The 144,179-nt window shown below is 37.7% G+C and overlaps 1 protein-coding gene across 4 annotated transcripts; it reads left to right on the top strand.

Moving 5' to 3' along the window:
- Positions 1 to 34,890: 34,890 nt before the first annotated feature.
- On the top strand, positions 34,891 to 124,830 carry ANO5 (anoctamin 5). Of its 4 annotated transcripts, none has more exons than XM_078433322.2 (22): positions 34,891 to 35,363; positions 47,439 to 47,485; positions 51,012 to 51,059; positions 59,541 to 59,582; positions 62,503 to 62,616; positions 65,590 to 65,658; positions 66,968 to 67,252; positions 71,418 to 71,531; positions 74,593 to 74,708; positions 89,130 to 89,264; positions 89,614 to 89,719; positions 89,816 to 89,876; positions 101,975 to 102,126; positions 104,297 to 104,371; positions 106,029 to 106,251; positions 107,947 to 108,116; positions 108,799 to 108,896; positions 112,370 to 112,500; positions 115,233 to 115,438; positions 117,811 to 117,989; positions 119,537 to 119,642; positions 122,612 to 124,830. In XM_078433322.2, exons 1-22 carry the CDS (start codon positions 35,324 to 35,326, stop codon positions 122,831 to 122,833), a joined length of 2,739 nt encoding a protein of 912 aa, XP_078289448.1. In that variant the 5' UTR covers positions 34,891 to 35,323; the 3' UTR covers positions 122,834 to 124,830. The 4 variants fall into 4 exon arrangements, with proteins under 4 accessions (XP_078289448.1, XP_078289447.1, XP_078289451.1 ...); XM_078433321.2 differs by having other exon boundaries at positions 51,009 to 51,059; XM_078433325.2 differs by lacking the exon at positions 59,541 to 59,582.
- Positions 124,831 to 144,179: the final 19,349 nt, after the last annotated feature.

The raw sequence follows: 144,179 nt of genomic DNA, 5'->3' as shown, positions 1-144,179 counted from the left end.
TGTGACTAAGGAAGGGATAAAAGGAAAGTTTGAGATCTTTTAAAAAAGACCACATAATCTTACTAAGACCTGCCCAAGACAGGCTGGAAGTCTGGAAACCCAAATCTGCTTTTACATTGGATTTGGATGAAAAGCAAAGCCGTATTTGGTCCATTATAATTATATGCCCCCAAGAAACTGAACCTGCCATTTGGACTCATTGCTCCTTGATATAGAGATTCCAGCTGCTGACGGATCACCAAAGTAGTGGTTAAGTTTACTTGGCTTATATATTTGGCATGAAATGAACTGTTTGGTCATATATACATATTATTTGCACTGGAACAGTTAAATAACAGTTTTGCAAGGACTTCTTATTGTGAGCCTCTCCCACCCAAGTTCAGTTTCTTTCCTTCATCTACCTCTCATTCCAAAGACCTCTTTTCCCATATCTCAGTAGTTCTTTTATTAAGACACAACAAAATGGAGTGGCAGTATGAAAATAATTCCCTGGGGGTTTGGAGGTAGGGAATCAGGATTTCTGAGTCAAAATCACATCTCTGCCACTGCCCAACTTCTGGGCTGCTTTCTCCCAATGGCAAAATACAAGCCTTGGGATACAAGAAAATGCCTTTTTTGTTTCCTTTGACTCCTACATAATTAGACATCCGTGCACATAGGCTTACTTAGTTTAATATTTTTAACTGAAAACACAGGTGAGTCAAAAGGTCTACAGTGTGTGTATGAAAATTATACGTAGCCCAAACGCAAAGTGAATATGGAGACTTATCACTTTTATTTTCCTTTTCACGGGCATCTTTCATAAGGATCTCTGTTGTTTTGTGATGAAATGTTAGTAAAATGAAACCTGAACAGTTCAAAGTGTATAATGAATTACTATCAGCATCAAATAAAATGACTCATTGATCGAAGCCAGTTAGCCTCATACCTTGCCAGTCTCATGGAGAAACAGATCGTCAAGTCTAAAAAGATCGTGATTGGTAATCATGTTTAAAACAAAAATTCCCAAAGTCCCCAGGGCCAAGTAGGCTGTATCATCTGACTTATATGGTGAATGGTGGATGCCAGATATTAGATACTCATTAGTATTTTTTTGCATTCTGATACTCCCTTCCTGGTCTTTCTTCTTAAAGCAGTATTTTCCAAAGAGCATTCTATGGATCTCACTTGGTGCTCTAACAAAAAACAAAGAAGGTAGAGAAGAGTAGGGTAGATTTTGAAGTTCTGTTTTTACTTAGGATATTTAACATATTAAAATTAAAATATATATATAATATTTTATATATTAAAAATATTTTTAAATGTTTATTTATTGTTGAGAGAACGAGTGGGGAGGGGCAGAGAGAGAGGGAGACAGAATCCCAGGCAGGCTCTGTCGTGTCAGTGCAGAGCCCCAAGCGGGGCTCGAGCTCTCTAACCCTGAGCTCGTGAACCTGGAGCCAAAGTCAGATGCTTAACCAACTGAGCCACCCAGGCGCCCCAAAAAATATTTTTTAAAAGGAACTCTTCTCAGAGTCTTTAACCTGCCAGTATGTAATATGATCTATGAATTTGCATAAGGTGATAGCTGCATTTTTTTCTCTATGAGATTTGAAACCATGCCCCAGGGTTGTTTAGAAACGTATTAGGGTATTTTGATATCATGGCGGTTGAGGACCTGTACTTGAATTTAAAAGCCAGGCAGCATGGATGCTAAATAGCTGCAGTACTTGAGGCAGTCCCACACAACAAAGAATTGTCTGGCCCCGATGCTAGTAGCCTCTCGTTGACATTGGCCGAGAATGCAACATTCCTCGAATGAATTTGACCACAGAACCTTTAATTTGGAGAGCAACTTGTGAGCCAGTGTTCCCTGGGATCTATTTTGGAAAAGTTTAGCCTAAGGTGTATGTATACTTAAAGACTTAGGTTGTAACACTGGCCAGCCTTTCCACCCACTCTCATCCATGAATTTCTCTTTTTAACTGGGACTTGGTGAAAACTGAAATTATTTCAATCCCTTTAATCAAGGTGAAATGAAAGTAGTAAAAGGGAGATAGGAGTCTGTGAGTGAAAATTCTGCCTCAAATCCACTGAGTCAGAGAGCCAACTTTGTCTCTTTAGAGCATTTATGGCTCATTCCTCTTTCCTCAAGTATTAGGATGACTGAATAATCAAAACCTTCCCACACAGTAGGGTAACTTGTTGACATAGAAGAGAGCCATTATCTAACTACTGGGACTGATGTGAGGGCTTTGACCAAGAAAAAGAAGATACAGAATTTTATAAATGTTTTGCTATTTTTAATTTAAATTGCTATTTTTTTCAAATAAACATTTTTTAATGTTTTTTTGTTTAGTATTTAATCATGTTGACTGGTATGTATAAGTTCATGAAATTTCTTTTTTTTAAATCTTATTTATTCATTGAGAGAGAGAGAGAGAGAGAGAGAGGACAAGCAGGGGAGGGGCAGAAAGAAAAGGAGAGAAAGTATCCCAAGCAGGCTCCATGCTGTCAGCACAGAACCCGATGTGGGGCTTGAACTCAAGAACCATGAGATCATGACCTGAGCTGAAACCAAGATTTGAATACTTAACAGACTAAGCCACCCAGGTGTCCCATAATAAACATTTAAAAAAAAACACATTTAAAAAGCTGTGACACTTCTCCTGCCCCTACATCAAGAAGTCTGTTCCTAAGTGTTGGCTAAGATATGGAGAAAAAGGCACTAGTACATTGTTGGTGGGAATGCAAATTGGTGCACCCATAATCGAAAATAGTATGGAGTTACCACAAAAATTAAAACTAGAACTACCATATGATACAGGAATTCCACTACCAGGTATTTCCCCAAAGAAAACAAAGACACTAATTCGAAAAGAGATACACACTCATTTTTATTGCAGCATTATTTATAATAGCCAAGATATGGAAGCAACCCAAGTATCCATCAATAGATGAATGGGTAATGAACAGTATGTGTATATATATTCCAATATATATAACGGAATATTACTCAGCCATAAAAAAGAATTAATTCTTGCCACTTGCAACAACACGGATGGACCTGAAGGGTATAATAGTAAGTCAAATAAGTTAGAGAAAGACAGATACCATGTAATTTCATTCATATGTGGAATTTAAGAAACAAAACAAATGAACAAAGGAGAAAAGAGACAAACAAGCAAATAAACAAACAAAAAAACTCAGACTTTTAAATACAGAGAATAAACTGGTGGTTGCCAGAGGGGAGATGGGGGAGATGTTTGAAACAGATACAGGAGGTTAAGAGTGCACTTATTGTGATGAGCATTGAGTAATGTGTATAATTGTTGAATCACTATATTGTACACCTGAAACATATCATACTGTATGATAATTATACTTCAAAAAAAATAAATTATAAAAAAAGAAGTCTGTTCCCTTCCACTTTCACACAAACCTTCTCAAATTGCTACCCTTATGAGACTTTTCCCCCACCTTAATTGTTGCTTGGATATAGTTCATCATCTGATTTCATTTCCAAATGTTGAAAGGATTTTCAGGAAAATGGAGGAGTGATAAAGAAGGGACAGGATGTCCATTTGTTTTTAAACTCTCCCAAAATAATAGTCATTAACCTCTTTTTCCATTACAAAAACACTTAGCTGGGTCATCCTGGAAAAACTGTTAATACTTGTGGAGTCTCAGCTTCCCTGTCTTTAAAATAGAGTGACCAAAAATATTTACTTTACAGGGCTGTACAAATGGAATGAGATCGTGTAGCAGAAGTCCTTGGCCCTGGCATATATAGTTAAGGGCTCGATGCTGTCAAAACTGCCACGTTTATTATTCATAATATTGAAGCGGATCTTCTGCTTCTTACTGTTTGGCTACCCACAGTGCTCCAGAGGAGCCCTGCTGTGTCCAGGTGACAGCTGAGAAGGTAGTGTTTTCCTTTGGCTCAGACAGCACTTGTGCAAACCCACAGCTGCTGCAGCCCACCAGCCTGGGTCCTCACTCACCTCCCAGGCTTCTTTTCCTCACTGCCTTCTCCATCATTGAAATTTCAGTCAAGAAAGCAGCAGAGGCCACCAAATTAACAAATGCTCCAGGAGTCAGTTCTGTGGGATTTCCTTCTCCCTTTTCAATCAGACTTGATACCCAGGGTAATTTCTAAATACCATTTTGTTATGTTTTTAGTCTTGAGTAGTCGGCCCCCCTGGCAGCTTGTGGTGAATATTTGAAAAACATGACGGTGTGGAGAATAAAGTGATCCCCGATCACCAGAACTGACTGCAGCGGAACCTAACAACCGGCCCACCCGCTACTCTTACAAAGGAGAATTCTGGGCCTAGAAGGGGGCCTCATGGGAGTAAATCACAGACTTAGCACTGGAATCTGGTTCTCTTGGTCCCTTCAGAATGCAGAGACTACTATTTAGCTCAGTGTGCCTTGTGGGCATAAGCCAGAATAAGTAGAAAAATTCAATTGTAAGAATCTTAATAAACTATCAATGCATTTAGTGTAAATTCAGAATGCAGGTATCTCATGTCAGTGGGCCTTCCTAAGCATATTAAACTAAATACTACTACTTTGACAACACAAAACTTAGATTTACCAATACTGCTTGCTCATCGGAAGGAGCATCCAGAATTGGACCTTGCCTCGGGACAAGAGGTCCTGAGGCTCACTTTTTCCTTGGGGTGGGATAGGGAGAAAGTATTTCTCTGTCTTTTTTTTTAATTTAATTTTTTTAATGTTTTTATTTATTTTGAGGTGGGGGAGGGGCAGACACAGAGAGGGAGACACAGAATCTGAAGCAGGCTCCAGGCTCTGAGCTGTCAGCACAGAGCTGGACGCGGGGCTTGAACTCACAAACTGTGAGATCATGACCTGAGACAATGTTGGACGCTTAACCAACTGAGCCACCCAGGTGCCCCATCTTTTTTTTTTAATTTAAATTTTAATTAGTAACATACAGTGTAATACTGTTTTCAGGAGTAGAATTCAGTGATTTATCACTTACATTCAATACCCAGTGCTTATCACAAGTGCCCTCCTTAATGTCCATCACCCATCTAGTCCCCAACAACCTCCCTCCATCAACCCTCACCTTGTTCTCTATTGTTAAGAGTCTCTTGTGGTTTGTTTCCCTCTCCCCAACCCTCCCCTCCCAGCCCCCAAACCCCCCTCCCCCGCAACACTGCTTCCTATATGTTCATCTGATTTGTTTCTTAAATTTTGCATATGAATGAAATCAGGGGGCCTGGGTGGCTCAGTCAGTCAAGCATCTGACTCTTGGTTTTGGCTCAGGTCATGATCTCACTGCTCAGTGAAATCATAAAAACAATAATATTCATATTGCTTTTATTTTATTTTTTATTTAAAAAATTTTTTTAAGTTTATTTATTTTTGAGAGCTAGAGAGAGACAGAGCGTGAGCGGGGGAGGGAGAGACACGACACAGAACTTGAAGCAGGCTCCCGGCTCTGAGCTGTCAGCACACAGCCCCGACACAGGGCTCGAACTCACAAACTGTGAGATCATGACCTGAGCCGAAGTCGGAGGCTTCACCGACTGAGCCACCCAGACGCCCCTGTTTTTTACATATTAGTATCAGTGTACTCAATTTTACTTTTGTGAATATGTAGTACATCACATTTTGAAACTACTTTTCATTCATTTTCTTCACAACCACCTTGAAAAATTTTTATCCCAATTTTGTAAAGGAATGAAGTGAGGGTCACTGATGATAGTGCAAGTCTTACATCTAGCAAACGTCAGAATTACTAATAGAAAAACAGGATAAATCATTTATGTTCTTGGCTTAGAGAGACCACCATTTTAACAGTGCTCTCTTTCTTAATTTAGAACTTAGGAGTTTAGTCTTGGTGTGGTCTAGGTCCTTTTTAGCTCAAAGTTTGTTTTGTTTTGGTGGTTTTTGTAATTACAACTTCAATGCCATGTCCAGATGGTACATTGTGTGGAAATACATTTGCATTATTAAAAGGGCTATGAATGCGAAGTTGTTTATCAGAGGAAAAACACAACTTTCATGTTCCCCTTGTGTGAAATTAAGGGGATGGATGAGAATTTATCCAAGATATTTTCCGACTCTATTATTCTTCAGAACTTGTAGAACTGCAGTTTTTGTAAAATTTTGTAGTTTTTTTATTGTACAGTATTTTTTGTTTTTCGCATGTCTTTCTACCACAAGTATGCTTACAGACACTTGTGCAATTTTTCTGTAAATTCTCAAGAAAATCTATTTGCATTCCCTAAACACACGTGCACAGAAAACTTCAGAGGGTCAGAGCAGCCAGTCTGAATCCACCAACAAGCAACGAACTGGAAATCTGCCTTTACTGGACAGGGTGATTTAAGTATAGCTGACTCAAAAATATTAAAGTAGTCCTTTCCCAACCTCAAGTGACATTTCATTCACCTCACTGAAAATTTATTTCCCATCCAAGGACTCAAATGAAACCACATCTAAAGGTTTATGCTCTATGGAAAAGGTTGTACCTATACTGCATGTACCTTGAGGAACTTGGCAAAATTTTCTGGACCCTTCTGCACTGAGAGTGCAATTTGTGGTGGCATTGTAAAACCAAGGTGATTGCTCAAAATCCACATCCTTCCCTCACTTAAATGATGTAAGTACCCACTTCCAAATAAAAAAAAAAAATTATAGTACACAGCTAAAGAAATAAACAAGGCAAAAAGGGGAGAAGACACTACAACTCAGCTGAATGTAGCTACTACAGATTAAACAAACTGTGAAGGAGGAATTAATGGTTTGTAAAGGCCTCCTACCTCTTACCTCCTGCAGTCCTGCCCAACCCTGACTGCCCACTGCCTCCTAGATTCTGCCCAGCTGCCAGAGAACAGTGTTCCTCAACCTACACATGTCTACAACTTTGCACCCCTCACTCCCACCCTTACATGTGCAAGTAAGCAGCTCAGCCATGCTGGTATAGCTTTTGTTTTTATAATTGTCCCTTCCATACTTGCCCTATAATTCTCTCCCTTTCCCCTATCTTAGGTACACTCCCAATCTACTCGGGTAAAAATTTCTTGACTGTAATTAATAAAGTATTTGATTCAGCTGGCATAACGATTGAAAGCCAGGTTTTAGAATCATGTAAACTACTCTACCACTTACTGTCTGACATTAAGTACATCATTTAGCCTCTCTAAACCTTCCTTTCTTCAGCTGTAAAATGAAGATAATATTACCTTCTTCACTGGGATTTTTTGAGCATGTAGTTTCTGTCCAATAAACATAGCCATTGTTTTTGTTGCTATCATATCAAAGAGAGAAGATCCCTCCAGAAATATATTATTTGGGCAAAAAAACAATTTTCAGTTGGATGATCTCATGGTAAAAAGAAAAATGTTTATATTATATTGGAGTGAGTATTGGAAGATGGGTCCTGGTCCTGTCACCTCATTATGTAAGCTAAGGCAAATCCTAAGTTTAAGACCTCCCAGACAGTAAAATAACCTGCCATATAGCTTTAAGCTTCTGTCAGTTGTCAATCTATTTCTTCTCAGGTCTGAATTCATAATTTATTGCCAGCTGTGTGAAAATAGAGATGGGTGTCTATAAAGTTTTTCTTTGCCAGGTGGCACAATGTTAATTAAGCTTCGTCAGTAGAGGGCGCCAGAAAGACATAGCAGAAGGAAGGGATTTTTCTTCCTGGTTAAGCTGTGCTTGCTCAGAGAGCCCCTGCAGCACACACTGCTTCTCCAGACCTAGCTCCTGCAGCAAGCACAGCTTCCCCAGCATGTGGCTCCTGCAGTGAGCAGTGGGCAGGAGAAACTAGCCGGCAGCTGCTTCCCCCAGCATCCCTTTACCAATGCAATTTTGTACTGTAGTGCCTCAGGTAACACCCTTTCTGTGAATTGACTTTCCCTAGTTCCTACAAGGTGACTTCCCTGCAAGTTCAGAGAGCAGATTCCCAGCAAGTTCCACCAGTGAGAAACCACAGCAACTACTCTATTATCCAGTGAGCCACAGTAGAGCCTTTTCCAACAAGATCTGTACCTCAAACCTCGGAGTGGGGAGGGGAGAGGGATGGGGGGGTGGATCTCCCTTGAGTGTTCTATCTCAGCCCTGCAGGTGCTGGCTGGTCCTTATATGTGCTACCTTTGTATTCTTTGAAACTGTCTTTATTCTTCACCAAACCCTCATTACAGTTGATAATTCTTTACGTTAAAATTTCCCTATTCAATTCTGTGTAGTTTTTTCAGCAGATTGGGCATTGACTGATAACACAGCTCTAAGATTTTGAGACCCAGAAATACTGATTTCGAGGTGATGTTATTAGGAAAGTGATCTAATCACACTGCTAAGACTCCCAGAGGGACATTGTTTCTGAAGAGAGATGTTAGCAGGGATTAGCAAGGCCTTTGGAAGAAAGCTACATTTGAAAGACAGATAACCCTTCACTTGGGCTGCAAAAAAAAAAAAAAAAAAAAAAAGAAAGAAAGAAAGAAAGAAAGAAAGGAAGGAAGGAAGGAAAAAAAAAAGATTGGCCTTACAGAGTCCAAAATCATCTAGACAATCAAAAGGGGCATTCAAAAGCTCTGATTTGGTTCTGCATCATTGGGAGTTAGCTAAACTCTGAGGTTAAGGGCACAGTCCTCCAGAATGCCAACTCTGCCCAGACTTCTGGCACCAACTGCAAATTTGGGGGTTCTAAAACCACACTTGGTTTTTATAATTCACTAGAAAGCTCACAGAACTCACTATTATACTTAAAATCACATTTATTACAGGGAAAAGGCATAAATTAGAACCAGCCAAAGGAAGGGATGCATAGGGCAAAGTCTAGGAGTTGCCCAAACATGGAGCTTTTAGTCATCTCCACCCTCACCCCCGTCTGGAGTCATGGACAGATAGTGTTGGCAACCAGGGCAGCTTACCTGTATTTTAGTGTCCAGAATTTTTTATTGGGATTCATTACACAGAGATGATTGATTGAATCATTATTCATGTGGTTGAACTCAATCTTCAGTACCTACTCCCTCCCTGGAGATTGAGCTAACATCACATGACCAGAAGGGCTTACCATGAGCCATCTTGGTAGCAGGTAGCATAATGTATCTGATGAGGTCCCAAGAGCCCATCATGAATAACAAAGATATTCCTATAACTTAGGAAATACCAAAGTTTCAGAGGGTACCCCCTCTGGAATCTGAACAAAGGCTGAACTTTTCTTTGGATGGGTCAAATTCGCAGCTACACATGCACCAAGTACATTGGAAAACTGAAGAAAAAAAGGTACAGTAGTTGTTACACTAAAGCCAGGTTTTATTGGAAACAAAAAAGCTGCTTACATAAGGTCAGTTTCATTGAAAGGATAATAGATTGCATATAAAATGGAAGAGCCGGCAGCAAAATATTACAGGATTTGCTACCTCACCATTTTTTACCTGTTCTTTTAGCTTTGGGACCTAAGGTTTCCATACAATGGCATGAAAAATTGATTTAGAAGTAAAATTAGTCATATGGAATCCCCATTTCCTTCTTTTTGCATAATAACATTTTCATCTGTATATACTAGCATGCTTCATCTCATTGTAGATTTGCCTCCATATGCATTCTGAAAGCACAAAGAAGCCATTCGTTGCCTCTTTCACCCCTCCCCAACCTCAGGAATATATCAAAATATATATAAAATGTGTGTGTATACATATATAAATGTGACTGTGCTGTTAGATTCTGTGGTCACGTGAATCTTTTGTCCTCTTTCTTCTTGCTCTAAATGGCTTTATAAGTTAAATGATTCGATCACTGTTTTACATTTGTACATATTCAATTACATCAGGCATGGCTCCAGGGAATTTCAAAATGTTATTATATGTAGTGAATGGGCAGAACACCATGCAGACTATTTGAAATAGACATAAAATTTTATTTCCATGGTTGTCTTCTTATTACATTTGTTCCAGCTAAACTGTATGTGATAAGAAGCAAAATAAAGGTGAGTCAGTCAAGGAAAGCAGATTGGATACCCATAAATCCATGGTAACTAACCTGTATATACAGTTGACCCCGACGGTCTATTCTTCTACATTTGTCTGGTCAACTTCTATTGTTTTGACCTAAACCTCAAATCTTAACCAAATGATGTCACCATTTACCTTCCAAAGAAAAAACAAGATTTATGTATATACAGGCACACACACACACACACACACACACACACACACACGCCCGCTTTGCTTGCCATCAAATATTCGAACTTGCCATATGTACCAAAGTAAGCTAACAATGCTTTTCCTTGGTTAAAACAGATGTGCAGCACCTTTGCCACCCAAAGGTAGTACCTCCTTATATGTTTTCAATCTTATCATCTTCACTCTTCTCTGGAAAATTCCATTATTGATTTTCCCTCTTATTCCTTTTCTTTTTTTTTTTTAATTTAGAACATTTTATTTATTTTTACTTTTTACTTTTATTTTAGAAGGATAGAGAGAGAGAGCATGAGCAGGAGAGAGGGGCAGAGGGAGAGAGAGAGACAGAGAGGGAGAAAGAGAGAGAGAGAGCGAGAAGGAGGGAAGGAGAGAGAAAGAATCTTAAGCAGGCTCCACACTCAGTGTGGAGTCTGACCCGGGGCTTGACCCATAACCCTGAATCAAGAGTCGGACGCTCAACAGACTGAACCACCCAAGCACCCGTCCTTTTCTTTTTTATACATTGCAACATCAAACATTGGTGTTTGAACATACTCAATTCTCTTTTATTTAAAAATTAAAATCCTTCCCTCAAATGCTATATCCTGCACCAGTTAGGAGTCTATCCCTGTCTTCACCTTTAAGGCCAAACTTAATAAATCAACTCATCTCCAATTCACTTTCCTAACTATATTAGTCTGAACTTTGGCCTCCCTCATTGGACAGAAACAGGTCTCATGAAGGGCCCTCAAAACCCACTGCTGCTAAATCCAGTGAATATGTGTAGGTCTTTTCTTAACTTCTCAGCATTATTTGATTCTTTGGCCACTCCTTCCCTCTTGAAATATTTTCTTGCCCACCATTCTCTTGATAATATTCTCTTGATTTAGTTATAGCTATGGCTGCTCAGCTTAAAGTTTTTACCTTCTTTCCTTAGCCATTTGAGGTCGAAGCTACTAAAAGTTTATCAGAGACCCAATTATATTATAATTTTGCACTTTCTTTCTTGGAGCCATCATCTATGCTCCTGTCTCCATTGCTCCCAGATACAGATGACCCCTAGATCTGTATCTCCAGCTCGGACAGCTCCTTTGCATTTCAAGTATGAATTTGCAACAGTCAACTTGACAAATTGTCTCAAAAGCTCTTCAGACATAGCGTATCCAAACCACACTCATGACTCCTCATCTTTCACCAAAGTGGTATCTTTCTTGTGATGGTCCGTGTCTCATCCATTCAGTTGAATAAAGTAGATATTTGGGGGTTATCCTTCACACCTTCCTCTTCCAAACCTCTGTATCCAGTCCATCACCCAGTTGCATCGATTTTATCCCTTAAAACGTAATTCAACATATCTACTTTTTCTATATCCATGAACAAATTTCAGTCCAAGGCAACATAATCTCCCTACCAGACATTTAAAAATCTCCTCACATGTATCCCTGTCCATATTTATACTTCTTGCGTCCTCCACCCTGGTACATTCACCATGCAATAGCCAGAATGATCTGATATATCACCTCTGCTTTAAACACCTTAATAGCTTTCTGTTTCTCATAGATAGAGGTAGAGATGATAGAGATAGAGATAGAGATAGAGATAGAGATAGAGATAGAGATAGAGATAGATAAAAATCCTAGAATGGTTTACAAGGCTCTGTTTGCCCTGGCCCCTAGTCATCCCATTCCTCATCCACCCCTTGCTTGCTTTGTTTTAGTCACACTGGCCATCTTCAAAGAATTGAAAAGCCATGCTTGCCCTGCGTTCTGCATGAAATACTCCCACTCCTTTACTTTACCCAAGTAACTCTTAACTTATCTTTAGATCCTGCTTCACTCATCAGCTCCCCTAGAAACCTTTCCTGATATCCCTGTCTAGATCAAACCTTCCTATCATATGCTCTCATGGTAGCATTTCCCTCTCTTTTATTTAATGTATCACCTTTATAATGTTATACTTATTTGTGTAATAATTTCATTGATCTTTATCTGTCCTATAAGACTATCTTTATGGAGGACAGGGAACATATCAATTTATTGGCACCCCCCCAGAATCAAGCATAATGTCTGGTTATCATTAAGAATGTGTTAAGTACGTAAATAAATGGAAGGAATTTTACTAGTTTTTGATCTACAAAATCACTTACAGGGAGCAGACTTTCTGCTTTTGAGGGTAACATTGAACCACTTATGGGAAGGAGGCATTCTGTAAATTTCCCTTGTTGGTCAAAATGTGCTCCTCAAGAACTTGGAAAGCCTCAGAGGTGATCCAGAGGTCAATTGGGATGTAAACAAGAGGGAAGGTTACCTTGGTTGGCAGGGAACCAAGACGCCTGCCAGCCTCTTTGCTCCATTTGAACTAGATTAACTTTGATTTTCCCTCTGTTTTACATTAGATTTCCATGAACTATTTTGTTTGGATAAGTGCCCACTCTTCTTCCCTATCAAAAAGATTTGAAGATGACCAAACTAGTAGATAAGAAAATGGGTAGGTAAGAAAATAGAAGCCCATATTAAGGAACTAACCCCAACTTGAAGAAGTGGCTAATGTAGAATTTCTATATTGGATGACAAATAAAGAATCCCCAAGAGGAGGAAAATCTCTTGGAAAAAATATAAGTAGTCCTCTTAAATGACAAAGAGAAATGGTTCTTTTCTCACTTCTCCTTCGTCCTCCTCGGTAGTTCCCATTTCCTCTTGCTGCTTTTATTCTCACAGTATTTGTTACATTATCAAGAAATAGACTTCACAGACTGAACATGAATGTTCATTGTCTGGCTTTGTAAAGGAGAGCCATTCTGGTAACTAAGTTTCCCAGGCAATTTTCATTCTGGCATTTGCCAGATATTGTGTGATCCCCGAACTTTCCTCAATTAAATAATTGACTGTCACTCATTTTTGTTTCTGAAGTGAATTTGAAAATATTCGAGCATTACCTCAATCCGTATAGACACAATCCATCCGTTCCAAGGAATCCTAATAAGCAGAAAAGAGGGAAAATGTATTGTTATCCCTTCTTTGCAAACACCAGAGGGCGCTAAATACCAAAAAAGAAGTCAGAAATGTTCCAAATACATAGATTTTCTCACTAGAGGGAGCAAATGATAAGTTACAATAATATACTGTACATACTGTTGAAAGAGCCTATGTAGAATATATATACTACTTTAAGATAGGGGGATGAATATTTCACTCTAGAGAAACATTACTATCAGAATTTTAATAAAAATCAACCAAAAAGATAATCTCTTTCTCAGGAATCTTAAAGCGATAGAAAATCTGTTTCCATATCATATACATCATTACTATCCCCTCTTCCTCTTTGTTTCTCTACTTTTCTCCCCTTTCTCTCCTATATTTATGCCTCTATTTTTTTTTCTTTTTTATCGTAAGTAGGCTCCACTCCTAGTGCAGAGTTCAACTCAGGGCTTGATCTGACTCTGAGATCATTATCTGAGCAAAAATCAAGAGTCAGATGCTTAACTGACTGAGCAACCCAGGTGCCCCTTATGCATTTATTTCTATCTCCATCTCCAGCAATAGGACTATCAATATATCTCTGTCTATCACGTAAAACAATGAAAACTAAAACTTCTCAATAAAAAAGTGAGTAAAGCATGAAAACAGAAGTCACAGAAATAACATGGCCCCAAAAAAATTATTAAAAAAAAAAGTTCATCGGTATTAGTAAGAAAGTAATACAATGAAAAACCAAAAATCATAGTGTGAAAAGCTAGAAAGTATACAGCGTAATAGGCACTTTCACATACCACTGGCAGGAGCATTAAATTTCTTTTAAAAAATTTCAGAAAGCAATTTAGAGATCATTTGTGTAGATAGATAAATAGATAGATCTTTTTCACCTGAAAATTTTCACTTCTTTAAATCTTCCTTAAGAAAATAATCATAAATATGTAAAATATGAATGTACAGAGGCATTTGTCAGAGCAATGTAATAGTAACAAAGTGGAAGTAAACTTAATGTCTTATAGTAAAGAAAATGTTATAATAAATTACCATTATAGCCATAGAATATTATATTTTCATTAAAATGTACTTCTTCAAAAATTATTAAATGATATTTGATAACATCATAATATAATGTTAAATTTAAAAAAACCCAGAAAATATAATTATTTACCCAGTATGTTTCCAATATATTTTTCAATATTCCTTTATTAATGGTGGTTAGATTTATGGAGGAGGATTACAGATACTTTTAATTTTTTTTCTAAAGTTTTCACACTTTGTAAAGGCTGTAGGTTGGGTAATGTACTAATCTTATGATTAGAGAAAAGAACCCAGTTAACTAAACCCTTTCAACTGAGAAAACCTTTAAACCTGAGTGTTTAAAACATGTAATGCCATCTGCCTGTTTGTCTATCTATCCATCCATCCATCCATCAATACACACGCATATGAGTGGGATGTGAGAGTACTCATTTTGCAATATACTTGCCAGCATTGAATAATATAGTTTGTTTTTGTTTTATGTTACATTGTTTGATTATTGTTAAAACTGAATATATGTCTTAGGATTTTTTGGCCATTAGTAATTCTATTACTGCAGCAAATTTTCTACTGTATAATATACAGGCCATATTCAAATTTCACCTCTATACCAATAATTTCCATTTCACAGTTTTTTTCTTCAGTCCAGAAACAAATTCAGTATTACACAATGCATTTACTTGCAATATTTCCTTAGTCTCTTTTAACCTAGAATAGTTCTTTAGGCTTTTTATTTGTCCCTGGCAACATTGACTTTTTTCAAAAGACCACAAGCCAGTTATTTTGTAGAACATCTCTCAACTATTTGTGGAGGTTTTTTTTTTTTTCCTTCTAGTTTAATTCATGCTATTCATTTTTGTCTGGGACAACAATGAAGTAATGCTTTCTTCTCAGTGAATCACATCACATCTCCCATCTTTGGTGATTAATGACTAATTTCTGGAAAGGTGCTTTGATATAATGTGCATACCCTGTATCTCATCAAAATTTGCACTTTAGTTTTATCAGCTTTTGATGATTCATGCCTGAATCAATTATTACTAAGATGATCACAAGATGATTTTTTAATACCATCATTCCTTCCACTTTCAACAGTTTTCATTCTTCTGTTATAAAAAGTTGTCTTTTCTATTCATACATATTAGCAGTATAGGCACATGGGTTCTTTTTTTAGTCAGTGGGCTGTAATCCATAACTACTATTTTTAATTGTGATATTCCAACTGTGCCAGATTTGACCACTGTGGCTCTCCCACACAGGGAGGGGTCCCTCCCGGCCCTTTCGCCCTCCCACCTCCCCCAGGCTGGAGAAGGTGTGAGGTGGTCTCAGCCTGGAACCTGACACAGCAGCGGAGGCAGGCCAGGTGCCCCCACACAGAGCCGCCAGGTCCTGGCATTTCAGCCCCCCAGCCCCAGCCGGCGCCCAGTCTTGAGCAGGCAGGGGCAGTGGATGGGTGGGGACGGGCTGTGACACCCCTCAACTCCAAGCTCCGAGGCCCAGGGACAGAGCAGCGAGGCCAGGACAGGGACCGCGGCAGGGCTGGGGGCTGGCGGCGAAAGCTGGGGGGGGGTTCAGCTCGGCCCAACCCTGGGCACCCAGCCCTCGCTGCGCCCCAAGCTGGGAAGGTGACATCACTGCCTTCTATGGGGAGGGTCCAGCCCCCACACAGCCAAGCCCACCCACGGGATTGCGCAGGAAAGGCTCCTGCCTTGGCCCGCCACCAGCCCTTCTGGAGAGCCCACCCCCCCCCCCAACCCCGCGGCCCCCAGGGCGTGAGGTGGCCCCGTCCTCCTCAGGCGGTGCCCCAGCTGGGCTCCCTCCATCTTTCTCAGAGGCCCTCCTGGCAGGGGAGGCGGCCGGACCCCCACCCCGCAGTACGGGGCCCTGGGCTCTGATGCTCTGAAATGTGTGGGTGGGAGCTCGGGGTGGGGGAGTCAGATGCCAGAACACGGGCCCCCCTCGGGCCCCCACATACTTGAATGTACAAGCATATTTATTGCTCACACGTGTTTGCCCTGTTGTCAGTGGGTCCTTTCCAACCCAAGAGATACATGGTTTTTGTTTTTCCCCAAAAAATAAAGTCTGCCAAGTGAATGCTGTCGCGTCAGGGTTAGTGCTAAGAGTGTGGGAGGCCCCAGGTGGCCGACTTTACAAAAAAAAAAAAAAAAAAAAAAAAAAAAAAAAAGGCTTCCTTCAGGAGAGACTTTTGTTCTACTGACATGCCCCCACCAGCTTTTTTTTTTTTTTTTTCAGCTCTTCCTTACTTTGTGGCACCACAGAATGTTCCCAAGTCATCTTGTACTTTTCCTGTCTCAACCATGGAAAATTCCAGTCTAAAAGTACAGGGTTCTTTCTAGCCTTCCTCTCTTCCATATTTGTATCTTCCTTCTCTAACAGGGAAAACCCTAGCTCCAAACATCATCAGCGCCTTTACTCATTCACTCAATACTGCAATACACAGAAAGTAGTATCAGATTTGCTAAGCGCATACTGCTGTGAAATCTATCAAGTAGAATGAAAGCTTAGTTTACAGTTCTTTTTGTCTTTAGAATACAGATATAGTTCAAAAGTTATCTGAGTTTTAAAAATGTTTTTAAACGTTGTTTGTTTAGTCCTTTTATCCTCCTCATACAGTTATGTTATTTGAAAAATTATTTTTTTCAAATATAATTACATTTGATTAAGGTTGCCTTACTTGAAAAAGTTAAATTGAAGGTCCTTACGGTTTGTTGATCCATTTCCATGCAATGCCAATTTAGAAATATTTTCATTTTTGCAATGTCTATTTTTGAGGATGAAAAGCATCATATAACCCAAAGTATAAAATAAATATCAATGAGTCCATACTGATACAAGTAAATGATTGAATAAGTAAACAGGGAACAAGAGATAAATCTTCCATGTAGAAGAATTCCAAATAATTTATGCAGTTATTTTGTCCTCAAGGAGGTAGCACATAACTCTTTACTCTGTTAGTGTGGGCTGTGCATTGTGACTTCCTTCCAAAGAATGTAAAGGAGATAAAAAAAGTGACTTCCTTCCAAAGAATGAAAAGGAGGTAAAACCAAACACTGTCTCATCCAATTAACCAAGGTTAACATCACTAGTGATAAGCCATGTTGATAGTACTTACCCTTGATATAATGGGAGGAAAGTGGCCCTTTACCTCTGGTCTTCCTGCTCAAATAATGTCTAATCATGAGAAGAACACCAGACAAATCCCAGTTGAGTGACATTCTACAAAGTATCTGGCCAGTATTCTTCAAAATTGTCAAAGCCATCAGAAATAAGGAATGAATGAGAAAATATCATGGCCAAAGGAGTCTATGGAGACATGACCTACTAAACGTAATGTGGTGTCTGGGTGGGATCCTGGAACAGAAATAGGGCATTAGGTAAAAAATAGGGAAACTTGAACAGGTATGAACTTTAGTTAATGACAGTATATTAATTTTGGCTCATTAATGTAACAATTGTACTATATTATTGTGCAGTGTTAATAAGTAAAACTGTTTATGGTGTATATGGGAACTCTCCCTACTGCCTTTGCAATTCTTCTGTAAATCTAAAACTATTTTACAATAAAAAGTCTATTTTAAGGATCAATATAAACTATTTGGAAAATGCAAAATGTTTGGAGGGCAAAACTTAAATTATCTCTCTCACCACTCCAGCATAAACACCTTTAATATTTTTAACATATTTCTCTTTCTCTTTCTCCCCCCAATCCTCCTTCCCTTCTTTCCTCTTCCTTATCTATCCTTATCTGTCTATTTCTACCTCCATTATTTTCAACAGTTTTAGTACACTCCTCTTTCTCCCTCTCACACACACTGACTCTATTTGGGTAAGTATATGTGTGATTTGACCAGGATCCCAAAATAAAATAGATGTGAAATTGTAACTGACTCTTGAAAACCTCAACCAAATCAAAAATTTAGAGGGATTGGAAAGTAGGCAGAAGAATTGGCAAAGAGGTGTCCTTAGAGAGAGTTGTTTCTACACTGTGAGTCCTCACTCCTGGCTACTCCAGGCATTGGATAAACCTTTACCTGAAGCTTATCAAGGCAGGGTAATATTTATAGGACCACTTGTAAGAATTAAACTGTGTTTCTGAAATTGAGAAAACTTGAGAAAAATTTATGTCTGAGAATACCACCATAGTCTATGACAGCAGACCACCTACAGGGAGCTAGTTACATTGGGATATGTATGGACTCTCAGACTTTATTGAAGCAAGGGAAGGGAAAGAGTTGCCCATGAACCGGGTATAAACTATGCAGGAGCAAGGGACAGTATTGGGTTATCCTAGGTCCTCGCCTGCAAAGCTATCTAAAAGTGCAGATGAGCCCTAGCTGCAAGAAGCTGGATATTGCCAATGGATTCCTGGGGGCTAAGGAAATGAACTATAAGCAACTTGTAATAATGATGCATCTGCCCAAGTCAGGGGAATTGATGGAGAGAGTACTCATTGATGGTGACCACTAAGGATCCAGTAATGTTTGCAGGTGACTGAGATCACAAAGCCATCCAGGCTAGTCAAGATGCCTGTTTTCTTGTCATGGGCTGGTTGGATAGCTGTTCATATGTTGAAGCTCTAATCTCTAATGTGACTGTATTTGGAGGTGGGGTTTTGGGGGGATAATTAAGTTTAGAGGTAAGGTATTTATTTAAAGAAATAATTGGGGTGCCTGGGTGGCTCAGTCGGTTAAGCATCTGACTCTTGATCTCGGCTGAGGTGATGATCTCATGGTTTGTGAGTTCAAGCCTGCATCATGGGGCTCTGTGCTGACAGCTCCTGGAGACTGCTTGGGATTCTGTCTCTCCCTTTCTCTGCCCCCCCCCCCCCTTAAAATAAATAATTAAACTTAAAAAAAAGAATTAAGTTAAAATGAGATCAATAAAATGGGCCCTAATCCATTATCATTAGTATCCTTTAAAAAAGAAGAAATCTGGAGACATAAAGAGACACATCACAGAGGGGAGACCATGTCAGGATACAGAGAAAAGATGATCATTCACAAACCTCAGGAGAAACTGAACTGAACTAAACAGGAACTTCTGACACCTTGATCTTGGACTTCCAGACTCTGGAACTTTGAGAAAATAAATTTCTGTTAAGCCACTCCATTAGTGGTATTTTGTTATGGCAACCCTAGCGAACAAATACAATATCATCTATATATCTTTGACATATCACACTTAATTTCCCTTCCTGTTCTCTTTTCTGACTCAGAACTCATTCCTCAAACATAATCATTCTCCTTCTTTTCTGTTATTGTTCTTGGCTTCTTTCCTTAGCTGCAACTGGCACCTCTTCTATTAGGCCTGCTTTTAGCTTCTACGTGTACAAAATGGATCTAAATGGATGTTGGCACTTTTCCTGAGACCTTTTACACAGGGCTAATGGACCACCAAATCCCATCCTTTCCATTCTCAACCCAAATCCTGTGGTTGAATTGAACCAAAGCCTGGAAGCAACACCTTATAAACTTCTCATCAACGAATATCCCACCAAGACTTGGAGGAGTGAACTTCTTCCCCTAGATGGGTGTTTGAAATAGTAAAAAGTCACACAGAACCTGGAATACAAGTTCAAAGTCTCTGCTGGCTCCTCAGCAGAATAGGCTCAGCCACGGGAGAGAAGCTGTTTGCCTCTGACAACCTCAACTTGGTCTATACCAACAATCACCTCCTTTCCTTATCTTTTTCCTTATGCAGTGAGGCTGTTACCTGGGGTGGAGCTGTGCATAGTTAGGTGATATTACTCTCTTTTGCCAAGGGTTCTTTTTACTTAAGTTGTTATACATGGTGGGGCTTTTGCTTTGGCTAAAGGAACAAAGTTTATTTCCTTTTTTTTTTTTTTTAACTCTTTTTTTAGAAACAGGTGCCAAGACAAAGGAAGAGATGGAAAGAGCAGAGGCAATGAAATGAGGTTTGCTGCCCAACAAACCCCTTGGGTCATGTGAGAGCTTCTGGGAAAGAGAGAAGTTAGGACCTGAGTGTGATGAACCCCTTTTGTGAGGGATCTGGTGAGAGTCTAGGAACTTCCAATGCTGTGATGGGACTCAGTCACCAGGAAATTGAAGGGAGGATCTGTCCCCTCCCTTTCCTACAAATACCCTACTTTGACCTCCCGGAGCATGAGGAGCTCAAGCTTGACTGGATGCGTGTATTATCACAGGGGTGCTGAGGTTCCTCCAAGCAGCTGTGAAATCCTGGGTTTTGACAAGGGAAACCTGAGCAAGACACAGGAAATGCTCCACAGCAAACTTCTGGCTGGGGCTGAGCTGAGAGACCGAATTCTGAGCATGTTTTACATGCTCATTAAAGATCCCTGAAAAGGGGGAAGGAAGATGCTCTGCTGGGCAAAGGAGTGTGGGGGTGCATTGCAAGTACTGACTGGGGCAATTTTAAGGTGGGCATTTACTTTCCTTTTACTCCATGTTTCCATGTAGAGGGAACTCTAAGTCCAGGATGACCTCATCCCGTAATAATCAACTTAGTTACTTCTACAAAGACCCTATTTTCAAATAAGTTCACATTCACAGGTACCAAGGGTAAAGGCTTGAACATATCTTTGAGAAGAAACTATTCAACCCACCACACTGCCCTGCCGAATGAAGTGTTCCTTCCTCTGAAAATCACTGTATTTTTTGCTGATCTCAATCAGGTGAGAACATTTTGTCCAGCTTTATTTTCTATAGTTTGCATGACCAAAATGTTAGTGTTTTTCATTTTCTAGGAAAAAAAATCCTATTTACTTGGATTTCATTTTTTAACATACATTCTGTCTTTACTCACCTCCCATCTGTATGAAGAAGCCCCAAAATGCTTGCCAATTACACTGTGCTCCACTGATACCTACCAAGGAAGGCAGCCTCGGACAATTCACGACACAGGCTGTGATTGATTGAACTATTTCTCTTTATTCCTGGGCACCATCAAGGCTACATTTTCCACTTTGCTTCGCAGTTTGGTAACTCACTTCTGCCCAAAGGGACATGAACAAAAGTGCTTCGTATCTCTTCCAGCTGGCCCATCCAACCTCTCATGAGATCACACATTCTTTCCCCAAATTCCCTAACCAACCCCCAGTCTGGATATCAGGGCAAACTTGAAAGCTATATGTTAATGATGGTGAATCTTTTATTAGTCTAGATTCATGAATGATTAAATAAACACTGATCAGGGACACTAGTTTGGAATTTAATGGAGTAAGAAATACACTTCTCCTCCATTCAGTATTAAGTTAGAGAGATTTTGAGGGTTATCTGTCACAGGAGTGAACACTTGATTAATACAAGCAACTAAGATGATGAGTAATATTCAATTAGATCTTTCCTAATCAGGAAGGTTGAAATTCAGAGAAATAGAATGGAGGGGTGAGGGAGGAAATTCCATCAAAAATGAAAGAATAAAATTTAACTATTTTGGTGACCCATTAGGTCCTAATGAAATAACCCTTACTACCCCCTCCTTACCCTTCTAACATCCACATCTTACTTGCTGGGTTTCCTTCACCTTGATCTCTTTGGCTGGACTTGAGCATGTCACAGGGCCTTTGTGTATGCTACTTTTTCTGTCTAGATTACTCTTCTTTAATTCTTTGTAAGATTAGCTTCTTTTCATGATTTGGGCCTCAGCTTAAGTATCGTCTTCCCAAAGAAGGTTTCCTAGATATTCCTGTATAAATTACAAACAAAGTAACCTCCCCCACGCACCCAATCCAATAATTCTTGATAACATTATTCTGTTGCTGTTCCTATAACCCTTTGAAATAATCATTTAAAATTGTTTACCTGTTTATTTCTTTCTCCCCAGACACAGAAGTTTCTTTAGAATAGGGACTTTATTTGTCTTGGCCACTTTTGTGTCACCAGAACCCAGAATAATGCCAATCAACAATGAAGATGCTCAGTGACATTTGTTGAAAGAATGAGGGAGGAGAGAAAAGAGGGAGAGAAAAAAAGGAGAGAAAGACATATGGTAGAAAACCTTGGAAGATCTTGTTACATACAGTAAACTTTTAATTAGTTAAGTCCTGAGTTTACTCCTTCCTGGTTCTGTTAAAGGACTTACTATGCACTTTACTATATACTTAAAGAATAATATTCTTTCAGATTAGTTACCTGTATTTTTCAATGTTCTCATGTAGTAAGTGGCATATTTCACAAAGAAAAGAATGTTTAAGTTGGATCCACAATATCAGAAAATGCTTGAGAGGTACAGTTTTTGCAGTTTGAGGACAACTGTCTGGTTTTGGCTACAGCCACAGAAGGAGACTTGGCAAAAGACTGTCAGGGCTCAGAGATTCAACATATCTCAAGAGGGCTGGACTTAGGAAAGAGACAAAAATCAAAGCCATTTCAAAGGGCCCAGGAACAGGAGAGGCAATAACCATCTTATGGTAGAAATGGTCTAGGCAGGATACCTGGCCGTCCTCGATTTGCTGCTGCCTCATCACGTGCCTGAGCATGGCCCCTCTGTGAGGTCCCACCTGCCACCATGGTTGGATGAGTTCAGATCTTTTATTTTTGTGCCGTTTGCACAAGAGCCAAAGAATCAAATAGGAGTGTCTGATTGGCAAAGTCTAGGTCATGTGACTGTTCCTTAGGCATAACGCCATCAGTATCTGCTAGGAGAGAGGGGAGTGCCCAGAGATGAGAGACACATTCCAGGAAACTGTAGTTACCAAGGCACAGAGGCAAGAACCTGCATGGTGAGTACGTGGAAGACCCTGGAATGAGGTCGAGATGAGGAGAAGGAGAGAGTTTTGAGGTCACTAAGGAAGGCTATGGTCCAGTTGGGAAGACCCTTTTCTGCTGGGCTCAGAAATTTGGGCTGTATCCTGGACAAAATGTGCATATTATTTCTCTAACTAGATCCTAAGTTCCCTGAAGGTTTAGAAGGTAAAATATTTATCACTCCACTCTACCGACACCGCCAACCACAAAAATACACAGCAGCAAGCACCGTACTTTATACATCACAGCCAATCAATAAAGTCCTTTCAAGTTAAGTAGAGATGATAACAAGTTGACATAAATTTATAATAAAAGAATATAAATAAAAAGCCAAAGCAGAGCAATCTTAGAAAATTAGAAAGAGGCTTATTCATCTCCAACCCCTTCCCCTTCCCCTTTGTAGGACTCTGGATACACCTCTCCCCACTAGTCTCCCTTTCTCTAGAAGGTACACAGGGTAATGGAGGAAATGGCACATAAATACGCTGTCAGTCAGACATGACTTCCAGTCCATGCTCTGATGCTTACCAGCTATGTGACCATGGGTAAGACCTTTAACTCTCGGTCATTTAGTTTGCTCATTCACAAACAGGGACTCATGGTAGTGAGCTCACAGTTGTGATAGTTTAACCTAACAGGGAAGTCCCTTTCTATCCCCTCTGCCTTCCTGTTACTGAGGCACCAAATCCAGTCCTGACCTTTCTGCAGCTTTCCAATGCCCCAGGATTCATTTCTCTCCTTCTCTCCTCCTGTGCCCAGCCTTAGGTTCTCATCCATCTTAAAGGGCATAGCTTGTGATTCATATAAATGAAAATTTAATGGTGCATTTAGATGCAGTTAGAGAGTTATCTTTGTCAGCACATCACCCAGGGGCATCTCCATAACATTGATTGGTAATTGCTTTCACCTACAACACATCTGCTAGGTAGTAAGAGTTTTCAGCTGTAATGTACAAAATTAATAACCCATTAGGATGCAGAATAGAGCAGAGACCGAGAGCGTGATTGCTGGAGTCTATTCACCTCCATGAGAATTCTGTTTCTGCCAGTTATGGGCTATGTGACTTTGCACAAGTTATTAAAAACCCTCTGTGCCTCAGTTTCCTCATCAGAAAAAGAGGGAGAATAGCCTCTGTTATACGAGGTTGCTAAAAAGATTAAATGACTTAATATATGTAAAGTCCTTAGAACAGTGCCAGAGATAGAATTGAAATCAGTGCATTAAAATGACTAAGAAGAATATCCCTAAATGTGAAGAAAATGATACATATTCTTGTACTATTAACTTTCTATTATTCAAAACAACTGAACTCATAGTGTGAGCAGACTTGCAAACTCTGACTTGAAGATAAACATTTCAAGCTCCTAACAAATGAAGGGAAGGCACCCGGAGATTTATGAAGTGTGACACATACTAATCATTCATTCATGCATTGAGAAGGAAAAAATAGGTGACCTGAACCAGACACAGGCATCTGTAATCATTTTCTCCCTCCACCCTCTCTCTCTTTCTCTGCTCTCTCTCTCTCTCACACACACACACTTTTTTTTCATGTCTTTTAGACTTGTCTGAGGGATTATTAATTTTTATGCAATTTGACTTTAATGCCATTATAAAGACTATTAACATAGTATAGTTCTGAGCATGAGCCCTGAGCCATACTTAATTTCCTTATCTTTTTCTGCTTGTTTTGTAGATAAACACATTGAGAAAAGGAGATGTTTAGATACTTGCACAAGAATATTGGGAAATGGAACTATTTTTACTGAGCATCTGTAACAGGCTAGAGATTTTAGAGTTCTCGGCTCATCTAATCTCTATAACTCTTCAAAAAAAGGCATTATGCTCATTTCATAATTGAGGAAACTGAGCTCCAACAAGAATTAGAAGTTTGTGCAAGATTATAAAGCTAGTAAGTAGCAGAATTATAATTTAAAGTTCATTTTGCCCACCCAAAATGTCATGATTTTTCCTGGTTTCTCAACTCTTATAACTCATTCTTCGGTAGTTAGAAGGAACTATAGGAAATGAATATGGAATTTTTATGTCAAAATGGACACATTTGGGAATTTCATGTAATTCAATGAGTACTTAAAGTTATGCTATGCAGAAATCATGACAACTCCTTGCTACCACTCTTGCTTCCCTATCTTTTACTTTCTCAGCTTGACAGCTTGACAGCTTAATCAGTTGGCATTGACACCAATTTGAATGAAACACTATTGCGAAGGATTTTGGAGGGATCTAAGGTGTGGTCTCTGCTCTCAGATGACTACAACCTAGTTGGGGAGAGAAGACAATCACTAAAGAAACTAGCAGAGAGAAAAACAATGAAGAAATTCATCTGGCTATCTATCCCTGAATATTCTTATATTAAGCCCTGTCCTATAGCCTCTGGTGGATGCAGTGATGAGTAAAACAGACATGGTACATGTCCTCATGGAGTAATGAAGGAACGAATAGTCAACAAATATTTAGATCATCACAGATGTAAAATATGCTTGGGGTTCCCATCAGTTCTTTTCTCTTTCAGCTAACACTCTCCTTACCTGGACAAGTTGTGGTTCTTTAGACCCTGTCCTGGGGTCCAACTGTAGGGACTTCTCTGACCTCAGTGGAGTGTATATTAATTTTTGAAGCAGACCTGTTTTTATTTTATGGGCTCCCATTTCTTTGTTTCTGAAGACTGACCTTTCTGGCAATTCAAATTAGAACCATCCCCTTAATGTAAAGCAACTATGTCATTAAGTCTGGTAGGCTCATTTTTTTTTTTCCCTGTGACTTTGCAACTACAAATAAGTATCCAGCTTAGGAGAACTAAATAAAGAATGTGATTAAAAACTTTCTCCTTAAACTTTCTCTTAAACATGAAATTACAAACCACAGTGGGTTTAGTTGCAAGTATGCTCATGATTTGGGGAGAGTCAAGTATATTCTTGATGCTTTTATGCTACTAGTGGAAACCATGTAGCCACTGGGTGGAGAACATGAAGGAGGATTTAATAAGGTAGATAAAACCCCAGATGTAACCACTGAGGCAGTGAAACTCTTTAATCACATTTTCTTTGTACTCATGGTTGAAATTGTAACCAAATTAGATACTTTGAAAATAGACTGTGTTTTCATAAACATATCTTATAAAAGGCCTGACCAATTTTAGCATACGTAATTGTACGCTTTGACTAACTTGAAGCTCCTATATTTCAGTCGAGTTTAGTTTTCTATTTAACCCCAGTTTTAAGGACTTCTTAAAATTTCGGTACTGGGTATAATATATTTTAGGGACTACAAATTGGCTGAAGGATATTTGAATCCAAGCATTAAATCATGTTTTAATGGGAACCTACTATTTCTCAGAAGCTTTTATTTCATTGCCACAGCACAAAAGATCGTCTGAATGCCACATAATGGAGCACTTTGATCAATATGTGAGTCCACTGGGTCTTAAGAGTTCCTTCCATTGCTTCCAGCAATATTTATATTGACATTTTTATGCGTCATGCACTTGATTTCAAAGTCCAGAAATCTTTGGGCTTGCTTCATAGATTAGTAGAAGTATATAGACTAGTAAAAATAAATCCTTTCACACACACACACACACACACACACACACACACACACAAGGAATGAATAAACATTTAACAATAAAAGGCTCTAGCTTCGTCAGGACTCTACCACTTAAAATCAGCTCAACAACAATAATAGCAAATGTGATAAAATGGATATGGCATGCTATAGTTTAATATTTAAACAAATGAAAACATATGAATTATTATATTATTGCACCAAACAACCCTGTATGTTAGGAATTACTTTCTCCATTTTATAAATAAGGGAACTGAGGCTTAGAAATGGAAAAAGCCTCACCAAATATCATAGTTAAGAACTGAGAGAATTAAGATTTGAATCAGTGCTATCAACCCCCAAACCCAACACGCTTATCTGTAAATAATATTGCGTGATGGCAAGGAAGAAAATCAGCTATCAGGCTGTCATAGGAATCTAAGAGGGAGGCTGTAAAGTGATAGCAGTAAGAAATTACCCATTGTGGTTTCCAACTAGATGAAAGCATTGTGAATAACTGATGAGTGAGGCATTTTAAAAGAAGGAATGACAGAACACTGGTAATTTAGATATACATCATAAACATATTGGACAGAATCAAAGCTAATTTTAGTTTCTACCTTGAAAAGCAATATAGTGATTAAGCATGAAATGTGGAGTCAGGCTGTTCTGGATCCAAGCTTTTGCTCTGTATTTTAATAGCCATGCAATTCTGGGCAGTTAATTTCTTCCTTTTTTCCTCCCTCCCTCCCCCCCCCCTCTTTCCTCAATTTCCTAAATGCTTTAAAAAATAGGGTTACAAAAAATGATTCTACCTTAGTGTGGGTTTCCCCTAGTAGCCTGAAGTAAGACTTCTGCACAGAAAAATTATTTTGGGAAGTGATTTTAAGGAAGTGGAGTGGGAAGGAGGGAATACTGGGAAGTGTCAAACATGGAAAGGAAGGAAGAGCAGATCCAAGGGCAAATGGGGAATGGTCCTACTGTTATACCCTTGAAGAGCTAGGTTAAATGCATCCCAGAATTGCCCCATCAAAGAATGGCAATAACCCTATTGTCAGAGCCATCTCCTGTTGTGCTAACTTCCTCCTTAAAAGTTTGCACATGTGTCAGAGTAGCAGAGTGGTCACATATACCAACCCCACTTCGTCATGGTAGAGAGACCCTAGGGCAGAAAGCAAGAGATCCTCAGGGGAGTTGAGGCAAGATCCTTTCAAATTATACACGTGGACAAGTAATTGTAATAGTACAAACTGGAATGGAAAGAAAGTAAGCCCCAATACTAGTGATAGACAGAATATCAGTGATTGCCAGGGGTCAGGGGGTGGGGCAAGGGGACTGACTACAAATGCATGCAATAATTTTGGGAAATGTTCTATGTGGTGAAAGTGGTATTTATATACATGTCACAAAATCTGTCTAATTGCACACTTAAAATTGGTGAACTCAATTATTAGTATAATCATGATTATTATAAATTATACCCCAATAAAGCTGATTTTAAGAGAAAGGGTGAACCAAGAAGATGTGCAACACACACAAGAGATATCTGATAATGAGTACCTACCTATAATAATAATAGTACCTACCTAGCTATTATATAGTATAATATATAGTAACAATATATAGTAATAATATAATATATAGTATAATACATAGTACTATATAATTAATATAGTATATAATGTATATAATATATAGTAATAGTACCTACCTAGCTATTATAATCAGTAGCTTGAGGTAACCCTAATAACTTTGAAATAAGTGGGAGAGCTGGAGTTGAACTAGTCTGAAGGAAGATTGATTTGTTCAAATTAAGGTAATGTTAGAACACACAGGTGACATAAATTTCATGAGAAATTTAGAATTTTTCAATGAGAAGTAAGTGTGGAGCTGGATATTTGAGAAAGAGTCTTTTTTTCTAATGTTTATTTAGTTTTGAGAGAGAGAGTGAGACAGAGCATGAGCAGGGGCAGAGAGAGGGAGACACAGAATCCAAAGCAGGCTTCAGGCTCCGAGCTGTCAGCACAGAGCCTGATGTGGGGCTTGAACACATGAACTGTGAGATCGTGACCTGAGCCGAAGTCGGGCGTTCAACCAACTGAGCCACCCAGGCACCCCAAGAAAGAGTCTTAAAGAAGGTTAGTGGAGAAAAACAGTAAATGGGAATAAAAGGGACATTTTGCTGAGAGAAATCTTTTTCCTGAAAGAATCAAGGAAATCATTGAGTGTACTAAAGGAAGATGAAAACTCACATTCATTTAATGCCTCCTGTGTGTCAAGGACTTCATAACCACACCATTTGGTAGATACAACTGTTTCCATGATATAGATGAAGGAATTAAGGTTTAACAAGGTAAAGCCACTAGCTCACGGTTGTGCAGCTACCAGGGGTCTGAAGGAGCATTCAAACCTGGGATGGGTCTGCCAGATCCAAAACAGTCTGACTAATGTGCACTTTTGGAGTGGGACAGTGAGAATTATGGAGACTCAGAATGGCATAGGTCCTGAGAACCAATGGAAGGATTTGGAAGGAAGCACTTGATATAATGACTGATACACAGCAGTAAAGATAATCTCTAAGGGTAGTGTGATGACCCTTCAGTGCTATAATAAGGCTCAAAAAAAGATGTGATGGTACAGAGAATATAGAGTTAGTGAACATAAACTCACTGATGGAAAACTTTATCTGTGAAAGATGAATGAGAACTATAGTAATATAGATATATCCACTCAAGGCCCAAGATACCGATTCTTATTTGATGCAGCCAGTGTAGGCCATTTATTTTTTATTCCCTATTTATGTATATGCCAAAGACAAATAGCAATACTAAACACCTGCCATTTAAACAAGAAAATGTGATTACTTTACACTAAAGGACACTTGTTGGGGCACCTGGGTGGCTCAGTCTGTTGAGAGTCCAACTTCAGCTCAGGTCATGATCTCACGGTTTGTGAGTTTGAGCCCCACATGGGGCTCACTGCTGTCAGCCTGTCAGTGCACAGCCCGCTTCAGATCCTCTGTCCCCTTCTCTCTGCCCCTCCCCCACCTGTGCTCTCCCCAACATAAATAAATATTAAAAAAAAATCTAAAGGACACTGTTGATACAGGAAGACAGTAGCACTGAAGCATAGGTGGCTCTTGACTTGCTTCTTCTTGCTATTTGCTGCCGTTGTTTGCCAAAGATCCAGCATCTGTGTTCCAAGAGAAGCCAAGAGATTGTGCTCAGATGGTGAGATGAAGTCCTGATTTACTGTCTGTGTCTCTGCTGATTCTACCAGCTTCTTTAGCTTTTTATTAAAACTGTTTATAGAAGTTTTATAGTTTTTTTTTCAGAATTAGATTATTTTCCCAGCTGCTAGAAAGCATGGGGCATTGGGGGAGTTAGGTACTGCCTGGACTAAAAGATAGGAAATTTGGTGATAAACCTTATTTGTATCATTCATTCAAGAAATATTTCTTGAGAGTCTTTCTGTGCCAGGCACCATTCTAAGCACCACAGAAACCACAGTGAAGAACCAGGAAAACCTGAGCTTCTATGTAGAGCTTATACACAACTAAATGTGCACCAGCGAATAAATTTAGAGTCAGAAAGAGATAAATGCTATGAAGAAAAGTAACACAAGGCGAGTAGAGTGATGTGAGGTTATTGTCTTAGGGTGGTCAGCAAAATTCTTTCCGAGGAAGTGCCATTTACGTAGAAACTGAATGATGTAAGAGAGTTAGCCATTAAGCATCTGTATGAAGATCTTTATAGGGGGGCGGGGGACTAGCATGGGCAAAGTGCTTGAGGGAAGTAATGGATAAGTGGTTTTTGTGTTTGAGGAACAGCAACAAGACAGCATAGTTGGAGCATAATGGGAGAGGTGGGAAATAATAGATTTACCCAGGCCCAAATCATGGAAATGTAGCATTGCAATCCTACTGACAAGAAAGACATTTCAATTTTCTCTTCTATGTGATAGAAGCCATTGGCAGATTGCAAGTGGTGGAGTGTCATTTCTAACTTAGGTGCCATCCTAAGCAGGCATAGGAGAGAGTAACACACCCTTGTTCCTTATTTATCCTTTGCTGAGACAGTGCCCCATGATCCGTATAGTCTGGGAACCAACGCCATTTCCCTAGTAACAGGGCAGAGTTGACATGCTATCCTAGGCATTTATCTTGGTAATTATCAACATGTCCATGAGTGCCAAGTATTAAATCAGTGTTTGATGACCACAGTGGCTCCAGGTGCCAGCTTTTGAGTGAGGTTTTTTGTTTGTTTGTTTGTTTGTTTGTTTTTAGAAGAGGGAAGAATATGAGATGGTAAGCCAGTAGACAGAACTAGAGCTTATTGTAAAGGTCCAGCACCTAAAAAAAAAAAGAAAAAAGAAAGAAAAAAAAGTCAAGATGCAGAGAGATAAATTTTGCAACTAAAGAGACACAGCTTGTCTTTTGAAACCAGGGAGTAGTGAATGAAGAATCTGTATGGAGTCAGAAAGTACCTGCAAATTCCAGACACATGGTTGAAGCTGCATTTTGTGGAGGAAAAACAACACCCACGACTAGTATTCCTACCTACTAGTAAATCTAGGACTTTACCTCTGCCAGTCAATAAAACTTTCTCCTGTTTGTTACTCTTTTATTGATTCCAAACTCCTTTCATGCTTCTGATTTGTTTGACTTTCACAACAACTTTGAGAGATGGGCAGAACAGGTAAGAGCCTTAATATTCACAGATGGGGAAATCTGTGGCTCAACAAAGCAAAGTCATTTGTTCAAGGTCATTGTGCTGTTCAGCTTATCAAGGGACAAAGACAAGGATGGAATGTATGTCTTTTGATTCCTAGTTCAAAGCTCCAAACCTTAAAGCATGGTGTGGATTTTTTGAGGATTGTAGTGATGTTAAAAATAGTTGATCCTTGAACCCCAAGGGTTTGATCTACTTTTGCACGGTAATCTTTTTATAAATACAGTATAGTACTATAAATGCATTTTCTCTTCCTTATGATTTTAACAAACTTTTCTCTAGCTTACTTTAGTGTAATCATACAAAATATGATGTTTATGTCATCACCAGGCTTCTGGTCAACAGTAGGCTATCAGTAGTTAAGTTCTGGGGAGTCAAAAATTATACGCAGATTCTTGACTGTGCAGGGGTCAGTGTCCCTAACTCCCACATCATTCCAGGGTCACCTGAAAATGGAGTGAATGAAATTTTTAGGGGCTAAAAAATAATAAATGCCTGTTAGACCCCAAAGGAGGAAACTAATTCTAGGAGATAGAGCCTTGATATGAGGAGAAATCAAGAAAGCCGACTGATCTGGAATATTGACTGGAGGTCCCATGTCCTTTCTTTGAATACCAGGAGGATAGAGGGTGGAGGATTCATCAGATGACTTCTCAAGGCCCTTCTGGCCTCCAGAATCTAGCTCATGAACTTGTCCTCTTCAGAGTTAGATCCATCTACTCAATCAGGTTGCTAGAATAAAACATTACTCACATGCAGGTGTTGCTCAAGTGTATACATTTAACTTCCATACAGCTCAGGCTTTCACACATTATATACTGACACTCCTTAAGTGTCTTCCCTTTTTTTTTTTTTTTTTTTTTTTATTATTTCAGAGAGTGAGAGAGAGAGCACGAGCTGGGATGAGTGGCAGAGGGAGGAAAAAGAGAGGATCCCAAGCAGGCTCCAGACTCAGCACTGAGCCCAATTTGAGGCTCTGTCCTGGGGTCATGACCAGAGCCAAAATCCAGAGTTGGAACCTCACCCGACTGAGCCACCCAGGTGCCCCTAAAGTGTCTTTCCCATAGCACATTCATACTTTTACTTCTCAGTTGGCAATTATTTCAATCTGCCAGTTTACAGTTTGATTTTCAAAGTGTCACCATTTATATCATTATAGCTATGTTTCTATTATTATTTAAATACTTTTGCATACCACCCTTAGTCTAGGAAACATAAGGCAATGTTTAAAAATTTTTATTTTAATCATCATGACAAGTGCACTCCTTAATGCTCATCAACAAAGGGCAATTTTTTTTTTTAAAAGGCACTACCAGATGATTGTAGTAACATTGGAGCAAAGACCAAATAATCTTGAAACAAAGGGAGAACGCATTTGGAGGGCTAAAAAAGAGTGTTTTTTTTTTAAGATAAATTTTTTATCTCAACTCAATACTTAACTGTATATTCAATTACATTAGAAGAACATGTATTCATTATTCAGAAAATAATTTTGGAAATGTATGGTCGATGATTCTGTTGAAAGATGCAGGATGTAGCAATGGAGGAAATAAACAGATCTTAAAACTGTAAATGGATAAGCAACATAAAATATTTCAGTGATAAGAATATAGAGAAAATTCCTTAAGAGCTCCAAGAGTTGTGGGTAAATACAGACCTTTACAAAGGAACAAAAGAAGCCTTCAACTTTTTGGTAACAAAGTTTACAGAAAGTTGATAAAATATCAGCAAATATACCATCAAAAATTCCATTTACTTTTGTGCAAAATCATCAACATTAAATGTCTGCTCATATATGTCACTTCCAATATGGTACAGAACCAAGGAATATAAAACATGATTTTATAAAATTATAGAAAAATAATTTTATTGCATTTATTTTTGTTTAATCTATGTAAAACAAAGATTGTAGTCATCTGTTCAATGACATATCCACAGTACCTACCAGAGTTCTGGTATACAGGAAGAACATGAAACAAATCATGTTGTAAACAGCTTATTAGAATCAAACAATGATTAATATTCAATCGGAAAAACCAAACACTGTATCACAACTAGTGATTTATTTTAATCACATTTAAGACTATCGCTTGACTTACATACATTTACATTTCAAACACAGTTCCAAAGCATATCAGTAAGGAATTGCCTACAGTCTCAAATTGCTTGACCAGCACTGATGTACTCCTAGAAGTTTAAATAGGGAACAGATAGCAAGGTATAGAGATCTCTAGGATGGAAGGAAGGAAGGAAGGAAGGAAGGAAGGAAGGAAGGAAAGAAGGAAGGAAAGGAGGAAGAAAGAAAAGGAAAGAAAGGAAGGAAGGAAGGAAGGAAGGAAAGAAGGAAGGAAAGGAGGAAGAAAGAAAAGGAAAGAAAGGAAGGAAGGAGGAAGGAAGGAAGAAAAAAAGAAAGAGAAAGAAAGAAAGAAAGAAAGAAAGAAAGAAAGAAAGAAAAAGGGGAAAAAGAAGACAGTTTTTAGTTCCACAGTTAACCATGACCTTCACCAAAATATTTTCTAGGCCTGTTTACTCATCTGAAAAAGGTAATTCTCAGTTCCAAAATGTCAATAGAAAGGGGAAAAGAAAGAATAGCATAAAAATGAAGAAAGGTCAAATCTTCCCTGGTCATCTCCTCCTTATTCTTAAATCACTGCATCCCTGCCCCAAACTCAGTCACTACCTCCTAAGCACCGTCAAGGCCTTCAGCTCAGACCATTGCTTCACCCTCAGTACACTGTCATTCATCTGTTCCCCCATCTTAGACAGTAATTGACCTCATCTCCCAACGTTGGGGAGCTGGCGGTTGGAAGGGTCTCAACAACATAGAGCCAGTTCAGAGGAACCTGTGAAGAGTGGGACCGTTCACTCTGCTCAAGGCACTAAGGGACACTTAGAGGCAGGGCTCAACGTAATATGGGTGAGTTCTCTGAGAGCAGCGAAATTTTAGTGCAGTATGCCATCACTCTATCCTCACTACACCCCTGGGTGGTGGGTGCTGTGTTCTTATTTTTAAGACGAGGCACCTGAAGCTTATAGAAACTCGCCCAATGCCATCCAACTTTTAAGAGGCATTGCTTGAATTCGAACTCAGGCCAAAAATGTATGAGTTGTCCCCAGATGTGTTAGAGAGAGATCCGGTTCGGCGACCAGAAGGGAGGCCGGGTCAGGAGAAACGCTGAGACCCCCGCGGCAGGTGGCAGAGGCAGGAGGGGGAGGCTGCAGGAACCTCGGAGACACGCCCACGCGCCGGCCTTAAAGCAGGGGTCGCCTTAAGGAAGGGGGGCTTTTTCTCACCCGACAAAAAATAACTCCCCAACTGGGAGGGGGTTCCGTCTGAGTGCCACCCGCGGAAGGCGGAAGGCTAGGCAGATGGACGAGGACCAGGCCGCTCGGCGGGGATCAGAGGAGGAGGGTTTGGAGAGAGGGGAGGAGACAGCGGGGGAAGGCCAGCGGTCTCGGGCTTGGGACAGCCGGGTGGAATGGGACCAGCAAGACCTGTTGATGGGGCTGAGCGGCCGGGAGAGCCGGGAGGCGGCGGGCCCCGAGGAGGCGGCGGAGCCGGAGCCGGAGCGGGGGGTACCGGGCGGCTGGAGGGGAGAGGGGCGGGCGGGCTGGGAGCCCGCCGGGCCAGGGGGCGGGGAAAGGGCGGCCCCCGAGGGAGGGGTGGCGGCGGGTCTGGAGGGCGGGAGGGGCGGAGAGGGGCGGGGAGAGCAGGACCAGACCGACGGGGAGGGGCCGGCCGGGGAGAGCAAGAGTAGAAGCGAGGCTCGGCAGCAGGCGGGGAGCCAGGGCGCCCCGGGGTCCGGCACGCTCCGGGGAGGGTACTGGGAGGGCTCCCGGGAGCGCCACCGGGAGAGGAAGGTGAAGCGCAGGGCCAAGGGCACGAAGCAGGCCGAGAGTAAGTACCGGCTGGAGAAGAAGCCCAACCTCCTGCAGGAGCGGAGGCAGGCGGAGACCCAGAAGAACGTGGTCTTGAAGGGACGAGCGAAGCCTGTCCCTGCTGGTTGTCGGAGCAGCGACGACGGCCGCCCACTACCCGAATCAGCCTCTCCCCCAAACCTCGCCGCCAGTCGCAGTGGTCCTCGCTCTGCCACACCTCGGTCAGTGTCATTAACGAGCTGGCGCAGATGGGCGACCCAGACGTCCTGGAGATGGTGCAGGAGGAAGGTAGGAGCCGGCGGATTCGGTGGCGCGGGGGGAGGGCGGGCCTGGGCGCGCGGACGCCGCCACCACGGGCGCGGGGACCCCGGGGGACGTTGGCGGCCCTGCGGCCTGTTTCCTGGGGACGTTCTCGGGGTGGCGTGCTCTGCGCGAGACAGGGTCTGCAAGATGAACAGCCCCTCCCCAGCGGGTGGCTGGGTGACGGCGCGCTGTGTTTCCTCTGCTACTCGCGCGAGCCGGAGACCTCTGTCCTGTGACCCCAGAGGTTCTGAGGCCGCCCTCCTCGCTCCTGTGTGCGCCGCCGAGCGGTTGACTAATGCAGGGAGCGAGGCGAGCGCGCTGGCCGCGTGCGCTGAGGCGCTCGGGCCTCGGACTCCCACGGAGAGCCGCAGCTTGGGGTGCGTGACGGCGGTGCCATGGGTGGGGGAGCTGGCCCCTGAGTCCCTCTGCCTCTCTCCATTTGCCGATTACTGGCCAAGCTTTGAGATCTCTGTTAATTATGCGAGCGCCAGGCTCTAAGATCGATCGGCTTGGGATTCTGGTGCACCTGGGAACGCTGCTGTTTCACCAGCTTTCATGCAATCTTTAGTTCCGTGGAGAAATGTCTGTTCATTGTTTGCTAAGGCCGTTGCACAGACTTATGTTCTGTGGGTCTGTTTTGGTACACACATGTTCCTGAGAATGCACGTATGTTTCTGGGACTATCTCCAGGACTCTCAGTGATACTCAGTTCTCTCCGCGACACTCTGTTTTCATGTCTTGTGTGGTATTAGATTTAAACATGGCAACAGTGTTTTTAGGCGATAAAAGGTCTAAGTAGTCTTATGATCCAGTCTTGAGAGGCACTAGGAAATGCAACGCGTTACTGCATCCTCCTCTCTTTTCTAAACAGCTTTATTGAGGTACACTTTAGATACCATGTCACCCGTTTAAAGTGTGCAATTCAGTGCCTTTTAGTGTATTTACAGAGTTTTGCAATCATCACCACGATGTAATTTTCATCACCATAAAATAGAAACCTTAGCAGTCACACCCCCATTGGCTACCCTTAGCTCTAGGCAGTTACTAATTTATTTACTCTGCAGATGTACCTATTCTGGAAACTTCCTGTAAACTGACTCCTACAATGTGTGGTCTTTGGTAACTGTCTTCTTTCTCTTACCGTAACGTTTTTGAAGTTCATCCGTGTTGTAATTCGCATGCTTCCTTTTTATTGCCACCTAATACTCCATTGTTAAAGATAAACCACATTTCATCCAGTCATCAATTGGTGGACATATGGGCTGTTGCCAGTTTTCACTACCACGAATAATGCTGCTCTGAACATCCATGTACAGATTTTTGTATGAACGGCTTTTCGTTTTTCTTGGGTATATCCCTAGGAATGGAATTACATAATCATATGGCAGCTTTATATTAAACACTTTTAGAAACTGCCAAACTGTTTTCCCAGTGTCTGTGGCATTTTATATCGCAACCAACAATACGTAAATGTTGCAGTGTCTCTACATCCTCTAACATTTGTTATTGTCTATCTTTTTTATTTATAGCCATCTAGTGGTTGGAAGTGGTATCTGTGTGGTTTTGACTTGCATTTTCCCAGTGATTTCCCAATCAAATATCTTTCCCACGGCTTATTGGCCATTCATATATCTTCTTTGGTGAAATACACATTTAAATCCTTTGCTCATTTTAAAAGTTAAATTATTTGTCTTATTATTGCGTTGTAAGAGTTCTTTACATATTCTGTATATATGATTTGCAAATATTTTCTCCAATTCTATGAGTTGTCTTTCCCTGTTCTTGATGGTGTCACTTAAAGCAATTCCCCCTTTCTTAAAAAACAATTGAAGGTAGAAGGAAATATGACTATTGAAAACTTTAAACTTTGCCTAATGGCTCTGCTAAATGATACAGTGAATTTATTTGTTAGTGAAAATGAGTGGTTCAGTGTACAAAGTGAAATGACTTTTAGGTGTCTAAAATTAAAAGCCCTTTTCTATACTTAATGGTTTCCTCCGTTGCCGAGAATTACTTTTCAGTTGTAATTTCAATAATCTGAATGTCTTAACAGATTTTTTTCCACTTGAAACATTCAGTAATTCTTTATAATCAGTCCTTGTAAAGTAGAGTTATGAGAAGGTACAGAAATAGTATTTCTCATTGAGGGAAGAGAGGAGGGGAAAATGTGGAGTATGTAACTTTCTGTGCACAATGAAGAAAAAAAATCTACAAGTGCGGCATTACAGAGATTGACCATTATTCTCTTTCAGATATTAGAAGTGTGATCTAATTTAGCTGCAGGATAATTCTGCTTACTAGAATGTATAGTTAAATTAGTATAACTTCAGCCGTGAGGTCAGATTGCAGCTTGAGTCCATCTAAGGAAGATTAAAAAAAAAATTTTTTTTAATGTTTATTTATTTTTGACAGAGAGAGAGAGAGAGAGAGAGAGAGACAGACAGAGCATGGGTGGGGGAGGGGCAGAGAGAGAGGGAGACACAGAATCCGAAGCAGGCTCCAGGCTCTGAGATGTCAGCACAGAGCCCGACATGGGGCTTGAACCCACAGACTGTGAGATCATGACCTGGGCCGAAGTCGGACACTCAACCGACTGAGCCACCCAGGTGCCCCTATCTCAGGAAGATTTTAGAACTTTTCCCAAGCTAATTTGTTTTCCTTTACTTGGCAAAGACCTTTGTAACTTGTCTATATTCCCTCTTACTGTGATTGAAGCTTTGCCTCTGTTTTGGGCCTAGGTAGCGGAAAGGAGGTTGATATGGAACACCATGTATCTGATGGATGAGGGTGATGACCACATCCAGCCCAAGTTCCCATTCCCGATTTGTTCATAGATCCAGCATCCAAACAGGGGAGGAGTGGGGTACTGGTGAGAGTAAAGCCTGAGGCCACTCAGAGGACTCTTAGTTTTCTAAATGTTTTTTCAGTATGTCAGTTGTTTTGCTGTGTTAGTTTTACTGCCCGTTACTGAGACCTGTGTTATTACTGTAGTTGTATGAAAAGTGCATTAAAATGATGGTGTATTTTTAAAATATAATGTATTGTCAAATTGGCTTACATACAACACCCAATGCTCATCCCAACAGGTGCCCTCCTCCATGCCCATCACCCATTTTCCCCTCTTCCCCTCCCCCCATCCACCCTCAGTTTGTTCTCTGTATTTAAGAGTCTCTTGTGGTTTGTCTCCCTCCCTCTCTGTTTGTAACTAGTTTCCCTCCCCCACCCCCCACGGTCTTCTGTTAAGCTTCTCAAGATCCACAATATGAGTGAAAACATATGATATCTGTCCTCTGACTGACTTATTTCACTCAGCATAATACCTTCCAGTTCCATTCATGTTGCTACCAATGGCAGGATTTCATTCTTTCACATTGCCAAGTAGTATTCCATTGTATATATATACCACATCTTTATCCATTCATCAGTTGATGGACATTTAGGCTATTTCCATAATTTGGCTATTGTTGAAAGTGCTGCTATAAACATTGGGGTACATGTGCCCCTATGAATCAGCACTCCTGTATCCCTTGGGTAAATGCCTAGTAGTGCTATTGCTGGGTCACAGGGTAGTTCTATTTTTAATTTTTTGAGGAACCTCCATACTGTTTTCCAGAGTGGGTGTACCAGTTTGCATTCCCACCAACAGTGCAAGAGGGTTCCTGTTTCTCCACATCCTCTCCAGCATCTATAGTCTCCTGATTTGTTCATTTTAGCCACTCTGACCGGTGTGAGGTGGTATCTCATTGTGGCTTTGATTTGTATTTCCCTGATGATGAGTGATGTTGAGCATCTTTTCTTGTGTCTATTAGCCATCTGGCTGTCTTCTTTGGAAAAGTGTCTATTCATGTCTTCTGGGGGGGTATTTTTTAACATCAGCAATCAAAGGGGTTTTCAGAAGCCATTCTAAATATCCTAAATATATGTTTCTTCCTGGAGTTTAATGATACAGTTAAAAAAACTGAAGAGTTGGTTGAAGGAGGCTGAAAATGACTGGGTTCCATAGCATCCATTTTTAGGAGCTACTTTCAATTTCGTGTTTTAAAATATAAATGGATTTCTTTGAGTAAATTTACTGATACAGGTAAGCCTGGATCTTGCTTATTAATGTATTTCCTAAATCATCTTTGAAGAGTAAATAGGAGAAAGTTAAATGGCTGAGTTATATGTGATGAGATTTTTTTTCCCCAGAGAGAGAATGCTAACATTTTACCTTTTAGACGTAATAGTTAACAAGGTATTCCTAGGATTTGTTAGGTTTTCTCAGTTTATTTTCTTCAATATTGAACACATAAGCAATCTTTTCCAGTTAGCTCTTTTCCCACTATCTAGTGATTTTTAAAAGGAAACTGTAAAGGCAAAGCGTAGCAGAATATTTAAATAATTATGTAAACAAACACTGCTAGTAAAATATCAGTGCTGAAGTTGAACTATTGACTGGTTGACATTGTAAGGAAGTCTTGATTTGAAATATTCATTCTTAGGCTGATTTATGACTCATTCAGCATGGGAAATGACACTTTAAGGGTTTAGCATTGGAAAAAGCACTTTTACAGTTGAAAGAAGTGTCTTGAATCTTTACAACTGCATTAAGCATTGTGTTTAACTAAACCACCCTTCCTTTGGGAATGTGGGTATTTATTTGATTGCATGTATTTTATTTTATGCTGCTGGAAGGGGTGTAAACTGAGAAGATCATCTGGTAAATACAAGAGCTATTTTTGGGCTCAGGGTTTGTTGGAGTATATATTCTTAGCAACTTGCTTTCAGTTGAAAACTCAGAGCTCAGCCTTTGGGCTGCTTTACTTTTAGCTCGCATTTTATGATCTCCATAGCAATCAGTATTAAACCCTTCCTATCTCTGGTTTCTAGTGCTCAGAAAGAGTATAGTCATTTCCATGGGGCTTAGAGGATGCTGGAGGAATGACAAGAAGACGTTAAAGTTGTTGGCTTCAAATCTTGCCTCCTCAGATACGTTTCTGTTTTGACAGAGGTTTGGTGATTATGTGTAGCGATGCCAGCCTCATACTCTGTGACCGAGTGTGACAGTTTGTCTATATCTCTGACATGTGCAAGCATCTGATTGTGCACGTGTGTGTCAGAGAGATAGAGAGAGCTAGTGAGCACTATGTGTGAAGGGGAGCATAGTGTGTGAGGAAATACATCTATTTTTTCTAAATCTTTCTGCTTTTCAGAAAGGGATAGAATTTACAAAGTGTGTCCCACCCTGGTCCTCCGCAGTGGGGGTGGGGAGGGAGGGCCCTTGCCCTCTCCTGAAGGGTGATATTCTTGGGCTGGGGACCCAGAGAGGGCTCCATTGAGGATAGTATGAAAACAGGACGCTAACGTAGGAGGCTGATGAGGAGGTTTCTGGTCAACATTGAAAGGAAGGTGTCAGGAGTGATACAGCGTGAAAAAGAAACAGTAGTTAGCCAAGGAAGAAAACAGTTGTTAGTTCTAGGGAAAGGAGGCAGCAAGTTGAAAGGGAAGAGGGTAAGAAAGAACTAGTAGGGATAGGAGATAATATGGAGGAACTATTTTTTCCCTTTTCCACATTCTCAAATAAACACACTGCATCAAACTCTGATAGCAAATTGCAAATGTTCTTTCAATGCTACATGTTGTTTAAGCTACACATGCAGGAAAAATAATTAGGGGAAGGAAGGGTTAGTGCTTACAGTTTTTCCAAAACCAGAATTATAAAATACTCTATAATCCTAGCTTGAGGCGTGCACATCTTCACCCCGTACTTGGAACAGTTCTTCAGCATAATGACTGGTTTTGTTCTCAAGAAAATAAAAGCCTCTCCTAAGTCAGCGTTCAAGTACCATACATTGAGAGATAAAGCGTGTATTCCTTAGAATCCTGTTCTTTATGTACTCATTATAAGACTTTGCAAGATTGGTTTTCTTCACATTCAACATTCCAATGAGATGGTTGCAACATTGTGCAGTTTTGAGTTGTAAATGTAGACAGTATTCATGGGTAAAACACTTTGATGATGGTACTGGACCATGTTTTATATTTTTCAAGTAATTTTTACTTCTATTTATGGTCTTTTAGATGAGAAAGCCTGCACTCAGAAAAGTTGAGTAATATAGCTATTAGCCATAGTTTTGCTTTGCTTAAGATGACTATTAACTTTCTTTTAACAATTCTTTTTTTTTAATTTTTTAACATTTATTTATCTTTGAGAGAGAGAGAAAGGGAAAGAGAGACATAATGCAAGCAGGGGAGGGGCAGAGAGAGGGAGACACAGACTCCAAAGCAGGTTCCAGGCTCTGAGCTGTCAGCACGGTCTGACGTGGGGCTCGAACTCATGAACTGCAAGATCATGACCTGAGCCAAAGTCAGACACTTAACCAACTGAGCCATCCAGGCACCCCACTATTCCAGTTTTTAATCGCAGATCCTGCAACAAAAAGATCTGAATACAAAATAAATTCTTTCATTTTTATTCTGACACTTTCAAATTTATCTCAAAGAATTTACGTTTAAAAAAATTCTAAAGTTTATTTATTTATTTTGAGAAAGAGAGAGAGAGAGAGAAAGAGAGATGCTTAACTGACTGAGCCCTCCCAGGTGCCCCTCAAAGAATTTAAGTTTTGAAAATTAACAATAGAATATATCCTAACAACAATAATATCATCAAAAATAACTAACATTGACTGACCTCAGTGCTGCATGAAGCATTTACATGAATTGTCTCATTGAAATGCTTGCACAAACCTGATGACATAGACATCAATGCCATTTATATGACACTTGAAAGCTTTCAATTTATGTCTTATTCTCCAGTTGCAAGGAAGGCTGGGAAATGTGTTTTTGTTTTTGTTTTGTTTTCGTTTTGTTTTGTGTTTTGGTTTTTTGCTGGAGCACATCACTTCACCTAATTAGGGTTTTGTTAGTAAAGAGGAAGGGGGAGAAAGGATACTTGAGGACAGCCAGTGGCAGCCTCTCCTGTATTTGCCCACCATTAGTAATCCTACCTATTTTTTTTACATAGGATCTTCCCAAATTGCTCAAGCCTAGGAGAGTTCTCACTCAGTCTTTGTCCCTCAACTTGCACGTCTGAAATTTGACAGCAGTTTATTTCAAATGTTTACGCAGATATCAGTAATCCATGGACATTCCTTCACACACACTGCCCCCACTGCAGTCCAGGCAGCCAGATCTCCCTTGTGGTTCACTGCCACAGCCTCCTAATGTCTCTTTGCTCCATTCCCTCTTCCTTTCTTTCTTCTTTTGTTCCTATTTTTTTTTCTAATGTTTATTTATTTTTGAGAGAGAGAGAGAGAGAGAGAGCCGGGAAGGGCGAGAAAGAGGGAGACAGAGGATCCGAAGCAGGCTGTATTCAGTGAGCTCAGAGCCTGATACTGGGCCTGAACCCATGAACTGTGAGATCCTTTGTTGCTGAAATCAAGAGTTGGACACTTAACCTGCTGAGCCAACCAGGCACCCCCCCTCCCTGCCCCCCCACCACTTCCCTTTTAACTCATTCTTCACTGAGGGACCAGTGCTTTTCATAAAATGTAAATGTAAAAATGACTTAAAAGCTTTTTTGTGGCTTGCTGTTTCATTTAGGAAAGAAAAAACAAAAACAAAAACGGGTATACAAAGTCTTCCACAAACTATCCCCCGCTCCATCCCTCTCCAACATCATGTCATGTCACTCTGCCATTTATCTTCTCATCTCTAGCTTGGCTTTCATTTCTTTGAACACCTCAAAACTGTTCCTGTCTTATAGCCTTTGTGTATTCTCACATGGATTGAGTGCCCTCAACTTTCAGATCTCAGTATATGTATTACTTGCCTCAGAGAGATTTTCTGATTTCTTCATATCTAAACTTCCTCACCCCCAGCTCTGTTTATAGCATTTATCTCAAGTTTTGGTCTGCTTCCACTACAGTACTGCAAACTTCTTAACAATAGAGAACCAATAAATGTTAACCATTATCACATTATTATCATTGTTATATTAATGATCAATATCAAGAACTGCAAAAGATCTGAGATTTTACTGTACTTGGTAGTTAACAGAATATCCTTTTACAGTTTCATGGATACTGGTAGAAGACATAAGATACACAGATCAAAGACAAAGGACAGTGTATTACTCACAGCATTAACAGTGGCCACAGTGGCAGTATTTGTGCCCGTTTCTTGAACCCAAGTTGCCACAACTCAATGCAAAGAGGGCCAGATAATACCTGTGTGTGTGGTGGGTTGCAATACAGGAGAGCAATCTGAACTTAAGGAACTTGAGTCTTTTATATTGGTCAGCAATTATGCCTTCCATTTGCTCTGGAGGAAGACATTACTCTGATATTCCTAGACTGTGTGCAAACCTGCCCTTTGCTACAGAAGGAGACTCAAGATCTTCCAAGGGTGTTCACTCAACCAAGATCCTTGAAAAGGCTTGCAGTCAGTGTCTCACTTGCAAGATGTACAGAAACGTGAGAGACCAAAGGAGAATTATCTCCAAACAGTAACTACCTTTAAGTATCGATTCCTAAGTAACACATTTTGGTTTTGCATAATTAACTTTATGTAAGTGAAATATTAAAGTTTCTTCTTGTTTTGTTTTTGGTAAATAATATTCTTTGGAGATTTATCCATATTTTTGCATGTAATTCAAATTCATTTAACTTTGTTGCTAAGTATAATATGTGGTATTATTATACTACATTGTATGTATCCATTTTACTGTTTGTGGATATTTGAGATGATTTCGGTTTCCTGGTTATTCCCAGCAATACTTTTATGAACACTCTTGTACATCCCCAGAATGCATGTATTTCTATTGTTTATATATAAGGTGGTACTTCTCGAACTTTTTTTTTTTTAATCTCAGGACTTCTCTATACTTTAAACAATTATTAAGAACCTCAAATAACTTTTATTTATATGAGTTATGGCTATTGTTATTTACCAAGGATATCCACTTTTACCCCTTCCATTAAAAATAATACTGGGAGTTCTAGCCAAACTACTTGGGCAAGAAAAAGAAATAAAAGGCATCCTCATTGGAAAACAAGAATTAAATATCTTTATTAACAGATGATATGATCTTTTATGTAGGAAAACCTAAAAAGTCCAGTAAAAAAAACCTTTAGAATCTATAAATGCATTCATTAAAGTAGAATATGAAGTCAGTACATGAAAACCAGTTGCATTTTTGCACACTAACAATGAACACTCTGAAAGGAAATTGAGAAAACAATTCTATTTATAGAATAAGAGACATATCTAGAAAAAGGTTGCTATGGCTAATGTCAAGCAAGTTACTGCCTGTGTTCTCTTCTAGGATTTTTATTGTTTCATGTCTCACATTTAGGTCTTTAATCTAGGAGTGTGCTTATTGTGATGAGCGCTGGGTGATGTATAGAACTGTTGAATTACTATACTGTACACCTGAAACTAATATAACACCGTAGGTTAACTAACTGGAATTAAGATAAAACTTAAAAATAAAGAATAAGATATTTAAAAATTAGCCAAGGATGTGAAAGACTTGTACAAATAAAACTACAAAACATGGCTGAAAAAAAAATAAAAAAACAACATTTAAATGAAAACATACCCCATGTTTATAGATTGGAAGACTTAATACTGTTAAGATCTCCATACTACCCAAAGTGATGTATAGATTCAATGCAGTCTCTATCAAAATTCCAATGATGTTTTTTGCAGAAATAGAAAAAACCCATCCTAAAATTCATATGAACTCTTGAGGGACTGCTGAATAGACGATCAATCTTAAAACAGAAGAACCAAGCTGAGGACTTACACTTCCTGATTTCAAAACTTATTACAAAGCTGCAGTAATTGAAACCGTGGAGTACTGGAATGGAGACAGACATATAAACCAATGGAATAGAAGAGAGAGTCCAGAAATAAACCTTCACATATATGGTCAAGTGACTTCTTTACAAGGGCACCAAGACCATTCAATGGGGGAAAGGACAGTCTTTTCAACAAATGGTGCTGGGAAATTTGGATATCCGCATGCCAAAAGAGTGAAATCGGACCCTTACCTACCACCATATACAAAAATTAACTCAAAATGGATCAAAGACCTAAATGTAAGACTGAAACTATCAACTTCTTAGAAGAAAACACAGAGCAACAGGTTCATGATGTTAGATTTGGCAGTGGTTCGTTGGATATGACACCAAATACACATGTAAAACAATGAAAGTAGACAAAATGACCTCATGAATATTTAAAAATGTACATCAAAAGCAACATAAACAGAGTTAAAAGGCAAACCACAGAATGGGATAAAATGTTTCCAAATCATATATGTGATCCAGCATATTTAGAGAACTCCCAAAACTCAACAATAAAAAAAAAATCTGATTAAAAAATGGGCAAGGGACTTGGATAGACATTTCTCTAAGAAGATATAAAAATGACCAATAAGAAGCTGAAAAGATGCTCAACAACATAATCATTGGGTAAATGCAAGTCAAAACTAAAATGACATACCACCTCAAACCCATTAAAATGGCTACGTCAAAAACCCCAAAACACCAAGAGTTGGTGGGGATGTGGAGTAATTGGAATCCTTGTACACTGTTGGTGAGAGTGTATAATGGTATAGCTGCTGTGGAAAACAATATGGCAGTGCCTCAGAAAATTAAAAATAGAATTACCAGATGGTCCAGCAATTCCACTTTTAGGTATATACCCCAAATAGTTGCAAGGAGGGTCTTGAAGAGATATTTTTATAGCCATATTGATAGCAGCATAATTCACAACAGCTAAAATGTGAAAGTAACCCAAGTGTTCATTAACATATGAATGGATAAATATAACGTGGTATACATGTACAATAGAATATTATGCAGCCTTAAAAAGTAGGACATATGGTACAATACTGATGAACCTTGAAGACATTATGCTATGTGAAGTAAGCCACTCACACAATGACAAACACTGTATGATTCCACTTATATGAGGTACATAGAGGAGTCAAAAATTGTAGAGACAGAAAGTAGAATGGTGGTTGCCTCAGACTGGAGGAGAGGAGAATGAGGAGTTAATGAGTATTGTGCTTCAGCTTTACGAGACGTAAGAGTTCTGGAGATAGATGGTGGTGATGTTTGCTCAATATTATGACTGTATTTAATACCTTTCAACTGTGCACTTAAAAATGGTTAGGATGGTCAAGTTTATGTTATGTGTATTTTACCACAATAAAAAAAATGGGGAAAGAACAGCAAAAAAGAAAGGAAGGAAGGAATAAAGAAAGAAAGGAAAAAAGAAAGGAAAAGAAAAAGCTATACGAATGGCAGGTTTATATTTTCTATATTTTCAGCATATGTTCTAACATTTCCTAAAATTACAATTACTGTGGATGGTCCTTTATTTCACTCCCACTGTGATTTTCTCCAAAGAAATGTTTTTATATGGGAAGTTTTTGACTGGAGAAATATTTCTCAGTGTTTTTCCATGTCGGAGGCAATGGAGAATAAGAATCTTCTATGTTTAACTTTTTGTAGTGTCAGAAACTTATTCGAAGATGTATTTTAGTCCAAATGACTCAACAGATAGCTATCACGGAGATACTTGTGTGTGAGGAAAGTAATTTGGCCTATTTAGAACTGGTAGTGCCTGTTTGTTAGTGCTTTCCTTGCAGACAGTTTGGTTCAGTTCCAAGAAAACATGCTGACAGAATATTAAATCTCACACAGTGAGAACTAAGATGTAACCATGGATATCCCTCTTGGATGTCTTCCTCTCTGCAGTTTCATGGCTATGGATTAATAACTGCATTTGTCAGGGTTAATTTTATTTCTTAGTGGGGGAGATTATATCCTACGCATCAGTATTTGCTTTTCCCCTACATCATAGACAGTTTTTGGTGCTGACTTCCACTGGCAGCTATTTTGAACAACTTAGCTCCAGGAAGGGCATCTAAGACCTTCCCGTATTTTTTCTTTGAACTTTGTGGTTTCATTTTAGAATTTCTATTTTCTCCTCATGCAGACTTTTAACCTATTCTGATCAATTGGCCATTCTGACATTTTTTTTTTCTTTCTTTCTTATTTAATTTAGAGAGAATATCCAATAGAGAAGCAGAATATATTTTCGGAATGAATGAGGTAAGTCAAATGTATATGTATTAGTTTCCTATAAGTCAGCACAAAAAATTGAGACAAGGTTAGGAATGTACTTTGTATGAATACTTAGGTCTTTGTACTTCAGTTATTTAGTCATACTCTATTAACTTTATTTTGTCTTCTGATGTATTCATGTTTTTGGTAAAGAAAACAAATTCCAAGTTTCATGCAGATTTAATATTCTATCTTCCTAGGTATGATAAGGGAGCAAATAGAAGTATGAATTTGTTTTGAGGCTCCCTGTGAACAAACTCAGATATGCTGAGTCTTGCTGTGCAAGAGAATAGTATTGGGCTCAAAACTTTGCTAGAGGATAATGCAGGGAGGATATGTGACAGTCTTTGATGTTACCATTACTAGTATGTGATGAGTACTTATTACTTCAAGTGACTCAACTCAACAAAATATATTAAATGAAATAATAAATAATAAAATTAAATACAACTTATAAAAATAAAAAAAATTCTCTTAACTAAAGGCCTAATTTAGTAAAAGTTACTAAAATTTTAGATTTCTTGTATACAGAGAGTAAGCATTCTAAAGCTATTTTGGATCAAATAATCTTTCTGGTAGGGCTCCAGGTGACACAACACTAGCCACGCAGGTAGATTTCCTTGAATCAGGTTACAGGTGACCAGCCGGATAGAAAAAAATTCTTTAAAATTAGTTTTTTAGGAATGACCGAAATTCCCACCCTGGGAAACACAACCCACCAGAATAGGTTGGCTAGCCCTAGCTGGCTGGATAGACTGGCTGGGTAAGCTGGTTGCTTAAGATTCCCAGAAGTTCTTGGATTCCTTTAAAACCTGTGACCAAAATGCTGAGAGAAATAGACTATGAGAACCAAGGGGGAAATGAAAATCATTTAGCCCAGTAATTTTTACAATGCAATTTGTAGACTGCCTGAATGACAATTATATTAAAAATTTCTTAAAAATGCAGACTCCTGGGCCCAACCTTACACACTTAATTGCATTGTTGGGGAATAAGGTTATGGAGTCATGATTTAAAAATAACACCCCAGATGATTTTTATTGCTCCTAAAGTTTGAAACCCACTGTCATAACGCAGAATCTCCACAACTAGAGTGATGTAATGTGGTACAGAGTATGTATTCATTAAATGAATAAGTGAATCAAGGTAACTGTGTAAAAAACAACGTGAAAAATTAAAGTTTGTATGTCTTTGGAGTAGACGGAAGAAAGTTATTGTGTGAGATTGATTGGTTCAGTTTAAATGATAAAACGTTGTCATTTTCATTTTGTTCACATTGACATAATAGTAATATACTCCTCACAGATCTCTATATGTATTGCTCAAGTTAACTTCAACTACGGTTCATATTCTTTGCTTCTCTATGTGTCTTTCATATTTATATATACTCTAAACTTCTATAAGAGAAAAACAATTTCATCAAGTCATATTTGTTCTATTCCCTAACCCTTTGCACATTTTTTAAAATGTTTATTTATTTTCGAGAGAGAGCGAGTAAGTAGGGGAGGGTCAGAGAGAGAAGGAGACACAGAATCCAAAGCAGGCTCCAGGCTCTGAGCTGTCAGCACAGAGCCCGATGTGGGGCTCAAACTCATGAGCCGCGAGATTATGACCTGAGCTGAAACCGGACGCTTAACCAACTGAGCCACCTGGGTGTCCTTCCCTTTGCACATTTAAAAAGCAATGATATTGCTTCCATGCCTTCAACCTTGGATAGGTCTTCATTTGAAACAATTTTGCTTAAATTTTTAAGGCTTTACGTTTGGCTTGACACACTGAGAAATATATTCAATTAACTTTAAGTTACAGTATTTTAGAAATACCATATGTTTTAATTTTTAGTTCTGATTCTATATAAACTTTACTTTTGTTGGAAAGCAACAAGTGAAAGGGGAATTGATTCAATTTTAGGAGAATTTATTTTTAAGAGAGAGAGAGACAGAGTGCAGGTGAGGGAGGGCAGAGAGAGAGGGAGACACAGAATCTGAAGCAGGACCCAGGCTCTGAACTGTCGGCACAGAGCCTGATGGCGGGGCTCAAGCTCACAAACTGCAAGATCATGACCTGAGCCTGAGTCGGAAGCTTAACTGACTGAGCCACTCAGGCGCCCAAAACTTTTTGAAGAAAAACATAGGAGAAAACCTTTGGAAAGTAGGTCTTAGTGAAGAGTTATTAGACATGACACAAAAGCATGATCCATAAAAGAAAAATTGATAAATTGGACTTTTTAAAATTTAAGAACTTTTGATCTATGAAAGATCCTGTTAAGAGGAGCAGACAAGCTATAGACCTGGAGAAAATATTTGCACATCCTATATCTGTGGCATTATAAAGAAACAGCAAGGGGAGCCTGGGTGGTTCAGTCAGCTGGACGTCCAACTTCAGCTCAGGTCATGATCTCACAGCTTGTGAGTTTGCGCCCCACGTTGGGCTCTGTGCCGACAGCTCAGAGCCTGGGTCCTGCTTTGGATTCTGTGTCTCCCTCTCTCTCTGCCCACCTTCCCTCCCCTCCCCCACCCATTCATGCTCTGTCTCTCTCTCCTTCAAAAATAAATGAACATTAAAAGAAATTAAAAAAATAAACTGCAAAACCCAGTTATTTTTCAAAACTATGTCGATAGTACTTTATATCTCCTGTTTTCAGAACTGGTCTGCCCAACATCACCTGGGTATAAATGAGATGCTGTTTGTGATTTTCCAAGAGCCAGGTAAATGAATTCTCAGTCTAGACATGAGTTTCAGGTCATTTTTGCTGGCTACTGCCTCTCCAGGCCACCCTGCTCTACCAATCACTAGAGACTGCTGAGAAGTGATGGGGAGCGGTCTCAGGAGCACGTGCTGTGGTGTGCAATCTGTCATGGAACATGAGGATTTAAAATCCACCATATGCCAAGAGAGGCATCGCTATTGCTTTAATTATAGGTGTTTTGTGTGTCTTTATATCCATGCATGGCTTTTCTCTTGGGTCGTAAGTACAGATCCTTAGAAATTCTGGTGTTGCGTTTCCTAAAGTATTCACTTTAATAATTCCAAACAAATGCTGAAAGGCCTAAAATAGCCAATTGATTCTACCTTTCATTGTGGTCCTGTTCAGGGCTCCGTATCATTAAAACAGTGGTGTACCTTGTTATTTCTCTGTATGTAGTAGTTCTTAACCATTTCTTGCATCTCAGATTTTTTTTTTATGATTTGATAAAACTACCTCCAAAAGTTTCATTCTCTCTCAGGCTGTCTCTCTCCATACACACACGCACGCACACACACACACACACACACATACACACACACACACACACACACACACATGCAAGCACACATGAGCATGAACACACATGCACATGTATACACATATATACCCACAGTTTTGCATTCACTTTCAAGTGTTTTATAAGTCCTCTGAATTGCAGGTTTAGTATTTGTATATTGAGAACCTATTTTTGTTGTTGAAAGTTATATGCTCCCCACTTGCATTATTATTAATGGCATTATATCTTCCCCATGGTACTGTTAGCAGTCCCTGAGCAGCAGAGAGACCAGCTTTCTCATCAGTGAAGAACCAGCGGTAAGCATCAATCGGTACTATACTTTCTTGCATGGACACAAATGGGGTATTATTTTGTAGTCAAAGATGGAGATGCTCTGTTTCCCAGGTTACAGTTATTTTTCAGGTCCTCATATATGAAATTTGAGGGTCAATTACTTTGAAAAAAAACCAGTTTCTTATGGGGAAAAAAAGTAACATAAGACATATTAATGAGAATGACAAAGCATAGCCATTTGCTTGCATTTTAATTTCTCAGTCTTACAAATGAGGAAAAATGAAGGGTCTGAGAGGTTTAATGACTTGATTAAAATTATCCATATGTTTAAGAGGCAGATCCTGGGCTAGAACTTGAGTTTCTGAATTCTAGTTCAGTATTCTCTCTTCATACCTCGTTTCTTTTACCTGTAAGTACATGCCTAAGAATAATCATGAAGTATAGTTTATTTAAAAATCAAATTTGAATATCAACTAAGAGGTCAGTAAAGGGATTTAAAATTTTTCACTAATTTCTTAGCAAAAAAAAAAAAAAGATGCTGTTTGGGAACATGGGAAAATAGAGTTATATTCTTACGCTGACAATTTTAACATAGGTGATATTTTGCTTTTTGCTAGCATACTGATCTTTAATCTTTCAGAATGAAGGTTGTGGGCTGACCAATTGAAATAATTGAAACTTTGTTAGGTTTTCTTTTTTTTGATCATGTGAAACATATGATGTCAAAGTTTAAAACATTAAAAGGTGTCCTTTACTTTTCCGTGTGTGTGTGTGTGTGTGTGTGTGTGTGTGTGTGTGGTATGTGTATAAAGATACATGTGTAAATTTATATTCCTCCTGTTTGTTTACACTAAAGGCATCATACTATATGCACTGGTCTTTTCCTTGGTTTTCAGGATTTAAAAACATAACCCAGAGTTCATGCGATATTGTACATAGATTTTATTCCCATTCATTTGTATGTTGCATAATATTATATTCTGGGTGTTTAGCATGGTGTATTCATTCAGTCCCTTTATTGATGTATATTTGAGTTGTTTTTAATCTTTTGTTATTACAAATATTGTTATCATATATACCTAGGGAATCAGTCTAACAATATTTTGGCCAGTGCTATCTTTATAGCTAGGATTTCAGTATTAAAGAATAAATACATATGTTATTTTGCCATAGATAGCCAAATTCCCCTCTGTTTTGCATTTCTAACAAGTGTAGGAGAATACCTATTTGCCTACAGCCTCATCAACAGCATGTTGTCTTGAGTTTAAATTTTTGCCCATCTGATAGTAAGATAGCTAGTGGCTGTTGGGAGCTCTTTCAGTTTGCCATGTATCTTAGTGTGGTTTAAATTTGTATTTCTCTCAATGAGTGAGATATTCACCTTTTCCTATGTTGGTGGTCATTTTAATTTATTTTTCTGGATAAATCTGTTTATTTATCGTATCTATTTTCTTGTCAAACTGTTAGTTTTTTTTTCCTTTTGTTTTTTTGGAGATGTTTACATATTTATTGTTATCCCCTTGCCTGAGATATGAGTTGCAAATACTTTCCCAATTATGTCATATGCTAGTAATTAAAATTTGAGATTCCAAATGATTTTAAAGTGATTTATGATATTTCTTTTTTTATGATGACATTGTCTTTGGTTAAGCAATAAGTTGTTAAAATTAAACAGTAAGCTTCTTTTTTTTTTTTTTTTTTAAGTTTTATTTATTTTTGGGACAGAGAGAGACAGAGCATGAATGGGGGAGGGTCAGAGAGAGAAGGAGACACAGAATCTGAAACAGGCTCCAGGCTCCGAGCTGTCAGCACAGAGCCCGATGCGGGGCTCGAACTCACGGACCGCGAGATCATGACCTGAGCCGAAGTCGGCCGCTCAACCGACTGAGCCACCCAGGCGCCCCAACTTCTTTCTTAAATCAACTTTTTATTTTAGCACTGCAAGGTGCTCTCAGCTCATTTTATACTTTCCCTGCATCAGTCCTGGAATCAACTATTTCTCCAGGGAAATTTTTCTTTTAATGTCACAGATATATCACAAAAGAACAATTTGTTTCAATCAGGGTCCTATTGGCCATTTTCAGAGTAGGATAGTTTGGGGAGAGCTTAATGAAAAACTTATAAATATGGGATGCTGAAGAATCCTGCTACATATACATCTAGTAACCATGAGTCTGTTGTCATCTATAGAACTGAGGGAATAGAAAGAGAGCATCATGTATTGAAGACCTTGAGAGGCTCAATGACCTTCAGTGGAGGGATACAGCCTTCCTGAATCTGGCCTCCAGAAGGAAGTCACTCACTCTCTTCCTTCTCTCTAATCATATTTGGGAAACTAGAGGTCTGGGGAGCTCTTTCATATCTATACCAGCCATCCTCACAAGAAAAAGCCAGGTAGAGAGCTAAAGAGAGCATCTCCTGGGATGAACCAAAAATATCCAGCAGAGTACATGTTTTCTTTTACACTATTAATGATTCTATAAATATAGAAGACTTAACATAATTTTACATTTTACTTGAAATAAAGTGGTCAACAGTGGATTTGGTTGAGTGGCTAGCTAAGAGGCTAGCTGAATTGCTAGAAGATACTAGAAGGACCCTAAAGCCATTAAATAGGAAAATTCAGAAATTCAGAAAAATTGGAAAAGCCATACCTAATAAAACTTGTCCCAAAGCAAATACCATCTGTGCTTGGGGGTATAATTTAATAAGTATTCAGAGTTTAATGAGGGATGGATAGAATTAGAAAGTCACACTAGGGGCATGCTTTAGAAACAGTATACATGCCATTCACAGGTTCTGAAGGGGTCTGGGTCTTTAACCTCAGGAATGATATTACAGATATTTAACAACTTATGTGGCACAGAAGCTACCTTTGAATAAATGGACCAGAACCAGTCAGTATAAATATGGCATAATATTTATAATTAGTCAATGTATATATTTAGATATGGTTACTCCAGGGCTCAGACATTTAATTTGCTATCCTGGCTTTAAATACCATTGATACACTGTAAACTCTCAAATTTAAGTTTCTCAATAGACATCTCTCCTGAACTTAAGACTGAAATATCCAAGTGCTTTCCCATCATATGCACTTGGATGTCAAAAGATGTTTCAAGATTACTGTGTCTGAAATGTAATTTTTTTCTTTCTCATAAAAAAAAAATCTCCCTGGTGAAGTGTTTCATATTCCAGCTCCACACAGTCCAACCTTCTAGTCGTTCAAGCCAAACACTTTTTAAAAAACTATTATCTTTATTTTTATACATTACAATGTATACATTTTATACAACGAAATGCACTATTTTATAAAATGTATACATTTTATACAATGAAATGCACTATTTTAAGTGTATGGTTTGACGAGTTTTAACAAACCACAACAGTCAAGATACAGATTTCTATTACCTGCTGTTTCACCTCTGTTCTGGGCAACCAATGATTTGTTTTTTATTTGTTTCTAAGTAGTATGTGAATGGAATCAGACTCTATAGGCTATTTTGTGTCTGACTTCTTTTGTTTAGCATAATGTTGCTGAGATGCATCCAGAGCTTAAATGATACTGATATATTGAATCTTGTTGAACATATCTATAGTTTTTTTCTTTGATTTATTTTGTTTTATTGCTAAATAGTATTCCAATGTATGGATATGCCAAAATTTGTTTATCGATTCACCTGTTGATGGATATTTATGTTGTTTTCTGATTGGGGACCATTATAAGTAAAGCTGTTATGAACATACATGTAAGGCATAATATAGTTTGAATAGATGTATATTTTAATTAATCTTGGTTAATTTGCTAAGAGTAAAATTTCTGGATCATATGAAAGCATATGTATAACCTTATGTGAGACGACTGAACTATTTTGGAGAGTGGTTCTACCATTTTTCTTTCCTACCAGTAATGTATGAGAGTTCTACTTCTCTCTACCCTCACTGGAACCCTCTCCACCCTCAAATTTAGTAATCTAATGGAAGGTAGTGGTATCCCGTGATTTCAATCCTCATTTCCCTGATAAATGATGACGTTACACATCCTTTCTTGGGCTTGTTGGCCATTCATATATCTTCTTCTGTAAACTATCTGTTCAAATCTTTGTGTATTTTTAAAAGTCAAGGTCTGAATGTGAGACCCTTGTCAGCTGTTTTCATTGCAAATATTTTCTCCCAGTCTGTGACTTTACTTTTCATTTACTTAAAAATATCTTAACATATTTTAAATTCTATTATGTTTGGTAAAAACTTCCAAAGTTTTTCTCAGAAAAACCCCCCAAAACTAAAAGCAAAACTAAAAACAAAGAAAATGACTAAATGAGAGTGAACAGTGACATTATTTATCCCATTACTGTAGAAGGGAGTGTCTACTCCTTAGTGAAACTGACTGAGAAATTCAGACATTGAAATTTTGATTTTTTCCTGGCCATGTAAGACTGTCATCTTTTGTCGTTTTTCCTAGTGTTCTCATAAATTGGATTCTCTTTCTATGTGCAAATATCCATTTCGTTAAATTTTTTGCTGCATAACTAGTTGTTTCTCTATGATTTCTATGTGCCTGGTCTTCAAGGAACAGTCTTAAAGCTTGGTGTTTCACTGTACATCCTTAAGGTCCACTGCAGGTATTTACAAATATTTCTGTGTCTGATTAATCCATCTGCTACTTTAAACTAGAAAAATAGGAAAGTTTTACATGGCTGTTTTTGTTTATTTTGAAGCTATAGTTTAAACATAGGAATATGTAGACCACAGAGGCTGGGAATACGACACGCACTCCAAGCAATCTTATCCAGATGTGGTTATGTATAACTGGGGATTTTCCAAATTAACTTCCATTTACTAAATTGAAACTTACATCTAGAATATTAAAATGTAATAGAAGCTCAACATTCATTGAAGATTGAGACAAACATATTTTTCAAGAAGGAGTATTTTAGCAGTGTCTTAAGAAATTGCTGGTAGTTGACTTTTATTGTTTTTATTATTTTATGGTTGCTGGCTTCAAGGTTGCACAGCACTTACTAGCAAGCCTTTTGTGTACTTAGCCAGTTGTATGTCTTTAGTACCTTTTGCTGATAATTAACAGGATCTACCTGATAACATTAAAGATACGAGTACACAGTATTTGGCACAAAGAAATCAAGATATGCTAGCTACTGCTTAATTGCTGTGGTTTTGTTTAAATTTAGGACTTCTGTAGGGTCCACTCAGTAAGTAAGTTTTACAGTTTGTAGATTGAGTATGTACATCCTTAACATCGAGGGTTAATGTAGTTTTTAATGTGAAATCGAAGTCTCAAGAGCAACTGGACTTTTTCTTGCTTAGAAATTCACAGCATTGAATGGCTTGTGGTATTACAACTCCATGAATTATATTGATTTTCATTCTCTTACAATATATATTCTAGAAATGTCTATGATATTGGATTCCCGCCCCCCCCCCCCCACACCCCACCCTGCTGTCTCACCAATGATCTAGTAGCTGAGACGGGAGCTGGAGCCAGCAATCTCAGAAGTGCTGCCCTCTCTAGCACACTAAGTAGTGTGCATATTGGTCAGTGGCTGGTCTGTTGATGATATTCAAAAATGGCCAAGGAGGAGTACGAGAAGAAAGAAAGGACTACAGATGTGTGATACAAATTATGTATAATGAGAGGAAGATGCTATTGACACCCCCTACTATGTGGCATAATAATATAGGTGATCAACTCTCTTCCTAGAGAAAGGACTCTAAAGTGTCTTCTTACAAATAATTAAAAAAAAATTTTAATGTTTATTTAGTTTTGACAGAGAGAGACAGAGTATGAGCGGGGGAGGGGCAGAGAGAGAGGGAGACACAGAATCTGAAGCAGGCTCCAGGCTCTGAGCTGTCAGCACAGAGCCTGACACGGGGCTCCAACTCACAGACCATGAGATCATGACCTGAGCCGAAGTTGGATGCTCAACTGACTGAATCACTCAGGCGCCCCAAAATTAGTTTACATTTAATGAATTGAAATTACATGGAGAAAACTGTTTTTACGAAAAGTTTATAATATATGAAAATTTATTTTAATATTGTAGAATTATGAAAAAGGCAAGCAAATGTATATTAAAATTAATGATTTACTATACTAAAAAATTCAGTCAGTGCTTAGAGAAAACCAGAAATAAATACAGCAAATAGTTACTAAGATAACAAGGAGATAGCAATGATTATAAAAATACCTATTCGTTACTTTCAGAGTTGCCCACATTTTATTTATGTTTATTTATTTATTTATGTTATTTTTTTTTAAATTTATTTTGAGAGAGAGAGAGAGAGAGAGAGTACAAGAAGGGGCAAAGACAGTGAGAGAGAGAATCCCAAGCAGCCTCGGCACAATTAGTACCGAACCCAATGCGGGGCTTGAACTCATGAACTGTGAGGCCATGACCTGAGCTAAAACTGAGTTGGCTGCTTAACTGACTGAGCCACCCAGGCACCCCAGGTGTTATCCATATTTTAATAAAAAGCAAACAATTTAGCACGTGATGGAAATATTTAGTAAAGCTGTTCTATAATTTTAGTCGGTAGAGTGTTAATTTTATCTTTTTGTAATCAATCCTTTGGTGGTTTATTGATCTTTTAACATGTTTAAAATCAAGTTTAAAAAATATTAAATATTGAGTCAGTATGTTTCACGACCAGCTGCTGGTGTTGATTCCATTGGTTTTTTTGTTTTTCAAATATTTTTTTAAAGTTTATTTATCGAGGACGGGGAGGGACAGAGAAGAGAGAGACGATCAGTTCTGCATATTGTCAGTGCAGAGCCCAATGCAGGGCTCGGACTCACAAACTGGGAAATCATGACCTGAGCTGAAACCAAGAGTCAGACACTTAACCAACTGAGCCACCCAGGCACCCTGATCCCATTGGCTTTTATATCATGAAGATATCATATGATTTTGGAAAGCTGCAAACTAACTTGATATTAGATGTATTGATTACAGAAGGCTTTTTAGCACTCATCTAAGTAACTTTTTAACCCTGCACTCTTAATAGCTCTTGAATATATGGCATCTAGTTAATTCATGACCCTATGGCCAACTTATTCTTTAGGCACAGTAAGCATAGTGCCTTCTAGGAACCAGGATACTTTTTGAAGCCCATGGAAATGTTTTAATTTTAATTTCTTTTAAAATCAAAATTAAAGAAACAAAAAAAACCACCCCATAAGTATAACAGTCTGTGTGTGTATGAATATATATATATATATGTATATATATATATATATATATATATATATATATATATATATATACACATTCATTTATTTCTTTTTAAATTGATAAAAACAATTTAATGGAGAAAGGAGCACACAGAAAGCAAATAGGCCAGACAGAACCCATGAAAGTCATAATGTGGACCTTCTTGGCCCCTTAGTGTATAACTCTTTCCTTTCCCTTAATGATTCTGTAATGAACTGAGGAAAAACATCTGAGAATAACAGTAACTTGTGGACCTCATGAAAGATTCCAAGAAAATCAAAGTGCTAAGATGAAAAATTTCAGCCCAGGAGAAAAATACAGTGTAAAATACACTTTAGCAGTGACCAACATCCATCTTGTGTCTGTTTGCTCTAAGCAACAGCAGTATTAACTCGTCTATGCAGAGTAGGTTCTCAGGTAATGGAGCAGGGATTTTTCATCCAGTAGTCACCGCTGCTTAGGGCTCTAGCTTATTTTATGAAAACAACAGGTTCAGCAAAACTTTCCATGACAGGAACTAAAACTTTTAATTGATAATTTTATTAGGTTATTTATCATTTCATTATAGTATAAAATACACACAGTACTTGCCTTTTTGTGGCATTATTTGGTTTTCTTTCAAATATTATTGATTTTCCCAGATGTTTTTCGGTACTTGCCTTGGTGTCTTAAAAATAATGGTCACCGTAACTGAAGATTGAAGACAGCTTAGCATTTAACTGAATGAGCTCCCCTTTCCTTCCCCCAGTATTTTGGGAGGCTGTGAAATATTGTCTGCTATTAGGTGAACCTTCTATACCATACAGTATAATTGTAGTAATTTTAGTAGTAATTTTCTTCTCCTGATGTATATGGGCATACTTAACTGATTACATATTTTACTTTACATTTCCCTTTTTCTCATGTTTTCCTTCATTATTTTTTTCTCTCTCCTTTCTTCCTCAATTCAGTTCCACTTAACGTTACGGTATAAAGAACTTAGGGAAATTTACTTTGAAGTCTGTTATGGTATAAAGAACTTAGGGAAATTTACTTTGAAGTCTCTTTTATTCCCCTTTCCTTTATTCTTCATTGTTTTCTACCTATATTCGTTCTTCTTTCCTTCTTGCCAGCTTCTCCCACCCTGCAACTGTAAATATCACACACACACACACACACACACACACACACACCTGAGTAATCATACTGAAGATTTGTGTCTTTGTGTGTATGTTTTTTGGAAATCTTTTCTTTACTCTGGCAGGATTTGCTAACTTTCTGTTGATTGTTTCACAGTCTGCAAAGCGATTCAATTTGTTCCTGAAGCGACGTCTTTTGGTAAAAAAGCGCTGAATGCTGCTGCTTACGCTTTGGATGGCTGCAGTAGTAGCCCCAGTCCTTTTTATTCCAGTGTATACTATTGATTTGTGGGGACTTTGTCACTGATTCCCAGTCTCCAGGCAATTGAGATTTTAGAACGGTGATTCTTAATTCTGTTTGGATCTGATTAAAGCTGTAGATGCTCTTTCTAAAAAATGTATATGTGTGTCTATCTATATACATATAATTTATATATATTATATATATTTGCTGTGTATACATATATATATTACATATATGTAATGTATATATTTGATATATAATATATTTTTTATATTTGCATATAAACACACATATATATTGCATACATATACACACATATACAGACAATTTACCTACAGTTTTAGAATTTATGAACTCCTAGTGGGAATCCTGGACTATGAACCTCAGAATAACTACCTCATTCAAAGAAAATCCACCCAGATGTTCACCTATTATACACTGGAATTTCTAAGAGCAAATCAAATATAAACACAGACACATACACACATGGCAAAATGTTATCTTTATGTCATGCCTTGAGCAAAACAAAAGAATGATGTTTTTTAATAGCCTTCAGTTATATGTAACAGAGTTATCAAGTTTTTCTCCCCTCATTTGCTTCAATCAGTTTTTTGTTAACAGTACTAAGACAGGTACGTCATGGTGATCTACAAGGTTACCAGTGATTTCTCCATCTGTTTTAAAATGTTTATTTTTGAGAGGGAGAGAGAATGGGGTAGGGGCGGAGAGGGTGGGGGAAAGAATTTAGGAAGTGGGCTCTGAGCCGACAGCAGAGAGCCTGATGTGGGGCTCAAACTCATGAACCATGGGATCATGACCTGAGCTGAAGTTGGATACTTAACCGACTGAGCCACCCAGGCAAGCCAATTTCTCCATTTTAAGCAATTTACTCTTTATATTAGGACACAGCATAATGAGAGAAGTTTGGGTTTTCCTAGGTAGCATCTGGCTTTCAGTGACTGAACACTGAGAAAACTAATTGTTTTGGGGGTTACTTTGTTTACTTTCTAAGAGTCAAATACTCTGCGTGTGATTTTTTGGTGACTTCAATGTGCATGACTTCTCTCATCAGAACTTCTCTTTGTGAACTTAGATTTAGCTTGCCCAAACAATAAAAACACTTGTAAATGTATATTGTTTTAAAAATAATCTCTCCCAGGGGCACCTGGATGCCACAGTGGATGGAACATGCAACTCTTGATCTCTGGGCTGTGAGCCTACTTAAAAAACCATGCAAATTTTGGCTGTCACAGATTTTGCTTTGAGAGCAAAAGGATTATTAGAATTTTTACCTCTAATTTTTTGCTTTGATTATATTTAGTCTAATTAGTCTTTTATTTCCTGCCCCAAGTCCATGAGTTTTGGTGAATTTCATAAACTATGTTAATATTATGATGATTTACAAGAGCTCAAATGACTTTTTAAATTTTGTTTCCTTTTTCTTTTTGTAGTGAGTTGTAAATCAAGGGGTAACAGGAAAATAGTTTGAGTTTTCTCAGGTTCTTTTACTTTGTTTTAGGCAAAAGGAGATGATTATGCATCTTTTGGTTAGATGCAGAGAACTCAGACATAGTATTTGAATTACTATTTTCTATATTTACTCTCTAGACTCCCTGGATGTGTTTTGTTTTTTTGCTCATTTTCCCACTCGTTTCTTTCTGTGCATTAGGAGCTACTTCTTCCTGAAACATATCAGCTATGCCTTCACATAGATAAAATACAGTTCTATTTTTCATAGAACACACTTCAAACATGAGATTTTTGTTTTATTATACATGACTGTTGTACATCCATTCTTTTTTAGGGGAGGTCTCCCTGGCTTGAGTTGGGTGAAAAACAGCATAGAATACCATAACAGTAACTCATAAATTAACACAAGTAGCAGTACAAAAACAAAACATCCCGTTCTCCATTCACAGGTTAGCTGAAGCAATTGGAAAGTTGCCAGGGTTAGGTTATAACTGCGCCACAGGGTTAGAGAGATCACTAACATCCACTACATCATCTGTTTGCGTCAGTCTAAGTATTAGATATATCTGGGCTACTTGAAATATTACGTATTACACATTACATATAAACTCTGAGGAAGGCCACATAAGTCAAATGTGAAATCTCTTCTTCTAAAGCTCTCTAGTGTTTTTGTAGTTCTGAAAGGAAAGGAATTAATGAAATATACAACATGTGACTGCTGAATTTGTCAGTTTGACTATTCCACTGAGAGAATTGATAACATCCGATTTTAACCAAAGATGGACTCAGGCTCACGTAGGGATCAGAATTGAAAGGAGATCTGCATGAGCATTTACGTGCAGTAAACCCAGCTGGCAAGCTATCTGCTTTCTGATTTTTAACTGCACTTTGATTTTACTTTAACCCTTCAGAAGTTGAATTAGAAAGTGGCAATTTTATGAAAACAGAGAAGCATTAGTCATAAGTTAATTTTCTTAGAATGAGATTCATTAATTGGTCGGTAATTAATTCCACCCCAAAGCAGTGTGTGAACATGAATTATTTGTCCGACTCATTGGCATGTTATTTAATGAAGCTAACAAGTCTCTCTCCGAATATGCATTTTGGGATCCATGTATCCATGTGTTCATTTTATATATTGGTATAATTGTACCATTTTTGTTGTGTGTGCATGTAGTTAAATGCTTACCTTCATCTTGAGTCTTCCTGGTATATGTATATATCTTCCCTATGGAAGTTCACTTTCCAAAATGAGCATAATCTTCTGTTGGTGAAAACTCTGGCTATTTGTCTTTACCCGCCAATTCAGGATTGAAACGAATTAGACCAAATGTCAGCTAATTCGTTTCATGTTTTTGCCATTTGAAAATAAAACTGGAAAGTGTGTCATTTCTGTCTCCTACAGTTTAAAAAAGATGAACAAAGCAAAGATTCTATCTTCTTCCGAGATGGGATTAGGCAAATTGATTTTGTGCTATCCTATGTTGATGATTTAAAGAAAGAAGCAGACCCCAAGGCGGTAAGTACTTAAGGGAAGAGAAACTGGGAATCCTTAAAAGAAACACTTCCTGTAGTTCATCAGGGTTGTTCCCATTGAATTAAGCTGTAGAGGTCAGAGGCCTCTGAAGTGTTATTGAAAGCTAAGACTGAGGGAGAAGATTAGAAAACAGGCCTAATAATGGATTGGATTGGATGTATAAAGTCAACTTGTTTTTTGGGGTTTTTTTTTTGGACATCTTGAACACTACCTTCTTTTTCTTCTCCCAAGTGACTGCTATATTGTTTACATAGCTCCACAATATTAAACGTGACCTCCAAAATTTGAGGTGTGTGTCTGAATATAGTATTTATTTTCACTTTGAAAACGTATGGCTAATCCAGGCCACCTGAAATGTCCTCCACATTGTGCTCTATTCCTTATCCTGTTTTCTTTTCATTATAACCCATCACTTTCTGAACTTGTGTATATGTTGTTTAAATTGTTTGCTGTGTGTCCAACACCCTAAATTAAGTTCATGAGACCAAGGACTTTGTCCTGTTCACTGCTGTGTACCCAAATGCCTAAAACAGTGTGGTTGCACAGCATAGTGGATGCTCAAGAAATAATTATATTTGAAATAATGAATTAATACATTAATCCATATGTGTAAGTGTGTACACACACATTTACTAACATACTTACCCAGGAAATAAATGTCAAATAAAATAAAAATAAAAGAACAACAGATATTATCCCCATAAAACCCTGTCCCTTTCTTCCACACTTTCCCTGGAAACCCTTCCATCAAGCCCCTGAAATTCACTCATTTGTCATCATTTTCTTTTTCTCTGAATGTCCGCCTGTAACTGGGCTCTTCATTGAGTTCCCTGCATTCTCCAAGTGCCCTCTCAGGTGATAGTTGCCTTTTTCGGGAGATGGGCAAATGCCTGCTCCGCCCTCCTTGTATCTCATTGTTGATTACAGACAGCTCTCCCTACCTCATCCCTAAAATTCCTGAGCTTTTATTCTTCTCACATTAATTACTGCCCTGCTTTACTGCTGTCATTAATGTGTCCCTGGGTCTTCCTTTCATTTCTCAACAGTTTGAGCTCTTGGTTCGTTATCATTCCCTTCACCAATACTCCTTAAATTATTGATTATTGCAATTCATACATCGATGACTATTTTATTTGCAAAATTTTTTAAAAATCTGTGTTTATTTTTGAGAGAGAGAGAGAGAGACAGACAGACAGACAGAGCACGAGAAGGGGAGGAGCAGAGAGAGAGGGAGATGCAGATCCTGAAGTAGTTTCCAGGTTCTAAGCTGTCAGCACAGAGCCCATGTGGGGCTTGAACTCACAAAAGCAAGTTCATGACCTGAGCCGAAGTCAGATGCTTAGCTGACTGAGCCACCCAGGCGCCCCAGTGACTATTCTAGCATCCTGGCTCTCTTCCTTGAACTCCCCTTTCCATTTATCTTAGTTTCTTGCTCAGCCATTCACTTCCCTAGAACTTGTCATTATTGATAACTGCAAAAATATTTTTGAATGAATTAGAGTTTTTCCTAGAATGATGTGGTTCAGGTTCAACTATACCCCTCTCTTGTTTTTTTATGGCAGTGTCAATTAAGCTTGTTCAGATAAATGAGTAGATTGGAATAGAAAGATTATCGTTTATGCAGTTTTAATCTTTTTTAGACACCTGAGTTATATCCCCAAATTACAGTGATGTATCATAAAAGTAGTGTTTAATGGCCCATCACCTAGTAATCCTATTAGCTCTTCAGTTTTGGCAGTCATGTTACTTGCAAAAGCATTTGTTACTATAATGAAAAGAGTGGTTCACTTTCTCAATTCTGATAAGAGATAACAGTAATTTGAATGCCTAAGTCCTTTTTTTTTTTTTTTTTTTTTTTTTTTTGGTTTTCTGGAAGTTTGCAGTCTGCCTCCCTCTGGTAATGTGAAAGAAGGGCAATTATGAAAGGAAAATCTGTACCACTGTCATAGGCCTGTGCTCATATGTGGCAAACTTTGGAAGTAGGGGAAAAACACCTTAAATTATCTTTTACTCTTTCTTGTAAACTTTAAGATATATCAAGGTAGACCTATGCATTTGAAGATAGGCATTCTATAATACCATAAAAAAGTCTTTTAAAATTTCATTTACTATAAAATTCTTCAGACTTAGGTAATAATGAAAGCCAAAAAAAAAAAAATTTCGACAATCAATGCATTCTTTTAAAGCCCACAAGTAATGATTGTTTTAACTTAATCTAATTTAATTAAATTAATTTATTTTATTTTTTTTTCTAAGTGAAGCTATTCTTTTCTTTAGCATTAGAAAGTTATAATGAGGGGCATGTGGGTGGCTTAGACGGTTGAGCGGCCTACTCTTGATTTAGTCTCAGGTCATGATCTCAATAGTTGTGAGATCAAGCCCTGTGTCGGACTCCACGCTGAGCATGGGGCCTGCTTGGGATTCTCTCTCTCTCTCTCTCTCTCTCTCTCTCTCTCTCTCTCTCTCTCTTTCTTCCTCTGCCCCTTTCCCCTGCTCACACACACTCTCTCTCTCTTCTCTCTCTCTCTCTCAAAAGATAAAATCAAAATAAAAACTCACAATGATATTTTGGCTTAAATTTGAATTAAATATATCCTTTCTTTTTAAGAGTGTTGATGTGTTTCTAATACCGAGTCTTCCTGACCAAGGGCATGACATGTCTCTCTATTTATCTAGTTTTTTAAACTGTTATTTAGTAAAGTTCTATACATACTTTCAGATAGCAGTCCTGCACATTTCCTGGAAATTATTCCTAAATATTTTGGATTTTTATACTTATATTGTGAATTTTAGTACAGACAAAAATCAGGACATGGTGCTGAGATGGGGGTAATGTATAAAGGACTTTTATATACAAGCATGGGAGGGGCAGAGCACCATCTGGAATAATGAGTCTGTTTATCACGGGGCAAATGAAAGTGTTCTGCATAATTCTACCAATTTTTTTTCCCATAGGAAAGGAGAAAAGAATTTGAACAAAATCTCAGAAAAACAGGTCTTGAGTTGGAAATTGAAGACAAAAGGGTAAGTGTAGCTGTTAATTTGTACCAGAGTCTTGGTGTTTTAAGCAATTGTTATGGCCTTTGACCAAATAGACTTTGTGTTTGAGAGCAATACAATAGTTTTTTTGGCTACTGTTATCTGGATGGTAGGGCATATGGTCTTCCTGGTAAAGAAGTAGGTCAAGGATATGAATATAAGACAATGAGCAGACACTGAAAAAAATAGACATAATTCCATGCAGGATACAAAGAAAGTGAAGATACGGTTCTTGTTTCATATCTCTCATTTTTTTAAATATGAAATTTATTGTCAAATTGGTTTCCATACAACACCCAGTGCTCATCCCAACAGGTGCCCTCCTCAATGCCCATCACCCACTTTCCCCTCCCTCCCACCCCCACATCAACCCTCAGTTTATTCTCATTTTTTAAGAGTCTCTTATGGTTTGGCTCCCTCCCTCTCTAACTTTTTTTTTTCCTTCCCCTCTCCCATGGTCTGGAGAGTGTTATGCTAAGTGAAATAAGTCATGCAGAGAAAGACAGATACCATATGTTTTCACTCTTATGTGGATCCTGAGAATCATATCTCTCATTTTGAAGGCTGTCTGTAATCTGGCACTCTAACTAGTTAACCTGGCCATCATCTGCATACCCACTACTTAAGCCAAGACAACTTTCTTTGCTCATGAATATGGCAAATTCTTTTACTTATTTATTTTTAATGTCTTGCCATCTATTGGTTTTCTAGAATTTCCTTCAAAATGTTTTTTTAATTTTTTTAAGCTTATTATTATTATTATTATTATTATTATTATTTTGAGAAAGAGCAGGAGGGAGAACAAGAGAGTGTGCACAAGCAGGGGAAGGGCAGAGAGAGAGGGAGAGAGAGAATCCAAAACAGGCTCCACACTGTCAGCACAGAACCCAATGTGAGGCCTGAACTCACGAACTGTGAGATCATGACTGGAGCTGAAGTCGCATGCTTAACCAACTGAGCCATCCAGGCACCCCCTGAATTTTATTGTTAAAAATATTCTTTGTTTGTCTCTATCACACACATGTGCACACACACACACACACACACACACACATACACATACGCACACACACCATGTATACATATACATACATACACATATGTAAGTGTAATAATACAGATACACGTTTTGAGCATTTGTTCCTCTGTAGATTTTGCTGAAAAGTTTCAATAAATTGAAAGTGCTGTGACATCTGTGATTTGTTCGAGTTGTCATAAAACTTTGTGTCTTTACTCAGTTCGGTAACAAGTAAATTGGTATGCTTCCTGTTATCTTTGCCTTCTTTTTCTACAGAACTCTGAAGATGGAAAGACGTATTTTGTCAAGATCCATGCCCCTTGGGAGGTCCTAGTTACTTATGCTGAAGTGTTGGGAATCAAGATGCCTATTAAGGAGAGTGATATTCCTCTGCCCGAGAATATCCCATTCAGCTGTATGCTTGAGCCTCTGAAGCTCCCAAAGAATGTGAAGCACCCTCATCCTGAATATTTCACTGCCCAATTCACCAGACATCGGCAGGAACTCTTCCTCATTGAAGACAAATCAAGCTTCTTTCCGTCCTCATCGAGAAACAGAATTGTAGGTAGAAAAGACCTTTGAGCATATCCCTTCAAGTGAGGCTTGTGTATCTGCACGTGCTAGTATACATCAATGCTATGTCTGCACCGGGTTTGTGCATACATTTTGATAAGTACTGGGTGCTATTGAGCAGGTTCGAAGGTCCACCTGGACTGCTTAAACCTGTTCACCTACCGACTTCTCAAACTGTTGTTTACACGTGAAAGGGTGACAGTGTGGGCACAGTCAAGACGGATGCTTTGTGCAATATTGGGAAAAGTTCTTAACGAAGAGCCAGGGCTTTGGTTTTATTGGTTCTTTGCAAATGGTTTTATAATCTTAGAGTGGTTTTATAAATTCAGTGCATAGCAGGAGGAATATTGGTCATTCCAAATGGAAATGGAATTTTAAAATTTCTTTGTATATCGATAGCATTTGAGAAACCTCAAAACTTTTTCCTTTCATTTAAAACCATTTTCAATCATGGATAATATTTCCTCCCCATTTGTAGTCAATAAGACCTTTAAATTTCCTATGAAGAGCCTCTCTGTAAAGAATCATGCTTTCTGAGTCACTGCTTCTTCATGTTAAGATAGGAATAAAGTCTAGGTTTGCCTAGAAAATTAAATGAGTTAAGGAATGAAAGGCTTCGATACCTGGAATATACTAGGTGCTCAGTAAGTGGTAGGTGTTATTATTATTATTGACCTGACTTGAGCGGGGGAAAAAAGTAATGTTCCTTTTTGCTCTGACCCTCCTCCCTGTTGCCTACTAATGTGATCACCAGGGTATTAATGATCACTTACTGCCTTTCCCAACTTGAGGCTTATTTCTTTTAGGTTCAGCACTCTTCAGTGACTAAGGATTTTGAAATCATCATTTTTTCTAGTTTCTCATTTTTTTTTTTTAAATTCACGGACAGGAATATTACATACAATATAATGCCTAGAATTTGCATATAAAAATATGAACCTACAAACTAAAAATGTTCTCCCTTTTCTTCCCAGCAATAAAAACCCACCACCACCACCACAACTACAACCTAAGGGGCAATCTCTAAAAAGGGAGTAAAGAGCCTATGACATGGAATCAGAAGACCTGGTTTCAAGTCATAACTCTGCCGCTCTCTAAATAAAACAACCTCTCTTAAAACAGAGATAATGATGGTCAACACTGGGATTTCTGTCAAAACCAAATGAAAGAATGTGTGTGAAGCACTCTGCAAATTGTAAAGTACTTTAGATAGACTTACTACGTTAAAAAGTAGCTACCAAAAGGCCAGTGAACCAGACCAAATTAGGAACTAGATTAAGTATAGAAATACTAGTATCCATTTATTTTTACTGCTTCTGTGTAAAGAGTGCCAATACCTTAGATTAATTCAACATTAAAACACAACAATTTTAATAATTTAATAATTTAAAATTTTATATTACATGGGGCGCCTGGGTGGCTCAGTCAGTTAAGCACATGACTCTTGATTTCAGCTCAAGTCATAATCTCATGGTTTATGGGATCAAAGCCCTGCATTAGGCTCTGTGTTGACAGCAAGGAGCCTACTTGGGATTCTCTCTCTTCCTCTCTCTGCCCTTCCCCTGCTTGCTCTCTCTCTCTCTCTCTCTCTCTCTCTCAAAATAAAAAAGATAAACATTAAAAAATATTTATATTACACTATCACTCTTGACAAAAAGATGTACTAATTTAGGGTCCTAGTAACAACAGATGGAGTGCTCAGTGCTCCATAGCATTCTTGACACTAGTATTTACAAAGCTTTCTTTTTCTTTCTTTTGTAATTGTAGCATAACATGAATAGAGATAGGCCCACAAGTCATAAATGTACAGCACACTGAAACAACACAAAACAAATACGGCCATGTAACCACCACCCATATCAAGGAGAAGACTTTGCTAGCTCCCCAGAGACCCTGCTGCCTCCTTCCAATCACTATTCCATCATCCTCAGTAGAGGTGGGGCTTTAACTTCCAACAGCAAAGATTACACTGTTTTTACACTTCACAAAAACGGAATCATGCCGTATATATTCTTTTTTGAGTATGGCTTCTTTGGCTTAACATTTATTTGTGTGATTAATTTAGCTCTTATATGAGTTATTGTGCATTCATTTTCATTACTTGGTCTTGAAATTTATTTGTGTATGTGTCATGATGGTTGTTTTGTTGAGAGAGAGCGAGTGAGCACGTGAGTGGGGGAGAGGAACAGAGGGAGAGAGAATCTTAAGCAGGCTCCACACTCAGTGCAGAACCCAACGCTGTGCTCAATCTCATGTCCCTGAGATCATTACCTGAGCTGACATCAAAAGTCGACGCTCAACCGAGCTACCCAGGTGCCTCCGTCATTATGGTTTTAATTTGCCTTTCACTCATATAAATGGGATTGATTCTCCTTGTATATGTTTATTGCTTATTTAGATATGCACTTTTATGAAGTCCCTGCTAAAGTCTTTTGTCTGTTTTTCAATTAGGTCTTTTCTTTACTTGTTGATTGGTAGGAATTGTTTATATATTCCTTTTATGAGCCCTTTGTTCATTATATATGTTTACTGATCTTTTCCTACTTCTTGCTTCCTTTTTCTAATGGTTTCTTTTGCTCAACAGATGTTTTTAATTTTAATGTAGTCCAATTTCTCAAGCCTTTACTTTATGAATCATGCTCTTAATCTTTAACTACCACCAAGACCATGAAGTTAATTTCCTATATTATTTTTTTGAAGTTGTATTACTTTACTTTCCACATTGAGGACTACTGTCCACCTGGAATTAATTTTTGTGCATGGTGCAGTTTTCCCACCATATATGTGGTCATCGGTTTGCAACAATTATTGAAAACATTCAACTTTTCACTATTTTTCAGTTTTACCTTTGTCATAACTCATGTATCTATACATTCATAGGCCTACTTCTGGGCTGTGTTCTGCAGCTTTGATCTTTTTTGTCCATTCTTGCATCGATACTGGCAATGTTGAACTTTACTTGAGTTCTGTAGTCGTGGAAAACAGGGACAGTTACAGAAATCGCCCACTCTTCTCATTCTGGGAAACTGTAAAGGATTGCCCTTCACCACATGACTTAAAGAATATTCATAGATAACCACCACCCCCATCTCCCAATTTGACTTGAGAGCACCATTTGCCACATAGTTCATCCTAAATTCTCCTGGTCATTGGCGTGTCCATTTGTGTTAGTTGTCTTTATACCAAGAAAAAAAATTAAGCTTCTCATAATCTCTATGGCAAGCGAGTAGTTACAAGTTGGAGCCAGTTGCCCGGGCTACACTGCCATAGAGACAGGGAGGTAGTGATGCTCTCTTTCTTGATGTTTACATTTAGAAGAGATGGGTCCTAGAAAACTTAAGAAACACACTCCTGCATTGTAAAACTGTCAAGAGGCTTATCTAGTAGATTTTTACAGATTTATATAAATCTCAAAGGGATGGAGAAAAAATTTATAAGTTCTCTAAAGAAATACTCTAAGAAGAGAGAGATGGAAGAAATCCCTTTCCCTTGTGGCTCCAGGGAAATTTAGATTCACACCTAGCCTTGTAATTTCTCCCTTTTGTTATTAGTTTGTGGTAATAAGAGTCAGACACAGGCCTTCCACATGCCTGCTCTTTGTTGGATAAATGGCTAGCTGAACTATTTATCTGCACTGACCCATCAAAGTATTTGTTAGCTAAACTGACCAAATTTTGATTAAACTTGCCTCCCACAGGACCCTAAGCTTTGATGTACCTTTAACCCAAGCCGACCCTGGCAGGTGTAACAGTCCTGCCTTAACACAAAGAAAGATGCTCTCTGAAACTGCCTTGCCTCTCCCAAATGAATGAATGAATGAATGAAAAGACCCTTTCTGCCTGACTTTTCAGATGTCTGCAGATATTGCTCTTGCAATAGTTTTCCTCCCCCTCTTGCTTTTTGTTTTTAATGTTTATTTATTTTGAGACAGAGCGCACACATGCATGGTGGGGAAGGGGAGGGGCAGAGTTTGTGTGTGCAAACTACACCACCCCACCTTCTACATCTTCCTTCAGACAACAAAGGGAAGGTTCAGAGCCTGTGTCTACATTCAGACAAAGTTGGACATTGTTAAATTGTGATGGAAACAAAATGTGGAAAGCATAAAGTTCAGAAATGTGTTGTCTAATGCTTACTTCAAATTATATCATAGGTTTATTATATTCTCTCACGGTGTCCTTTTGGCGTAGAAGATGGGAAGAAAAAGTTTGGGATTGAAAGACTGCTAACTTCTAATACCTATTCATCTGCCTATCCACTCCATGATGTAAGTATAAGCTTGGTTTTGAAATCCTGAATCCATTTTTCCTCTCCCACATTCAGAGGTTGCCTTGTTGCGAGAGAGAATCTTCCCTTTGCTTCCTCTTTAAGACAGGTTACTTAATTCTTTCTCATGTTGGGAAAATCCCTCAAACTCCCTAGTTCCAAGCTGAGAACTTTAACAGCTATGCTGAAGCACATAGTTTATACATCTTTACATTGAGGTTTTAATGGAAATTTATTTTAAAAAACATTACATTTGTGTGTGAATTTTCTTTAGAACTCATATTGAAAATAGTGGTTTTATTAAAAGAACATTACAGAATATGTGGAAATTTCTATCTGAATCCATCAGATCTTTTCTAATTTATAAAGTTTTTAATCCATAAAGGACTTGAATTATGTGCATTAATGTGTTCATTTATTAGATACATAATTGATTTTAATGACAGACATTTTCTTGTGTGTGTGCGTGCGCGCGCGCGTGCGTGTGTGTGTGTGTTTTTACAAATTAAAGGTTTGTGGCAACACTGTGTTGAAGAAGTCCATTGGTACCATTTTTCCAACATTTGTATATTTCATGTTTCTTATTTATTTAAAAAAAATTTTTTGATGATTATTTATTTTTGAGAGAGTGAGAGAGAGACTGAGTGCGAGTGAGGGAGGGGCAGAGAGAGAGGGAGACACAGAATCCAAAGCAGGCTCCAGGCTCTGAGCTGTCCGCACAGAGCTCGATGCAGGGCTTAAACCCACAGACCACGAGATCATGACCTGAGCCGAAGTCGGATGCTTAACCAACTGAGCCACCTAGGTGCCCCTCATGTCTTGTTTTTTTGAGACATGAGTTTTTTGGTTTCCCACTGCATATATAAAATTGTTTACACAATACTGTAGTCTGTTAAGTGTGCAATAGCATTATGTCTAAAAAAGAACAATGTACACCTTAATTAAAAAAATAATTTATTGCTAAAAATGCTAACCATCATCTGAGCCTTCAGCAAATTGTAATCTTGCTGTTGGAGGGTCTTGCTTCTGGACAGCTGGAAACTGATTGCTGAAGATTGGGGTGGCTGTGACAATTTGTTAAAATAAGACAGTGAAGTTTGCTACATCGATTAGATTCTTCCTTTCACAAATGATTTCTCTGTAAGGTGAGATGCCTTTTAATGAACTGGGTCTCTTCAACAACTGTCAAGCTGATTAAGCAGAATTTTCCTAAATAGGTGACAGGTTTTTTTTATTATTATTATTATTTTAATGTTTATTTTTAAGAGAGAGAAAGAGAGACAAAGTGCAAGTGGGGGAGGGGCAGAGAGAGAGGGAAACAGAATCCAAAGCAGGCTCCAGGTTCCAAGCTGTCAGCACAGACCCTGACATGGGGCCCAAACCCACAAACCGTGAGATCACGACCTCAGCCGAAGTCAGCTGCTTCTCTGACTAAGCCATCCAGGTGCCCTAAATGGGTGGCAGTGTTTAACAGGAGTATCAATTCAGGTGAATTTAATTTAAGTGTTAGAGAAATCATCCTCCTTCCCCAACTCTCCCTCTCCCTGTACACACATTTTTTTCCCCTTGGGCAAAAGAATTTCTAGGTGATTATAGATTCAAAATAATGTCATGGCCATTTAGTAGAGAGAGATATATATAGTGGGTTAATAAAACACTTCACAATGCATTCTCTGTCAGTTTTCACAGAAAAAAAGTCCTTTTGAAGATTTTGAGAATTATTTCTTTTTAGGGCATTCATTCTCTTTTTACTATTACCAGGTCATTAAACCAAACTAATATCCTCAGTCAGCAGCAACTTTAATCCCTAAATCAAGCCTTCCAGCAAGCAGGGTGCTTTATGATCACTAGAAACCTTAGCTGTTGGGGCGCCTGGGTGGCGCAGTCGGTTAAGCGTCCGGCTTCAGCCAGGTCACGATCTCGCGGTCCGTGAGTTCGAGCCCCGCGTCAGGCTCTGGGCTGATGGCTCGGAGCCTGGAGCCTGTTTCCGATTCTGTGTCTCCCTCTCTCTCTGCCCCTCCCCCGTTCATGCTCTGTCTCTCTCTGTCCCAAAAATAAATTAAAAAAAAAAAAAAGAAACCTTAGCTGTTAGTGATAGATGTAACTTACCATTAATTCTACTTTTTTTTCTTTGTTTTCTATCCTGAATGTAAGTTTAGGTGCTAGATTTTCCCTTATGTGCTTTAAAGAATGGTTTTTCAAGATACCCAAATAGGCTGCCTTTTTATTATTTTGTTTCTCAAGATTCAGTAGGATTAGTGACAGAAGAAGAAAACAAGACGGAATCTACGTGATAGAAAATCTTCTATCTTATCACATAGAGATTTTCACATGTGCTTAATTTAGATTGGATATTCATTCATGCTGTCTGTAGCAGTTCATTTGTCTGGACCAGCAGTTGAAAGAATGTGTTGAACTGCCATGTGTAGACAGCACTAGTATTCTGCTCTGTTGTGAAGGGGTATTAATAAAGCTATTCAGTAGGTAACAATGGGGAAAATCTTAGGCATGAAACAATACTGAGGTTCTTTGGTGTAAAGTTTATGATACATATTTCAAGTTTTCTGGGAAATGGTGGCAGTGATTGACAGGACCAGATGAGTTTTCTGGAGGAGATTCCTGTCATAGCAGGATGACTTTGGATCATTCACTGGACGTTGCTTGGGTCTAATTTTTCTATATGTGAAGTAAAAGTGTTAGCCTATTTCTAATGTCCCAGCCAGTTACGTAGTTATATTAATCCCTGAGCTGTGACTATTCTAGTATAATTTGAGTAAAGAAAGGGCTTTCGACGTGAAAGAACAGCTTGAGGAAAGCCAAAGGTTCAGACTTTAACTTGTATTTTTAAATAACTGGGTGCGAGAATTTAATGAATCCCTTGTGTCATCGTTTATTGTAGTTTTGGGGAGATAATTGCACATCAATGGGATATGAAAATCCAAATCTAAAAGCTAAAGAGAACATTTGCTTCATTCACTAAACTTCTTATAAAACAGTGTTTATTTGCTTCACCCTCATCTTTTGCTTTGTCATTCAAGTACTTTCATTTTGACTATCTGTAGGGTCAATATTGGAAGCCATCAGAACCTCCTAACCCTGTCAACGAGAGGTACACACTTTGCCAGAATTGGGCTCGGTTTTCCTATTTTTACAAGGAGCAGCCTTTAGATTTGATTAGGTAAGTTCCTTATTAAACACCAGCAAACGGATTAAAACTTCATGATGTGATTTTTATTCACAGTGGTATCATATTCCATTCTTTTCACCACTGTTTTCACCCACCACATGTCACATGTCCCCAGTTTTGTACCCACACTATCACTTAGTCATTCATTTGTGAGCAGAATACTGTCGGAATGTGCTTCATCACCATACAGAAGTAGCTCAGTAGTTAAGAGGTTGGGCCTTGGTGTGTGGGGTGGGCTGGGTTCAGATCCAAGTTGGTCAAATTATTTAACTTCTGTGAGGCTCATCAGTAAAATGGGAATAACAGTGGTGCTTTCCTTATGAGGCTACTTAATAATAAAATGAGATAATGTATATTTTTTAGCACAGGGGTAGCACTTAGTGCTTAATATGTATTAGCTTTGTTTTGTTTTGTTTTTCTCTGAGTTCAGGAATTTAGAAGATAGCAGAAAGGTTGTGTATGGACGTCTGTGTGTGTGTGCATGTGTAGATCTCAGAGATCTGGGAAGGCGTTTGTCCTGTGACCTCAATTCTTTAGACAGTTTCATTGCCTAAGCAAGAAGACTGCAGTAGCAAGTTCCTGCTTTGCACGATAACAATACTACATACATACAGGATGTTAGGAGACTCCTGCTATGATTTCAGTAAAGGAACGATCAGATTAGACCCCTGGTTGTTACAGACCCTGTTTTTTACTCAGTGATTTATATTTGTAGTACTGTGTTTGCACAACATCACAGTATCCTTTTTATGAGACTGATTTGGATGCATACATCCAAACAGGTGAACAATGATCTCAACAGGTTTGTTTAAGGCAAATAAGAAGGGAAATTTTTAAGAATAAATGAAAGGCAGATAGCATATATAAGCTGGTACTTTTGGTAAATCATTGTCTGAACTCTTTATTCGATGGATGTTTTAATTATTTTGAATAATGGTCATTTCATTTTTTTAATGATGAAAGTAGCACACGTTTATCAAAAATTCAAATAATAAACAGATGTGCAAAGCTTTTTTTTTTAAGTTTAATTTTGAGAGACCGTGCATGCAGATGTGTGCGAGCATAAGCAGGGTAGTTTCAGAGAGAGAGGCAGAGAGAAAATCCCAAGCAGGCTCTCCACTGCCAGCACAGAGCTCCATGCAGGGCTCAAGCCCACGAACTGCGAGATCATGACCTGAACCAAAACCAAGAGTCGGATACTCAATTGACTGAGCCACCCAGGCACCCCAAGATGTGCAGAGTTTTAAGTGAAATTCTACCTCTATTGAACTTTGCAGAAGTGACTGCTGTTGATTTGGTATATCCATTCAGTTCTATTTTTATGTGCACAATAAAATGCATACACAATCATATTTTTTCCTTAGAAAAAACAATGACATCTTTATTTACCTTTCAGCTGCAATTTTCTGTTTGCACTAAATAATATATTATTGGTACTCCTCCTGTGAATACACACAGTTCTATCTCATGCTTTTTAAGAGAACACAGAGTGCCATATTGTAAATTTTGCATAATTCATTTATCTGGTTTTTTATTGAAAAACAGGTTGTCCCAGATTTTTCACTGTTACAAACGTGTTGCTAAGAACAGTTTGCAGACATTGTGCCCTTGGAGGATGTTTTCATAGCATATTTTCAAAGAAGCAAAGTCATCAGAATGAAGGTTTACATAGTTTTACATTGTTCAAAATATATTTAAAATATGTATTCATTTGACATTTTAAAACTATCAACAGGTGTTTCTGCTATGAGTATTCCCCAAAGGTTTGTATTTATAACCCTAGATACGCACAAACACATTACATCTTGGGTCAGTGCCAATGTAGCTGTAATACTTCGTTAGCCCTTGATAATTTCCTTTTACAACAAAGTGGAAGCTCAAGTATTTAATCAGATGACAGTGTCTAGCTGAAATTTAAGAACTTTTTAGTTTTTCATTTTCTTATAATAACTTATAATTTGTAGCAAGTTATACTGCCTTTTCTGATTCAATAGTGAAATAATATTTTTATTTATTTATTTAAAAATTTTTTATTGTTTATTTAATTTTGAGAGAGAGAGAGAGCAGGTTTGAGAAAGGGGCAGAGAGAGACGGAGATACAGAATCCGAAGCAGGCTCCACGCTCTGAGCTGTCAGCCCAGAGCCCAACACGGGGCTTGAACTCAGGAGCAGTGAAATCATGACCTGAGCCGAAGTTGGCCACATGCAAAACATGAATCTTGATCCTTTCCTATACAGAAATTTAAACTAACTTGAATGGATCAGGGAACTTAGTGTAAGGGCTAAAAATACAAAACTTCTAGAAGAATATTTAGGAGAAAAATTCATATGGCCTGAGATTAGGCATGGACTTTTCACAAAAGACATAAAAGCCAAACTTAAAAATTCATAAATCGGATTTAATTAACATTGAAAATGTGTGCTCTCTAAAAGACACCGTTCTAAAAATAAAAAGGCAAACCACAGACTGGAGAAAATACTTGCAACACACCTATTAGTAAAGGACATCTAGAATATTGAAGGAACTCTTAGAATTCAATAATGAGACAAAATCTTTAAAAATGGACAAAAGATTATAACAGATACTGCACCAAAGAAAGATATTTATGGATGGCCAATTAGTACATCAAAAGATGCATAACATCTGTATTCACTAGAGGAATAAGAGTTAAAATGTTTGCCATTGAGATACCACCACACCACCCACTATAATAGCTAAAATCTAAAAGATTGGCAACAATAAGAGCTGACAGGGGTGTGGAACAACCTGAAGACTCAAAGTGATGCTAGAATGCAAAATGGAGTAGCAACTGTATAAAAAAATTTGACACTTTCTCATCAAGTTAAATACGCACTTTGTATATGACCAGGCAATTCCGCTACTAAGTCTTTGCCCACGAAAAAATGGAGCGTATATGTCCACAGAAACACCACCAATTGAATGTTTATAGCAGATTATTGCAGAGTAAGAAAAAACTGGAAACAACCAAAGGCTGCCAATGGGTAAATGGATAAACAAATTATCATATATTCATACAATGGTTTGTTGTTTTTTTGTTTTTTTCCTCTGAGGGAAATTACAGATAGATGCAACATCAAAGGATGAATCTTAAAAGCATTACGCTAAGGAAAAGAAGCAGGCCATGGAAGGCTGCATAGTCTTAGGTTTCCATTTATAAAACATTCTGGAAGAGGCAAAACTATAGGGACCTAAATGACAGTAGTGGTTGCCCAGATCTGGGGTTTGGGGAAAGGGTTAACTGCAAAGGACCCTAAGGGAACCTTAGGTTCCATCATCTGAGATGATGGAAACGCTCTATGTGTTGACTCTGGTGGTGGTTACCTGAGCGCATGCGTCTGAACTTACCAAATTATGCGCTTAGGTGTATGCACCCCAATCAATTTGATTAAAAAACAAAAAGAAAGAAACACCTCTCCTCTTAAAGGATTAACTTTCTGGGATAGAGGGTGAGCTAGGGTTTGGTGGATTCCTCCTTGGAGAGATGAGCCCCGTTGGCCTGGAGGAGCTGGAGTCCAGCACAGTGGCCTGGAAATGGTGTTGGACGCTGACCCCCAAAGATATTCCCAGTATATGTGAGACATATCTGGGGGACTCCAGGGACGCCGGAAAGGAAATGACGCGGGAGACGGGGGGCCAAGGCCTGCAGTTGTACAGGTAGGAAGTGGCAGTTGAATAGTGGATTCGTCAACGAACGCGACATGATCTCATTGATACGGTGTACCAGTCCTTAAGCTGGGTTCCTCAGCTGCTTCATGAAATTGAGACTGGAACTCTCAAAATCACGAGTATGCGTTGCCACTTGGCTCACTGGGACTCTGCCAGCAGGAAGCACTGGAGGAGGAAACAAGGATCTGTTTCCTTTGTTTTTTGTGGGTTTCCCGTTTGCTTCCTGTGAGCGAGCGATTCCCCAACAACGCTCCTAGTCCTGGATGGGGCAGTGCCTTCCTGTTGCTGAGGCTGCACGCCGCGTACAGTTTTCCCGACCCTTGCAGACCCCACCCGGTCCGACCTGCTCTGAGGTCCCTGCACGAGCCTGCCAGGACCTCCTTCTCAGAGACCTGGGTCCCAGCCCCATGGGCCCCCTCCCGTGACTTTAGAGACACCAACAGCCGGCTATGAACAGCCTCTTCTGAGATGGCAATCAGCTCCGTGGAGCCCCGGGTTGTTTATGACAACTTTGGTCATCCAAAGTGTGATCCTGTTTCTCAACTCTATAGTTTATGTTTTCTTCATTGCTTCTAATAAGTCCCTCATTTTTTATATGAATTTTGATTATCCAGCTACAAATCTTGTTTGATTTCTCCACTGTTTTCACTCTGCTTAATAATAAACAATTTGTGGGAAGTTTGGCTACTCATTAAAATTTCTCCCTAGACACAGCATATAGAACGGTTCTCACCTGAACCAATATTCACTGTTTTGGTTGCAATGTGAGTTTCCAACTGTATTACTCTTTCCTTGTCTAATTGTTGTCACTCAGCATCCTTTTACCCAACTTCCATCAGGAGCCCTGGGAGCTGGATCCTATGTCTTTATAACATTGCTCCTTTTTCCTCGCCAGAACTCTACCCCACTCACTTCACACGTAAGATTTATTTCAGTTTGTTTTCAGTTTTAGTGAAAACCCAGGGAAGTGGCACTCTATCTCTGATCCCTTTCATCCCATTCCTTGCCCTCTTTTCTTATATATTATCCCTTATAACTGGCCAACTTCTCCATTTTCTGATTTATCTTTATGAAAAGCAGATATATGTATTTTCTGAACTTTCTTTTTCATTTTTAAGTGGCATTCTATACAGACTCTTCAGCAATTTGCTATTTTCACTTAATACAGTCTGAAGATCAATCCATATGCATTCATTGAGCCACACTCATCCATTTTTCGGCTTTCTGGTACACCATTATGTGTACTTGGACATTTAGGTAGCCTCCCGGATTTCATGATTACAAAGTGTTTCCATGAGTAAAAATGTACCTGTGTATTTTTGTATTGTTGAGAGTGTGTTTTCAGGGTAAATCCGTATGTATGAGATTGTTGGGTTGCAGGGTAAGTGCGTATGTAGTTGTGTTACATATCACCAAATTTCCCTTCACTGGGACTGGACCATTGGGAATTCCCACCAACAGTATATGGAAGTGCAGAGTGCACGATTAAGTTTTCTAATTCTTGCCAGCTGACTGGTGAGAAGCAGTGTTTTAGTGTAGCTTTAATCTGTACTTCCCTTATTATGTACACAATTGAACATCGTTTTGTATGTTAAGGGATATTTTTGTAGCTTTTTAAATGAATAGTATATTCATATCTTTTGTCTATTTTTTCTATAGGATTTTTGCCTTCTTTCTCAATGTTTTTAAGTTTTTAATATACTGAGGTTTTATTACCCTTTATCTGTAGTATGTATTCTTAGTATTTTCTTCAAGTTTTCCATTTGCATTTTGACTTTGCTTATGGTTTTTTTTTTTTTTAACTTTGTTTGGTTTTTGCTATGTAGAAGTATTTTCTCATTTTTTCATGAAGTCAAGTTTATCAAAATTTTTATTACATTTGGATTTTTAGAGACAGAATGCCTTTCTATACACTCAAGATATAGAGGATTTCACCTACATTTGTTTTACTTGAATAGTTTCAATTTTAATGTTTAGATTCCTGATCCATTTAAAATTTATTCTTACATATTTTGTGAGGAGTATATCTAATTTTATCTACTTGTCCCAACACCATTTATTAAGTTTATTGATGTTGCAGTAATTTGAGGTATGACCTATATCTTCAAGGTTTTTTTAATAATGTTTGATTTGTTTTTGAGAGCGAGTGTGAGAGGGGGAGGGGCACAGAGAGAGAGGAGGACAAAGGACACAAAGCAGGCTCTGTGCTGATGGCACTGGGCTCAAACTCACGAATTGTGAGATCATGACCTGAGCGGAAGTCCGATGCTCAACCGAGTCACCAGGTGCCACGTATCTTCAAGTTTCTTTTAAAAAAATTATTTATTTTGAGAGTGAGAGAGAGGGAGGGGCAGATAGAGGGAGAGAGAGATCCTAAGCAGGCTCTGGGTTGTCTGCGTAGAGCCTGACTTGGGGCTCGTACTCACAAACCATGAGATCATGACTTGAGCCAAAATCAAGCATCTGACTTTGGCTCAGGTCATGATCTCACAGCTTGTGAGTTTGAGCCCCGAGTCAGGCTCTGTACTGACAACTCAGAGTCTAGAGCCTGCTTCGAATTCTGTCTTCCTCTCTCTTTGCCCTTCCCTGACTAGTGCTCTGTCTCTCTTTCAAAAAATAAATAACATTAAAAAAAAAAAAAAAAAGAGTTGGATGCTTAACCAACTGAACCACCCAGGCACCCTGGTACTCCCTTCATCTTATACTAGATTTCTATATGCAGTTGAGTTTATCTGAATGTCCTGTTTTATTCCTTTGATCTAGCTAACTACTCATGCATCAGTACCAGGCTGTTTTAATTATAGCACTTTGGCTGTAGTATGTTTTATTATGTAGTGTCTTTGAGTATGTTTTAAAGTCTGGGCTAATAAACCTCATCATGGCTTTTACTCTCAGTGTTTCTTTGTACATTCTGCATGTTTATTCCTCCATATAAACTTTATTATCAACTTGTCTAGTGCTTACTAAAAAGAAAAAGATCACTGGTATTTATAAGGGATCACATGAAGTTTATAGTTTAACTTAGACTGGCCTGATAGCTTGGTGATAATTCAGTCATTCTAACCAAGGAAAAGCCATGTGAAGGAAAAGATAGGTCTTTGTCCAAACCTACTTTTGGGTTTTTCAAGAGTGTTACAGACTTTTCTTTGTATACATTAGGAAACTTTACTGAATTTAATCTGAAGTATTCTATACTTTTGTTGCTTTATAAATTATGTATTCTCTTATAATATATCTTTTAACTTGTTATTATTTATATATTGAATGGTATAATTTTTGCATCATAATTTTATATTCTGATGCCTTAATTTTTCATTGAACTAGTTTTATCATTGATTCTTTAAGGTTATCCAGGTATATTACCATGTCATTTTTTTTGAGAGAGAGAGAGAGAAAGAGAGCACATGTGAGAGTGAGTGGCGGAGGGGAGGAAGGAGAGGGAAAGAGAGAATCTTAAGTCGGCTCCACTCACATCCATCTCAGAGCTTGACTCTGGCTTGATCTCAGAACCTTGAGATCATGACCTGGGTCAAAATCAATACTTGGACACTTAACTGATTGAGCCACCCAGGCACCCTGCCATGTCATTTTTAAGTAGAAGGAGTTTACTTTTTCTTTACCAATTCTTAGGTCTCCAGTTATTTTCTTTCGTTCAGTTGCATTGGCTAGTAATTCCAGAACATCTTAAATAGTAATGGATAGTGGGTGTCCTTGCCTTGTGGAATGTTTCCAGTGTGTCCTCATAAGTAGAAAATTATTTTGGCCTTGTCCATTGCTTTATCATTTTGCTAGGAAGCTTCGAGAGTTTCTTTTTTTTTTTTTTTTTAATGTTTCTTTATTCTTGAGAGAGAGACAGAGACAGAGACAGAGACAGAGTGTGAGCAGGGGAGGGGCAGGGAGAGAGGGAGACACAGAATCCGACCATGCCCTGAGCTGTCAGCACAGAGCCCGATGCGGGGCTTGAACTCACAAACCGTGAGATCATGACCTGAGCCGAAGTCGGATGCTCAACCAACTGAGCCACCCAGGCGCCCCTTTTGCTTGTTTGTTTTAAAGTTTGATTGTTTTAACACATGTTTTGGAGTTGATTATTCCAAGTCAGTTTTTCCTGGTTCCTCCTGGATCCTTTAATGCGTACCTTCTATTTTTGTTTGTGTGTGTGTGTTTGTGTGTGTGTTTCTGGAAAATGTTCTTGGGTTATAGTTCTAAAACGTTAGTTCTTTTCAAGTATTTTAATTTTCTTTGGATTCCAATTCGTTGTATGTTTGGTCTTTTTTTGCCTGTCTTCATACCAAGTAATTTCTCTGAGATTCTGTTTACTTCTGCGTGTTATTTTCATACTTTTGAAAGATTTCCTGTTTTTCTTATCATCCTTTATTAGATTTTCACTGAACCCTCCCTTTCTTCTCTCTCTTGAATACCTCATGATTTCAGCATCAATTCTGATATTACAGTATATGATTTTACTTTTTCCTCTCTTTATGGAGTTTCCTCTATTTATTCCATTTCCTCCCACTGTTAATTTTCTATTTCTGGTATTTTCTTATATCTTCAAATATTTATTTGAGGACATTTTAATTCAGTTTGTGGTGCTTTATTACACTATTTCTTTTGTGCTTTTGGGAGAATATTCATTAGCTGAAGTTATTTGTTTAACATTTTCAGTTTTTGTAACATAGATTTGTATGGCTATGGTCTGATTTTGTCTGTCTATATTTAACGCACATAAAGAGTCTCTAGCATTAGAGGGCACTCTTCTCCTAGTTCTTTCCTATTCCATGCGTTTCTTTTATGGGTGATGGTATGTGCTTACCATGTGCTATTTCTCTCATTTCTACAGGATCCTAACTACCTCTCTTATTTTCTTTCTCTTTACTGCAACACCTTTAAGAAGTACCACCCTTTATAGCTGATTATTACCCCCAAATATCGCTTCTCTGAGACGGACTCTTCCAACTGTTGCTTATTTTCAGATCCCCTCCTTTTGCCCAGGACTATGAATTGCCGTGTCGCAGATAGGTTCAGTGTTGATTTAGTTTTTTCCCCCCAGCGAGTGATTTTGTGTGTATTTGTCTAATGTCTCCACCTTACTTTACATTTTTTTTTTAATTAGAATTTCCTAAGCATCATCTTCACTGCTCTTTGGTGCTTCAGATTTGTGGCAGCAAGTGGCAGGTGGTCTGTTGGATATGGGTTTATTTTTTTACCTATAGGTAATTTGATGATCATGGTGTTCTTTGTCATGATGCTGAAGGCCTGTATCAGGTGTGGTTTTATTTCCTCTCCTTGTTGACTTTATGGTTTTTAGGAAAAGTTTTAGAGATTTGATGGCACTTGATAGCAAGAGGATAAAAATAAAAACATCCTTAAGAAGAGAAAGGAATTGTCCATAGATGCATGATTACAATGCACAAATTCCTTTAATTTTTTAAGTTACTATTTTTGAGAAAGAGAGAGCAGGAGAGGGGCAGAGAGAGGGAGAGTGAGAATCCCAGGCAGACTCTGTACCGTCAGCACGGAGCTTGAACCCACGAACTGTGAGATCATGACCTGAACCGAAATCAAGAGTCATACACTTAATTGACTGAGCCACCCAGGTGCTCCACACAAATTCCCTTAGTGAGCATTTATTAAACATCACTGGATATCAAGCAAGAGAGTAGGGCTACAAAGATAATCAGAACATCATTTCCTAATATGAATATATTCCCAGGAAGACACAGAAACGTATAATTATAACAGAATGATACTCATGGAAGAACAGCATAGAGGAAAAAGCACCCACTTTTATGACAAGCTCAGGGAAAATTTCACAGCACTGATTCTTGAGCTGCCTCTTGAAAGGTAAGTAGCAAGTTGCTAAGTAAGCAAGTGGGGGTAAGAATGTCTCAGACAGAGAGAAGTACAGAGTGCTGGGCTAAGAAAGAACATTGCACATTTAGTTCTTCGTGTAGGAGTAGAAGCAGGTGAAACTGAATGTTTATCAGCAACGTCATGCAGGACACTGCTAAAAGAAGGGATGAAACCGTTGAAGGAGGAAGAGGGCAGGTTCAGTTTTTTGCTTTAAGACCATCACTACATTGGAAATAAGGAGACAGTTGAGAGGGATGCAAGACTGAAGTCAGGGAAGTAAGGAGGCTATTACAAATTTTCAGTGACAGGCACTGACAATCATATCCAAGGTATTGCTAATAGAAAATAAGGGAGACTATGGATTAAAAAAAGATTTATGTGGCAAAATTTATTGCACTTTGTAGATGACTGGATGTGGAAGATTAGGAAAAAAAAAGAAATAATGACTTCGGATGGCTAGAAAGAGATTGTCTATTTGTTTGTTTGTTTATTTATTTATTTATTTAAAGGTTTGAGAGAGTGCTTGCACATGCACTTAAGTGGGGGAGGGGAAGAGAAGGAAGGAGGGAGGGAGAGAGAGAGAGAGAGAGAGAGAGAGAGAGAGAGAGAGAGAGAAAATCCCAAGGGGTATTTCAGCAGGTATTCAGCAGGGTAGCAGGCTCCATGCTGTCCGTGAAGAGCCCAAAGCAAGGCTTGATCATGACCTGAGCTGAAATCAAGAGTCAGACGCTTAACCAACTGAGCCACCCAGGTGCCTCTAGGGAGAGATTTAGAATTTAGGAGTCCTATTTTCTGGATTTCACATATTCCGTGTTACCTCTACACGAAACTTAAGTTCCATATTGAAATATTTGTAAATAGTTTTGCTGTCTTTTGGGGACTTACCATTTTGTCATATTAGATTATATTTTCAAAGAAAACAATGGGAATACCAAGGTTGCTATCATTGGATTATCAGTCTTCAATTTTAATTTTTTGGTAACATTTATTTGTTATTGAGAGACAGAGACAGAACATGAGCATGGGAGGGGCAGAGAGAGGGAGAGACACAGGATCCAAAGCAGGCTCCAGGCTCTGAGCTGTCAGCACAGAGCCTGATGTGGGGCTTGAACTCACAAACCATGAGATCATGACCTGAGCTGAGGTCGTACGCTTTACTGACTAGAGCCACCGAGGCACCCCCGGTCTTTATTTTTATATGCCCTCCAATCCTATTTTATCTTGCCAATTTAAGAGCTCTCTATATTTTTTCTTTCGATAACCCCTGTTTTGAGTGGCTTAATACTTGATATGTAGCTATATAGTAAATAGCTTAGAATATAAGTAGATTTACAGTAAATACAATGGTGCTATTAAAATGCTATTAAATGTAACAGCTAAGTGTCTCAGATGTTCATTAACTCACTATAAAAATGAATCACTGTATTTTAATTTTTTTTAATGAATCACTTTAGATCAAATGTTTGCATTTGTTTGTTCATTCCTCAAGTCTATATTCAGTTAAATTTTATCATCATTCTTTTGATTATTTGCTGTGTCTCAGACTAAGTCTTGGGAATCCAATATTAGACCAATGCTTTCTCACAAAATCTCACAATGAATGTCTTCTACCTGTCACGTGCTATTTAGATGATATGGGGCCACAGATGTGTTCAAAGTCTAGTAAGTAAAACAGGTTAAGAAATGCCCTAAGTGTGAATATAAGGCACATTTTTCTAAAAATAAGTACTTAAAAAAAGAGTTCCCTTTATATTTGAGTCTTTATAGAGTGTCTCATGTTATTAGATTTCTCTCATTTAATTGTTATGAATAGTGAGATAATTTAACATCTTAAATGTTATTTCAAAATTTTTTTTAATGTTTATTTATTTTTGAGAGAGAGAGACAGAGACAGAGTGTGAGCAGGGGAGGGGCGGAGAGAGAGGGAGACACAGAATCGGAAGCAGGCTCCAGGCTCTGAGCTGTCAGCGCGAAGTCCGACGTGGGGCTCAAGCTCACAGACTGTGAGGTCATGACCTGAGCTGAAATCGGACGCTTAACCGACTGAGGCACCCAGGCGCCCCTTAAATGTTATTTCAATACTGTGTACATTTTTACCATAATATACATCTAAGATATGTCTTTTGCTTTTTTACACTCTTAGGAGATGGTTTAGTTGTTAATCTGATTGTTAAGCTTCCCAAATCCATGGTTTAGTAAAATAATTTCTATGACTCCATATATAATAAATCCTCATCTGAAAATTTCTATAAATTTTAAAGAATTTTTTAATACAAAGGTCTAGAGTTATTGAAGCCTTTTTTTTTTTCATTCTCAAGGAAAAAGATTCTTGATATTTGAAAGGAAGAAAAATGTAGTTCTTTAAAAATAGGTTGTTGTGGGGTCCCTGGGTGGCTCAGTCGGTTAAGCTCCGACTTCAGCTCAGGTCACGATCTCGTGGTCCGTGAGTTCAAGCCCCGCATCGGGCTCTGGGCTGATGGCTCAGAGTCTGGAGGCTGCTTCGATTCTGTGTCTCCCTCTCTCTCTGCCCCTCCCCCGTTCATGCTCTGTCTCTCTCTGTCTCAAAAATAAATAAACTTTAAAAACAAAAAATTAAAAAAAATAGGTTGTTGAAATATTCAGTTTCTTTATGAATTCCCAAACAATTTTAGGTTAAATCTGTAGCAGTAATATTGATGTCTTAACTTCAAAAAATTATTGGTTTTGTAATTTTTAAAACATCAATTGGAAATAGATATGGTAAATAGTAAATTCCACAAAATCAAATATTTTTATCCTTTATTAAAAGAGTTTGATGTTATGCAGTATTGCAGTAATTGCTATATTTTTCAGCAAACAAAAAGAAAAAAGAAAAAACGAGTTCATGTATCCTAAGTGTAAATGAAGCTAAGGAAGTTGTGAGTGGCAAATTAACAAGGGAAGAAGATGGGATTATAATTTAATTTCAAGTTTGTAGTGATTTGAGGAGCAGAACAAGAGAAAACAACAGTGCAAAATGTTTATAATCAGTGAAAATAATGAAAAATGGTATAAGCATAAAGATGCCTATTTAATTAGAAGAGATTAGGAATTTTGAAAACTGAAGAATATGAGGTTCAATAAAATTAGTATTGAATATGAGAAAATATTTAAATATTAGGAAATTAAGTTTGTACCTTTATGTTCCGAGTTGCCTTTTTTCTGAGCATGCATGGAAATTGTAATTTAATATTAAGTGATGTAATGGATTTATATACAGCATGCTATTAGAAGCCAAAAGGATCATATCTATCTACCTTGGAAACTGTGGAAAGGCTTCACAGATTTAGTAACCTGAGCTCTATATGAATTACGAAGATTAATCTGTTTTTTTTTTTAACATTTATTCATTTTTGAGAGACAGAGAGAGAGAGACATAGCATGAGCAGGGGAGGGGCAGATAGAGAAGGAGACACAGAATCCGAAGCAGGCTCCAGGCTCTGAGCTGTCAGCACCGAGCCTGATGTAGGGCTTGAACTCACGAACTGTGAGATCATGACCTGAACCAAAGTTGGACGCGTAACCAACTGAGCCACTCAGGCCCTCCAGTTTTGTTTTGTTTTGTTTTTAATGTGATTTTCTGAGACAGAGAAAACTATCTTCTTTGCTTCCTTAAGAGATTCCTGTAAGGGGGACTTTAAAATAAGTCAGTCAGAGAAAGATAAATATCATATGATTTCACTCATGTACTATTTAGGAAACACAACAGATGAACATAGGGGAAGAGAAGGGAAAGTAAGATAAAAACTGAGAGGGAGGCAAACCATCAGAGACTCTTGAATGTAGACAACAGGGCTGCTGGAGGGGAGGTGGTTGAGGGATGGACTAAGTGGATGATGGACATTAAGAAGGGCACTTGATGGGATAGGGACTGAGTATCATCTGTAAGTGATTCATCACTGGATTCTACTCCTGAAACCAATATTCCACCATATCTTAACTAGCTTGAATTTAAATAAAATCTTGGAAGGAAAAAATGCAAAGTTAAAATTAAAACAAACAAAACAAAACTTGGTTTTAAGACTTGAACATTTGTGACAAGTAATGCTATAATTTTTCAACTCTTTGTAAAGCAAGAGCTGAATTGCATATTTTATGGACCTTTTTTTAAATGTTTATTTATTTTCGAGAAAGAGAGAGAGGGAGACACAGAATCCGAAGTAGGCTCCAGGCTCTGAGCTCTCAGCACAGAGCCCGACCCAGGGCTTTACCTGATGAATTAAGAGATCATGACCTCAAAGTCGGATGCTTAACTGACTGAACCACCCAGGCTCCCCTTTATGGGATTTTTCTTAAGCTGCCCTTTTTAATTCCTTAGTTTGCTACCTCTATCACAATTCTATAAACATCTATCAGAGATCCAAAATTGAAGGGAGATGTAACTTTATACATATAACCACTCTTGATGAATGTGGTGAGAGTACCTTCTTCTATATTAGAAAGAAATAAAGCGAAACTCCATGCAGATTAGGAATGTGATTTTGATTTGTTAATTGCTAGAAGTTACATCGCAGAATGTTCTACATTTTAGTACAGTAAAGTCTCCTGAAACATTGGAAGCTTTTCAAATTTATACTTATTATTTCAAAATTAAAAGTTAACTTACATTCAGTTGGCTTCCTATTTATATGTGTTAACTCTTTTAGTCCTTGCACCACTTCTTTGGATAAGCATCGTCTTATATTTTAGGACGTGGAAACCAGAGTTCAGAAAGTTTAGTAACTCTACCAAAATGACAAGGGCTAGAAAGCAGTGGAGCCAGGAATACATGTCTCTTCTGAATACAAAACCAAGGGTCTCTGGATTGTATCATTCTCTTAAACTTTGATACTATTTTTTACCTTCTTTCATAGGGATTATTATGGAGAAAAGATTGGCATGTATTTTGTCTTTCTTGGATTTTACACGGAAATGCTGTCCTTTGCGGCTGTCGTTGGCTTAGCTTGTTTCATTTACGGCTTATTATCAATGGATAATAACTCAAGCAGGTACGTGCAACTGAATTGCCCAAACAGAGAAAACATCTTGATGTCATACTAACTGAAACAACTGCTCTTATTATTTCCCTGGCATTTGTTTCAGAGTGTCTCCTGGTGGCAGCAGATAATTGATATTTCTGATAAAAACCCAAATGTAATGGCTGCCCTCACCTAGTGCTTTACAGAAAATCTATAAATGATCAGCTCTAAAGATTCTGTTTCTCAAAGCATGACTTGACCTACTACAGAGATTGCTGCTTTATTGTCCCTTCTGCCATATTTGAGAAGCTGTGTAAACTGTTGTTCTGTCACCTAAAAGCACATCACTTTTAAAATCACTTTGCTGTCTCCTCTGCAGCACTGAAATCTGTGACCCTAAGATTGGAGGGCAGATTATCATGTGCCCGCTCTGTGATCTAGTGTGTGATTATTGGAGACTAAATACTACGTGTTTGGCTTCAAAGGTATGTATGTATTGTGGTATGGGAAAAGACTTGGGATTTCTCTTTTTGTATTGCGTTTGATACTACATAGTCTTTGTGATGTTATTGTTTTTGCAGATCTCGCATTTGTTTGATAACGAGTCCACAGTATTCTTTGCAATATTCATGGGAATTTGGGGTGAGTAAATGGCCACATAAAAAACAACTCTATGTTATGTGTTATATGGCCATATAACATATACAGATGGCATATTTTATATACCAAAGGTGACTTGGGATCTTTGTGTGTTTGCTAACTAACATCAGTACACTGATAGAGTCTACATCAGTGGTCTGTATTCCTTGGTCTTTGGTCCAAAAAAGGTCTTTATTCATCATCTGTTTATTTCTCTGAGAGATAATATAATTTTTGAAACTTTGTATATATTCAGCTCACACCATCTCCCAGTGCTATGAAAAAAAAACAGTTCAATCAGTATGTAATTCAGGAGAGAATACACATAAATATTTGCTGGCTGAAAAATATTGAATCATAGATACAAAGTTGAACAAGAATCAACAACTGTTGAGGGCTGTTAAATCAATGTTTGAGTCTAAATTCCCTGTGTATAATTCTGGTTCCAGCTTCCAGTTATATTTGTTAGAAATCTTCCATATAAAGTAGAATTCCCCTTAATTTTGGAAATGTCCCAGTGTTTCATCTTTTTTCTTCTTTTTTTTCATCTTGTTCCTGCTGTCAGTGAGGAAAATATGTTATGTAAAGACTAACTCAGCAGGAGGAAACCTAAAGACTTCCAAAACATGTCCCAAATTTTAGGGGACTCTGGGAAGAAATAGATTTTTTTCTTTCCAATTAAAAAAATTATTTAATAATCACAAATATGTGTATTTAAAAACTGGGCAAGGGAGCAAGAGTAGCTCAATCCAGGGAAAAAGACACCAAAATTTGTGGATGTGCGTGAAGATTTATGGGTTTCCACCACTTCTGCTTGGCTGTTCTGCTCTGAAGACAGTGGCCTCGATTCAAAGAACAGAGAATAGTCAAATCTTACCAGCAGTTCTCTAATAACCCCGACTTTGTTAAGTACAAATACATCTTTATCACGTAGCTGCCAAATTTTTCCTCGATCATTAGTTGGAATCAGCAGTGAACGAGAGGTACACAAATTACAGCAAATATAGTGGTTTTCAGTTGTTTGCACATAGAGAGATGGTGTACCAACACCAACCTCATACTTCATCGCAGAGACACAGCCATATGCGGAACACCCAGACACTTGAAGTGTTTTGAGGAGGTGTTACCATTGGTTCTTTCAGAAAAGTTTACGTTAGTAATGAATTGGTTTACCTTTGGTTTTTGAGGCTCGTGGCCGAATTCTAGGAAAGCAGAACTTTAGAGATATTTATTTTAGTACAGCCACTAATAAATCATTAAGCTGAATCAAAGGATGCATTGGCAGAATAGATGTAAAGAAAAAAACATTCTTGGTTAAAGGAATAACACCAGTTCAAGAGGTTGAGACGTGAAAATAATGCTTCCTATGCTTTGTAGTGGCAGATAGGAAATGCTTTTTATTTTTTTAAACTTTTTGTTCATAATGAAAATACACACTCATCGTAGGAAACTCAAGTAGTATATATAAAAGCAGGGAGAAAATAATGTTAAAGTTACTAGAAATGGAAACGTTATCATGGCCATAGTTTTTCAGAATCTTTTCTTCCATGTGTGTGGGCATGTGTATACATATAATTTTACATTACTGATATACATAGTTTTAAATCTATATTTTTATTAAAAACTGAGTGACGAGATTCCTTCCAGGGTAACAGATATGTGAATGTGTGTGTATATGTGTGTGTGTATTTATGACTGAATGGAATTGCCTTAAAAATTTTTTTTAATGTTTATTTATTATTGAGAGAGAGAGAGAGCAAGGGAGGGGCTGAGAGAGAGGGAGACACAGAATCCAAAGCAGGCTCCAGGCTCTGAGCTGTCAGCACAGAGCCCCACATGGGGCTTGAACCCACAATCATGACCTGAGCAGAAGTCAGAGGCTTAACTGACCCAGGTGCCCCACTGTGTCCATTTTCTAATCGGATTAGTTTTGTTTTTGTTTTTGTTTTTGTTTTTTTGCTGTTGAGTTGTATGATTTCTTCAGATATATAAAAAATGATATTAACCCCTTACCAAATACATAATTTAAATATTTTCTCGCATTCTGTAATTTGCCTTTTTATTTTGTTAATGGTTTCCTTTCCTGTGCTTTCTAGTTTGTTGAAAGTCCTACTTGTTTATTTTTGCTTTTGTTGCCTTAGCCTTTATGTTAAATCCAACAAATCATTGCTTGACCAATGTCAAGGAACTTACCCACTATGTTTTCTTCTGGGAGTTTTATGGTTTCAGATCTTAGGCTCAATCAGTCTGTAATCTATTTTGAGTTGATTTTGGTATATGGTCTTAGACAGGGATTTGGCTTTGTTCCTTGGCAAATGAATATCTAGTTTTCATGAAACCATTTATTGAAGAAACAATCCTTCCCACATTGAATATTCTTGGCTCCTCTGTGAAATACTCGTTTATCATACATGCATGGATTTATATCTGAGCTCTTGATTATGATCTGTAGGTCTATGTGTCTGTTTTTATGCCACTATCATCTTGTTTTGATTACTATAGCTTTGTAATATAGTTTATAAAGTGTAATTACGATAGCTTTGAAATCAGGAAGTGTGATGCCTACTGCTTTGTTCTTCTTTCTGAAGACTGCTCTGCCTATTCCAGGTCTTTTGTGGTTCCATACAAATTTTAGTATTGTTTGTTCTATTTCCCTGAAAAATGTCATTGGAATTTTGATAGGGATTGCATTGAATCTGAAGATTGCTTGGGTAGTATGGACATTTTTACAATATGATTCTTGTAGTCCATAAGCATGGAATATCTTTCCATTTATTTGTGTCATCTTGAGTTTCTTTTATCAATATCTTGTAGTATTCAGTGTACATATCTTTCACTTCCTGAGTTCTATTTATTACTAGGTATTTTATTCCTTTTGATTCCATTAGAAATGGGATTGTTTATTTTTCTTTCTGATAGTATGTGGTTAGTGTACAGAAACAACTAATTTTTGTATATTAAGTTTTATCCTCAAACTTTACTGAATTCCTTTATTCTGTCTTTGGCGGAATCTTTAGGACTTTCTATATATAATTTAATACCATCTGCAAATAGAGACAGTTTTATTTTTTTCCTTTCCAAATTTGTATGCCACTTATTTCTTTTTCTTGGCTGATTGCTCTGGCTAGGACTTTCAGTAATCTTTGAAAAAAAGTGGCAAGAATGGGCATCCTTGTCTTATTACTAATCATACAGGAAAAGCTTTTAGCTTTTCACCACTGAGAATGGTATTAGCTGTGGGCTTGTCCCATATGACTCTTATTATATTGAGGTACATTCCCTCCATACTCATGTTGTTGAGAATTTTTATCAAGAATTCTGTCAAGTGCTTTTGCTGTATCAGGTGAGATGATCATAAGTTTTTTTTTATCATTTTTGTTATTAATATAATATACTGCATTGATTGTGCATATAGAACCATCCTTGTATCCCTGGAATGAATTTTACTTTGTCATGGTGTATGAACCTTTTAATGTATTGTTGAATTTGATTTGCTGCTATTTTATTCAGGTTTTTTGCATCTGTGTTCATCACGGACATTTGCCTGTAATTTCTTTTCTTGTAATTTTCTTGCCTGGCTTTGGTATCACAGAAATGCTGCTTCCTAAGATGAGTTTGAAAATCTTCCCTTCTTTTATAATTTTGGCAAGAGTTGAGAAAGGTTGACATTAATTATTTAAATGTTTAGTAGAATGCATGAGTGAAGTCATCTTCTCCTGGATTTTTCTTTGTGGGGAGGTGTTTGATTACTGATTCAAGATCTTTACTAGTCATTTGTTCAGAATTTCTATTTCTTCATGATTCAGCCTCAGTATGTTGTGTGTTTATAGGAATTTATTTTTTCTTCTAGCTTTCACAATTTGTTGGCGTATACTTGTTAATAGTAGTCTTTTATGATTATTTGTATTTCTGTGGTATCAGTTGTCATGTGTTCTTTTTCATTTCTAATTTTATTTATTTGGGTCCTCTCTCTTTTTTCTTGGTACGTCTAGCTAAAGGCTTATGTAATTTGTTTATCTTTTGAAGAAGAAAAACAGCTCTTAGTTTCATTGACCTTTTGTATTGTCTTGTTAGTCTCTATTTTATTTATTTGCACTCTGATCTTTGTTACTTCCTTCTTTCTACTAGCTTTGTGCTTACTTTGTTCTTTTTTTTCTCATTCCAGGTAAAGTTCAGTTGTTTATTTAAGGTTTCTTTTATGTCTTAATATATGCATTTATTACTATGAACTTGCCTCCTAGAACTTCTGTTGCTGCAGCCCATAAGTTTTGATATGTCATATTTCTATTTTCATTTGTTTCCAGATATTTTTGTTTCTCTTTTGATTTTGTTTTGAGACATTGCTTGTTCAGAAGCATTGATCTAACATTTGATCTTTCCTAGGGAACATTCCATGCACACTTGAGAATAATGTGTATTCTGCCACTGTTGGGTGGAAAGTGCTGTAGGCCTCTGTTAAATCTACCTTGTCTAACATGTAATTTAAGTTGAATGATTCCTTATTGATTTTTCTGTCTGAATAATCTATCCATTGTTGAAAGTGGGGCTATTGAATTTCCCCGCTATTATATTTTATTTTTTTTTTTCATGATTATTTATCTTTGAGAGATAGAGACAGAGATGGAGACAGAGCATGAGCGAGAGAGGGGCAGAGAGAGACGGAGACACAGAATTCAAAGCAGGCTCCAAGCTCTGAGCTGTCACCACAGAGCCTGATGCGGGGCTTGAACCCATGAACCATTGAGTCATGGCCTGAGCTGAGGTCAGACACTTAACCGACTGAGCCGCCGAGGCACCCCTCCCTACTATTATTATATTGCTTTCTGTTTCTGTCTTCAAGTCTATTAATATTCATATTATTTCTTTATGTGTTCTGCCGTTGGATGCAGAAATATTTACAAGTATTATGTCCTGTTGCTTGATTGACCTCTTTATCATTATGTAATGATTTTCTTTGCCCCTTATTACAGCCTTTGTCTAAAGTCTGTTTTTTTTCTGATATAACTAACCTTGCTTTCTTTTGGTTTCCATATATTTTTCATCCTTTCATTTTCAGTATGTGTGTCCTTAAAGCTGTAGTGAGGCTCCTGCAATTCACAGACAGTTGGGTCTTGTTTTTTATTCATTCAGCCACTCCAAGATTTTTGATTAGAGAACTTAGCTTATTTACATTATAGTAGTAATTGTTAGGTGTAGACTTCCTTTTTCCATTTTGTTAATTTTTTCTGGCTATTTTATAATTTCTTTGTTCCCTTCTTCCTGTCTTGTCCTCCTGATAATTTTTTCTAACATATGTTTATATTCCTTTCTTTTTATCGTCTGTGTATCTATTATAAGTTTTGCTTTGTGAGTACAATGAGGCTTATATAAAACATCTTATAGTCTCTGGTAAGCTAAGACGAATTAACTTCAGATACATACTAAGTTTCTATATTTTTACTCTCCCCTCCATGCTTTATGCTTCTGATGTCACGATTTACATATTTTTATCTTGTTTATCTATTAACCAGTTATTGTATAGTTATTTTTACTCCTTTTGTCTTTTAACCTTCATACTAATTTTATAAATGATTTAGCCATTACCATTACAACATTAGAGTATTCTGAATTTAACTGTATATTTACCTTAACTAGTGACATTTATATTTTCACATGTTTGCATGTTGCTAACTAGCATCCTTTTATTTTATATCAAAGAAGTCTCTTTAATACTTCTTACAAGGCCAGACAGACCATCCTAGTGGTGATGAACTCCTTTAACTTTTGTATTCTGGAAAACTCTATCTGTTCTTCAGTTCTGAAAGACAGCTTGTCAGGTAGAATATTCTTGGTTGGCAGTTTTTGTCCTTCAGTACTTTGACTATACCATGCCAGTCCCCCTGGCCTGGAAAAGTTTCTGCTGTGAAAATCTGCTGATAGTCTTATGAGGCTGTCCCTTGTACGTAACAAGTTGTTTTTCTGTTGCTGCATGTAAGATTCTCTTTTTGTATATAACTTTTGAGAATTTAATTATAATGTGTCTTAGTGTGAGTCTTTTAGGACTCCTTTGGGACACTTTGGGCTTCTCAGATTTGATATATTTTTCTCCCCATGTGAGGGAAGTTTTCAACCACTATATCTTTGCGTAAGTTTTCTGCCCCTTTCTTACTGTTTTCTTCTTTGGCGAGCCTATTAATGTGAATGTTGGTCAGCTTCATATTGTCTCATAGTCCCTTAAGCTAACCTCACTCTTTCATCTTTTTGCTCCTCTAAATGAAGTACAATACTGTGTCTTCAATTTTGCTTATCTTTCTTCACTTGATCTAATCTGCTGTGGAATATCTCCATTGAAATTTTTGGTGCAGTATTGTATTCTTCAGCTCTCTGATTTGTGTTTATTACTTTTGTATGTTTTCTGTCTCCTAGTACATTCTCACTTTGGTCATGCAACATTCTTCTGCCCTTGGTAAATGTCTTTATGACTATTATTTTGAACTTAAAAATGTTTTTTAATGTTTTACTTTATTTGAGAGAGAGAGAGAGAATGAGAAAAAAAAATTTAATGTTTATTTATTCTTGAGACAGAAACAGAGCGTGAACAGGGGAGGGGCAGAGAGAGAGGGAAACACAGAATCTGAAACAGGCTCCAGGCTCTGAGCTGTCAGCACAGAGCCTGACGCGGGGCTAGAACCCACAAACTGTGAGATCATGACCTGAGCCAAAGTCAGATGTTTAACCAACTGAGCCACCCAGGCACCCCTAAAAAATTTTTTTTAATGTTTTATTTTTGAGAGAGAGAGAGAGAGCACAAGAGGGATAGGGGCAGAGAGAGACAGGGAGACACAGAATCTGAAGCAGACTCCAGGCTCTGAGCTGTTGGCACAGAGCCCAATGCAGGGCTCGAACCCACGAGCTGTGAGATCATGACCTGAGCTGAAGTCAGACGCTTAACTTACTGAACCACCCAGGTGCCCCGATTTTGAACTTTTTATGAGGTAAATCATTTATCTTATTTTCATTAAGGTCAGTTACTGAGGCTTATTTATGTATTTGTTTTTTGTTTTGTTGCTGTTGTTTGGAACATATTCCTGTGTTTCTTCATTTACTTTGTCTCTCTGTATTGATTTCTGCACATTAGATAAATTAGCTACCTCTCCCAGTAATGACTGTGTGATCTGGCATAGGAGATGAATCTTTTTGATGAATCCAGTGTGAACTGTTTCTCAAACCTCTGTGATTGTCCCCACCGCCTTCTATGTTCTTGGTGGCTCCCAGTATTTGGGAGTATGCTAAGACCTGTCAGTGTCCCAAAGGGGAGGATCTGAGTTAGCACCTGGTTCAGGCTAATTGGAAGCCAGACCTTCAGGAAGCAGCTTTTAAGTATACAAGTAGATCCCCTTCAGGAAAGCATTGGAATATTAAAAGACTGCTTAATTATACTGTGCTCTTAAAACTTTTTTCTCCTAGTAGCAGTGTATCTACCAAATACATGAGTAAAGAAATGAATAAATGAATAAAATTTTCTGCCTCATGAAATTCAGTTAATATTAAATTTAAAAATGAATAAATAAATGAGTGAAATATAACATGTTTTTAAGAAGGTCACAGTCTAATTGGGCCAGAATCTAATACATACTGTCATTAAATTTTAAGTGCTGGAGAAGTACAGAGGAGGAAGGAATTACTTCTTGACTAGAGAAATTGAGATAACTTTTATAGAAGACCTGCAATTTGATTTGGATTTTTTAAAATAGGATTTTGAAAGGGAAAACAGGTGGCAAAGGTATCCCAAGGATAGAACATTCTGGTGTGAGCATTAACTTACCCTCTGTGTTTTCATTGTAATGAACTATCACCGAGAGTTCCTTTAAGCTGAAGTTTTTGCCAACACCGTTTCCTATGGGACATCCCTCTTCCTCACAACTGCTTTCTTCATTTATGTCAGCAGATTTGCCTTTGCTAAGTTCCTCTGGTTGTATATGTACAGAGTCTCTCAAATGGCAACAATGTCAATATTCTCAGTCTTCTATTCTTCCATAACTCCATTTATGTTTTGTTTTCATTTTCCATTTGTTTGATGTACTTACATCTTTGCTCATCAGTTCTATTTTTTAGTACCCATTTTTGTAAAATGCCACGTGGAAGGCAAGGAGGAAATACAAAGACATGCTTTGCTGTCTGCACATTAATTGACTAACAAATATGCAGCGTTCAAACACCAGCGGCATTTAAAGTGATGTGATTGGTCACTAATCATGATACACGTCTGCTATTTATATAGTGATTTGTGGTTTGAGGAACTAACAGCAAAATTTGTACTTTATGCAACAGTTCATAGTTAATATACTGTGGTACCTGAAATTTGAGTCATGTTGGGGGACTGGTGTTATGTAACTAACCCATGGAAACTGAAATCAATGCAAAGCAAGCAATATTATACTTCTAAATATTTGGAGGAATAATATAAATTTTTTTAATGTTTATTTATTTTTGAGAGAAAGAGAGAGAGAGACAGAGTGTGAGTGGGGGAGGAGCAGAGAGAGAGGGAGACACAGAATCTGAAGCAGGCTCCAGGCTTTGAGCTGTCAGCACAGAGCCCAACATGGGGCTTGAACCCATAAACCATGAGATCATGACCTGAGCCAAAGTCAGATGCCTAACTGACTGAGCCACCCAGGTGCCCCTGGAGGAATAATATATTAAGCCATCCCATACTAATGGATTGGAAGACTTAATATTATTAATTTTCCTATACTACCCAAAGTGACCTAAATATTCAATATGATCTCTATCAAAGTCCCAGTGGCATTTTTTTTACCAGAAATAGGAAAAACAACTGAAAAAATTCACATGAAATAACAAAAGTATTTTTTTTAATTTTTTTAATCTGTATTTATTTTTGAGAGAGAGAGAGAGAGAGAGAGCAAGTGGGGGAGGAACAGAGAGGGGGGAGACACAGAATCCAAAGCAGGGTCCAGGCTCTTAGCTGTCAGCACAGAGCCTGACGTGGGGCTTGAACTCATGAACCGCGAGATCATGACCTAAGCCAAAGTCAGACACTTATCCAACTGAGCCACCCAGGAGCCCCCCCCCCCTTTTTTAATTTTTAAAGAAGTTTCTATTTATTTATTTTGAAGGAAAGAGGGGGAGAACAGAGGAGGAGCAGAGAGAGAGGGAGAGAGACAATCACAGTTGGACTCTGTATTGTCAGCATGCAGCACAGGATGGCGCTGGATCCCATGGATCCCATGAACTGTGAGATCATGACCTGAGCAAAAATTAAGAGTCAGATGCTTGACCGACCTGCTGAAATTAAAGAGTCAGATGCTTGCCTGACTGAGCCACCCAGGTGCCCCTGGGATCACAAAAGTCTTGAAATAGCCAGGTAAATCTTGAGGAAGAACAAAGCTGGAGACATCAGACTTCTTGATTTCAAAATATATTGCAAAGCAACAATAATCAAATCAGTATGGCACTGGCATAAAGACAGATATACAGACCAGTGGAACAGAATAAAGTTCAGAAATCAACATATATCGTTAACTAGTCTTCAACAAGAGTTCCAAGAATACACAATGGGGAAGGAATAATCTCTTCAACAAATGATGCTGAGAAATCTGGACATCCACATGCAAAAGAGTGAAATTGAGTCTTTATCCTATACTCAATCACCTCAGCATTGTGTAAAATCTTAAATGTAGAACCTGAAACTATATAAAACTCCTAGAAGAAAATATAAGGGAAAACTTCATTACGTTGGTCTTGGCATTGATTTCCTGGGCATAACATCAAAGCTCAGGGAACAAAAACCAAAAACAAGTTTGACTACATCAGCTAAAAAGTTTCTTGCAGCACAGAAAACAGCAGAGTGAAAAGACAACCCATGGAATGGCAGAAAATATTTGCAAATCATTTATCTGCTAAGTGGTTAATGTCCAAAATACATAAGGAACTCCTACAACTCAATAGCAAAAACAAAAACAAAAACAAAAACAAAAAACAAAACAAAAAGAAAACCCTAATAACCTTATTAAAAAATGGACAAAGGACTCAAATAGACATCCTCCAAAGAATATATATAAATGGCCAACAGGTATATGAAAAACATTCTTAGTGTAACTAGTTACCAGGGAAATGTAAATCAAAACCACAATGAGATATCATCTTGCACCTGTCAGGATGGCTAATACCAAAACAACAAAAGACAAGAGCTGGTGAGGATGTGGAGAATTCTAATGAATTTTTGTACATTGTTAGTGGGAATGCTAAATGGTGCAGCTGGAAAACAGTATGGAAATTCCTCAAAAAAAACTAAAAATAGAACTACTATATGATCCAGCAATATCACCTTATGAGTATTTATTCCACATCTTTGAAATCAGGATCTTGAGATGTCGGCACTCCTATGTTTATTGCAGCACTAGCCATAATAAGCAAGATGTAGAAACTACCTAATTGTCCATTGATGGATAGACAAAGAAACTGTGGTATATATGTACACCATACACACACACACACACACACACACACACATACAGACACAGACACACACACACACACTGTTGATATATACATATGATATACAATTCACCCTTGAAAAGAAGGGAATTCTGCAATATGTGACAACATGGATGAACCTTAAAGACATTATGGTCAGTGTAACATGCCAGTCACAGACAGAGAAATCCTTAATGATCCCATTTACATAAAATATCTAAAATAGTCAAATTTATGGAATTAGAGAGTGGAATGGAGGTTGTTGGGAGTTAAGGGAGGTGAGGGAAAAGGGGAGTAACTAATCAATGGACATATAGTCTCTGTTAAGTAAGATAAAAAAAGCCCTAGAAATCTGCTGTATGACATTGTGCCTATACTCAACATAAAGGTATTGTAGACTTAAAATTTGTTAAGCAGGTTAAGTGTTCTTACGATAAAATAATTTTTTTTAAAAAATGAGGAAAATATACATAAATGAATGTATACATGAGCAAATAAACAAATAAAACTCTTTAGTAGCCAGGGGATATATTTATATTGAAAAAAAGGGATATCGGAAGCAGAGAGATCAGTTAGATGACTATAAGGATACTTAAGGGAAGATATAATTAAGACTGTAAAGATGTACAGATAGAATTCATAATTCCTTATAATTATTTAAAAGGTAGGGAATGAGTCAGATAAACATTAAGATTTGAATTTTTCACAGGTGATAAAATTATAAGTTAATATTGTGTTAGTATTCCATTCTTAGATATATGCCCACCAAAAGACACGTGCAAGAATATTCACAGCAATGCTATAATGGCAAAAAACCTGGCAGTAGCACAAATGTCCATGAACCCAATAATAAACAAAATTGTGATTTATCACATAATGCAATACTATGTAGCAATGAAAATAAGTGAACTTTTGCTGCACACAGCAATATAGGTTGAGTTTACAAGCAAAGTTGAACCAAAACAAAACCTAACACAAAAACTACCTGTGTATGGTGTATGACATGATTTACGTAAAGTTCAAAGACAGGCCAAACTATCCTATAATATTAGAAGCCAGGATATTACACTTATGTCTTAGAAGAGTCATAAGGGAGTGTTTCTGGGGTGCTGGTCATGTTCTACCTTTTGATACAGTTGCTGATTCCACGAGAGTGTTTATTTTGTGAAAATTCTTTAAATTGTACAGTTGTGTTTTATGTACTTTTCTGTAAATATGTTATGGTTCAATTGAAAGTTTATTAAAATTATACATACATATGTACATTGAATGATTTCAGTAAAAAGCTTGCAAACAAAGTCTAGGTGTTAATAAAAGGTTAAGTTTAAACATTCTTTCAGATTATCTGAATGAAGAGAGAGTAATGTGCCTGAATTTTTTTCTTCCTTGCAGGGATTGCTAAGAAATTAACTTGAATTTTTATATAGGAGTTGTTTCAGTGTTTCTACATAGTATTAAGACAACATTTGTAATTCTATAATTTTGTCATTAGAGTAGTGACAGAGAGCCATCATTCAACCAAAATGGTTTTTTAAAGTAGAGAAAAGCACCGGGTTCTTTTTTTTGTTCACTTGATTTCCCTATCTCTTGATTATATTTGTTCTTATACATTTCTTTGCCTACAGTCACATTGTTTTTGGAGTTTTGGAAACAGCGACAAGCCAGAATGGAATATGAGTGGGACCTGGTGGACTTTGAAGAGGAACAGCAGCAGCTTCAGCTGAGACCTGAATTTGAAGCTATGTGTAAACACAGGAAAATAAATGCAGTAACTAAGGTAGATTAGGAAACTGAAATGGGCAGCGTATCTCAATGGACATACCTCCCAAATAATTACACATATTTTAATTTGCCTTTAAAATATTCTCCAACATATAAATCTTATAAACTTCTTTAGTTGTTTCTAATATGTATTTCAAATATATACAAAAAAAAAAAGGTAGATAGACAAGCGTAATGAACCCCAGGATGGACCCATCACCCAGCTTCAATTCATATTAATTCACGGACAATCTTGATTCGTTTACACTTGCTCCTCCCTGCAACTAGATTATTTTGCAGCAAATACGAGGCATCGTGTCATGAAATAGCATGGGTTTGTAATAAATGATGTAAAAGGAAAATGGAAAATAATGTGTCTGTTGTGTGGGTATATATATATATATATATATGTATATGTGTATATATATATGTGTACATATACATGTATATATGTATATGTGTATATATATATATATGGTATATATATACACATGGATATGATACTAAGTTAATATGCAAAAATTTAAATAGTATTGTAATAAGATAGTGGACTTATGAGTGATTGTTTTATTAGACCACATTGTATTCATCTAGTCCTTTTCAATTTATCATAATGGGAAGATCATTGCAATAGTGTTTGGGCAGTAAAGTCTAGATTTGGGGATCCTTAACTGGCAAATCACCTGTATGTTGCTGACTGAGTAATTTGACTTCTTGGTAATTCTTTTTTTTTTTTTTTTTTTAATGGGAAAATAGAAGGTATTTTGCCTTCAAAGACCAGACTCCTGGCTGCATATTCTTAGCGTCCCTACCTTTCCATAATCTATAATCACTGCGTTGCTTGATGCTGTTAAAGGTGAATAGAATATGTCTCTAACACAACCAGAAAAGTAGATTTTCCTACTTTGTTCAGGACACTATTCTTGTGGTATAATACTCAAAATTATTTTCACAGTTTAGGCATTCACAAAACACTTATTAACTTTTATTGAGACATTGCAAAAAATTCGGTAATTGAGCAAAGGGGAAAAACACCTCAGAAAATACATTAACAACTTGGATGGCTGTATGACATTAAGAAAATATATTAAAAGAGACATTGTCCTAATGACATGAAGTGTATCTGTTCCTATTTCTTGGTGTAAAAAAACTAAAAGCAGACCTAAAATTACTGACATAAAAACAATATGTACTGAATGTTTATTTACATTTGAAACCAGCTGAAAAACAGTGTGGATTGATCCACTGTGAATCACCCACTTTAATGGTTTTGAAACCAAGGGATTTTTTACTCACTTGCAGTGCTTCAGTGGTTAAGTACAACCAGAACCCTCACATTTCAGTCTGTACTGGGAACACATATTTGTATGCATGGACACACACATGGGCACAAACAAATATGCATACACAGACGCAAACGTATTGGACACACATGCACACACATGTACATAGTCATCTACATGCACACATGCACACACATCCGGGGTTTCAGTAGAGTACTTGGAGGGCTATTTTGCCTGTTGAGTTATGTTTGCATTCAGTCTTCCCTAAAAATCCTCAAGATCTAAAAATCCTATCCTTTAGATAGGATTACAAAATTTAGATTTCTGCTGACAGCTATTCTTTTACTACATGGCAGTATTTTTTTTGGATAAGATCTAACTACCTCTTGATATAGGAGAAAATTTTCAGCTGATATAATTAATATCTTCCATTAATAACTTAAAAACATGAAGGTAGAAAAGACTGGGCCCATGAACTGTGTGGAAAAACAGAATCCTGTTAAGTGTAAAGAAGGCACCCTGTTTAATATCATACACAGCAATTAGGGAGCGATGCAGTTTGATTGAATTCAGTTAGAATAAAACTGTAATATCATTAAAGCATTTCAAATTAAACAGCAGCCCTCAGACTTGTCAGGCCTGAATATCACTCCATTTCAACACTGAGGAAATAGTATGTATCCATTGTGGCTCATATTATGTATAAAATCTGTCAACTAAGAGTAGTAGAAGGCTTCTACTTAAAGGGAAGGAACCAATGCTAGAATGTAGCTTCCCATGAGCTGTAGCGGATTCTCTGGGGGAGGTTTCTACTTTCACTGGATTTTGTGGTTTTGACTGCTTTTTGGAGTCCCAACTTTGTGGGTAGATTTTGATGTTGCTGTGATTTCTTCTAAATTACAGGAGATGGAACCTTACATGCCTCTATATAGTCGCCTTCCATGGTATTTTTTATCAGGAGCTACGGTGACGTTATGGGTGAGCATTCTTTTACAACTGCTCTCATGTCATTGACATGCAGTCATAGGAAGATTATTCTAGCAGTTTCATCTGCAGTGACTCTTGAGTCCCTCTCCTTCCTCCCCGTCCCCAGTCCTTTTATCTCGAATACAGCTTCTATATAAAATAAAGTGTGATCTATGTGGAGGTGCCATAATTGAACCCTGGGAATAATTGAACCTTGGGAAAAGAGCTGGGGGGAGACAGTGAGGCTTCATCTCAGAAACTGTCCTTCCCCCTCTCCTAGCACTTCATTAATTAGGTGATAACTTGAAACCTCAACAGTATAACAAACTTATAGTCTGCAGACTCTGGTTAGTGTTTTGGTTTTAATCATTAATTTATCTTTATCTCCACTTAAAATAGCTACACAAAATGCAAACAAAAAGCATATACTATTGAAATTTATTTTCTTGCTGAAATAAATAGAAGAAAGTATTACTTCTGTTTGAAAAATTTAATTAGCATATCCCATTGTGAGGGAGTCAGGTTTTCTCCATGCTTTTGAACTAATAGATTCATTCCTCCATCACCACAATTTATTTCCTGCCCTCCACTCTCCAAATCTGTGCCCTCTTACAGTTGGCCTTTAACTTTAGGAAAAGAAGCAATGTTACCCCCTGAGAGTTTAGCATCATTGAAATATAAATAATTAGCAGCTGTAGATTATAGTTTAACCTTACCAGTGCATATTATCCCATAATATTTTAACATTTCTAGTTAAAGGAATTGATTTTTCTGTTTTAAATGTATGTTTTCTTAGATGATATAACAGTCACTGAGGAGAAATGATAGAGTAAATGGAGGGGGCAATAATCAATTCAGGGCACTACTTAAGAAATAATATAGAATATGGTCTCAGAAAGATTGTTCTAACCTTTATTTCTAGTACTCATTCAACTTGATTCAGTCCCTCAATTTTCAAAATCAAATTTTCCGATCATTGAGATAAAGGCATCCCTACATCTTTCTGTTTTTCCAATATGGGAAGTGTTTAAAATTTATGCAGAATCTATACAAATATCTCAATGACCAGGCATATCAGACCACTGATGGCAACACTCTGAGGGGTAATGAAATAGAATCTGTAACTGTGTTCTTCTTGGGAAAGCACATGGTTTTCACACCACCTGTTTGGAGCAGAGGTTGGCAAATGTTTTCTGTCAAGGGGCCAGATGTATTTTAGGCTTTGTGAGCCTTGTACAAATAGTCCCTGGCATCTTTGTTTTTTCTTATAATCTTTAAAAAAAAAAAAAAAAGCAAAAACAAAACAAAACAAGACATTTTTAACTCAAGAATCATTTAAGAATAAGTAAGGCCGTGGGCAGGATTTTGTCTTCTGGATAGTTTTCTAGTGCTTGGTAGAGGATGGGCCTAAAAGATGAGCAATGGCTACTTTTCTGTTTTAGGCTCCCCCAACTGCTGCTACTGTAGGTCCTGTCTTATCTCCAGCCCTTTCTCCTTGGCAGTGTTCTTTTACTGCCACCTGTCGTGAGAGAGCCTGGCTTGGTCTGCTTTCCATGTCAGAGGCACTAACCTTAACATGACGAGATGAAGAGACTAGTTATGTTTCAGATGTGTACACATTGCAGAGATGCAGAGACCCAGTGACCGATTCCTTCTTTCCCATTTCCAGATGGCTCTTGTCATTGCCTGTATGGTAGCTGTGATTGTGTACCGCCTGTCAGTCTTTGCTACATTTGCTAGCTTTATGGAAAGTGAAGCATCCTTTAAGCATGTCAAAAGTTTCCTCACTCCCCAGATAACTACATCACTCAGTGGATCCTGCTTAAACTTTATCGTCATCTTGATCTTGAATTTCTTTTATGAAAAGATATCTGCGTGGATTACAAAAATGGGTAAGCTGGCCAGATCATCTGTGTAACACTGAAAAAGCATTCCCGCCAGTGGTATATATCCACTGTGGATCATCCCCTGGGGTGTTCATATTTAAGGCAGTTTTTAAAGTTCTAAAGCAATTTTGTTCTACAGGTAGATGCATAGGCTGGTACTCAGAACCCCCAAAAGTCTATTTAGGCCCAATGTAGTGAAAGCGAGAAAAAGAACTAGACAGAAGAATTAGGACTCTGTAGATCTTTTTTGAGTATTTTTGTCTTAATCCTCCCTTGAGGGGGCTAGTTGAATTTTAAGTAAAATCCTCACTTTCCTCAAGACACAGGTAATTTTTATTTCCTGTGTATGGTTTTTAGAAGGTATTTGATTTTGAAAACCATTGTAGGAAAAACAGAACAGTCGGCTTTTCCTGAGTAAATCTTACACGTAGTGCTTTTCTTTTCAGTTGCCGTGTCTTAGATCCTGGATTATTCTCCTTTTAAATGATTAAAAGTTCTCCCACAACCATGAGGGATGGTAAAGGCGTCACAGGTGAAATGGAGATTTAGTCCAGAAGAGGAGTACAGAGCACAGTTGTTTCTGGTCTTGCCCCCCAGCAAGTTGGAAATGAGATCGGAGATCCCTCTCCAGACCTCAGCTTTTCCCCTGTGCACTCAGCTCCCTCCTCTAAGTCAGGACACCATCACTGTGCGCAGCAATAACCAGAAAGAGCACAGTATTCACCGAGCACCGGAGTACGCACTAGGAAGCAACTTTAATTAAATGCTATCCTCAAATTTGTAGTTCTTTCTCAATTTTACTGCTTTTTTTCTGCTAATAACAACAACAAAATATCTAGCAGATAGCACTTAAAAACAAAGCATCTAAAAAATCAGTTTTCAGTGAGAAAAATTACTTGTGTTCACATTAGAGATTTTTTAGCAATGCAGAGGAATTATCTGTGTCTTTAGAATAATATGTGTTACTATTTCAGTATTATTGAAGCTGTCACCAATTTGGCTGGAACAGCTCATCCTGTTGGGAGATAATCAGCTCAGAAAAACATGCTCCCTGACTCTTTTACACCTACTGATGCTTCTCTGTGGTGTGAAGGGAATTTTATATTTATGTATCTTTGGAATTCAGGATATATGATATATAAGGGGGCTTATGCTCGCCGTTCTGATAAGGGTTTAAATGCCATATGCTGACTGTGTGATTCCAGGCAAGTATTTTACCATCTAAATAAAGTAATGACTGCTTCCTAGGCTTCTCCAGTGATTAGATTAATACAAAGTCTCTGATAGAAAGCTGAACACAAGGGGTGCCTGGGTGGCTCAGTCGGTTAAGTGTCCAACTTTGGCCCAGGTCATGATCTCACGGTCCATGAGTTCGAGCCCTGTGTCGGGCTCTGTGCTGACAGCTCGAAGCCTGGAGCCTGCTTCAGATTCTGTGTCTCCCTCTCTCTCTGACCCTCCCCTGTTCATGCTCTGTCTCTCTCTGCCTCAAAAATAAATAAGTGTTAAAAAAAAAAAAATTAAAAAAAAAAAAGAAAGCCGAGCACAAATCTTGATATTGGTCTGTTAGAATGAAGAGTGGGTCACATTTCAACAGGTTCTCTGAATAATGTGACTAATAATATGACTTGAACCAGGGAATACAGAATTTAAAGAGAAACAGGAAGGCACATAATTTAACCTTGGTGTTTTATTTCTTAACAGAAATTCCTCGAACTTACCAGGAATATGAGAGCAGTCTTACCTTGAAAATGTTCCTGTTTCAGTTTGTAAATTTTTACTCGTCCTGCTTCTATGTAGCTTTCTTTAAAGGGAAGTTCGTGGGCTATCCCGGAAAATACACATATTTGTTTAATGTGTGGAGAAGTGAAGAGGTAGGAATTCTCTTGAGAGGTTTGTGGCTTTAGTAACTCAATAATTAACTACATACTTTTTGTGTGTCCAGCACTAACTCAGATTTTATCAGGATTGAAGAGAAGTCTAAGACACCAACTCTCTCCACAGAAAGTATTGGTCTCACAATCCTGTCATCTGATAGACTTTCCAATTCCTTTTGGGCAAGAAGTGATATTGTACCTATTGTTTAGTAGTAAATATGAGCTATAAAATGGGATAAGTATGTTTTATATTCCTGAAGATTTCCTGCAAAGGATGAATGACAGTGTTCCACAAGTATAGCAGAAATGGCTCCACCATGGGTTACAGAGTTAGACCAGTAGGTGGTTTCCATACATGGTTGTGTATCTAAATCATGTGGAGAAAATAACAACTTCCAGCCCCAATCCAAATATAAAGATTCAGATATAAATATATAAAGAATCTTCTAAGAGTAAGACCAGAAATCTGAATCTAATGCAGCTATCTCATAACTGGTTAATGAACATGCTTGAAACTGTTGAGCTAAATATCTCTTTATACCCCTTTAATATCCATTCCCATTAAAATCTTTAGGTTGTAGTCTTTTGGTTTGAGATTTTTTTTTTTTTTTTTTTTTTTTTTTTTTTGCCAAAGTCTATCTTTCATCATTCACTCTTTTTTCTTCTTGCCTCTGACTAGTGTGATCCTGGAGGCTGTCTAATAGAATTGACGACCCAGTTGACCATCATAATGACTGGGAAACAGATCTTTGGAAACATTAAAGAAGCCATTTATCCGTATGTATGACTTACAAGTTTTTCCTAAATAACCATAAGAGCTTTCTTCTGGAAGAAGATGGAATTCTTTGATTATCATGGTATCTTTGTTAACAAATGCTTAAGTCAACAACAACAACAACAAAAACTCACTTTTAATCAATAGTAATGCATTTAGGTAACACAGGCTTTTAAATATGGATTTTTATTGCTTGAGTGAAGTTGAGGGAAAGGTATTATCCCTCTCTCCTGTGGAGATTCATTTGGGAAATCTAAATATTGTATCCTCTGTATATTATTCTATACGTCACATATTATTTCTCAAGATTACTAAACGTTACACTCTGTTAAAAATATCCATGTGAGGGGCACCTGAGTGGCTCAGTCAGTTAAGTGTCCCACTCTTGATTTTTGCTCGGGTCATGATTTCATGGTTCATGAGTTCAAGCCTTATGTCGGGCTCTCTCTCTTTCCCTCTCTCTTTTCCCTCCCTCCCCCCCAAAATAAATAAATAAACTTTGTGACATGGACACACTTAGGCACAAAAATTGGTCATGAATGAAGTTTTAGTATATGAAGGAATTGCTCCCTGGTCCAAAAGCATAGCAATAATGAATACATTATCAAAAGAGAAAACCAGAATGACAGTTGATCTCAAATATAAGTTGAAAATTTCCATGGATAAAAAGAGAAAGAAACATAAGCCTGTAATCTTGCAGGTCTCCCAGTTAGGAAATGACAGTGCCAAGGTTAACACCTATAGTGTCAAGTGGACTTAAGTGCCCCACTTAGGACTAGGGCTTGGCCAGTGTAACTGTACTTGATGTTAGGGATTGGGTTTATTCTCACTTCTTATATGAAAAAGTTGAGAACACCCTCCCCTTCTGCTCCTACTTCTCCCTACAGTTCTGTAGCACTCCTGGGGTTCTATTTCATGTGCTGACAAAGGAAGAACATAGACTTATCTTTTCAAACAGTATTTGATGCACTGCATCCCAATTGCCCCAGGGAAATAACTCTAAGCTGCTCTTTTAAGTCCTAGCTGTAAACTGAGATCTGGAGGGCAGAATGGGGATAACCCCTAAACCAAACACAAGAGGAGAATAAATACAGAGAGGAAAGGAGACAGACACACAAGGAAGTAAAAGAAAAAATAAACAAGTAAAATTAAACCTACAGAAACCAAAATTCCATAACTTATGATAAAATTTAATGCTACAGAGACTGCTAACAAAATCAAGTTTTAGAAAGTGAACTTAACTCTAGCTAGAAGCTTCTGGCAAAGCCTAAAAGCATAAAAGGAAGTGATACTGTCATTTAGAAGGATCAGGAAAGAATTTAAATAAAAACATATAAATGAAATAAGAATAAATTGACAGTAAGAAGAATCAATTATACATAAATGAAAAAAATTGTACTTTAAATAAAGAGTACAATAGGTGACATCAATTGCAGACTGGACACAATTGAAGAGTGAATTAATGAATTGGAAAATAGTACTGAGACACTCCCACGTTATACAAATGGCAATAGAGTGGCAATGAGATTAAAAAAATAAAGTGACAGGAGACTATATTAGGAGGCTTCCACATCAACTTAGTAGTAGTTCCAGAAAAAAGAGAATGGGTAAATGGTGGGAGGGAAAAATTTTTTGACTAGGTAATTGCTGATAATTTTCCAAAACTGAAGGAAAACATGAGTTTCAGAAATGAAAACAAATTCGGAGTATGAAGTAAGATAAATAAAATTAAATTCACACCCAGATATGCTATGGTGGAACTCCAGAACATGAGAGGTAAACAATCTTAAAATCTTCCAGAAGAAAAAAGAGTATCATCTACACTGACAACAGATTTTTTACTCATAGCACTGGATACAGAGGACGGTAGAGTCGTTTCAAGATTTGGAGTAAAATTAATGCACACCTTAGATTTCTAGAACCAGTTTAACTGTTTTATAAAGTGCAGGTGAAATAAAGACACTTTTAGACATCAAAACAAGAATTTACATTTATAGACCCTCAATGGAAGAACTACTGAAAGGTGTAGTTGAGCAAGAAAAGAGCACAAAATCAAAGTATGGGAAGCAAAAATCATCGATCAGTACAGAAAGAGTAAGCACCAAAATAAAATGAAATAACTGGTACAAATTTTTAAAATATATGGGATTTATATGCTGAAAACTACAGATCCTGGTGGAAAAAAAATTATTTGGGGAGAAATGTGCTCACAGATTGGAAGACTCAAATTAGTAATGACGCCAGTTATCCCCAAATTGATATATAGATTTGTTATTCCAATCAGAATATCAGCAGAATTTCTATAGTTATAGACAAGCAGATTCTAAAATTGATATAGAGGACAAAGGAACTAAAACAGGCCAAACAATTCTGATAAAAAATAAAGTTGGAAGAATTGCACCACTCGATTTTAAGGATTATTATGAAACTATATTAATCAAGATGGTGAGATTGGTGAAGGAATGCATGTATGGATCAGTGGAACTGAGTAGAGATTGCAGAAATAAATCCATGCAAATGTAGCCATTTAATTTTTGACAAAGGTGCAAAAGCAGTTCATTGAAGAAGCTGCTGGAACAATGTAGACCTTACACCTCATTTAAAAATAAAAAAGATATTGTCGTATCTTTATCCCTTTATCAGAGAAGCCATATGCATATCCTCTCCTATTCAGTAGGTTGTCTTTTGGTTTGTTAGTTGTTTCCTTTGCTGTGACTTTCCCTTATTCAGGATGATGTTCACCCCAGGATTTTGGTAGATGCTTTTGATCCAATTGAAGTAATTTCCTTCTTTTCCTACTTTTATGTCATATAGAGGTTTTAATAGGTGCTTGAAATGTATCAAATGAATTTTTCTGCATTTGTCAACGTGATTTTATCTTTTTCTACTTAAATCTGCTAATGTGACTTATTACATTGATTGATTTTCTAATAAAAAAGCCCTTTTGTTCCTTAAAGTAATCTAACATCATAATATATCATTTTGTAAATAATATGGAATTTAGTTAGGCAATATTTTGTTTGGGATTATTGCATTTATTTTCACATATTAGATAAGCCTCTTTGTTTCCTTTGTCATATATTTTCTCTTGTAACCAATTTCTCATTTCCTTGAGCATTCTTCATGACAACATAAAGGTTAATAAATTAAATAGAAAAAAAAAAAAGGTGCTATGGTGACCCTCTTGTCCACATGCTCTTTAACAGAACTGTCTCTGAGTAAATATATCTTCATAGGGGAGAGTCAGGGTTGTCTTATTTTCTTTATCACCCCAATAAAGAACTTTGACCGCAGCATGTGTTATGAAAAGAACTCTAGATTTTTATTTCAACTTTAGCTATAGTCATCTCTCCTTGCTCTGTGATCTTAAGTTACCTACCCTGTCTTACTGCCAATTTCTAGATCTAACCCCCTTATTCTCTGACCCCTTACTTTTAAATTCTAATCATGTATTTACTTTTATCACTTCCAACAGTATGGTTCTGAATTGGTGGAGACGTCGAAAAGCTCGGACCAATTCCGAAAAGCTATACAGTCGATGGGAGCAGGATCATGACCTTGAAACTTTTGGATCTCTTGGGCTGTTCTATGAGTACTTAGAAACAGGTAATTTTTAACCACTGTCTTGAAACATAGAGTCAGGTTGAGTAGAGTAAGTGTTTTTCCAACTCTTTATATTTCTTCCTGCCTTGCACATGGTAGGTGTCCAATAAATTATTGGATGGTAGGTTAAAAGACACATGGATGGATATGGAAAAGATTGGTTCAGTATTTATATCCTTACCAAATAGAATGCAGAATGAAGTTTAATTTCAAAACACCAATGGTAAAGATGTTTTTCCTATCAATTGAACATTAAGATTGTTGAACCACATAAAGTATGGATTACTTTTAAATTCCTATCTCAGGGGCACCTGGGTGGCTCAGTCAGTTGAGTGGCCGACTTCGGCTCAGGTCACGATCTCGCAGTCCATGAGTTGGAGCCCCGCGTCGGGCTCTGGGCTGATGGCTCGGAGCCTGGAGCCTGCTTCCGATTCTGTGTCTCCCGCTCTCTCTGACCCTCCCCCATTCATGCTCTGTCTCTCTCTGTCTCAAAAATAAATAAAGGTTAAAAAAAAAATTTTAAATTCCTATCTCAGATTAGCTTGCATGGCTGTCCTGTTTGCCACACCGACAGCCCAGAGAGAGAATAAGTTGAAAGATGTTTCCAGAGTCTGACATACATTTAGGTAAGTTCTTTATTTCAGGCTGAAAAGAAGCAGGCTAAAAACAGTTGTGCAAGGGAAGCTCACATTGAATACAAGAATGCATAAAAATGCTAAGGATTGAACGGAGAAGAGATTTTGAGGTGAAATTTTAGGAAGGATGATTGCTGAGGACTACTTATAAAGTCTACTTGAGTGTTTCCCCTCTTTTTTTTTAAATATATGAAGTTTATTGTCAAATTGGTTTCCATACAACACCCAGTGTTCATCCCAACAGGTGCCCTCCTCAATACCCATCACCCACCCTCCCCTCCCTCCCACCTCCCATCAGCCCTCAGTTTGTTCTCAGTTTTTAAGAGTCTCTTATGCTTTGGCTCTCTCCACTCTAACCTCTGAGTGTTTCCTCTCAAGTTACCCTCTCTGCTTCTCTGGTGGAATAATATTCTTCACTTACTCTCTAATCCCATAATGATAGAATGAAAAAATGACCTGAAATTGTTATTGATTCTCCACTGTGATACATACACATGATACCTGGGTTGAAATAGGTAAATTTAAGACAAATTGAGAGAAGTCTGTTTCATATAGCTGACTGTAAAATTGGGCAGTCCTTGCTTTAGGGGTGATGAGGCTGTAATTTTTAATTAAATTTGTAAGTATCAAATGCATTTGTGCATAGATGCGTTAGGGATTATCACTGAAATTTAAAAAAAATGAAATCAAGGTGTCATAAGAAAATTAATTACCATTTATTGAGACACAGCTAAGAGTTAGTTTATTCTGGTTGTTTAATGAACATTATCCCTAATCTTGAAACGTTCTGCAGAGGAGTCATTATTCACTGCATTTTGTTTTAGAGGGTACTGAAATTTGGATAGGATAATTTGTGTTATGGGCTGAAAGATTTTAGGTAAAAACCTGGGATTTGAACCCAGAAAATTCAAGCTGTTTCTACATAACACTTCCTCTGAATTTTCTGTCTCTTAGTTCAGTAGAGGTGTTCAGTAGATTTAGTAAATGGCAAGACTGATTATTTTGAGAATTTTTTGTGATAAAAGTTGAAATTCAGAAACACTTGGGATTCATCTAAAAATAGAGGACTCGTGGAAGAGTCTTTTTTTTTTTCCCTTTAGTGGAAAGCCATTCCTGTTCTCTTATTACATTTTTCACTCACGGGAAGCCCAAACTGCCAGTTGAATGGATTCTTGTACCTTAATCGTTGTTGGAAGCAAACAAAAATAGGAAGAGAAGCTAACTTACATAGATGCTAAGTCTTAAGACTTAGAAAAGAGAAGAGAATAAAATTTATTTAGAAAGATGTCAAGAGGGGCGCCTGGGTGGCGCAGTCGGTTAAGCCTCCGACTTCAGCCAGGTCACGATCTCGCGGTCCGTGAGTTCGAGCCCCGCATCAGGCTCTGGGCCGATGGCTCGGAGCCTGGAGCCTGTTTCCGATTCTGTGTCTCCCTCTCTCTCTGCCCCTCCCCCGTTCATGCTCTGTCTCTCTCTGTCCCAAAAATAAATAAAAAACGTTGAAAAAAAAAATTAAAAAAAAAAAAAAAAAAAAAAAAAGAAAGATGTCAAGATAGTATAGAGGATCAGGACCTTAACCAACCTTAAATAATGTATTCATTCATAAGGCTTATTATAGTTGAGTATGTTTATATACCCAACACATGCTGGCTCTTGGAAGCGTATAAATGAATCAGTCCTTATCCTTGATCTCACAGATTTAGCAAGATAGAAAAACTTGATTACCCCACTAATGTGCCAATACCAGTGTAAAGGCTGGGCCAGCATAGGCATAAACATAGCCCAAAATAAAAGGCTATGTTTAAAAAGAATAAAGAGAATCTCTTATCTGACAAGAGGAGATGCTTTCTTCAGAGAAGCAGATGTCAAAAGAAACAGCCAGGAAAGAACTGAGTTGTACATGCTCAGTTTCTCCTTTCTATTCTAGTAAGCAAACAAGTCACTAGGCTTCCAATGAGGAGGAAGGAGTAGGCAGATGGAAAGAGGCCTGGAGGGTTTTGCTGGTGTAGATCCCTCTAAAAGGAGGGAGTTGGAGGTATTGGGCAGAATGTTCCCCTTTTTCTCTTTCATAATAATGACTTCACTATTTTTTTTTCCCTACAGTTATCCAATTTGGATTTGTCACATTATTTGTGGCCTCTTTTCCTTTGGCTCCTCTTCTTGCTCTCTTGAATAATATTATAGAGATCCGAGTAGATGCCTGGAAACTTACAACTCAGTACAGGAGACCGGTAGCTGCTAAAGCTCATAGCATAGGTGTTTGGCAAGACATTCTTTATGGAATGGCTGTCCTTTCTGTTGCAACTAATGTAAGTGGACCCATTTTGGTTGGACGGCTTCATATTTTATTTCGTTTTCTTGGGGTTGGGGAGATGTGAATGATGCTTAACTCAATATGTATTTATGTTGCTTTCATCATGGTGACAGTCCATAATGATAAACCATCCCTACACTTTTATGCACTGAACAACATAGAGAAATTTATGACATGCAAACTCTTAGAAATACAAAGAAAATTGTAAAACCACTGTCCTTAAAATACCATGATATAGTTTCATAGCATGTGACAGAGTAGACAGAAAATATGTAATGGCATAAAAGATTTGAATAACACAATTAAAGCTTAATTATACAAGGAGTTGTATACTACAAATAGAGAATATAAAACATTAATGTGTTTTGCTTATGGAGCACTTATTAAAAAATGATAATGAGGGGCTCCTGTGTGGCCCAGTCGGTTGTTTCCAACTTCAGCTCAGGTCATGATCTCACGGTTCGCAAGTTCAACCCCTGCATGGGGCTCTGTGCTGACAGCTCAGAGCCTGGAGCCTGCTTCATATTCTGTCTCCTTCTCTCTCTGCCCTTCCCCCGCTCATACTCTGTCTCTCAAAAATAAATAAACATTAAAAACATTTTTTAAATGATAATGAAACTAAATTCTCCAAAGCAGAAATTTTATAACACTTATTTGTATATAATAATGTTATAAAAATTGAAGTCAATAATAAAGATAATTTTAAAAAATCTACCTAACATTCACACTCCCAAGTAAACTTTATTGTATAAAATGGAAGCAAAATTCAAATTATAGAGAGCTTAATTAAAATGAAACCCTATAGGAATTAGCTAAAACTATAGTTACAGAAAAATTCATAGCAATAAATGCTTTTGTTATTTTTTTAAGTTTATTTTGAGAGAGAGAGATTGAAAGAATATGTGTGTGAGCAGGGGAGGGGCAGAGAGAGATTGGAAGAAAGAGAGAATCCCAAGCAGACTCTGTGCTGTCAGTGTGCAGCCCAATGTCAGGCTCAGTCTCTTGAACCATGAGACCATGACCTGAGCCAAAGTCAAGAGTCAGACACTTAACTGCCTGAGCCACCCAGGTACCCCTGAATGCTTTTATTATTAAAAAAGAAGACTTGAAAGCATAAGCTGAGCACATAATTTCAGAAACTAAAGAAAAACATAAAACTAATCAACAAAAAGTAATAGGAAAGAGTTTATAGAGATGCAATCAGAAATAATCAAAATAGAAAATAAATTAAAAAAGCAATATAATTCCTATGTGAATCAAGAGCTGGTTCATTGAAAAGACATATAAAACTCTGACAATCTCAAACAAGAAAAAAGTTATACAGGTAAGAAAATTGTGAAATGGTTATATATGTGCCTTTATTCAAATAAATTATAAAATCTATTTGAAATTGTCACCTTTTTAGAAAATAAAAACTGCCAAAGTTTATTCAGTAAGTGGTAGAAAACCTGAATGGACCAGTAGCTATAGAAGTAATATTAAAAGTTTTTAGGGGCACCTGGGTGGCTCAGTTGACAGACTTGGGCTCAGGTCATAATCTCTTGGTTCATGAATTCGAGCCCCACACCAGGCTCTGTGCTGACAGCTCAGAGCCTGGAGCCTGCTTCACATTCTGTGTCTCCCTCTCTCTTTGCCCTCCACTTGTGCTTTGTCTCTCTCTCTCTCTCTCTCTCTCTGTCTCTCTCTCTCTCTCAAAAATAAATAAACATAAGTAACTAGCTAACTAACTAACTAACTTACTAACTAACTAAAGTTTTTTTAAGCATCTACACTAACAATGTAGATGGCAGAGCCAGATGGTTTTAAATGGACTTACCTAACCTAAAAGAAACAGGAATTCCAGAGCTTAGGTAAGAATGGGAAAATACCATTCCTATAGAATTAAATACTAAGATTAATTACCCTGAACTTTGGGCAATTTACCATCACATTGTCTTCTATCTCTCCTTTGCTTCCCACCAGCCACCAATAGTGCACACGTGTGCAAACTCACACCGATGCAGGCACACACACTGTCCTAGCTTACAGAGTTGATTCCGCCAAATGAATTTGGTTAGGGACAGTAGAACTATGCTGTGAAATAAATGGAAGAAATAACAAGGCATTGTGGAAAGAGCATGGTTTTTGGAGCTAGATGCATTTAGGTTCACTTTTCACCTTAGCCACTTTCTAGCTGTGAAATCTTGGAATACTAATCATATGCTTTAAAAGGCCTATTTCATGTTTTAGGCCAAAGACTCATTTATTAACATGATTTGTAATGGCACTTTAATCATTTGTATCCATATAGAACTGAGATATATGCAAATCAGATATTCTTAAAATGAAATTGTTAGCTCAAAATCTCCCTCTTACTTTGTTCTTTAGGCTTTTATTGTTGCATTTACCTCGGACATCATTCCCCGTTTAGTTTACTACTATGCCTACTCAAAGGATGCCACTGCACCCATGAAAGGATATGTCAATGACAGCCTGTCAACATTCCTGATAGCTGATTTTCCAAACCACACTGCACCTTGGGAGAAACGAGACTTCACCACTTGCAGGTTCCCTCTTACGTTCTTAGCTTTTAATTTTGCTTTTTAAATGTATTTTTTAAATTCTCCATTTTCTTCCTGTCTTACAATGTGAAGGATTTATTTGGGGCAATAAAAATCCTGGGTAAAGTGCGTCAATTTTGGAATTCACTCATCATATGAATCTGGTTTGGAAAAGTAGAATGTCCAAAAGTAAAAGAATATCATGGGTAAAGACATCAATTTTGAATTGTTTCTTATTTTTTAAATTTATTGGAAAGACTTCTGACCAACAAATACATCTTGGTCCCAAAATGTTGTATCTATAGATCATACAGCATGATCATATTATATATGCATTTAACCTACTTGAATTTAACTATGTGTCCTTAAAAAGAGAGTGAGAAAGGGAGAAATAATATGATAAGTTCGCCATCCATCCCACTTTAAGGGTTTCTTCTGTGTAGGAAGCATGAAATTAGATTTGTGAATGTATTTCCACATTCAGTGTCTCATGTACTGTGAGGGTCTTTTTACCCTATGACTTAAAGATTACATATAATAAATATATATGACATAAATGTATATATATATAAATATATATACATATGTATACATGTATATATGTATATATACATATATATGTGTATATATATAACGTACATGTATACATGTATATATATACACATATATATGTGTATATATATAACGTATACATATATATGTATATAGTATATACATATATATACATATAATATATACATATATATATACGTATACACACACACACACACACACACACACACACACACCCCACTTAACTTAAACCTTAAGCCAGCTACTTCATCTGGGATTCCAACAAAGAAACAGCAAAATGTTGATAGACCAGTAGACAAAACCATTGTTATATTTTATATTTGCATATAGAGGAATCATAGTATACTGTTTAAGAGCATAGATGTGGGTCAGTTTTCTAGATTTCATCACTTCCTAGTTGGACTAAATCTTTGAAGAACATCAATCTCTAGCAACTTTGTAGAAAACAATGAGCCCCCAAGGTTGAGCACTAAGAAAAGTCCAGAAGAATAGTAAGAAAAACAAAAACAATGCAGTGTCAAATAAGCCAAAAGAAAATAGAGTTTCAAAAAATAGAAATGGTCAACAATGTCAAGTCCTACCATCTAAAGATCAAAAAAGATGAGGATTAGTGTGTTTCTTCAGTTTAAGGATAGGAGACAATGCATTTCAGGGAAGTGGTGCATAGAACTGCATTAAAGAGTAGGAAGAGGGGGAACAGAGACAGCATCATTTTGGTAACTCTTTTGAGAAATTTGACTTTGAAAGTCAGGTGAGAAGCTTCACTTGTGTCTTCTGCTACACCAAACTAGATACAAGTAATATGTGGCCATGATTTTTATCTGTGCTAAAAAGAAACATTTCATAACAGGAGTTATCTTCCTATGACTTGACTTTTGTAGTCAATTAAAAATGTCTCTTAAGAGAAATAGTAAGAATTTATGCTAGGTCTCTATTGGAAATCATACCTAATTTTTTTGGCATTTACTTCTGTTTTTCAGGTACAGGGATTACAGATATCCACCTGATCACGACCAGAAATATTTTCATAATATGCAGTACTGGCACGTCCTTGCTGCCAAGATGACTTTCATCATTGTTATGGAAGTAAGCCTTTCTTAACTTGCATTCCAGCTAGTCTGTCTTCTGCCTTCAGGTTTCTAAAGGTGTCTGCTCAGCAAAAAATTATCTCAGGAAATTATTTTGAAGGAAGTATTTGTTGTCCTAAAAAGCAACTTAGGGATATTTTCAGTACAATGGGTTGCCCTATTATTCACCTACTATTGTTGAAGATATCAAGGTGATATAAAAGAAAAAAAGAAAAAATGTGGCCTCTTCTCTCAAGGTCGATAAAAGGACACAGAACTCATTGATGTTACTGAGTTTCTATTATATAGTGATTCCAGGCACTATAATAATAACCCTGTAAGTTAGACTTTATTAGTGACTCTTGAGAAATAAATCTGAGACTCAGCAGAATTAGCAGTGGTTTTAAAGATAATCAGCTAATATTGGAGCTGAGTTTCATTGCCAGCTATATCACTCCCAAGCATCTGCTCTGTCCACTGTATTATGTTTCCCCCTTTGTGGATTATCCATTCTTGTTATGGATATAAGGCATGCGTTCAAAGAGAACAAATACAGAGGGGGGATTTGGGTAAGTTACATATTGAGTGTTCTACATCATAAGATGTGAAGGCCAATAAGGGAGAGAAATAAAGGTGAGGCACTTTTTCACTCTGCTGTGAAATCTAATAATACACAAGTCTAATGCAAGCAGACACAGATTCTACATGATAAAAAAGAGAGCAGTCTTATGTGTATCCCTCCCCATGTTTTTCTTCTCTTTCTCTCAGTTCTTTATGACTTTATCACTGTTTCATTCCCATATTTTACATCATCAGTTTAGCTCACCATTCAGTCTGGTCATTTGCACCAGGATTTTTTTTCATTTTTGAGTTTTGTTTATTTATTATTCTTATTAATGTTTTTAATCATCCAGCTCTGATGACCAGTTTTTAATCTGGTGAGCTCTGACTCACCATCATCCTGGGACTTCTTTTCACCTTCTCTTGTATTGAATGCTATATGCTACATTATCTGCAGTCTATGTTTCTCCCATTCTTGGTTTACTAGCTTATTTAGGTGAAGTACATTTTTCAGTAATTTTCTGAGGAAAATTATGGGTGGTCAATTTTTGAGACCTTGAATATTGAAAATTTCTTTTCTTTCCACACAGATGACTAAGTGGTATAGAATTGAAGACTGAAAGTTATTTCCCTGAAAAATTTTCAACCAACTTTATTTAGGTATTCCTGACACTTTTTAAAAGATTTATTTATTATTTGAGAAAGAGAAAGAGAGAGCACGCACGTATGGGAGGTGCAGAGAAAGAGGGAGAGAGAGAATCCCAAGCAGGCTGTGCTGTCACAACATGAAGCCTGACGTGGGGCTCTATCTCATGACCATGATTGTGACTGAGCCGAAACCAAGAGGTGGCTGCTTCACCAACTGAGCCACCCAGGCACCCCGGGTATTCCTGACATTTTTGGAGACATTGCACCATTTTCTGTCAGCTTCAATGTCAGCATTCCAATTCCCCAGTCTTTGTTTCTGATCTTTTATTAAATCAATAAGCTTTAAGGATTCTCCCACTAGTCCTCTTCTATGAAACATTACAAGACAGCTTCTTGTTATTGGACAGTATTTATTTTTCTGGACACTTTGCTGGACTTTATAAATCTGAAAACATACTTACCCTTCAGGGTGAGAAAATTTGCTTGTATGTATTATTATTATTTTTTATTCTTTCTTTCTTTTCTCTGTTCTGTCTTTCTGGAACTTCTGTTACTCAGGTGTTATGCTTTCTGTTTTAAAATTCTTATTATTTCTCTCCTATAAGTAGTTGGTCTCCTATTTTTTGTCTTTTTGTTCTGTTCTTTTGTTCCTTCATTATTTCTGTTGCCTCTTAGTTCCCATTTGTCTGTTTCAAACTTTTTCTTTTACATTAGAGACTTTCTTACATAATGGGTGATTCTTGCCAACCTGCTCATACTTAAGAGTGAATAAATGAAAGCTGATTATAAGCTTTGTGTGCATACAAGAAGAATGTCACTTGGTGGGTTTCACTATAGGGTGACGAGTTAGGGAGGGGGACCTTTTCATTTGAAGCCTACAAAATTTTGATATCAACCATTCTAATTTCACAGACTGGTTACCCTCCCCAAAGAAAAATCCTCTGAACTCTTTTCTGTTGAGCTATTTTATGGCTACCTGTATTCCGAGAGCTGAGCAAGACAGAAGAAGACTAGGGATCGTAGGATTCACTGAATTTCACTTAGTTGCCCTGTTTTCAGAATGCTGCCACTTCTTCATTCTCTGGTGTCTCTGGTGCTCCTGAGTTCACAGCTTTCTGTTTTGATTTCTACAGAAAGTAAATTACTCAACTGCTTCCAGGGTGAGGTTGGAGAGAAGTAGTACCTGGATGAAGGTGGGAGAGAGGTCCTGAAAATTCACCTGCTCCTCCTTATACCAAATTTTGGCTAGTCCTCTTGTTTTCAACTCCACCCACATGCATGCTTTCCAAGTTCATAAGACCATCTTTCCTGATATTTATTGAAGATCTAAAATAAAGTTGGTTTTTGTCTTCTTGGTTTTTACCATCACCATATCACCAATTGCAAGTTTAAGCGCCAGCTTTCTTCCATCTCTGGAATCTATTCCTACTGTTTCCTCCTTTTTTTTTTTTTTTTTTTTTTTTTGGTCTTTGTGAGTTACACCATTTTTCAAAATTCCTTTACAAATATGTATTGGGTTTTCAGGAGTGAGTATAGAAAAAAGTATATTCAATAACCATAATCAACTTAAATGTCTATAATTACACATTTTAGTATATATTCATTTGCTTAAGGTTTGTCTTTCTGGGAAAGTTCTGGGACAACGACCGTATCTTTTGCCTTTTCCTCATACTTCTGTGTTGAACACAGTTTATTGAATGATTAAAGTGGTTTGTAAGAACTTCCTGCTGAACATTTGACAATTCTAATGTCCTTGATTTTCTTTTATTTTTCCTCCAGCACGTTGTGTTTTTAGTTAAATTTTTGTTGGCCTGGATGATTCCTGATGTTCCAAAAGATGTTCTGGAGAGAATCAAGAGAGAAAAGTTAATGACTATCAAGATTCTCCATGACTTTGAGCTTAACAAATTAAAAGAGAACTTGAGAGCTAATTCAAGTGAACTTGCCAAAGAAGTCCTGATTCAGGAAAACAAAACACAACTGGCTAAATCAACAGTATAATCAACATAATGAACAAGCCACTGGTTGCCTGTTAGGCTTCACAATTTTCTGTGGATTTTCAGGCCAGAGGCCAGAAGCCACATGTCAGTTTCACCCTGCCTCCTCCTCCTCCTTCTTCTTTTTTAACTGAGAGTTTTCTGTACCCTTTTACAGAGGCCAACTTTGTGAGGTTGGAAGAATACCACTTGTCTGCTTCCTTGCCTGAGCCCTCTGCAGATATTGTTTTCTGGAGTTCTAGAAATGATTGTTAAGAGTGCATATCAAATCAGAATAGTGGAAAATCATGGGATGTTGCAGTTTAGAATTAAACACTGGACTTGGGCTATCCCATCATGTTCCAGTGCATCTGCACATTTTCATGGTCTCCTATTGGGTTGTTTTATAACTTCTTCCCATCAAGAAAAATGTTGGGACATGGAGAAAAGAAGTGAAGAGGCCTACTGAGCCATTTATATCCTGCCATCTTCGACCATGTGAATGAAACCCCCAAATTAAACGACTTAAGAAAACTCACTTATTAAATGCGTTGAGTAAATATCATGGCAGGGATTTGTCCTTGAAATCATCCTGAATAAGGTAAACTTCCATCAGAATCCCAGATAGCCCTTCCAGGTCAATGCAGAATTGATTTTTCAAGAGACTGGACATTTGGGTTTCAGCAAAAGTCTAACATCTCAGTTCTTTAAAGACGACATTTTGGTAACGGCAATTTCAAGTGTGGATTGTTATCTGGAAAACAGCATTAAGTTGTTAGGTTGCTTCAGTTCTTCAAGTAAATGAAAGATATTGTAGAGAAGTAAATGTGTCTTCTTACTAGTTAACAAACACAAGACAATGAATATTGATTAATTTGTTGAGCTTAATCTAAAAAAAATCATTGAATTTTTAAAAATCATTTTTCTTCTACAATGTGTATTTTGCATCATGAAACCTGTTTGAGCATTAGCTCTTTGTATAAGTTAGGTACAAGTTGTTTATGAAATTTGATCTCTCTGTTTAAAGCGATCTCAAGTCTTTTAATGGGTTTACACTGTTTCCTATTGATGCATTCATTGCTCCATACAGTGCTCAGTGCCTTGTCCCTATGCCTTTGACACACAAGAAGTGGTTGTGCTGTTCATCTGCTGTGATGTAACATCTCAAATGTTAGCTTCTTTTAGAGAAATTGTCAATTTAACATTAGTCACGGAGTTTAACACCAAAAGTAGATCAACCAAAGAAGAAGGGGGTGATGGATTTGATAGCTAAGTGAGAAAAAATTAATTGAATGATTTCTCTCATATGGAGGCCTATGGCACATGTACACCTGTTCTTCTTTCTCTTAAAAATACTTCATCCATATTTTTAACATTATGGAGTGAGAGATACAGTTCAGTTATATACTATTTGCGTCCGTAGCTTCAAATTACACTTCAGTTCCAATAAAATGGTGTTTTTTTAAATTGTATACAAAAGGAGAAACTTCATCACAAGATTTTTTTAGGTAGTATTTCATTATTTGATCCTAATACATTTTTGCAGAATTGCCAATATTAAGTATATGGCAGGTGGTATTAACTGGTGTTCAGTATTAAGCATTTAGAAATGAGGATTATGAATTTTATAAAACCATGAGACAGTTACCCCAATATTGGCAGTAATGATTTGGCATCCACTGGGTATATTTTATAAAAAACATTTTTGTGTAATTTAAAATGATCTCATTATTGAAAAAAGGATTTCATATGAAGAGGAGACCTATTTTTTGCTTGAGAACACCAGTCAATGTTACTATGAAATAAGCCACAGATGCAGTATCTGTGGCTTGTGAAATCAAACTCTTTGTTACTACAGTGTTGTCCCTTGTGCACAGCTCATACATATTGCTTTCTTCCAGGTGCTAATAAAAATAAGGAAGAGTGTGGAAATTGGTTTCTTGGATATAAGTTTTAGTTTGTAGGGCTTAACAGTATTTATAGATCGAGAGTGTTAAATAAAGACAAATCAAACTCGTAAAATTATCTGTACACTGCAATCTTAAAACAAAATCAACTCAAGTGTCAGGTTTCTAGAATGTATGGAGAAACTAGCAAGAGAGGAAATCATTTGAAGACAAGTGAATAGTTCCAATGATTGGTAGAATCATTGTGTTATTAATGGAGGGCTGAATTTAGAGACTACCAAGTGTAGGTTGAGATTTATCAGCATGGCTGATGTTTTCATCATCCAGTCAAACCCAAACTTTCTTTTTTTCCAGAAATGTTCCAGGAAACACTTGAGATTTTATTTGAAATAATTTTAAGTGCAAAAGCCAAAAAAATTACATAACTCTTTTCAAATGTCATCTCTAATCCTTGCCTTCATCAGTTTTTCTTTGCACACAAGAAGCAAAATCCACCTCAAAACATTTATTTTAGAGGAATCCATCAAGAAGGGAGTATCTTAATTAAATGGGCTGCTGTCTTATCTTTGTTGCATCTCACGATTTCTCTTGGCTTTAACATTCTTCTCTCAGCTAAGCCATTAAGCAGCTTATCAAGGAGAAGATGCAAAGAAGATGATAATGAAGAGGAGGGTCAGAGGAAGAAGGAGATAAAATAGTGTTCTCTCCTCGTGAAGCTGTGCATGCTTCCATGGGGAGAGGCGCAGTGAGGCAGCATGGTGCAGCTGTGGGTAGTGAGAGGAATGTCTCTCCTAAGCCATCTCAGTGAGGATGAGAGAAAAGCCAAAGAAGTTTCAAGCTGAAAACTACTAGGTGTCAAGAGTAAAACTTGGATTCCAAAGTGCCTGTGTAGCATCAGCTGCTATGGGTAGCCCTGGATCTCTGTTGATGGACTCCAGTTGAGGGTGAGGAGTTTGTATCACTCATTCAACAGGGGAGTCTGTTTTGAAAGAACCTCTCTATAATAGTTGTTTTTAATTAGCAATAGTTATTATGTTATCAAAGAATGTTAATAGGGAACAGAGCATTGCCAGAGTACCATTGACTAGACTTTGAAGTCTGCCACCGTCATTGACTATAACTATTATGTTATTTTTTTTCTGGACAGATTTTTACTCTTCTGCTTTATGTATGATAATTCGGGTATGTCAGCTATTCCAGCATTATGTAAAAATTCATGGGGATATTAAAAAGAATAGCAAAAATTCATGAGAATATTAAAAAGAATAGCATAGTTCAAAGTATATGAGATTCCAGCTTCAGCTCCCCCACCCCCATATTTGACTAGCATATCTTTCCTGTGAGTGATTCTGTGCCATGGTGTTAACCAAGAAAATGGGTACTCCTTTTTCTTTTCTTTTGTCTGTTTTCCCTCCCCCAGGAGGTGTGAATGGAGGTATACAGGGAAAGTTGCTCTTAAGTAACCTGTACATCAATCTCAAGAGATTCAAACTCATGCAGTGAATAAATACTTTGACATGAACTCAATTTATTCTTCCAGTAAAACATTGATATGATTCCTCTGAATTTGAGTACCCTAAGAGATTTTTAAGTCTTGTTTTTGTTTAGAAACCTTAAGATACATTACATGTAAAGTGATTACTTCACAAAATTCCATGTTTGTCACATTTAGAGATGCAAATTCATTAAACTAAGAGGCTGTTATGGTCCAGAAAATTTGGAGAAGGTGGTACTTTTTTTGTTTTGTCTCTTTATTTTTTTTCTCCTTTGGGAGGTGATAAAGGTGAAATCTCCCAAGTAATGTTTTGGTGGGTATAAGAATTGAGAATTTCCTAAGAATGCCAAATTCCTAGCCTAAAGCATTTTCATACTAACTCTCAAACTTATTTCAACCCATGAGGGAAGTATGTCAGGGCATGTGAACTCAGGATTTCCAAATGTGTAGAACTGTCCTAATTCTGCAGTGTGCAGAGGTAACTGAAATCTTATACCCTGAGAGCCCTAGACTTATAGTTTCTATTTAATTTAAAAAAAGAGAGAGAGAGTGAGAGAGAGATATTTGCCTTTACTAACATATTCAAGAAAACAAAAGTGCATGCTGGCCAGAGATTGAGATGAATACATCACATTCTGTATGTGAAAGACACATTCTAGGTTGAAAGAATAAACAGATTTTCAGGGTTTAATCAGGACAGCAAAACTATGAATATTGTAGAATAAAGGGTTTGTTATAGAAAATAGGCCTTTGAAACTGGAAGAAACTGGGAAGTCATGGTCTGGAAGGGCTGAAGGGTCAGAGAAAGGCACTATTCACCTCTCCTGAAACACTGCCATAGGTGGAAAACTGGAGAACATATGGATATTCAAGGGTGGAAATGAGACTAGGCAGGAAGACTCATGAAGAAGTTTGTAGAAGGCCATTGCTTCTGTATAGCTACTTACTTCTGTGAGTTTGCAACCAAGTTTCACCGCTGGTCAGGAAGATCTGGAAATGAAGTGGAACAGAGTGAGGACAAGCCCAACTGGAGCCTCGTCTGTGTGTCCTTCATATATCTGGCTGCAAAGACCTCCACAGAGAATTAGCTGCTGCTTCACTTATGTTTGCCTCTTTTGCAAATAGAACCTGACACCCTGTAAGGAAAAAAGAAAATTTCTGGGAAATACAGCTCCAGCTTAACCAAAACTACCATATAAACAAAATTTTACAAAATTAATGAAACTATTGATCATTTGAACAATGTGATTAAAGAATAGAGTCAATTTGCCTTCATAAAATGTTGTATTCAATAACTAAGAATAGGAATCTTTTTTCAGGAACATTCTAAACTCTTACAAAATCTGACCAAATACAAGGACATTAAAATAAGAAATTTTCAAATAACTATGGATCCAAAAATTTATCAAAGTTGATTTTAGAAGATAATTCTAATTAACATGGAACCAAAAGTACTGTGCAGCTCACATTTTGTGAGTACACTAAATACTTCTTGTGGGTTCTTTTTTTTTTTTTTTTAAGTTTATTTATTTATTTTGAGAGAGAGTGAAAAAACATGCACAGGCAGGGGAGGGGCAGGGAGAAGGAGAGAATCCCAAGCAGGCTTCCAGCCATCAGCACAGAGCCTGATGCAGGGCTTGAACTGATGAACTGTGAGATCATGACTTGAGTCAAGATCAAGAGTTGGACCCTTAACCCACTGAGCCACCCAGGTGCCCCAATTCTTTTTTTTTTTTTTTTTAAGTTTAGTTCTGAGAGGGAGAGAGAGCACCAGGGGAGTGGGGGAGGGGCAGAGAGGTGGAGAGAAAGAGAATCCGAAGCAGGCTCAGCACTGTCAGCACAGAACCCAAAGCAGGCCTCCAATCCAGGAATCATGAGCTTAATGCATTGAGCCACCCAGGCTCCCGTTTTGTCGGTTGCTTTTAGGGGAAATGTATAGTCTTCATTTGGCTATTCAAAAAGAACAAAAGAATATAAGCTAAGCATCCAAAGTTAGACAATGGCAATATAAACAAAAAAGAAAGGAAAAGGTATTTAAGTGGAGAAATTAATGAAAAACTGAACAGAAAACATTTATTAATGGGAACATGTTAGACTCACCCCTTTTATATTCAGCAACAAGAAATTACACTTCCAGTAATAATAGCCTGGGTTTTGTTCAAGTCATTGAAACTCTGAGAACAACCAGAAAAATTGGGTAAAATGTTTAAAAAATTGAAAATATCAGAAAATTACAAAGCAAAGGGGGACTTGCAGCCTTCTAGAATCAGTATTTAGGAGACGTAAGCCTGCTTTTGTGGTGATTTTTCTCCTTGAGGAAATTTTAAAAATATCTGTAAATTAAACAACATAGTTCTCAATGCCATATGGATTAGGGGGAAAAAACTCAATGGATATTAGATAACATTTTTAAATGAAAATATTGACATTTCATGATTTGTGGGAGGCAGCTAAACCACTGCTTTAAGAAAAAATATATGGATTGTAATGCATACATTAGACAAAATTATAAAAATCAATTAAACTTCTATCTCAAATATATAGGAAGAAAATAAGCAACATAAACCCAAAGAATGGAGGAAAGAGAAAATAACAAAAGTTAAATAGAAAGCAACCATACAATAGAGAAAACTAACAAAGACAAAAGTCTGTTCTTTGAAAAAGCTAACAAAATTGATAACTACCTTGCAAGAAATGATAAAGAAAAAAAAGAAATCACAAATTACCAAACTCAGGAGAGTATCTTCATGACTTGGGCTAGGCAAAACAATAACCATTAAAGAAATGATAGATACATTAACTTCTTCAAAATTAGGAAATTCTATTCAATAAAAGACAACATTAAGAGTGTGAAAACATATGCCACAGATAAAGAGAAAGTAGTTCCAAAATGACTCATACCCAGAATATATAAATAAGTTCTGTAAATGAAATTAAAACACAGCCCTATTTTAAAAGTGGGCAAAGCACTGTAAACAGACATTTTACAAAAGAAGTCCAAATTACCAATAAACTATAGAAAGGTGAACAGCATTGTTGGTCATAAGAGAAATTCCAGAAACGCTAGTATACCCATACCTGATGGCAAATATGAAATGACTGATAATACAAGTGTTAGAAAGGAGAGGAGCAAGTGGAATTCTCATCTATTGCTGATGGGACTGAAAATTATTACCAACACTTTGAAAATTGTTCAGCGTGAGCGATTAAATCTTATAAGCATTACGCTATGACTTACCCTATGACTGAACAATTTTTAAATACTTCTGTCCATCAAAAGACATGTAAAGAATGTCAACAACAGCCTTATTCATTGTATTCCAAACTAGCTGTAATCTGAAAATCTACAATGCAATGGAGAATTAAGCTATGCTATATTAATTAAGTAGAATACTAACAACAATGAAATAATGCAGTATCATTGATTAGATTTCACAGAGCTTAAAAGAAGCTTAACCGAAAGGAGCACACTTGCATGTCTAATGGACATGTTTTTGATGTATATAAAGTTTAAAAACATGGTAAAATGAACCTGTGATAGAAAGTTCAGAATAATGGTCACTTTTGGGGGGAGGTGTCATTTGGGAAGATGCATGAAGAAACTTCCGGTGCTACTGAAAATGTGTTCTATTTTCATTCGAGTTGTGGTTACACAGGTACGTACAGAGTACACCTGTGGTTGTAATTGTGGTTGCGGTTGTGGTTACACAGGTGTATACATAACTGTGAATTCATTAAGCTGCATATACTTGTTCACTGTATTCTATCAATATTATACATGAATAAAAAAAATTGAAATTGTAACCATGGAATGGGAAAAGATATTTACAACATACATTTCTGACAAAGACATATCCACAATATTTTGGGAAACTGCTACAAATTTATAAGAGAAAGACAGACAACCTGTTATTGAAAATGGTGAAGAGGCTTGAACACACAATATAAAAAGAATCTTCAAGTGGCCAATAAACACGTGGCAAAGTGCTCAACTTCATTATTATGCAGGAAAATTAGGATGCAAATTGTGTACACCACAACCAAGTGGGACTCATCCCAGGAATGCCAGACTGGTTCAATCTTCACAAACAATTAGTTAATCCGTCACATCAGATCAACAGGCTAATGAAGAAAAATGACATAATCATATCAATAGATGCAGAAAAAGCATTTGATGAAATCCAATACCCGTTCATAATAAAAACTTTCAGAAAAACTTTTTCATCTTAAAATGGATGATATGGCATGATAATGATATTATTTCTATAATTTTGAGAGTATATATTCTTTAGAGAAATATCCTAAATATTTGTGGGTGAAATGACATAATGATTATATCCTTCAAAATAAGCCTTGATGGGGGAGGGGAAGTTGAATGGGAGGAGATATAAGTAAAACAGGATTGCCAGGTGTGAGAACATACATGTTTTGAGAGCTCTTCTTTCTGCTTTGGTATATGTCTGAAAATTTTTCACAATTAACAGTCAAAAACAACAAACTACAAACTGTCCAACCAGCAACTTAACTCTAGAAATTTATGTACAGAAATAACAAAACAAAAAAATTGTAAACTGCAGAGAGAGAAATTTTTTTCGAAAGTTGATAGTTCAAGTATATTCTTTTCACTGGGAAATATAATGTGATAATATAATTCACTGTTTATGAGAGGCAAAAATTAGAAATAACCTGAAAGTAGTTAGTAAAGATTAAATGAGTTAACATTATGGGATACAGCACAGTATTTATATTAAAATTAATATGGAGATTCTACACAACAGTATTTTCATTTTATACAGTTGAGTTCACAATTTGAGTCACATTAGAAGCTGAGATAAGCAACAAGAATATGGTTTTTGTCTGTAATTACTCTTAGCTTGATCGCCACCTGCTGATAGCAAGGAGAAATATAATTTTTAAAAAAAAATTTTTTTTTTTAACGTTTATTTATTTTTGAGACAGAGAGAGACAGAGCATGAACGGGGGAGGGTCACAGAGAGAGGGAGACACAGAATCCGAAACAGGATCCAGGCTCTGAGCTGTCGGCACAGAGCCCGACGCGGGGCTCGAACTCACGGACCGCGAGATCGTGACCTGAGCTGAAGTCGGATGCTTAACCGACCAAGCCACCCAGGCGCCCCGAGAAATATAATTTTTAACCAGTATCCGGTTTCCAAGTTAGTTGGATCCAAAGAAGTAAACAGTACCTTTAGGTGAGTCTCAGTAATTCCTGGATAAAAATGCTCAGCCTCTCAGGGAGCCTGTCTTCCCTCTTATTTCTACAGCAAAGATGGTGTCCCAGTTTGTTCATGGAAGGAAATGTGGCATGGGAGAAGTGTCTCCGGTCTCACACTGATTTTGGAGTGTGTGTGCTGCTCTCTACTGTCTTTTGGCAAATAAACCTCATAGGTCTGGGCCCTGGGAGCACTGGTGGCATCCTATGGCAAGTAAACCTGTGATATCGGCTTGTATAATACACCTCAGGAGGAGCAGCTATCTTACACTTGCCAGCTCTGTTTGCTCTCAGGTTTTGCTGGCTAACTGCCTCTCAGTTTCTGTCATAGTGCCCTCTAGATCCTGGCCCAGGGGCCCACTAACCTCTGCTGGATAGTGCTCTCAGTCTTCCAGGTGCACTACATGCCAGCTTCACAGATTCTCAGCTTAGGATCCACTATACATAACAACTGAGGAGGCTTGAGGAGGACAGCTGTCTGATCACGCTCATCCACTCTTGGTTATTATGTTGGGCTGGTCCACATTAGGGCAGAGTCCACTATATAACTTCCTAGTTTCCTCCTGGAGACTCTAACTGGCTATCGAGGCAAGCACTTCCTGCTTTCAGTGTTCCCCTGCTTATTGCAGAGAATGCAATAAGGATTTGGGTGACGTACTGTCTTTAGGATGTGATTCGAGGGAGTGAGATGATAAGACTGGGGATAAAGCATATGTTTATCAGTGGGCTACCATTATGAGAAACCAGAGTTCAGACTCACTGAGAATCCTCAGAGAGACTGTTGAAAACAAAGCTCAGAATTGTTACACTGAGGGAGGGACGAGATGGGGTCTTTCTCTACCAACTCCCATCGCTCATTGATTAAAGGTTACTTCTAGAAATAACTCTTACGAAGTTCTACCTGCCCCTGCAAGCCGAGAACACTCCCGCAGCTAGGAAAATCATTCCGCAAAAAGTAAAGAGATGCAGGCATTGGGGGTGCGATGCCAACAATATGGAAATTGTCCACTGAAGCTGCAGGTAAACTCTAGGTGAGTGAGGAACAGTGGGTGGGGTACCAGCGGCATCTGCTTGCATCCCTTCACTTTATTAGGATACATTTTCCTCTCTGAACTGAAGCCTAGGAAGAGGAAATTGAAATTCATGTCTGATTTATATGCTTTCCTCCTTCTGATTTTGTCCTCTTGTCACGATCCTCCAAAGCAGTGAGATTTCCCACTTGTCATACCTTGCCTTTTCCCAGTTGTAAATCCATTCTTGTCGAAGATTTTTTAAAATAGCAAACAGAGACTTTTTTCTTTGCACTAGAAGAACTCTATGGGTGGCACCTCTAAGCTTAGCTCTTGGTTTGCTGATGAAGACAAATGTGCTTATTTTTTTTAAAAAACAGTTTTATTGAAACATAAATGTATAGTATACAACTCGTTTAAGTGTACAGTTCAGTGGTTTTTAGTACATTCACAGATATATGATGACTGAATAATTTGCTAAATGTTGAATTATTGCCACTGCAAACTGAAAGGTGGGCAGGTGAGGGAGAACAGTAACTATCAACACCACCATTCATGACTTTATGCTAGAAGACTCACACATGTGAGTATTAAATTCCAGTGTAATACTCACATATAATTAAGACCCTATGAGGTGAACTTCTGCTTCTGGCAGATCAGAGTAACTGGTCCTTGACTTGTCTGCAAACAGTAAACAACTAGACTTCACTGGCTTGGGCTTCTTGAGAGAAGGGGAAGGAATAGAGACAACCCTCCTATCACTTGGGCTGTCCACCCGGAGGCACTTACACAGCTGAATAATAGGAAAAGGAAGCCCAAGCAGGGCCTGGCTTATTGAGTGGAGGCAACAGATGGGTCCAGGGAGCTTGGGAGGCTGATATTTGTAGGATGTAATACTGGAAATGAAGGATTTATGTAGGAGAAAGAGTTTCAGAAATCTGTACCGGAACTCGCTTGATTCTGTTGCCAACTTCAAAATTGTGTGTGAGATCAGGCAAATAATTACCAGACAACTGCAAACTGAACAGTTCTCAAAGCTCATGTTGGCATGAGAGATAGCAGAGTTCTTTGTAGGCTGGAAAGAATTTGTGAACACCTGTGGCAATCAGTAGAGATCCTAGGATGCCTTAGAGCTGTCTCGTGTGAGACAGATTTAAATTAGCCCTAGATTATAGGCTACTCTTAAGCCAACTTAACAATGCTTAAAAATAAGTCATGAAAGAATCACATGGATTTATAATAACTGCATTTCAAAGACACTTTATAAAGGAAGAAAGAAGAATCTAGACATTCAACAGTGTAACATTTACAAAGCTCAGCATGTAATAAAAAATGATCAGACATGTAATGAAGCGGGAAACTATGATCCATAACAAAAGTCAACCTAGTCAACAGACAGATGCAGAAATGATGCAGATGATTAAATTATTGGTTATTGACTTTATAATGGCTAATATCTCTAGTATCTATCCATCCATCTTTCTATCTATCTATCTATCTATATCCATCCATCTATCATTAATCTATCTATCTATCTATCCATCCATCCATCCGAGGACTTAAAGGAGAGTCTGCTTCCAACTCATTATGAGGCCAACGTTACTGATACCAAAATCAAAAGGCAATATTACAAGAAAGTAAAAGCACAAGCGTATATTCTTCATGAAGCTAAACACAAAAACCTTTAAATTGATGTTAGACCAAATGGGGTTTATCCCAAAAAGGCAAAACAAATTTGGTTTCATATTCGATACTTAATTAAAATAATGGGTCACATTTAAATAATAAAGGAGAAAAATCAGGCAATCATGTTATTTAAAATTTTGGAGGGGAAAAAAGTGACAATTCAATATGTATTCATGACAAAACACTCGGCACACTGGTAACAAAAGAGAATTTTTACAACTTGATAAAGGGAATCAACAAAAAAACTACACTAACATCAAACTTGAGAAAAATTTTGGGAACAAAACCAGGGTTTTGCTTTAATCTACTTCTATTCAACGTTGTGCTGAAGATCCTAATCAGTGTATAAGGCAATCAAAAAGAAATAAAGAAAATAGAGATTGGAAAGTAAATAATAAAACTGTATTTATTTGTCAGTGGCATGATTGTGTATGTAGAACAACCTAATGAATATGCAAAAAAGCCAACAAATTAATACTTGAATTTAGCAAGGTCACTTAAAGTCAGAACATAAAAATACATTTTAATGAATGGTTGGAAAATGACTAAACAATCTTCAAGTTCTAAAATTACATTTCTCAGCAAAAAGAATTGTCATTGTTTCAGCTCCCTCTATTTAAAGAAATATAAATGACTTCAGCCATCAAACTGTCAGCCCCTAAAAAGTAGATTTAAAACCTGTGTGATTCATGACTCACTTTAAAAAAAAAAAAAAAAGTGACATTTCCATCAGAGTTTTAAACCAGGCCAGTCTGATGGCAAAGCTGTACCACTAAATTGTCTCTACTGCTGTAAAGGCAAGACAAAAATAATACTGCATACTCTTCAATGGGCATATCCATTGAGGAATGCCAATTTCTTCTTAGGGTAGTGACTACTCTTATTTAAAACTTTAAAGCTGCCTTTTTACGTTCGCACAGCATTGTTGTTGTTTTCCTAGACTATAGAGAAGCACATTAAAAGCTGCAAAGTCCTGATGGGTTTCTGTTCCTCCTTACTCTCCCTTCACCTGATAAGGAACTAGGCTTTAGGCTTGCTTTACCCTGAGTTTTCACTGCCCTTCCAGAGGCCTTGCTCCACCTCCAAAAGACCACCCTAGGGCTAGAAAGAAATTGGATTCTCTGAACATTTTTTTTTTAATTCTGGTTCTAAATGGGATTGTGAAGGCTATAAGAGAGGAAATTATTTGAGGGCAGTGATGTTAGGCAGCCCTTCCCTTGGGCTTTCTAGCTCCTTTGGTTAGAGAAAATCTCTAATGAAGACAAGGTCACTGGAAACTATTGAATTGCCACACTATTCTGTGGCACAGATTGTATTCCTAGATTTGATGAATAACTTGGCTCATGGTTCATTCTTTCATTTAACTAAATGCCAGAAGCTGAAAAAAACAAAATACTGATTAGCAATTTTTAAGCACCTAGCATGTAAACTATGTGTTTTACATACAGCATCTCATTGAAACCTCACAACAACAATTACTTGAGGTGATTCATGTTGTTAAAGTCATTTCATGTGAGGAAACACTTGGGCAGATGGAAGAGCTTGGCCAAGAAGGAAGAGTGAAGGGGCCAGATCTTTATCCCAGGCAATCTGAGGCCCCATCAAACTAGACAGAGTTCTTGTCTCTGTGGAGCATATAGCTCCAAGGGGAGCCAGCTATCAAATGTTAATTCCCTAAAGTGCATTCAACTATTGTTTGTAATAGTCAATCATTATAAGATTGTAATAAGGTCTGAGAAAAGGGGGGCTATTGAATTCCATTGAGGATGTTAGAGGTTGCCTCCCCATGGAAGTAAACCTTAAGCTGAGACACGAGTGTTTAGAAGTTAGGTAGAAAGTGGCAAGGTGGTTGAGCCTTCCAGGCAGAGACATGCCCTATAAAACTAAAAGAATAAATCAGTAAAATAAGAAGCAAACATTTATTGATTGATTAATGACAACCAGACTATATTAAGCCCTTTGTAAGGATTCTTTATTTTATTTCACACAGAAACTCTTTAATATAGATATTATTATTATCCTCATTTCACTTATATAGAAAATGAGACTTGGCATAGCTAAGTAATGTAACCAAAGCCACATATCCCATAAAGGACAGGGCCTGTGCCAACGCAGTGTAGTTCTAAAATTTGTTATAAAAAAGAATGAGACTTGAACATACTTGTGATGGATTGAATAGTGTCTCCTCTGAATTCAAGTCTACCTGAACCTCAGACTGTGACCTTATTTGGGCCTTAAGATGAATCAATCTGACTTCAGGGTAGGCCCTAAATCCAATGACCAAAGTCCTCGTGACAAGAGAGGACACAGAGACATAGAGAAGAAAGCACTGTGAAGACAGAGGCAGAGATTGGAGTGACCCATCTACAGGCTAAGAAAGTACAAGGATTGCCACCAACGACTAGAAGCTAGGAGACAGACACGAGACGATTTCTCCCTCACAGAAGGATCCAATCCTGTTGACACCTTGAATTTGGACTTCTAGCTTCCTAAACTGTAAGAGAATAAATTTCTGTAATTTTAAGCCCCTCAGTATGTGGTACTTTGTTATGACAGCCCTAGGAAACTAATATAGTACCTTTGCCACAAGCAGAACCTAGTAATAAAGTTTAGGAGTATATGTTTATTCAACCTTGTCTACTGTTTGCCTATGTGGCAAAAGTTATGGAAAATACATATAATGCAAATATGAGCTCCATTTTCAAAAGACTGCAGGGTTGAAAATGACATTTCATATAAGAGTTTTAGATATATCATCATCATCAACAACATCATCATCATATTAATAAATACTTTCATGTGCCAGGTGCTGTGAGAGATGGCTTACATGAATTATTTAATTTCACTTGCAAAAGGCAGGTATAGCTCATTCCATTTGAAATATAACGAAACCGAGGCTTGATGAGTTTTTTTTTTTTATTTTTTTAGTATTTATTTATTCTTGAGAGAGAGAGACAGAGTGCAAGCGGGGGAGGGGCAGAGAGAGAGGAAGACACAAAATCTGAAGCAGGTTCCAGGCTCCGAGCTGTCAGCACAGAGCCCGATGTGGGGCTCAAACTCACAGACTGGGAGATCTCCCAATGTGGGGCTCGATCTCACAGAGTGAGAGATCATGACCTGAGCCAAAGTCGGATGCTTAACTGACTGAGTCACCCAGGCACCCCAAGGCTTGATGAGTTTAAATTGCCTTCTCCGAGGTTGTTCATTTCTTCCAATGACAGGGTTGGATCTCACTTTCCAGTTAGGGGAGAAAGGAAGAACTTCATTAAAAAGCATGCATTTGATCTGGGTGTGGAATGATGAACCATGCTGGGCACTGGTGAATGGAGACAAGGGAAATGGCATTATGAGTGAGTGGGAGTGAGCATATAGCCAGAAGAGCAGGCAGTGGGGCTCTTGTGGGTAATAGCGGGCTTCAATTTGTTGGAGTGTGTAGAACACTAAAAAGGAAAAGTGGGAAATCAGTTTGGAAATCAGATTCAGACCAGCTATTGACTAATGAGCAAATTTCAGGAGGAACTATGAAATGATTTTTAAAAGAAATTAAAGTTCTAAAAGATTTTGCTAAAACAGGTGGAAAGCTCTGAGTGTTGCTTCAGGCAGGTAAGTCCCATAAGAGTGTGAAAAATGGAGTGGAGACCGGTAAAGAATAATGACCAAGGATCTATTTAGGAGCCATGTTATAAGAGAGGGCAGAATCCATTCACATTCCTCAGAAAACAACTCTAAGTTCAAACACCATTTACTCACTTATTCAAAAATACTGGCTGAATCTTTCTGTGCTATCCAAACAGCACTCTGTCTATATGGCAAAGTCCTGGGTTTCCGTCCCTACTTAAAGGGAAATGTTCACAATGTGTGGAGCCCAGATAGCTTATGAGTGAAGAAGGATGTCCTCAAATTTCTTGCAGCAGGAGCCCACTCCAGTGGCACCAATGTTGACTTCCAATAACCATACATCTATGGAAAGAAATTCATGACGTGATGTGATGGTATCTATATCATAAATCTGTAGAGGACCTGGAAACAGGTCTGCTGATGGCTCATGCCATTGTTGCCATTGAAAATCCGGCTGATGTTGGTGTCACATCCTCCAGGAATACTGGCCAGGGGGATGGGCTGAAGTTTGCTGCTGCTACCGCAGCCACTCTACTGTTGGCTGCTTGGCTTCTGGAACCTCACAAACCAGATCTAGGCAGCCTCCCAGGAGATAAGTCGTCTTGATGGTTACTGATCCCAGGGATGACCACCACTTTCTCAAAGACATGTGTATGCCAACCTGTCTACATCACTCTATGCAACATAGACGACCCTCTGCACTATGTGGACATGCCATTCTGTGCAACAACAGAAGTTCTGATGTGGTGAATGCTGACCCAGGAAATTCCAAGTGCGTGTACTTGGAGAATAGGTTCTCCCTGTGAGAACCCATGGGAGGTCATGCCTGATCCCTACTTCTACATGTATCCTGAAGAGATTGAAAAGGAAGATCAAGTTGTTGCTAAAAAGGCTATGCCCAAGGAGGAAGTTCAGGGTGAGTGTGCTTCTCCAGCTCCTGAGTTTACTACTATTCAACCCAAGGTCTAAAGGCATCCAGGTGCCCTCTATGCCTATCTAGCAGTTCCCTGGTGAGGACTGGAGTGTTCAGCCTGCCACTGGGGACTGGTCTGTAGGCCACTGAATGGATATGGACAGCAATGTGTGGTCTTAAGCTGTTCTTCCATAGGCTCTAATGCAGAAAAATAAAAATGTGGTTGACTGAATATATTGGTTTTTTTTTCCTTTCTCTTTATTTATTTATTTATTTATTTATTTATTTATTGTTTTAAATTTACATCCAAGTTAGTTAGCATATAGTGCAACAATGATTTCAGGAGTAGATTCCTTAATGCCCCTTACCCATTTAGCCCATGTCCCCTCCCCAACCCCTCCAGTAACCCTCTGTTTGTTCTCCATATTTAAGAGTCTCTTATATTCTGTCCCCCCTCCCTGTTTTTGTATTATTTTTGTTTCCCTTCCCTTGTGTTCATCTGTTTTGTATCTTAAAGTCCTCAGATGAGTGAAGTTATATATTTTTCTTTCTCTGACTAATTTCATTTAGCATAATACCCTCTAGTTCCATCCACGTAGCTGCACATGGCAAGATTTCATTCTTTTTGATTGCCAAGTATTACTCCATTGTGTGTGTGTGTATACACATAATATATATATTATTATATTATGCACATTATATTATACACATATATTATACACACATATATACACACACATATACACATATATATATTATATTATACACATATATACACATAATACACAATGGAGTATTACTCATATATATATATATATATATATATATATATATATGTGTGTGTGTGTGTGTATTACTCATATATATACCACATCTTTATCCATTCCATCCATCGATGGACATGTGGGGTCTTTCCATACTTTGGCTATTGTTGATAGTGCTGCTATAAACATTGGTGTGCATGTGCCCTTTCGAAACAGCATTCCTGTATCCCTTGGATAAATGCCTAGTAGTGCAATTGCTGGGTCGTAGGGTGGTTCTGTTTTTAGTTTTCTGAGGAACCTCCATACTGTTTTCCAGAGTGGCTGCACCAGCTTGCATTCCCACCAACAATGCAAAAGAGATCCTCTTTCTCCGCATCCTCGCCAACTAAACATGTTTTTTTAAAAACAATGGATAACAAGAACAACAAAAAAACCTATTGAGGACCTTCTTTGTGGCAGGAGTATTTTGGTTGCCAGGAATAGAAGTGAAAATAAAATAGGCACAGTTTCTGCCATTTAGGAGTTTTCTCTAGCTGGCTTAGAAAGGTACAACAAAACACAAAACAAAGAACCAGTGGATACTATGACAGGCCAGTTGAAAGATGTTCTTGTCAAAACCCACAGAACTTGTTAATATGTTTTCTTCTAGAAGCTAGAGAAGACAAGGAATGCCTTCTCCCCTATAGTGTCCAGAAGAATGCCGCTCTCCTAACACCTTGAGTTTGGCTTAGTGAAACCTGTGTCAGACTTCCAGCTACAGATCTCTAAGATAATAAATGTGTGCTGTTGTAAGCCACTAAGCATATGGTCACTTGTTACAGTGGTAATAGGGAACTAAAAAAACAGAGAGTAAACAGAAAATTAAGTAAGATAGCTTTTTGTAGTGATATGATCAGGAATGAAGAGAATTTTAAAAAAAGATAATATGATAGTAAGCCAGTGAATAGTCCCTAAGACAAAAACGCACTTATGTAACTTGTGTTACACTGTGTTCATGGTGCATATAGAACAAGAATGAGATTAGTTAAGATGAAGGTTGAGAGACAGGCTTCACTGGGGAGGATTCAGCTAATCTTGATCAGAATGGTATAAGTTGAAATATTAGAGTTTTTTCCATGATAAATATGTTCTGTTTTTTCTATTCCTGAACCAGAGAAACATGAGACCTGCTTCAAGGTTTACACTATAGTCTCTTTAAAAAAAATTAAGACCTATTTTTTTTTAAGAGAAGTTTAAGGTTCATAGCAAAATTGAGGAAAAACACAGAGATCTTGTATATGCCCCCATTCCCCACAGCGGATACCAACAACCCCAACTAGAGGAGTGCATTTGTTATAACTGACCTACATGGACACCTCATAATCCCCCAAAGTCTGTAGTTGATGTTAGAGTTGACTCTTGCTCTTGCACATTCTGTGCGTTTAGACAAATGTGTAATGACATGTATCCATCAGTGTGGTATCATATTTCCACTGCCGGAAAAATCTTCCACGACCCACCTATTCATCCTTCCCCTCCCCGCCCTGCACCCCCCCACAACCCCTGGCAACCACTGATCTTTTCACTCTCTTCATAATTTGGCCTTTTCCAAAATGTCATATAATTGGAATCATATAGCATGTGGTTTTTCCAGACTGGCTTCTTTCACTTAGTAATATGCATTTAAAGTGCCCCCATGTCTTTTCACGGCTTGATAGTTCATTTCTTTTGTAAGTTCTGAATAATACTCTGTTGTCTGAATGTATCACAGTTTGGTAATCCATTCACCCACTACAGGCATCTCAGTTGCTTCCAAGTTTGGGCAATTATAAATTGCGCTGCAAAAAACATCCATGTGTAGGTTTTTGTGTGGACATAAGTTTCCAATTGAGTTTTTAAAAACTATAAAATAGACACTGATTTCCATTTAAGTCTAGATGGTTGAACATATAGCTTATGTCCACTTTTTCCTAGGGTTTCTCTGAAATGATAGTAAAGCATTTTTTTAAAGGTGTCCAAGGAGAAGGAGAAGGAAACATGAAATTCTGATAGTTAGGGGATATTAACAAGATTTTAGAAGATGGAAAGCTGATGGACAATTGGAAAGTGGTCCAGATAGTGGGGAAAGATGAAGTTTAAATGCCTTTCCCTGGGAAGCCAACAGGAGGCAAACCCTGGAAAAAACTTGGGAATTGGAGTGACCAGGTAACCCTGAAAGCAGGATTTTGGGCCTAGGGTTAAAAATAGATGGTTTGCTGCAATTCCATATAAAGAGGATTTAGACCTACTGCAGCCTGTACAGATAGGCAAATATACCTCACCTGTTCAGAATATGGAAATTTATCTCTGCAGTATGAATTGTGCCTCAGTGAAGGCAGGCACAGCTGAGATCTGAGGTGAAATGTCTTACAAAAATCAGGAGGAAGATGAAAGTTTGCATACTGAATAACAAGACTCTATATCTGTCTCCTTTGTCTACTCAGCTTCTAGAATACTGGTTGCCAGATGTGTAATCTTCTTTAGGAAAAATATTGGAGGACTCCTATATAGAGAAGCTCATGGAAGCAAGAAAAAAGGTATATTGTTGCTATCCAGAACCCACAACTGAAGGGGGGAGTTTTTGTGTGAACTCAGTTGGTAAGCCCCATACCCACAGTGCCTTACTCTTGGATACAAGTGCACCACTGGTGACCCTTAGCTGTTTAAGGAAAGAGTCTAAAAGAGTCTAAAACAGAGTGAAAAAGAGGAAATTAACATAAAAACAAGGGCAAAGAGAAAACTAAAAATAGTAACAGCCTTCTGAAAGTATTAATATTAGCTGCTATTATTTTTAGTAACAGCTGGATCATGCTTTGGGAAAAAAAAGACTAATTTTTATAATATTTCACCAGATACACTATTGCAATATTGTTTTCTGAACTGAGAATGCTACCTGCATCTTCCCTCCACAGCTTACCACGTCATTGCCTGATTAAACTTCTAGGAATGTTACCCTGGTTATTTATAAGAAAAAAACCACAAATTTTTAAATTAAAATCTGAGTTCTCTGAGAGCAAGATCTGTGTATTATTTTTCCACTTCCCTGGTATCCAGCAAAAGACCTAGCACATAATCATAACTTAGAAATATTGAATACAAATGTAATGGAATTAACTTGAAACGCGAAACTTTTTTGTCTTATCCTATTCTGCCTTTCTAGTAACCACATGCGAAGTAACCGCTTGAGCTAAAGCCGACCCTATTCTGCCTTTCTAATATGTTGTTCTCTAATTACTTTTATATGACCCCTTTCTCATTCCAGTGTTTTTAATTTATATTCTAGACCTCAAATCTATCTATTCATCCTTTTTTTTTTCCTATTCATCTATTTATCTATCTATGAAGTACTTTTAAGGTGATAAATCTTAAACTGTATTCTCTCAGTTACAAGTAATGAAAACCCCAATTCAAACTGGTTTAAATATTAATTAAAAGGAACTCAGTGGCTCCAAATTTTGGAAAGTCGGTCTACATAGAGAGTAGGCTTCAGGTGTGGTTTGATCAGATCTCTGACTCTGTTTCTCTACAATGAATGAGCAAAGGGATAGGCACTCAATATCCAAAGTGTCAGCAAATGACCGTAGCCTCTTCTTTTTACACAATAAGATATACTCACCACCGTCCTCACCACAGCATAATGGTGTCTTTACCATTACCATATTTCCATAGGCTGACATAAAAATGTTGTTTAAGTTATGACACAATTTTTCAGTGCTAGCTAATCGGTGCCATTTTACTCTTTGTACTAGGGAAAACCCCCACACAAATACTATTAATGTTATTTAAGACATGTTTACCGGCTGATTTTAAAATAATTTAAATCAGCATGCTTTAGGTTAGCCTTTTAACTCAAAGAAATCATTTTCTTTTTCACCACTAGAGGGCAGAGCTTAGAAAAATAGCCCCCACTGTATTTCTTTACATTTCTGTTGCTATTGTTATTGCTGTTGTTTTTACTTCTCCAAACTTGTGATAGGGTATGCTTACAACAATGAAATATTCTGTATTTTAAATATTCTGTCCTATTAAAAACTATGTACTCATATCCTTATTTTGGAAAATGTCACTCTACATATTCTAGAAGTGAAATTACCCTACCTTCTGCCTCTGCTAGCTTAAGTCACTTAGAAAATATGAATAATTTAAAAACAAAATATCTAGATGTTTGAAGCCACGTGGAAGATATCAATAATGTTAGATGCTTTCCTTGAAGGAAGATAATATTCCACAATCTAGAATGACAAACATATGGTATTCAAAGGGAGGGAATCAGTAACCTAGGCTGATGATCCCTACAGGATCCAAAGAGAGAGAAAGACATTTCAATTAGGTAAGATTTCATCAGACTCTAAGAATGTTACATATCACTCATCTCTTAATCTCTTTATTTATCTGTAAAATATCTTGAGTCATGGTGATCTCTGCCTTGGTCTTCTTTATATTGAAGTGCTTATTTCCTTTATTCTCTTTACAAGTTGCATTTCTTTTCTGTCCTAATTTCTCCCAATATTCCTTTATACAATCACACTTTTACTTTAAGAAAATATTTTTGAGAGTTTAAAGAGAGTTAAAAGCCCTTCTATAATTTATCACATTACTCTAGATCTAGAGTATGGGATTCAAAATTAGAAATACTTTTGGGGCATTAGACTAACAGTACTTGGTCTCCAATTACTTTAAGCTTGGATTTCCCTAAGACATAATGATGTGTAGTGAATAAGAATTGTTTT

Source organism: Panthera onca, chromosome D1, assembly GCF_046562875.1.
Source record: "Panthera onca isolate mPanOnc1 chromosome D1, mPanOnc1 haplotype 2, whole genome shotgun sequence".
Taxonomy (NCBI): Eukaryota; Metazoa; Chordata; class Mammalia; order Carnivora; family Felidae; genus Panthera; species Panthera onca.
Note: the sequence above shows the minus strand (reverse complement) of the source record. Positions and strands in the feature narration are given on the sequence as shown.

What these genes read in the sequence shown, in the direction of transcription:
- ANO5 (XM_078433321.2), top strand. Translation starts at nt 35,324, where the DNA reads ATGGGCGACCCAGACGTCCTGGAGATGGTGCAGGAGGAAG. An exon ending in CAGCCTTTAGATTTGATTAG is followed by an intron (nt 74,709 to 89,129) that starts GTAAGTTCCTTA and finishes CTTCTTTCATAG; the next exon opens with GGATTATTATGGAGAAAAGA. An exon ending in TCCTTTCTGTTGCAACTAAT is followed by an intron (nt 115,439 to 117,810) that starts GTAAGTGGACCC and finishes TTTGTTCTTTAG; the next exon opens with GCTTTTATTGTTGCATTTAC.